This window comes from Loxodonta africana, chromosome 6 (genome assembly GCF_030014295.1).
Source record: "Loxodonta africana isolate mLoxAfr1 chromosome 6, mLoxAfr1.hap2, whole genome shotgun sequence".
Lineage (NCBI taxonomy): Eukaryota > Metazoa > Chordata > Mammalia > Proboscidea > Elephantidae > Loxodonta > Loxodonta africana.
The window spans coordinates 38,300,223-38,427,500 of record NC_087347.1 but is presented as its reverse complement, the minus strand read 5'-3'; the positions used below and the strand labels follow the sequence as shown (position 1 = coordinate 38,427,500).

Here is a 127,278-nt window from a genome sequence, read left to right as displayed (position 1 = left end):
CTAGTATTCTCTGCTTTCAGCCAAGATTCATCTGACATCAGCAATGATATTCCTCATTCCATGCCCTCTTCTGAATCTGGCCTGAATTTCCGGCAGTTCCCTGTTGATGTACTGCCATAACTGCTTTTTAAATTATCTTCAGCAAAATTTTACTTGCATATGATATTGTTTGATAATTTCCACGTTTTGTTGAATCACCTTTCTTTGGAATGGGCACAAATATGGATCTCTTCAAGTTGGTTGGCCAGGTATCTGTCTTCCAGATTTCTTGGCATAGACAAGTGAGTACCTGCAACACTGCACCTGTTTGTTGAAACATCTCAATTGGTGTTCTGTCAATTTCTTGAGCCTTGCTTTTCTCTAATGCCTTCAGTGCAGTTTAGACTTCTTCCTTCAGTACCATCAGTTCTTGATCATATGCTACCTCCTGAAATGGCTGAATGTCGACCAGTTCTTTCTGCTACAGTGACTCTGTGTATTCCTTCAATCTTCTTTTGATGTTTCCTGCACCATTCAATATTTTGTCCATACAAAAAAACAAAACCAACCAAATCCAGGGCTGTGGAGTCATTTCCGACTCATAGCGACCCTATAGGACAGAGTAGAACTTCCCCATAAGTGGATTCGAACTGCCGACCCTTTGGTTAGCAGCCATAGCACTTAACCACTATGCCACCAGGGTTTCCTTGTCCATACAATCTTTCAAAATTGCAACTCAAGGCTTAACTTTTTTTTTTTTTAATTAACTTTTATTAAGCTTCAAGTGAACATTTACAAATCCAATCAGTCTGTCACATGTAAGTTTACATACATCTTACTCCCTTCTCCCACTTGCTCTCCCCCTATTGAGTCAGCCCTTTCAGTCTCTCGTTTCGTGCCAATTTTGCCATCTTCCCTCTCTCTCTATCTTCCCATCCCCCCTCCAGTCAAGAGTTGCCGACACACTCTCAAGTGTCCACCTGATTTAATTAGCTCACTCTTCATCAGCATCTCTCTCCCCCCCGCTGACCAGTCCCCTTCATGTCTGATGAGTTGTCTTCGGGGATGGTTCCTGTCCTGTGCCAACAGAAGGTCTGGGGAGCATTGCTGCCGGGATTCCTCTAGTCGCAGTCAGGCCATTAAGTATGGTCTTTTTATGAGAATTTGGGGTCTGCATCCCACTGATCTCCTGCTCCCTCAGGAGTTCTCTGCTGTGCTCCCTGACAGGGCAGTCATCAATTGTGGCCGGGCACCAACTAGTTCTTCTGGTCTCAGGATGATGTAGGTCTCTGGTTCATGTGGCCCTTTCTGTCTCTTGGATTCTTAGTTGTCCTGTGACCTTGGTGTTCTTCATTTTCCTTTGCTCCAGGTGGGTTGAGACCAATTGATGCCTCTTAGATGGCCGCTTGTTAGCATTTAGGACCCCAGACGCCATCTTTCAAAGTGGGATGCAGAATGTTTTCATAATAGAATTATTTTGCCAATTGACTTAGAAATCCCCTCAAACCATGTTCCCCAGACCCCCGCCCCTGCTCCACTGACCTTTGAAGCATTCATTTTATCCCGGAAACCTCTTTGCTTTTAGTCCAGTCCAATTGGGCTGACCTTCCTTGTATTGAGTGTTCTCTTTCCCTTCACCCAAAGCAGTTCTTATCTACTGATTGATCAATAAAAAACCCTCTCCCTCCCTCCCTCCCTCCCTCGTAACCACAAAAGTATGTGTTCTTCTCAGTTTTTTCTATTTCTCAAGATCTTATAATAGTGGTCTTATACAATATTTGTCCTTTTGCCTCTGACTCATTTCGCTCAGCATAATGCCTTCCAGGTTCCTCCATGTTATGAAATGTTTCAGAAATTCGTCACTGTTCTTTATCGATGCGTAGTATTCCACTGTGTGAATATACCACAATTTATTTACCCATTCATCCGTTGATGGACACCTTGGTTGCTTCCAACTTTTTGCTATTGTAAACAGAGCTGCAATAAACATGGGTGTGAATATATCTGTTTGTGTGAAGGCTCTTGTTTCTCTAGGGTATATTCCGAGGAGTGGGATTTCTGGGTTGTATGGTAGTTCTATTTCTAACTGTTTAAGATAACGCCAGATGGATTTCCAAAGTGGTTGTACCATTTTACATTCCCACCAGCAGTGTATGAGAGTTCCAATCTCTCCGCAGCCTCTCCAACATTTATTATTTTGTGTTTTTTGGATTAATGCCAGTCTAGTTGGTGTGAGATGGAATCTCATCGTGGTTTTAATTTGCATTTCTCTAATGGCTAATGATCGGGAGCATTTTCTCATGTATCTGTCGGCTGCCTGAATATCTTCTTTAGTGAAATGTGTGTTCATATCCTTTGCCCACTTCTTGATTGGGTTGTTTGTCTTTTTGTGGTTGAGTTTTGACAGAATCATGTAGATTTTAGAGATCAGGCGCTGGTCTGAGATGTCATAGCTGAAAATTCTTTCCCAGTCTGTAGGTGGTCTTTTTACTCTTTTGGTGAAGTCTTTAGATGAGCATAGGTGTTTGATTTTTAGGAGCTCCCAGTTATCTGGTTTCTCTTCATCATTTTTGGTAATGTTTTGTATTCTGTTTATGCCCTGTATTAGGGCTCCTAGGGTTGTCCCTATTTTTTCTTCCATGATCTTTATCGTTTTAGTCTTTATGTTTAGGTCTTTGATCCACTTGGAGTTAGTTTTTGTGCATGGTGTGAGGTATGGGTCCTGTTTCATTTTTTTGCAAATGGATATCCAGTTATGCCAGCACCATTTGTTGAAAAGACTATCTTTTCCCCAATTAACTGACACTGGGCCTTTGTCAAATATCAGCTGCTCATACATGGATGGATTTATATCTGGATTCTCAATTCTGTTCCATTGGTCTATGTGCCTGTTGTTGTACCAGTACCAGGCTGTTTTGACTACTGTGGCTGTATAAGAGCTTCTGAAATCAGGTAGAGTGAGGCCTCCCACTTTCTTCTTCTTTTTCAGTAATGCTTTGCTTATCCGGGGGTTCTTTCCCTTCCATATGAAATTGGTGATTTGTTTCTCTATTCCCTTAAAATATGACATTGGAATTTGAATCGGAAGTGCGTTATATGTATAGATGGCTTTTGGTAGAATAGACATTTTTACTATGTTAAGTCTTCCTATCCATGAGCAGGGTATGTTTTTCCACTTAAGTATGTCCTTTCGAATTTCTTGTTGTAGAGCTTTGTAGTTTTCTTTGTATAGGTCTTTTACATCCTTGGTAAGATTTATTTTATCTTTTTGGTGGCTACTGTGAATGGTATTGATTTGGTTATTTCCTCTTCGATGTTCTTTTTGTTGATGTAGAGGAATCCAAGTGATTTTTGTATGTTTATTTTATAACCTGAGACTCTGCCAAACTCTTCTATTAGTTTCAGTAGTTTTCTGGAGGATTCCTTAGGGTTTTCTGTGTATACGATCATGTCATCTGCAAATAGTGATAGCTTTACTTCCTCCTTGCCAATCCGGATACCCTTTATTTCTTTGTCTAGCCTAATTGCCCTGGCTAGGACTTCAAGTACGATGTGGAATAAGAGCGGTGATAAAGGGCATTCTTGTCTGGTTCCCGTTCTCAAGGGAAATGCTTTCAGGTTCTCTCCATTTAGAGTGATATTGGCTGTTGGCTTTGCATAGATGCCCTTTATTATGTTGAGGAATTTTCCTTCAATTCCTATTTTGGTAAGAGTTTTTATCATAAATGGGTGTTGGACTTTGTCAAATGCCTTTTCTGCATCAATTGATAAGATCATGTGGTTTTTATCTTTTGTTTTATTTATGTGATGGATTACATTAATGGTTTTTCTGATATTAAACCAGCCTTGCATACCTGGTATAAATCCCACTTGATCAGGGTGAATTATTTTTTTGATGTGTTGTTGGATTCTATTGGCTAGAATTTTGTTGAGGATTTTTGCATCTATGTTCATGAGGGATATAGGTCTATAATTTTCTTTTTTTGTAATGTCTTTACCTGGTTTTGGTATCAGGGAGATGGTAGCTTCATAGAATGAGTTGGGTAGTATTCCGTCTTTTTCTATGCTTTGAAATACCTTCAGTAGTAGTGGTGTTAAGTCTTCTCTGAAGGTTTGGTAGAACTCTGCAGTGAAGCCGTCCGGGCCAGGACTTTTTTTTGTTGGGAGTTTTTTGATTACCGTTTCAATCTCTTTTTTTGTTATGGGTCTATTTAGTTGTTCTACTTCTGAATGTGTTAGTTTAGGTAGGTAGTGTTTTTCCAAGAATTTATTCATTTCTTCTAGGTTTTCAAATTTGTTAGAGTACAATTTTTCATAGTAATCTGAAATGATTCTTTTAATTTCGTTTGGTTCTGTTGTGATGTGGTCCTTCTCGTTTCTTATTTGGGTTATTTGTTTCCTTTCCTGTTTTTCTTTAGTCAGTCTAGCCAATGGTTTATCAATTTTGTTAATTTTTTCAAAGAACCAGCTTTTGGCTTTGTTAATTCTTTCAATTGTTTTTCTGTTCTCTAATTGATTTAGTTCAGCTCTAATTTTTATTATTTGTTTTCTTCTGGTGGCTGATGGGTTCTTTTGTTGCTCACTTTCTATTTGCTCAAGTTATCGGGACAGTTCTCTGATTTTGACTCTTTCTTCTTTTTGTATCTGTGCATTTATCGATATAAATTGGCCTCTGAGCACTGCTTTTGCTGTGTCCCAGAGGTTTTGATAGGAAGTATTTTCATTCTCGTTGCATTCTATGAATTTCCTTATTCCCTCCTTGATGTCTTCTATAACCCAGTCTTTTTTCAGGAGGGTATTGTTCATTTTCCAAGTATTTGATTTCTTTTCCCTAGTTTTTCTGTTATTGATTTCTAGTTTCATTGCCTTGTGGTCTGAGAAGATGCTTTGTAATATTTCGATGTTTTGGACTCTGCAAAGATTTGTTTTATGACCTAATATGTGGTCTATTGTAGAGAATGTTCCATGTGCACTAGAAAAAAAAGTACATTTTGTAGCAGTTGGGTGGAGAGTTCTGTATAAGTCAATGAGGTCAAGTTGGTTGATTGTTGTAATTAGGTCTTCCGTGTCTCTATTGAGCTTCTTACTGGATGTCCTGTCCTTCTCCGAAAGTGGTGTGTTGAAGTCTCCTACTATAAATGTGGAGGTGTCTATCTCACTTTTCAATTCTGTTAAAATTTGATTTATGTATCTTGCCGCCCTGTCATTGGGTGCATAAATATTTAATATGGTTATGTCTTCCTGATCAATTGTCCCTTTTATCATTATATAGTGTCCTTCTTTATCCTTTGTGGTGGATTTAAGTCTAAAGTCTATTTTGTCAGAAATTAATATTGCTACTCCTCTTCTTTTTCGCTTATTGTTTGCTTGATATATTTTTTTCCATCCTTTGAGTTTTAGTTTGTTTGTGTCTCTAAGTCTAAGGTGTGTCTCTTGTAGGCAGCATATAGATGGATCGTGTTTCTTTCTCCAGTCCGTGACTCTCTGTCTCTTTATTGGTGCATTTAGTCCATTTACATTCAGCGTAATTATAGATAAATAAGTTTTTAGTGCTGTCATTTTGATGCCTTTTCATGTGTGTTGTTGGCCATTTCATTTTTCCACATAGTTTTTTGTGCTGAGACGTTTTTCTTAGTAGATTGTGAGATCCTTATTTTCATAATGTTTAACTTTATGTTAGTTGAGTCGTTACGTTTTTCTTGGCTTTTTTCTTGAGTTATGGAGTTGATATTCCTTTTTGTGGTTACCTTATTATTCACCCCTATTTTTCTAAGTAAAAACCTAACTTGTACCGTTCTATATCGCCTTGTATCACTCCCCATCTGGCAGTTCAACGCCTCCTGTATTTAGTCCCTCTTTTTGATTATTGTGATCTTTTACCTATTGACTTCCATGATTCCCTGTTATGTGTATTATTTTATTTATTTATTTATTTTTTAGAATTAATCTTAATTTGTTTGTTTTTGTGATTTCCCTGTTTGAGTTGATATCAGGACGTTCTGTTTTGTGACCTTGTATTGTGCTGGTATCTGATATTATTGGTCATCTGACCAATCTCCTTTAGCATTTCTTGTAGCCTTGGTTTGGTTTTTGCAAATTCTCTAAACTTGTGTTTATCTGTAAATATCTTAATTTCTCCTTCATATTTCAGAGAGAGTTTTGCTGGATATATGATCCTTGGCTGGCAGTTTTTCTCCTTCAGTGCTCTGTATACGTCATCCCTTTCCCTTCTTGCCTGCGTGGTTTCTGCTGAGTAGTCTGAACTTATTCTTATTGATTCTCCCTTGAAGGAAACCTTTCTTTTCTCCCTGGCTGCTTTTAAAATTTTCTGTTTATCTTTGGTTTTGGCAAGTTTGATGATAATATGTCTTGGTGTTTTTCTTTTTGGATCAATCTTAAATGGGGTTCGATGAGCATCTTGGATAGATATCCTTTCGTCTTTCATGATGTCAGGGAAGTTTTGTGTCAGGAGTTCTCCAACTATTTTCTCCATGTTTTCTGTCCCCCCTCCCTGTTCTGGGACTCCAATCACTCGCAAGTTATTCTTCTTGATAGAGTCCCACATGATTCTTAGGGTTTCTTCATTTTTTTTTAATTCTTTTATCTGATTTTTTTTCAGCTATGTTGGTGTTGATTCCCTAGTCCTCCAGATGTCCCAGTCTACATTCTAATTGCTCGAGTCTGCTCCTCTGACTTCCTATTGCGTTATCTAATTCTGTAATTTTATTGTTAATCTTTAGGATTTCTACATGCTGTCTCTCTATGGATTCTTGCAACTTATTAATTTTTCCACTATGTTCTTGAATAATCTTTTTGAGTTCTTCAACAGTTTTATCAGTGTGTTCCTTGGCTTTTTCTGCAGTCGGCCTAATTTCATTTGTGATGTCTTTAAGCATTCTGTAAATTAGTTTTTTATATTCTGTATCTGATAATTCCAGGACTGTATCTTCATTTGGGAAAGATTTTGATTCTTTTGTTTGAGGGGTTGGAGAAGCTGTCATGGTCTGCTTCTTTATGTGGTTTGATATGGACTGCTGTCTCCGAGCCACCACCGGGAAACTAGTTTTTCCAGAAAATCCGCTGACTGGTACGCTGGCTCCTGGCTCTGAAAACAATCGCTGTCTCCCCATATTTGTTCGTTCTCCGTCTCTAAATCTGTGTTTGTTGTTCAGAGTTTGTAGATTGTTATGTATGTGATTGATTCACTTGTTTTTCCGAGTCTTTGTTGCAAGAGGGATCCGCGGTAGCGTCCACCTAGTCCGCCATCTTGGCCCCCAAGGCTTAACTTTTTTCTTCATTCAGAAATGCCGAACATGTTCTTCCCTTTTGGTTTTCTAACTCCAGGTCTTTGCACATTTTATTATAATACTTTACTTAGTCTTCTTGAGCCACCCTTTGAAATCTTCCTTTCAGCACTTTTACTCCATTGTTTCTTCCATTCACTTTAGCTACTCTACATTCAAGAGCAACTCTCAGAGTCTCTTCTGACATCTATTTTGGTCTTTCTTTCTTTTCTTTTTAATGACCTTTTGCTTTCTTCATGTATGATGTCCTTGATGTCATCCCAAAACTCATCTGGTCTTCAGTCAGTAGTGTTCAATGCATCAAGTCTATTCTTGAGACAGTCTCCAAATTCAGATGGGAAACACTCAAGATCATATTTTGGTTCTTTCAGACTTGTTTTAATTTTCCTCAGTTTCAACTTGAACTTGCATATGAGCAATTCATGGTCTGTTCTGCAGTTGGCCCCCAGCCTTGTTCTGATTGATTATATTGAGCTTTTCCATTGCCTCTTTCCACAGAGGTAGTCAATTTGAATCCTGTGTTTTCCATTCAGCGAGATCCATGTGTATAGTCATCGCTTATGTTGTCAAAAAAAAAAAAAAAATGTATTTGCAATGAATAAGTCATTAGTCTTGCAAAATTCTATCATGTGATCACTGGCATCTTTCCTATCACCAAGGCCATATTTTCCAACTACAGGTCCTTCTTTGTTTCCAACGTTCACATTCCAATCACCAGTAATTATCAATGCATCTAGATTGCATGTTTGATCAATTTCAGACTGCAGAAGTTGGTAAAGATTTCAGTTTCCTCATCTTTGGCATTAGCAATTGGTGCATAAATTTGAAAAATAGTCATATTAACTGTTCTTCCTTACAGGCATATGGATATTATCGTAGCACTGACAGCGTTATACTTCAGGATAGAACTTGAAACATTCTTTTTTGACAATGAATGTGACACCAGTCCTCTTCAATTTGTCATTCCTGGCATAGTAGACCTTATGATTGTCTCATTCAAAATGGCCAATACCAACCCATTGCAGCTCACTAGTGCCTCGCATATCAATTTTTATGCATTCCATTTCATTTTTGATGACCTCCAATTTTCCTAGATTCATATTTCGTACATTCCATGTTCTAATTATTAATGGATGTTTGCAGCTGTTTCTCCTCATTTTGAGCCATGCCACTTCAGCAAATGAAGGTCCCGAAAGCTTGACTCCATCCACATCATTATGGCTGACTCTACTTTGTGGAGGCAGTTCTTCCCCAGTTGTATTTTGAGTGCCTTCCAGCCTGAGAGGTTCATATTCTGGCACTATCTCACACAACATTCCACTGCTATTCATAAGGTTTTCACTAGCCAATTTTTTCAGCAGTAGACTGTCAGTTCCTTCTTCCTAGTCTGTCTTAGTCTGGAATCGCCACTGAATCCTGTTCACCATGGGTGATTGCTGGTATTCGAAATACCAGTGGCATAGCTTCCAGTATCACAGCAACATGCAAGCCACCACAGTACAACAAACTGACAGATGAATGGTAGAAAAGCATTATATACATTTTAAATATGAAGCCTGGGAGGACACCCTCCAGCTACGGGGCAGGAGATGTGAGGCAGGAGGATGCAGGATGGGAAACTAGCTTTTTATTTCTGAACTGTTGTAGTTTTATAAGCAGGCTATGTTTCTAATGAAATGATTTTTAACAGCATTTAGTACACACTAGACAGTAATATTTATAGAGCATTAGTCAGTAACATATTAAATAGTGACATTTACAGGTTCATTACACAAATCTGCACGAAAGTAATCATACTGGAGAGAGGAGACAATAAGGACATTGTCCAGAAGACAAGCACAATCTAATTAGCAAGGTTCCATGAACTTTGAAAAGGAAACTACACTGTATAGATCCAGGGCTATAAGCATGCCAAATTCTGGCAAATTCAATTCCATTTTTCACTCACATTGATAACACTCATTCATAGTCTGAGAATACATGTACTAGGGGACCTCTTGTCTTAAAAGGATCTCAGAACTGTGAAGGTATAGGCTCCTACCACTGGATCAGGATGAAACAAAGATTTTTCCAATCTACGGCTACAAAACCATAATAATCTTGTGGAGGGGAGGCATAGGCATATGTATCTTCCTCACAGTTCTGTCGGTAAGAAGATATTTCCTGAAAGAACAACCCTGTAGTTACAGCAGTGTACATAAACGCATACAGTAAATCATTGTCATTTCGACAGATGCCTTAAGAAAAACAGTATGTCAAATAGTAGATTATAAGAATTTAACTGACAGGACTAGATTACTTGCTAAGAAAAGTCAACGCAGAAAAAGGTCACTGGTGATCATGGCAGTGAAATTTCTTAAAGGTACTTTTTCTCATTTGCTAACTAGGGATGTGTACAGATTAAAAGATCTATTCTCTCCTTCCCCGTCGTTCTTTGTTGTTGTTGCTAGCTGCCATCACGTTGGATGGGTGGTGGCTGCTCATGAGGTGCACAGGAATCGAACCTGGATGTCCTGCTTCTAAGGTGAGAATTCTGTAACTAAACCACCACTGCCCCCTATCATCCTCATAAAAGAAGCCCCTTTCTAAATCCCTTACAGAGGGCAGGGAAGAGAGGAAAAGTCCTGGTAGGAGAAGCTTTTGAAAATAGCTACCCCCCCACCTCCCCCACTGCCCTCCTTGAATGTTATTGATGGAAATGTATGTGAAAAAGATAGAAAACTTGGGAACTACTCATTAAGTATCTGAACATGCAAGGCTAGTTTTAGGAGACACAGTAACTCCTACTTTCTAAGCTGTCATGGTATGCAGAGATGGCATGCTTCTTAGGGTGTTGTTGGAACCACTGTGTCCTGTACTGGGGTTTAGGCAGTAACGATTCCTGTTTCTGTATGAGTCTGCTGTGCTCTGTTTTTCAGTGTTACCAAGACAACGCTCATGAACTGAACCACAGCTAATGCAGAGAACGGAAGAACTTTATCAAGATGCTTGTGAACTTCAGCATCAAGATTAACAGAATTACTGACCATTTTGTCTTTACTCATAGGTTGAAAGAAATCTCACCATCCTGAACATTCTGAAGTGTGCTTTGGTACTTCTGAAATACATCATATGATAGATTGTATTTTACTTTGTCACAGTAAAGTGTCAGTTTTTAAGCCCTAAAAATATTTAGTATGGCTGTTCCCTTTGCTTTCTTTTAATAAGCATTGGGTAGCATGGGCCTGGAGCCCTGGTAGTACAGTGGTTAAGAGCTTGGCTGCTAACCAAAAGGTCAGCAGTTCAAATCCACCAGCTGCTCCTTGGAAACCTTATGGGGCAGTTCTACTCTGTGCTATAGGGTCTCTATGAGTCGGAATCAACTCCACGGCAATGAGTTTGGTTTGGGGTTTGGTAGCATGGGCATAGGAGCCTTGTTGGCAGAATGGTTAAAGCACTCAAATGCTAACCGAAAGGCCAACCCTTCAAACCCACCAGCTGCTGCATGGAAGAAAGATGTGGCAATCTGTTTCACTAAAAATTTATAGTCTTAGAAACCCTATGAGTCCGTTCTACTTTGTCCTATAGGGTTGCTTTCAGTGGAAATTGGACTCGACAGCTATGGGTTTGGGTTTAGCACGGGCATAAAGACTAAGAGAAAGGAGTAAGAACCTAATGAAGGGGGCAGAGGGGTAGGTTCTTTCCAGGTCCTGTCCAGAGGGAAGCAAGAGGAGAGCACTGTAAACAATTATGGAAAAACAGAGTATGCTGACCTCAACATGCTTCTGATCCTTCTACATAAAATTCTCATGAACAGAACTGTGGAGGAGGAAGGGTGGTAAGCAATGGGATATTGGTCATTTGCTGATTATTTTAGCACAATAATTCTCACATACTTACGGGGCAGTTCTACTCTGTCCTATAGGGTCGCTATGAGTTGGAATTGACTTGAGGGCACTGGGTTACTGGCTTTCATCCTATAATCTTACCCTTATGCCCTAAATCACTGCTTCTCAAACTATCTGCAGTGAAGAACCATTGTTTTGTTTTGTTTTCCAAAACACTGCAGACTGATAATTTTGTAAAATTCAGTAAAAATAACTAGAAAAAAAATTAAAAACAAAATGTAAGCCCATTTTGTGTTATTGATTACAATGTGCTTAAAATTACTCTGTCAGCTGCTGTAAAATTGATAAAAGCTCACAATTTCTGTAGTTACTTTTTAGTGGTTTGGTTACAAACTATTTGTGAACTACACTTTGAAACTCTAATCATGCATATATATGTACACACACACAGAACAGAAACACATCACAGAAGTATACGTACAAATACATCCCACAAAGTATAGCTAAATTTCCACCCATTTAAAAAATAATTTAAATTCGTATTAAATTATTACATTCACATAGTTAAAAAAAAAAAAAAAATTTCATACAAAAAAGCTTATGTGGAAACTACAGTCTCCTACCCATGACTTGTGGTGTCCTACCTGTAGAAGGATTTTATATCTCTATTTTCAAATGTCACTCCATCCAAAGAGGCAGCTACCTCACAATCCTATCAAAAAAGTTATCAATGCCATTTCCTGGTTCTCCTTCTCCACCCTGACCTTCACCCTGGAGGTCTCTCCATCTGTCTTCTCAATCCTGACTTGTTCCTGGGCCTGTTGCACAGCTGCGGCTACACTGGGCGTTCCTTTTTTCTTCCTTCTATGTAAGGATTCCCTTTGAGGGAATCCTTAGACTGTATTACAGGCAGTGCCAGGGTTACAAACGTCCAACTCACATACACCCTGTAGTTATGAACCAAGCCCCGTAAAGCCCATTATATTAAAAATGTGAGGTACATGCAATGGTTCATAGTAACAAATGGGTGCTACTTTGCCACGCATATTAAAACAGTATTATTATTATTACTGTATTATTATGTTAAAAATGTTTTAGCGATTCTGGAAGTGTGTCTTTAATGTTTTTTATGAATAGAAAGTACACTGTATACTTTATACTAAGACATTCAACTAAACACAAACCAAACCTGTTGCTGTCGAGTAGATTCCAACACATAGCGACCATATAGGACAGGGTAGAACTGCCCCATAAGGTTTTCAAGGAACAGCTGGTGGATTCAAACCGCCAACCTTTTGGTTAACAGTCATACCTCTTAACCACCTCTGCCACCAGGGCTCCAAACATTCAACTAACTAACGTTAAATACCAACCACACCTAACTATTCTGACTTACGTACAAATTCAACTTAAAAACAAATTTAGGAGTGGAACTCGTTGATAATCCAGGGACTGTCTGCATTGTTCAAAATATTTCCTGCTCCTGAATTGAGGTAGATTTTACTTCTCTGTCCCACTAATTTTTTTTTTAATTTTTTAATTTTAATTTTTAATGGGTCCCACTAATATGGGGACAGACCTGGCCATGACTTGTGATGTCCTGCCTGTGGCAGGATTTTATAGCTTTGACCTATGTGACTTTCTTTAGCCAATGACACGTGTCACTTCCAGGTGGAAGCTTAAAAGACAGATCTGCCACCTGTCTCGTTCCCCTCTGCCACAGACCAGCAATGCCCCAGATAAAGGCTGCTCCATCAGCCTGGGTCCCACTGGGAAGGTTCAATGGAGCAGAATTATAGCCTACCTATGACGGACATGCTGGGTAAGTATGAAATAAAACTTTGTTGTAAAACATGAAGATTTTGGTGTTCGTTACCTCATCATAGCCTAAGCTGACAGGTACACCCTTGTCTCCTGGTTCTTCTCTCTTGGTTCACTTCATTACTTTGGTAACGCACATCTTCCAGTAGTTTCTTAAGAAAGCATTCACAACACATGAAGACCTAGTATGTCTGAAAATAAGAGAATACTACATTTGAAACATTTTTTCCTCAGAATTGAAAAGCATTTCTACATTGTCTTCTGCCTTCTAAGGATGCTGTTAAAAAGTCCAGTGCCGTTCTTATTCCTCATCCTTTGTGTGTGACCCTTCATCCCCAACCAGAGGCCCTAAAGTTCTTTTTCTATAACTGATACTCTAAAATTTTGTGGTAATGTGCTTTGGCATGGTCCTTTTCAATCACTGAGCTGGGTACTTGAATTTCTCTCTCAAACCGAATGTTAACGTTCATCAAACCCAGGAAAATATCTTCTATAATTTTCCTCTGAAGATCCTTTTTTTTTTTTTTTCAGAATTTAGTTTTATCAAAGTTACACATCCTCATTATTTGAAGGGTCAACAGCCCTCCCACTGAATATTTAGGTTTTTCCAGACAGGGCCGCTGTGAATTATTCTGGGCCTGGAACCAGTTTGTTCAAATTTGAACTCCTGCTGAGAATTTGCATTTCTAAAAAGTTCCCAGGCAACACTAATACAGCAGGTTAGGGACCAATTCTGGGAACCACTAAAAAAAACCCTGTTGCCATCAGGTGAATTCTGACTCACAGTGACCCAATAGGACAGAGTATAGCTGCCCCATAGGGTTGCCAAGGAGTGGCTGCTGGATTCAGACTGACAAATTTTTGGTTAGTAGCCAAGTTCTTTAACCACTGCACCACCAGGGCTCCTTACTAGTAGAACAGTGGTTCTCAAATTTTATTATACATAAGAATCACCTGGGGATCTTGTTAAACTGTAGATTCTGATTTTTCAGTATACCTGGAGTAGAAACGCAAATTCTTGGTAGGGGTTTGAACTGGAACAAGCCTGTTTGGAGCCCTGGAATTATTTTAGTTGATTTTTTGTAATTGACTTCCATATGTCTGAATAACACGTTTTAATTGTGGCTACTTGGTATTTCTGGTTCAGGCATTATTTATCGACTTTCCATTATGGAAATGAGGGTTTATTCTCTTCCCTCTCTACACACCCACCACATACGTGCACCTTTCACTGGGTATCATTGCAGGGTAAAGAATTTAGCTTTACCCAAAGTAAAGTGTCCTTTGTCCTTGGTTCCTGAGAAATAATCCTTGGAATAATTGGGGTGCCTTGGTTTGGGACTTTCAGGCTACACCTGAGGATTTGTGCTGGCAAGACCAGAGAAGACTCATTTGGGAGGCCAATATCAATAAGCCTCAGGAGGCATGATTTAGCCTATCATGCAGGAGTGGCCAATAAAAATCCAGAACACGAAGGCTCAAAGAGCTTGCTGGCCAGCAAAGGAGGGTGACATGCCCTCTTTCAGACATGGAAGCTTCACGTTGGGAGCTTTCCTATGCTTCACCTGTATGTCTCTTTCTTATGATGACCCAGATTTGTATCTCTTTGCTTTAATAAATCTCTAATAGTAATTATAGTACTTTCCATGAGTTCTGTGAGTCATTCCAGCAAATTATCGAGCCCAAAGGAGGAGAGTCAGCAGGTAGAAGTGGGGTGTCGTGTGGACTCCCAAACTTTCAGCTGGCATCTGCTTTTTTGGCAGCCTAAAGGACAGTGCCCTTTCACCCTGTAATATCTGCCCTAGTTCTGGGTGGCTAAGGTCAGAGAGAGTGTGCCATGTGGACAGCTATGTCAGAAATGATTGAGAAGAGGGAAAGTGGCGACTGGGCCAATCTCACATTTTGGGGATTGTATTCATGCTGATTCTTATCCACAAAGTTATTCACATAACCATTTTAGTTATATCAATAATCACTGTTTACATTATTAGGACCATGCAGTCTAGTCAGATTGGAGCCGTATAATAAATTCTAATTGCTTTTCCTCTCCTGTCTAATTTTGTGTTCTCCCTGGTGTTAAAAACTGTATTTTATTTACTTAGTTTTCTCAGCACCTATCACTAATTCAAACTAAAACTCTCCACCAGTTGTTAAAATCTCATCTCAATACACTGATACCCGTCAGATTTTCCCGTTAATTTTATCTTCCTGGAGAGGTCGCTGCTGGATTCTTGTGAGCTGCTCCACTCTGGATTTGCTGTCCTCTATAACTGATGCAGAGGCTATCATCTGAATCTCCTTTTGCCATTATCCTGAGGACTCCCTTTGTTTCTTTCCTGGTTCGATCCTTTGCATCCCATATCTTCCTCCTTTTTATTTTACTCTGTTCTTTTGGTAGATCCTATCCTTTAGTAGGAGTCCTGGTGGTATTGTGGTTAAGAGTTCAGCTGCTAACCAAAAGTTCAGCAGTTAGAATCCTCGGCAGTTTGAATTCACCAGCCGCTCCCTGGAAACCCTATGAGGCAGTTCTACTCTGTTCTGTAGAGTAGCTCTGAGTCGGAATCGACTCGAAAGCAATGGGTACCCTTTAGTAGCTTCCTAAGAAACAGAGCAGAGTAGGTGTAATTTTTGAGAACTTGCCTGTCTGAAAATGTCTTTATTCCACCCTCTGTGTGAGTGATAATTTAGCTGTACAGTTCTACATTGGCAATATTTTTCCTTTAGAATTTTGAAGATAGTCATATTCTCGTTTCCAGGATTGTGTTTCCAAATCTTTTGTAGTTAACCTGTTTTGTCTCTCTAGAAACTCGTACAGTCTCTTTGTTCTCAGTATTTGGGAATTTCACAGTATGTGATTTGGCATGGGTCTATGTTCATCCATTGTCTTAGATATTCATTGAATCCTTTTAGTCTGAAAAGTGAAATTTTTTTCCTTCAGTTTGGTTATATTTTCTTGAATTTCAATGATGATTTTTTTCCCTTCTATTTTCTTTGTTCTCTCTTAGTAGAACTTCTAATCCAATATTGCATCTCCTGGACTGGCCCACTTATTTTTCTAATTGGCATGGGGCAGGGGTCTCTTACTGGGTAGGAGATTTCACAACTTTATTTTCCAGTGCCTCTGTTATGTTTTTCATTTCTGTCATCATTTTTATTTTCCAAGAGCTCTTTTTTGTTCTCTGAATGCTTCTTTGGATAGGGACCTATTCTTGTTTCATGATCTTTTATCTCCCTGAAGATATCTTTTTTTTTTTTTTAATTTTCTTCTGCCTGTATAATCTGTACCTCCACAAAGCTGCTTTTTTCTGCATACTATTATTTTTTAATACCTATCTTTCATTTTTTTTTTTATCTTTCATTATAGTCTTAGTTGTCTACACATATTTAAGAGCAGAGGATTAAAAAGCTGTTTGGAAACTCTCAGCACATGGGTTGAGTTAGATGGCCAGAAATTTCAACGTACGGCAGTGTTTCTCAACCTCAGCACTACTGACATTTTGGACCAGATATTTCCTTTTGTGAGGAAGCTGCCTGCCCTGTAAGTTGTAGCACCCCTGGCCTCTCCTCACTAGATGCCAGTAGCATTACACCACATCCTCAGTTACATTGAAAAATGTCTCTATGCATTGTTTAATGTCCCTTGGAGGCATAAGTACTCCTTCTTCCCACCCCATCAAGAACTAATGCTTTAGGGTAATTTGGCTGGCTCATCCTTGGGGGAACTTCCAAGGTCAGTATCTTGAGTTCTTTCATTTGGGTGCTGGTTAAATTCTTGGAGAAGGCTCTTCCAACCTTGTACCCTGAGGGTGAAGACCTAGTTGACAGAGTTCTGGGAGCTACGTGGAGGAAGCAGGAAGGGAAGCATGAATGTCTCTTATGTATGGGTTCACTTAGTCCTTCCGTGGTTTGGTGACCCCAATCCCAACTGTGCTCATGTCACCCAGTCCAGAGAATCCAGTTTTATCCTCTCTAGAGAAAGAGTTGCCTTAACCACTTCACCACCAGGGCTCCAGAGAAAGAGTGGCCAGTTTTCTGCCTGAGATGCAGAGAGAGTGGTGCCATAAGGCATGAGTAGTGAGGAGAGAATGAAGAGATCCAATCACTTCTTTAATAGTATTCAAATAAGCTTCCCTATTTTAAGCCCTTCCTCCCTCCCTTTCACCCATCTCAGATGTCATGCCATCAGTTCCTGGGGCTTCTAAAGAATCTGCAGTGTGAATCTCACTGATTCTGCGTTCCCTACTGCCAGCTTGGGATTTGGTTTTGCAGGAGTGCTTTGTCAGTTACCACTTGTCCATTTCCTTTTCAGCTCATAAATTTATTGTCTCCTCTATTATTACCCTGTGCTTATAGGTTCGCACCTTTACTATAGTTTTAGAGAATTGTCTGGAGGGGCTAAAATTAGATGTGTATTATCAATTCACTATCTGTACTCACAAGTCTGCATTATTTCTTGGATAATTTCCTTTGCTCCGTTTTTCTATGTTCTCTCTTTTTAGATGCGTATTAGTTCGGTGTTGAAAGTTTGGACAAAATTTCTATTAGATGTTGGAGCTCTTTAAGAGTTCCTATCTTTGTATACTGTTTTCCATCTTTTTTCCTATTCTCTGTGGAAGTTCCATGACTTATCTTCCCACCCTACTATTGATTTATCAGTTTGTCATACTGTGGTGGCTTGCATGTTGCTGTGATGCTGAAGGCTACGCCACTGGTATTTCAAATACCAGTAGAGTCGCCCATGGTGGACAGGCTTCAGTGGAGCTTCCAGACTAGGAAGAAGGACTTGGCACTCCTAAAAAAAAGTGAAAACCTTATGAATAGCAGCGAAACACTGTCTGATATAGTGCCAGAAGATGAGCCCCTCAGGTTGGAAGGGACTCAAAATACAACTGGGGAAGAGCTGCCTCCTTAAAGTAGAAAACCAAAACCAAACCAAACCCATTGCCATAGAATCAATTCCGATTTATAGCGACCCTATAGGACAGAGTAGAACTGCCCCACATGGTTTTCAAGGAGCGAGTGGTGGATTCAAACTGCCAACATTTGGTTAGCAGCCAAACACTTAACCACTGTGCCACCAGGGCTCCCTTCAAAGTAGAGTCAACAGTAATGACATGGATGAAGTCAAGCTTTGGGGACCATCACATGCTGAGGTAGCATGACTCAAAATGAGAAGAAACAGCTGCAAGCATCCATTAATAATTGGAATGTGGAATGTACGAAGTATGAGTCTGGGAAAACTGAAAGTCCTCAAAAATGAAATGGAATGCATAAAGATTGATATACTAGGCATTAGTGAGCTGAAATGGACTGGTATTGGCCATTTTAAAATGGATTGCAGGCCTACTACGCCAGGTATGACAAATTGAAGAGAAATGGCATTGCATTCATTGTCAAAAAGAACATTTCAAGATCTATCCTGAAGTACACTTACAAAGAAGACCAGTTAATACAATTATTACTCAAATTCACGCACCAACCACTAAAGCCAAAAAGGAAGAAATTGAAGTTTTTACCAACTTCTGCAGTCTGAAATTGATCAAACATGCAATCAAGATGCATTGATAATTACTGGTGATTGGCCTGTGAAAGTTGGAAACAAGAAGAATTAGCAGGATGGCCTTGGTGATAAAAACAACACAGGAGATTGCATGATAGAATTTTGCAAGACCAACGACTTCTTCATTGCAAGTACCTTTTTCAACAACATAAATGGTGACTATTTATGTGAACCTCCCCAGATGGAATACACAGTAATCAAATTGACTACATCTGTGGAAAGAGACAATGGAGAAAGTCAGTATCATCAGTCAGAACAAGGCCAGGGGCCAACTGTGGAACAGACCAATGACTGCAAGTTCAAGTTGAAGCTGAACAAAATTAAACCAACTTCATGAAAGCCAAAGTACAACCTTAAGTGTATCCCATCTGAATTTAGAGACCGTTGCAAAAATAGATTTGGCACATTGAACACTAACAACTGAAAATCAGAAAAATTATAGAATGACATCAAGGACATGACACATGAAGAAAGCAAAAAGTCATTAAAAAGACTGGAAGGAAAGACCATAATGGATGCCAGAAGAGACTCTGAAAGTTGTTCCTGAACATAGAGTATCTAAAGCAAATAGAAGAAATGATGAAAAGAGCTGAACAGAAAATTTCAAAGGGTGGCTCAAGAAGACAAAGTAAAGTATTATAACAAAATGTGCAAAGACCTGGAGTTAGAAAACCAAAAGGGAAAAACATGCTCAGCATTTCTGAACAAAGAAAAAATACAAGCCTCGAGTTACAATACTGAAGGATTATATGGGCAAAATTTTGAATGACCCAAGAAGCATCACGAGAAGATGGGAAGAATACAGAGGCACTGTACCAAAAAGAATTGGTTGACATTCAACCATTTCAGGAGGCAGCATATGATCAAGAACTGATGGTACTGAAGAAAGAAGTCCAAGCTTCACTGAAGGCATTGGTGAAAAACGAGGCTCCAGGAATCGATGGAATACCAATTGAGATGTTTCAACAAATAGATGCACTGCTGGAAACACTAGTCTTTGCCAAGAAATCTGGAAGACAACCACCTGGCCAATCGACTAGAAGAGATCCCCATATTTGTGTCCATTCCAAAAAAATGCAGAAATTATCCAACAATATCATATGCAAGTAAAATTTTGCTGAAGATAATCCAAAAACGGTAACAGCAGTACATTGACAGGGAACTGCCAGAAATTCAAGTTGGATTCCAAAAAGGACGTGGAACAAGGAATATCACTGCTGATGTCGGATGGATCTTGGCTGAAAGCAGAGAATACCAGGAGGATGTTTACTTGCATTTTACTGACTATGCAAAAGCATTTGATTGTGTGAATCATAAAAAATTACAGATAACACTGTGAAGAATGGTAATTCCAGAACACTTAATTGTGCTCATGAGGAACCTGTACACAGACCAAGAGGCAGTTGTTCAGACAGAACAAGGGGATACTGTGTGGTTTAAAATCAAGAAAAATATGCACCAGGGTTGTATCCTTTCACCATACTTATTCAATCCATATGCTAAGCAAATAATCTGAGAAGGTGGACTATATGAAGAGCAGGGCATCAGGATTGGTGGAAGACTCACTAACACTTGTGCTATGCAGATAACCCAACCTTGCTTGCTGAAAGCGAAGAGGACTCGAAGCACTTATTGATGAAGATCAAAGACTACAGCCTTCAGTATGGATTACACCTCAACACAAAGAAAACAAAATCCTCACAACTGGACCAATAAACAACATCATGATAAATGAGAAAATATTGAGGTGGTCAAGGATTTAATTTTCATTGGATCCACAATCAATGCCCATGGCAGCAGCAGTCAAGAAATCAAAGGATGCATTGCATTGGGCAAATCTGTTGCAAAAGATCTCTTTATAGTGTTAAAAAGCAAAGATGTCACTTTGAGGACCAAGGTGTGTGTCTTAGTTATCTAGTGCTGCTACAACAGAAATACCACAAGTGGATGGCTCCAACAAAGCGAAATCTACTCTCCCACAGGCCAGTAGGCCAGAAATCCAAACTCAGGGTGTCAGCCCCAGGGGAAGGCCTTCTTTGTCAGCTCTGGAGGAAGGTCCCTGTCATCAATCTTCCCCTGGACTAGGAGCTTCTCCACTCAGGAGCCCCAGACCCAGTGGACACACTCTGCCCCCAGAGCTGTGCTCTTGGTGGTATGAGATCGCTATGTCTCTCTGCTTGCTTCTCTTTTATATTTCAAAAGGGATTGGCTTAAGACACTATCTAATCTTATGGATCTCATCAATGTAATTGCCAATAATTCATTTTATTACATGATAGTGATAGGACTTACAACACATAGGAAAATCACATCAGATGATAAAATGGTAGACAATCATACAATACTGGGAATCATGACCTAGCCAAGTTGACAGATATTTTGGGGGTACACAATTCAATCCACGACAGTGTGCCTGACCCAAGCCATGGTATTTTCGATTACCTTATATACATGTGAAAGCTGGACAATAACAAGGAGGCTGAAGAAGAACTGATGCATTTGAATGATAGCGTTGGTGAAGAATACTGAATACACCATGGACTGCCAGAAGAATGAACAAATCTGTCTTGGAAGAAGTACAGGCAGAATACTCCTTAGCAGAGGGGATGGTGAGACTTTGTTTCATGCACTTCGGACATGTTATCAGGAGGGACAAGCCCTGGAGAAGGACATCATGCTTGGTAAAGAAGACGATCAGCAAAAGAGAGGATGACCCTCAACAAGATGAACTGACACAGTGGCTGCAATAATGGGCTCAAACATAGCAACAATTGTGAGAATGGAGAAGAACTCGGCAGTGTTTTGTTGTACACAAGGTTACTATGAATTGGAACAATTCAACAGCACCTAATAACATTTCTATTCTGTTTCTGTTTTGTGGACAAAATCTCATATATATTAACTACAATGGTTTGTTGTTTGTTTTCTTGTTTCCTGTATTATTCATTTCCCTTGAATTCCATTTTTTGTTTGATTAGTTGATTGGACGGTTTGTTGGTTTCTATCTTTCATCCTGGATACTTTCCTTAAGTGTACACTAATTGTTGGCTGTTGTATTTAAGAAAAAGGCACTAAAAAGCTCTAGAGAAGCTCTCTTTATGAACTGGACTTGACAACTGGTGGGCTTCGCTGATAGTAACTGAAAAACGAACAGGTGTTTTTGTTGGAGTACCCCCAGGTGGAGGCCCTTTCTCTGGGGGTGGTTTCATTTCTCCAAAGATGAAACTTCTAGTCCTCTACCTGAGGTGTAAAAACCTGGCTGCCTGCATTCTAGGATCTGGAAGAAGGAAAAAGTCTTGAGATACTACTATTTGATTCGAGGACTTTGAATCCTTCCATTTTCAGTCATTCCCATCTTCTGTTGTGCCTGGGGGCCCCCCAGCCCAGAGCCACTTAGTTCAACTTCTCCACAGAATACATCTCTTATTTCCTTGCCTGACAATGAGAAATTTGCCTGGCAGCAAGGTGAGTAACCTGGTGAGTAAAACTGTACCTCATAAAGATTTTCAATAATTCCACTAGTTATCTGTCCCAATGCTCACCTCTGCCTTTGCAGGACCTCTTGCCTCCCACAGTACTTTTCTTTGACCTATGCAAGAGGGGCATGGACTTGGGCCTCATAGCTTAGAGTCCGCTTCAAAACTACACAGAAATATTTTAAAGGAACACAAGGTGTCTAAGTCATTTGGGATCTGGCACGAAATGCTAGCACAGCACAATATGTCACTCTAAATATTCACTCTTATTACTGTGAAGTAGTAATTCTTGTTACTCCAGTGTAAACATTGGAGATAGGCATTGCTTCCGAACTCAGAGAGATCTGAGTAGTGGAATGATAAGAAGAAAGACAAATTCATTAACTTATCAGATCCTTCCTCAGAGAGCTTGAATAATATAGACTTTTATATGATGAAGGATTTTTTCCCAATAGTTCAGAAAGTCCATTTTCTTGTTTCTCATGTACCTATTTGTAGTTCTGGAGGTACTCATTAATTTGTGCTGTCTATCAACAGTTATACATGGTAGCTGAGGAACATTTTCCAATATTAAACAATTCATATTACTCTTAAATTTTTAATACTTGCAAAGCACGGCACAAATTCTTTATGTTGGCCACTAACAAACATTAGTCACTAGAACTGAAAATAGTTTTCTTTTTTACAAATATTTAAGGAGATTAAGGTATCAAAAATAAACTTAAAATTCAGCCTTATTTAAACAATTTGGATTTAAATTTTTGATAGTCATTGATAATTTTTATTTTGTCTTTTAATAGGTAAAATATTTTAGAAGAAAAATAACTTTCTGAAAACATGAAACATTTTAATTTTTTATTCTTGAATTTAATTTTCATTTTTGATAAAAATATATCCAAAGTATGTATAATTACATTTTATTTTTAATCCTTCATAATGCTACTATCAATAGAAGGCAGATTATGTGAAAATCTTACTTACAGAAACATAATCAGTAATTTTGCTAAAATAAGAAAAAACCCATTTTATGGAATAAAAATACAATAAAAATTATGTATGTCTTTATTAAAACATTTGAACATCACTGGCCCATCAACAGAACACAAAGGCAGGTATAATGATTAAATTCTGCAGTCTAATGTTTTGCTAACTTTCAGTTATATAAAAATCAAAGCTTTGCACATAATTAATGTCACTGAACTCTATGTGTGAAGATTGTTGAAATGGCAAATGTTTTGTTACATACATATTTACCACATATTATTCAATTCTGTCATTATATAAGCAAACATTTCTTAAGGTAGAAGGATAGAACATATTTTAGTTAGCAGTTTGTTAACTGGGTTTTAACTTTTAAATACTTAGTCAAATGTTCTAGGTGCTTCCCTTCATACTCTTTTTCTGGGCTCTGCAAATAGGAAGAGCAGACACAGGTTCTAATTCCTGAACTCATCTGTTTCTGTGAAGCAAATTGGCTTCTTTCTGATCAACATCCCCCTCTGAGGCATTTAGGTATCAGCTTCCTCCACTTTGCCAAGTCAATTAGTCAATTACCTTTCCTCTATTCACTTCCTATCTTCCAAAAATGTGTTGAATTCCCTCAGCTGCTACAGTCTTTCTTGTTCTTTTGCCCTTTGGGGGTTATATTAGTTCACTATTGCCAGTGTAACAAATTACCACAAATTTAGTGTCTTAAAACAACACTGATTTATTCTCTTACAGTTTTGGAGGTCAGAAGTATCAGTCTAGTGCGCTAAAATCAAGGCGTGGTATCAAGAGCTGAGCTGCAGAGAGCTAACCTGCCAGTTGCCAGAGTAGTAGATTAAGACAAGACACCAAAGTGAAAGTAACAATTAAGCTTTTCTTCACTCACTGCTACAGTACAAACGAGAGGCCAGAAAGAAGGTGCTGGCTCCTGCAGTATTCTATTTCCCCCCATGGAATGGCACCAGGAAAGGCTATCTCAGGGATGGATGGATGTGTGTGTGGTGGGGGGGTGTGGGGGAGACAGTAATTAATCTAACTGCTGAGGGAGCCCACCTGCAATGGACCTGGGGGCGAGTGCGGGGGAGAAGGCATAAAAGTGAAGAAGTACTGAGTACTGACCCAAAGTGGAGAAAAATATCTTCAAAGCCCTCCCATAAGGTGGTCTTTGCAAAGGAGTCTCAGAGAGGCCTTGGCCAAGTGGTTCCCACCCCCCCAACCCCCCTTAAAGCGGGCTCCAAATGGAGGCGCCTGGGCTAGGAATGCAGATAAGCATAACAGTATGACCAATTGGGGGCCCTGAGTCCTTGACTGCAACTCAGAAACTGCACTGCACTAGCTGTGTACCAAGTCTGGTAGGGGGAGGGCAGCTTTTCCCCATGAGTCCTGCCAGGTAAAGTCTTTCTGATTGCTTATGTTCAGGCCTGAAAGATCACACATAGATTTTTGGCCAGAAGCCACATTCCTCAATTAGCAGAGCCGTGTTCCTTCTGATACTCTAAGGGAGAATCTGTTTCCTTGCCTTTTCTGGGTTCTAGAGGCCACTCGCATTCCCTGTCTCACAGCCCCATTCTCCATTTTCAAAGCCAGTACCAGCATCTTTCAGTCTCTCTCTCTGGCTCTAACTCTCCTGTCTCCCCCTTTTTCCTTTATACAGACTCTCGTGGTTTACATTGAGCCCACTTGAGTAACACAAGGTAATCTCACTATCTCAATCTGTCTACCACAGTGGTTTATATCTTTCATAATCCTTTACTGTGGGGTGTCAACAAAGAGCAAAGCAAAGCATGTATTCAATCACCTTGTTTACTGGGAGCTCAAATAATACGTGTCCTGGGTCCAATTCCTGGAACTCTTCTCATATCTATTTCTGAAACAGATATAATTATATCATTAAAATAATAGAAATAACCAAATCTCAGTAAAGCCCTATTAAAAAAAAATATTAATGCACGGAAAAAATTAAGACAGGCCACATGTTTTTTTCAGACATGTTTTCATAAACCTTTAGTGCCACCGTTCAGAAGAAAAACTAGCAGAGCAGAAATGGAAAGAAAATGAATAGAAGTGGAAAAGTACAAGAAAGGAGAGAAAAAGAAATTTAAAGGAGGTGTAAATGATAAGATTATGAAAAACTCTTGTCACTCAATAACATGGGTGCTACCCATGGACTAGGAAACAAGGATGGAAGATGAGAATAGGAAAGCAAAACAGTATATAGGGTGGGGAGCTATATTTAGAAGTTCTAAATTCAAACCCAATTCCCAAACTTACACTTTGATCTTGGGCAAGTCAGTCAGTTATCTTTGCTGTATTGCTGAGGAAACTAAAACCCAAAGAAGTTTTGGCAATTTAAACTAGCATATACATGTGAAAGACCCTAGAGAAGAATCTGTCACATAGTAGTGGAATGTTATGTTAGTTGAATCTGAAGCAAAATGAGGCACTGAGAATTAGCATTATGGTACAGGCAATGCTACCAAAACATGAAGACCCAATAGCTAGACGGTAGACTAAAAGCAAAGTACCATTTCAATTTCTAAAAAGATCGATTAGATTGGCCACAAGAAAATACACTTTAATGCATGGATATGATTGAAGATATTCTACAGAAATACCATCTATATTCTTTCAAAAAGATTTTACTCAACTCCTACAATGTGCCAAATACCATGCTAGGCATTAAAGGTATAGCATTGCCCTCACAGAGGTTACAGTCTACCAAGGAACTAGGCAATTCAACCAATAATAACAAGTGTGACAGGAGCTTTGAGGGAAATAAAAATAGAGCTCGGGCACATAAACCAGACTTGGGCAGTGGTGGGGGCGGGGGGTAAGGTAGAGCTCTCAGAGAGTTAATAAGACATCCTTCATAACGCAGCTGAAGAGCAGAAGCCAGTGAAACAAAAAGTGGGGGGTGGGGAGGGGGTCCAGCAGACTAGAGGCATACATTTCAGAGTTGTGGGCATATTTAAGATATTTAAAGCCCTGAGACTGGATGAGATCACTAAGGGAGAAAGTGTAGAGATACAAAAGATACAAGGATGGAGCTCTGGGATGCTCCAATATTAAGAAGTCAGTGAGCAAAGGAAATTGAGAACAGTAACTACTAAGGTAGAAAGCAACAGGAAAATGAAGTATCTTGTAAACCAAGTGAAGAAAGTATTCTAGGGAGCATGAAGTGATTAACTGTGTCAAATGCTGTTGATAGGTTAAATAAATGAAGACTGAGAACTGGACATTGGACTGAACATGGAGATACTGATGACCTTGAAAAGAGTAGTTTCAGTGGAATGCTAGTTGGAGTGGATTTAATATAAAAATGTGAGAAAAGAAATTGGGACAGTGAATAGTGCCCTTTTTCATTACCTAAGTATAATGTGGTAATGGGCTTCCAGAAGACTGAGATGGGGTAGGGTATGGGAAGTTAGGTTGCAATTTTAAGGAGTTTTGCCATCAAGGAGAGAAAAACAAAAAAGAGGAGGGACAGTAGCTGGAGGAGGAAGAAGCTAACAGGTGTTTTTTCTTTTTTTTTTTTAATTTCAAGATGCGACTTATTCATTTACATGGAGAACTGTAACTGGTAAGCAGACCAGGGATAGTTGTGAACAGATCAGTTCATTCTCTTCTCTTGGAAAACTATTTTGAAAGTCAAATTGAAATCACAAGTTCACTTAGTGAGCAGTGATAACAGCTCTACCTTGCACTGATTCCAACTATGAAGAGCCACAGACATCCATTTACATTGCAGGGAAAGAATGCTAAGTATATCAGATGCTTGAATCAGCTGAGCAGGGCCTCTCCCTTGACCAGTGCTGGAGAAACCCTAACCATTCATTCATTCTTTCATTCAAGGAACATTATTTAGCACCTATTATGTGCCAGTTAACACAAATACAAGTTCAACAAAACAAAGCTTTGCATTTAGTGAGCTCATGGTTCAATAAGGGACATAGACAAGCAAACAGTCACAACGTAATAAGTGTTAAAACAGGTACATGTTCATAAAACAGATGAAAATAAATTATACAGTTAAGCATAGTGGTGGGGACATTTGAGTCGCTCAGGATTTTTTTCTTCTGTTATCAATAGGGAGATGTTAAGGATTTCAACTGATTCCTGACCAAGTAATAGTTATTGATATGTGCTAAGATTGAAAAAATCTTACCCAATGAGGAAACCTACATATACCTCCTAATTTTAACTAGAACAGCAACCAAGAAAATAAATCTGAACAGCATGCCCACCTGAGACTGAGGAAAAACAAGTCGAAAATTAATTCAACATATATATATGTATTTAGTGCTTGTAATATGTTGAAACATGGTTCTAGGTGCTTGAAATACATCAGTGAAAGAAACAAAACTGCTTTTTAGAGATTGTATTCTAGCAAGGAAGACAGTCAATTGACAATAAACATGAAAAAAAATAGTAAAATAGTGTGTTTGAAGGTGCTAAGTGCTATTGGAAAAAAATATAGCAGAAGACTGAGATGGGTAGGGGTAGAGGGTTAGGTTGCAATTTTAAATAGCGTAGTCAAGGTCTCAGTGAGAATGTGACATTCCGGCAACGGCTTGGAGGTGAGGGAGTTAATTCTCTGGATGTTTGAAAAAAGAGCATTTTAAGCATTGGAACAGCCCAAAGGTGCTAAGGCAGAACTGCACCTGGTGTGTCTGGGGAACAATACGTGGGCCAGTGTGGATGCAGGTAAGCAACCAAGTGCAGGAGAGTAGGAGGCAGGAAGGTGAGAGAGACACTTGGAAGGCCAGATTACCTAGGGTCTCAGAGGCCACTATCAGGCTGTGGGCTTTTACTCTAAATGAAAAGGGAGCCATGACAGATTTTGAGCATGAGTGATGTGACCTGATTTACATTTTAAACCAATTACTACGAATCTATGTTGAAAACTCACTGTAGTGGGCAAGGGAACTAGGAAGATCTCTTAAGAAATTATAGCAGTAATGCAGGCAAGAGCTAAAGGTATTGTAGACCTGGGTCTCTAGGAGTGGAGGTAGTGAGAATTAGTTTCGTGATGTATTTGGAAGGTATAGTCAACAAAGTTTGCTGACACATGTGCGACATGAGAGAAAGGAAGACATCAAGAATCATGCCAAGATTTTTAACCTCAGCAATTAAGACAGGAAAGGTTGCCAGTGCAGAAGATGTGAAAGGGAAAATCAGTTCACTTTTGGACATACTGAGTTATATTAAGACGTGGATGGCACCTCAGATCCTCTTGGCCACCTTGCTTACCTGTGAAGCCCTTAGGACACTCCAATATTACAAGGTCAGATAATTCTGCCCCCATTGCCACTGGCCAATCGACCTCAAGCGGTGACAATTCTATAGTGCTTTGCCTCATGCTTGGGTCACAAATCTCACAAGAGATCTGTTTGGTACCTAAACAAAACGGAAGTGGGAATAAAACAACAGTATAGAAGCTTTTGCCTCAGGTTCTGCTTTCTGGGAGGATTCAGGCTAAAACAGCACCTAAGTGGAGTTGTGAGTAGCTGGTTGTTTACATGAGCCTGGAGTTTTGGAGAGTGGTTGGGAGACAAAACATAATTTTAAGAGTTGTCAGCATATGCATGGTGTTTATAATCATGAGACTAAATGAACACAAAGAAGTGAGCACAGATAAAGTGAAATGTCAGGAAGGTGAGAGGTTGAAGATTTTAGCATTTTTGAGAGCAGAGACAATCCATTTAGTTTACTGCTGTGTCCCGTTACTAGAACAGAGCATGGCTCAGTATCTAATTTTTTGGAATAAATACAACAGGTCACTATAGCCTTAGGGTTAGGTAGGAAAGGAAATCAAGTCATAAGAAGTGATGAATTGAAAGAAGAGGGAGGGTTCATGGAACTTGAGGTCATAGCAAGGGTGAAAATTAAATTAGGTTCAACAGTAAGAAAGAACAGGAAAAGGAAGTCACACAGAAAATCTCTCAAATACCGCTTTCTCCTTGAAGCCTTTTATAATCATCTCACCACACCTTCTCTTTTCTGGACCTCTTTCAAGAAACATCTGTCTTATCTATCGTACACTAAGTCAAGTTATACCCACACATGCATCTCTACTTTGCAGGTCTTCAAGCAAGAGATGAAGGTAGCTTAGGCTAGAGTTGGAATGAAAAAGAATGGAAATGGAGATTGGTAACAAATTCAATACATTTTTGTAGGAGGCAGGCTGTCTGGGTAATTCTAAAGTGTGTCAAAAGTGTCCCAGGTTTTTGGCTTTAACTGTGTACATAAATAGGGTGCCCTTTACTGAGTCAGGGACTATGGGAGGAGGGTTTGGGAGGAAAGATGTTACACAGGTTGAGTTTGATGTGCCCCAGGCATCCAAATGAAAATGTAGTATAGACAGCTGGAAATATTAACTTAGAATTCAATAGCAAGATCTAGGCCTGAGTAATGGATTAGAAAGTCTTTAATAGAGGGTATTTGAAGCCAATGGGAGGGGATGAGACCACCTAGGAAAGTGTATATGGTGGAACTCAAGAAGAAAGCCAGGGCTTGGTTCAGGATTCCAAGATTTAATGGTATATTGTAAGTACGAGATACATATACCAAACCAAACCCAGTGCTGTCGAGTCGATTCCAACTGATAGCGACCCTACAGGACAGAGTAGAACTGCCCCATAGAGTTTCCAAGGAGCACCTGGCAGATTCGAACTGCCAACCCTTTGGTTAGCAGCCATAGCACTTAACCACTATGCCACCAGGGTTTCCAAGATACATATATATGATAGATAATACATATAAGAGATAAAAGAGACGCTAGTTGTTAAAGAGAACCAGAGAAAAAGAAAACCTTGACATGAGAACAGAAAAACTCATCGAGTTAACTCTGACTTTTAGCAAACCTATGTGGTCAAGATTCTCAAATACTGGCGTGAGGTTTATGAGGACCGAAAATTGTGGATGTGGAGACATGAAGCTTGTCTGTGACAATTCAGAGCTGCTTCAGATGAGTAGTAGGGGCAGAACCCATACTGAAGAGGGCTGAGAAGCAGGATACGAGTGAATGTCAACGGGGCAGGACACACATGGAGTCGTGGTTGGAAAGGACTGTAGGGAGGAGAGAAAATTGTTTAAAGAAACGAGACTTACGTATATTTAAATAATGACGAGAAAAAGGCAGTGGAGATGGAAACAGTGAGTATAGGCTCGAGGAAGTGCAACTGTTAACAGGAAGCCATTAGGTGGCAGAGCCGGTATTTGAACCCTCCATCAGCTTCCAAAACGTATGTTTGCTTTAAGGAATATAAATAACAGACTTGGAAGCCCACAGAAAGAACTGCAGAGCTCAATAAAAAGGAGAAATGAGAGTCAGTAGTATGGCGTTGGGCGACCTCTGAAAGAGCAGTTTCAATAGTTTCGCGGCAACGGAAGCCACACTGCCCAGTTCAAGAGTGGGGGCAGGACGTGAAGAAAAGGGGTGTGATGGGTGCAAACCACTGCTGCAGAAAACGCGCGGTGAAAAGAAAGCGACGCAGGATGTTGCCTAAAAAAGGCGGACAGGTGGGGGAATATTTCGAGAGTGTGGAAGAAGAGCAGCTCAGGTCCCAGGGCCGATGAAGTGACTCACGGTCCTGGCTGCACGCGCTGCAGGGCTAAACTCCAAGTACTGGCGCCTGGCGCTGCCGCCTAAGGAGCGGGCGGCCTCGCCCTTCGAAAAGACCCGGTTCGCTGGCAGCCGCCAGGTTGCCCCGCTGATTCTCGGAGCGGGGCAGCAGGCTGAAAAAATTCTCCGCAGAGAACCCCCACAGGGCCCCAAGGCCCACGCAGTGGTCGCGCGTCCCAGCGCCCGACCAGGCCGCAGGCCCCGGAGGCGTTCGCGGAGGCGCAGCTGCCCCGTCTTCCGGCTTACACGACCCTGCCGGTCAGCCGCGTACCACACCGAGCGGCGCCTCTCCCCAGTCCAGGCAACGTTACGAAGCTCCCGGGCCGGCAGCGCTCAGGAGCCGACGCCAGCTACGACGCGGCCGCGCTAGAGCTCTGCATTTAAAGCCGCAGGGGCAGGCCTGCGCGGGGGTTTCCATGAAGTCTTCGACACCCTCGGGAATTCCCGGGGCGGGGGGGGGTCACAGGCAAACACCGTTTCCTTCTTCTGATTTCCACGGTGGAGTTCAAGCCACAGTAAACACCACGGCCTGGCTTAGCCACTCCTACCCTCTCGCGGGTCTCAGCCCACCTTCGCCTCGCCACTCCCGGCAGAACCCCAATCGTCTGGCCTGAGGAAGCCCGAAGGCTTTCGGCAAGTTCCGAGCCCAGCGCAGGGGGCGGGGCTGCTCGGGCTCCTCCGGGCAGAGCTCGGCTGTTTCCGTGCGCGGCCGCTGCGCACTCGGCACTGGGCGGCGCTGGCTGGCTCCCTGGCTGCGGCTCCTCAGTCAGCGGCGGCTGCTGCTGCCTGTGGCCCGGGCGGCTGGGAGAAGCGGAGTGTTGGTGAGTGACGCGGCGGAGGTGTAGTTTGACGCGGTGTGTTACGTGGGGGAGAGAATAAAACTCCAGCGAGATCCGGGCCGCGAACGAAAGCAGTGACGGAGGAGCTTGTACCACCGGTAAGAGGAGCAGGAGGAGGAGGCAGGAGCCGGAGAGAGCCGGGGGGACGGAGGGGGGACGGGGAGGCGCCGGACACCCGCGCTCGGGGCCTTCCCCTCGCAGGAGGGGCCGCGGTAAAGATGGAGCCTCCGCCCGAGCCCCACAACATCGCCGCCGCTCGCAGCGAACAAAGAATAATGGCGGCGGACTGGAGCCAGCGGCGGCCGGGGCGGCAGCGACTCTGCCTGCAGCCAGCGGCGGCGCTCATGGCGGGGGGCGGCGGGCGGGGTGGGAGCCGGCGGCCGGGGGTGTGTGCGGGCGGCCGGCCGCGGCGAGCTGGCGCCCGCGTTCCCGCCGCCGCCGGGCCGGGCGGGCTGGCGGGCAGGCGGGCGCGGAGCCGGGAGCCGAGAGCCGAGAGCCGCCCCGGGGGAGGCCGCCTGCCCGGCCCGGCGCTGCCCCCTGCTTCGCTCGCTCGCTCGCCCGGCCCCCGCCGTCCGCCTCGCCCCCAGCCCGCCCCGGCCGGCCGGCCGCCAAGGCAGCCGCCGCCGGGGTGCCCGTGGGGGTGGAGAAGGAAGAAGGCGACAGTTGAGGGCAGAGGAGGTGAAGGTGCCTCCTGCCTTCCCGGTGGCCGCCGTGTCTACCATGCCCGCTCCGCGAGGGGCAGAGCTGCAACGTCTGACCTACTCTCCACTCCGCTCTCTTTGTGCAATAAAGTTCGCAACCAAAGGTTTCTTTTCGTGCTGTATTTTATTCATGCCCTCTTTCCCCCGCTCCCACCCCAGTGGGGAAATGCTATTTTCTGTTCTTTTCTGCCTAACTGGGATGATGAGAGCTCATGCTTTTTTTAGGTAATTTTTGACTGTTTCCTTCACCCCTTTTTTAAAAAAAAAGTCAGTAGTCATGGAAATGCATTCTTTTGGGAAGGAAGGGGGTGCTAAGAAAAACATTTTTGTAATAACTTAAAAAAAAAAACTGTTGGGATCTTGTAAAAAGGAACCTGGTGTTTGAAAACAGTTTCGGTTTTAACCCCTTTCAATAAGGTAATAATCACTTAATGTCTGTCATTCTGAAACACTTCGTTAAAACGCCTGTTACGCGACGCACTTTTGTTTTACATCACTTTTTTTTTTTTTTTTTTTTTTTACCACCATTACCAGCCGTGTTCAGATTACCTGGATCTCCCCCAGGTCCCCGCCCCACCCCCTACTATGTTTCCCACATATTTCTGCCTAAATTTAAGTAAGAGATTAATACTAATTCTAAAAATTAGCTTTAAAAGATTCCATTATTTGTCTCACATGCAGTAGGTAACCGCAGTCCGAGATTGACAATTTAAGCCACAGACTTTATTTTTCTTCACCGTTTGGGAAGAAAGGGACAGCAGAAAAGTCACTGATACAGCAAAGATTAAAAGAATTTTTAAAGTATCTGGAGTATGACCTATTTAAGTTCTTCATATCTACCCAAGAAGTTAGAATTTTACTTTAGCCTCAGCTTGCATCATGCATCAGATCTGCCTTCTAAAGGTTTGGTATAAGATACTTTTGATTGCCGAGTGTTGAAATCTTTCACACTCACTGCTCGTTTTCCTGGTTTAAAAGTAGACAAAGACGATTATTTTAGGTAGTGCAAAAGATGAAAGGGTATTTGTTTTAGGAATACTTATCTGTCACAGTCTGATAGAATTGTAATTGATACATGCAAGGATCCTGGTTAGGAGTAAATAATGATTGGTAAGAGAAGCACTGTCTTTTGATTTTTCTGTATGCAAGTTACTTTTCCAAAACCTACTTTGCAGTATTGCTAGTTTTTAAAAGACCACACTAGCAATTTGTTGTTGCTGAGAAAATTAAAAAGGTTCACTAGAGGGAAATTGGGAAAATGATTTTTATTTCCCAACACTGGGAAATTGTTACAGTATTATTGATGGTAGATTGCTGTAGATGAAGACTTTTTTCTTGAGAAAAATTTTCTGCAAGCCAACATCAATTTTTTTTTTCCTACGGAGACTATGACAATGACTCTTTTTGTATTCTGATACTTTTCTCAGTCTTGTCCAAAAGATCTGTTAACTTTTATTTGTAGATTCATAATATATGATTGTTACCAATTCTAGATGAAATTGTTCAAACTTTTGTATTCCTATTTGAATATTTACTTCAAATGTGGTACTAAAATATACTTCTGTTCCCTCCCAGTGATGAGGAAAAATTACAGTTGGATCTGCTTCAATCTTTTTTTTATTTGATGGAAGTATGTGCTCAGAAAGCAAATGAATTCTTTTGATAGAAATTGCCTTCTAAGAGTTCTTTTGGAATTTAAAACCCTAGAGTTGCCCCTTTTGAGTGAACCTAAAGAAACTTAGAAACCTGATCCATAGAATAGTACCTTCCTTTTTCTGCTTTCTGAAACTCATTTTCTTAAGTAGATTTGATTAACAGAGATTTTGGGTTCTCCGTAGAGAAATCACTTTGTTTTGTCTCCCATTTAAGACATTCAATTTTGTTTGTTTGGGTGCAGTATGGCTGTAGTAGAACCAAGTATGTATCCCCCACTCCACCTTGTTTTAAAATTCTTTTTCCTTTTTTCATAGCAGGGGAAATTATAGTAATGCTTACAGTGTATCACTAAAATTTATACTCTCATTTAGCTCACAAATATTAGCTATAGTTACGTAAACTTGTTTATAGCCAGCCTTGCAAGCAAAATTTCTTGATGGAAAGTGTCACTTCCAATAATGTTTTTTTTTATTGAATAGTTACAGTTCAAATTTGAATTTAAGGATGTAGTAAATAGGGAATGGAAAAATGGTAGGGATTTTTTTTTTTTTGTTTACCCATATGTGAACTCGTCTCTGCTGCAGTGTCACTTGGGAGAACAGTTTGTGGTAATTCAAATATTTATTTAACACTCATGGTGGCAGAGAATGTAGTTAGTGGAAAGAGTATCCGGTTTGGAATCACAGGTCTGAGTTTGAATCCTAGCATTGCCACTATTATCATGTGCCTGCCCTCAAGGAATTTTTTTGTGACCTAGGGGAAGTTTCTTAAACTTTCTTAGCCTCAGTTTCATGTGTAAAATTAGTATAATACCACCTACTTCTAAGGGTTGTAAGATAATTATAAAGTACCTCCTTAGGGACTTAACTAATGATAACGGTTCATTTTTAATCTTTATTTTAACTTTTTAGCAGTCTGACCTTGGGCAGGTTCCTTAACTTTTCATTACCTCAGAAAATTGTGGGAATGAAATAAATTAATACGTGTACACCGCTTAAATAAGTTAACATATTAAATGTCAGACAAGTCTTCAACAAATGTTGAAGTCTTCTACAAATGTTGCTTATTTTTTTAATTACTTATATTGTTATTTTGTGTAGTACACTGAGCCAGGAACTTCAGGGAATCCAAAGATGAATTACCTTATTTCTACCCTCAAGGAACTTTTGGGGACAGAATATGTATCGTACGCAAACAATCGAAGCAAAGAGATCACACTTGGTAAAGTAATGGAAGAAAGGAGGAGATTTTGTTTTGTTTTGTTTCCAATTTTACTTTTTAAACAGTAATTTATTTAGATGGCCCATACTTTAAAAAAAATAACAACAAAAAATGTGCCCCTCCCCCAAATGTTACCAGTTTCTTGCTAGTCCTTTTAGAGATGTCTATCCATGTATAAAGAAATAAGTAGGTACTCTGCCCACTTTTTATACAAATGATAGCATTTTAAACACACTGTCCTACACTTTGCTCTTATTTTCCACTTCACATGGTTTATCCATTGGTTTGTGTCAGTGCATAAAGAGCTTTTTCATCTTTTTTAAAGTAGGAGACATTTCATTGTATGGATGTACTTGTAGCAGTGGGCTAATTTTATTCTTAGGCCTAATGTGACCTTTTAAACTAAGATAATCTGCCATTCCTCTTTTATTTAAGTGAAAAACATTTCATTTGAATGAAAAATATCGAATAGTTTGTGACAGGAAGTTGTGATTTGAACCGCCTCATTTCCTTTTTATCTCAGTTCTTGTTTTTAAAAGCTTTAGTTAAATGATTCAGATGTATATGAGCAGGCAAACGAGATGTGTAAGAGTTAACTCTAAAAGTGAATTTAGCCTGAATTTAACTTTTTGGTTTAGCTTCTTACGATCCTCAACAGACTGCTTCCTTCAATTATTATTTTTAAGCCAAGATATTTTCTGTAGTTATCTCCCTTATAGTTCCAGTCTTTCTTTTTAAAGCAAGCAACTCATGGAGTATTATTATCCAGTAAGGCTAACTGATAATACACAAGCTTTCTCCCTGTATTTATTTTTTGTGTATTCATTTTATTAACTAATTTCGTGATGATTTTCTAATGTTTCTTAGTTATGAGTTTTTTTAGTTTATTAAACTGAGAAAGAAAGTGATGATAATCTAGCAGCAGGGACACAAGTAAGGACCTTATCTTTCCAGAGGGGAAAAAATCATTAAATGGAGCTATCATGATGAACTTATCTCGTTCTTTATGTGTTTAGTTTGACAGTTACATGTTATAACCATGTATGCTAATATTTTAATTTTATTATCTTACTGTTATTTTGAGGGTTTATTAGTATTTCATATAAGATACTAATATGTACCATTTTTAACTGCCAAATGATTAAAATGTTTACAAAAGACTTTACGGATTTTTTTGTTTGTTTTATAATTGAAATCTGTAAAGGCAGAAAGTTTTCCTTCTGGAACATACTTGCAGGCTACCAGGGAGCTAAATGGAGCCCTGGTGGCGCGGTGGTTAAGAGCTGGGCGGCTAACCAAAACGTTGGCAGTTCAAATCCACCAGGCTCTCCTTGGAGACCCTTATGGGGTAGCTCTACTCTGCCCTGTAGGGATGCTATGTGACGGAATCGACTCGACAGCAATGGGTTATGGGTTAGGGAGTTAAATGACTTTTTCCAGTGTAGTAGAATCAATGAATTGCCTCTTAGTTTGGAGGTAAAGATGACTGAACTAAAGCAACAAGCTGATAGTGTGAAAATAGCTTGTTATTTCTCTGCCAATTTCATATATATGTTAACTCAGCCATCATATAAGAGGCTAACTGTGGTCAGCTTTCTGAAGTTGTATGAAAAGGTATGGTTTTAATCTTACTCCACACTATTTTATCTGTAAACGTCGGTTTTTCAGTCAGACCTGAAATTTTGATATGAATACCATATCATGCCAGTTGCCATCGAGTTTAATCTGACTCATGGTGATCTCGTGTGTCCGAGTAGAAATATGCTGCACAAGGTTTTGAATGACTGATTTTTCCAAAGTAGATCAACTGGCCTTTCCTCTGAAGCACCTCTGGGTAGGCTTAAACTTCAACCTTTTGGTTAGCAGCCAAGCGTGTTAACTATTTGTACCACTCAGGGACCCCTCGATAAGAACAAAACCAAAACCAAGTTCGTTGCCTTCGAGTCGATTCCGAGTGATAGCGAGCCTATAGGACAAGAGTAGAACTGTCCCACAGGGTTTCTGAGGAGCAGCTGGTAGATTCGAACTGCCAGCCTATTTTGGTTAGCAGCTGAGCTCTTAACCACTGCGCCATAGCCATTAGTTTTTCTTCTCATTCAGGATGCTTCTCTCTTGAGTTCTAGGGTTTTTTGTTTTGTTTTTGCATTCTTTTTTTTTTTTTAGCTCTGCCAGACATTGCCTTGTAAAGATATTTTTTATTATATTTTGCGCAGAGTTTTACTCACTTGTCTTCTAGGCCACCATAAAAAATTACACTTTCATATTCTGATGTTTATTCCAACAGTTAAGTCAAAGACAGTGTTTTACATTTCCAGTAATGAGAAACTTTAAGTATATATTTAACCTTAATTCCTGAGTCTAATTACATAAATCTCACCTTTTCTTTTTTTTAAAAAAAAAAAAAAAAAGACAAAAAACAGTAGTACTCTTTGACAAACGTTTTAAAATGCCTGAGTTGCTTTTTCTCCGGCTTGAGATAAGGTAATAAAGGAGTGTTTACCATAATGAGGTGGGACTGTCTGAACAAAGATGAAAAGCATCTATTAGTTCTCTTATCGTTGGGTTACTCTAGTATTTCTAAATAGTTAAACAAGGGGCAGGGTTTAGAGATGAGGAGGTTTGAGGGCTTGGTGATTTTTATCTGAAAGGAGAGAAGTTAAATCTGGTGTTTGGTTGAAGGGAGACTTGAATGGGAAGTTCAAATAGGTAAGTGATGGCTTCATGTAGGAGAAGAAAAGAAAGAAAGAAAAAAAAAAACCTCATTGCTATTGAGTCAGTTCTGACTCAGCAACCCTGTAGAACAGAGTAGAACTCCCCCATAGGCTTTCCAAGGAGCAACTGGTAGATTTGAACTGCCAACCTCTTGGTTAGCATCGGAACTCTTAACCACTACGCCACCAGGATTTCCCAGTAGGAAGAGAGAATGGGCTTAAAGATTTATATCAGTGTTAATAGAAAAAATCCAGAGATTAGTGGATCTTCCCTAAAACTAAGATTCTGTTATCAATTTTAAGTGTATTCTAATGAGCTAGTTATCTACATGTGTCTGACTATAATTATATTTAAGTACAGATGTAACTAAAAATGTTTGTAATTTGGCCCAGGCTGAATAACCATTCTATCCTCTGCCCCCGCCCCCCCTTTTTGTTGTGGTGAAAGCATACACACCAAAACTTTCACCAACACAGTTTCTGCATTTGAACTCAATGACACCAAATATATCTTTCATGTTGTGCTGCCATTATCAGCTATCCTCACCCAAAACATTCTACCACCATTAACAAACTAAGTGCTGCTTAAACAGAAACTTCCCCTTTTCCTTTTCCTCCCACCTTTGGTAACTACTGATAATCTTTGGTTTTTGTATGTTGCTTATTTTATGTAAGTGAGATCATACACTATTTGTCCTTTTGCAACTGACTTATTTTGCTGAGCATGTTTTCAAGGTTCATTCATGTTGTGACATGTATCAGAACTTCATGTCTCTTTACAGCTGCATAATATTCCATTGTATATACCACATTTTGTTTATCCATTCATCTGTTGGTGAACGTTTTGGTTGTCACCACGTTTCGATTATTGTGGAAAGTACTGCAATGACTGTTGCCGTAGAGGTTTCTGTTCATGTTCCTGCTGTTACTTCTGGGTATATACCCAGGATTGGGTTATACGGTAATTCTATGTTCAGCTTTTTGAGGAACCGCCAAATTGTTTTCCACAGTGGCTATACCATCTACCCACCAGCAATGGATGAGGGCTCCAATTTCTCTACAACCTTGCCAGTATTTGTGTTTTCCATTTTTTTGATCCTTGCCATTCTAATGGGCGTGAGGTAATACCGTGGTTTTGAATTGCATCTCCAATGGTAGCATAGTGGAAAAAGGCCAGCAGTTCGAATCCACCAGGCGCTCCCTGGAAACTCAATGGATCAGTTCTAGTCTGCCCTATAGGGTCACTATGATTTGGAATCAACTTGATGGAAACAAGTTTAGTTCTTCCCGGTTTTAATGGATAATGAGGAAACCTGATGGTATAGCAGTTAAGAGCTATGGCTGCTGACCAAAAGGTCGGTAGCTTGAATCCACCAGGTGCTCCTTGGAAACTATGGAGCAGTTCGACTCTGTCCCGTAGGGTCGCTATGAGTCAAAATCAACTCGACAACAACGGGTTTAATGATTAATAAAAAGGGCCCTGGTGGCGAAGTGGTTAAGTGACTTCTAACTGAAAAGTCGATGGTTCACATTCACCAGCCACTGTGCAAGAGAAAGATGTGGTAGTCTGCTTCCGTAAAGATTTATAGCCTTGGAAACCCTATGGGGCAGTTCTGCACTGTTCTATAAGGTTGCTATGAGTTGGAATTGACTTGTTGGCAGTGGGTTTGGTTTTGGTTTGGTTAATCTCTACGAAAGCACACTGCCACATCTTTCATCCATGGAGCTGCCATGGGTTTGAACCAGTGACCTTTCCGTTAGCATCCAAGTGCTTAACCGCCGCGCCACCAGGGCTGCTATAGCCAGCCATCTTAGGAGGTGTGAAGTGGTGTCTCATTGTGGTTTTGATTTACATAAAGATGTTAAACATCTTTTCATATGCTTAGTAGGCATTAGTGTACCTTTGGAGAAATGCCTGTTCACATCCTTTGCCCATTTTTAAATTGCATTTTCTTTTTATTATTGAGTACTTTATTATTCCAGTTAAAAGTCCTTCATCAACTATATGATCTGCAAAAATTTTCTCTTGTTCTGTGGATCGTCTTCACTTTCTTGACAGTGCCCTTTTATTTGATGATTTTCAGCTAGTATTTTTTTCTTTTGTCGCTAGTATTTTTGGTGCTACATCTTAGACATCATAGATTCTTATTTACTTATTGCAGACATTTTCTAAATGTTTTTTTGAAAGCCCAGGCAACCAGGATACTATAATTTAAAGAAAAAACACTAAAGCCGTTAATGCGTATATGGTGTTAAGCCCCTGCCTCTCTCTACTTGTCTTATTCTGTATCTAGAACCCTAAGTTGGGGTAACTGATGAGAAGCAAAGATAAAAATCAGGAAACAACTTTGAGTGAACCACTTTAATCTGAAGTACTATATTTTGAGAATGTATGGTGTCTCTCTGGGTGTAGTGTATTATTCACCAACTCTACCGCATTTGGGGAATTTACTCTTAAAAACTTCTTACCGCGAAGGCAGTAGTGACTCCTTCAGGGTTTTTGGTCTTGTTTCGCTTTTTACAGATGACTAAACCGAGCCCAGGAATTTGTGATTTACTTGCTGTGTAGACTCTTTTCCCTAGGCAAGAAATTGAAGGAAAGCATACTCTTCATCACTTTTTTTTTTTTTTAAGCATTTTCCGTGCTGAAAGTTTCAGGGTTCTTGCTTTATTAATGTTTACTGAATTTTTGTTCCTAAACAGTATTAGTTTAGGTTTATAAATAGTTCACTTGGAGTAAGTATTCTAGCAAGGTTTTGAAAAATACATTGTTGTGGACTGAATCATGTCCCCCCAAGATATGTGTCATAAATACAGGCCTCTGTGCTTGTGGTTATAATCCCCATTTGGGAAACGGTTGTCTGTTATGTTAATGAGGAAGGATTAGTGTAGGGTGTGTTTTGAGTCATTCTCTTTTTGAAATAAAAAAAGATACAAAAGCAAGCTAGAGAAGCAGAGATGGGGAAAGAGAGATGCCAAGCCACAGGAAGATCCCCTATGAGCAGAAGCTCAAAAGAGACCAGGTCCTTCCAATAGAGCCAACAGGGAGAGAAAGCCTTCTTCTAGAGTGGACACCCTGAATTTGAACTTTTAGTCTCCTAAATTATGAGAAAATAAATTTGTTAAAGCCACCCATTTGTAGTATTTCTGTTATAGCCATACTAGATAACTAAGACAAAAATTGATTTCATTATTAACCACATTTAGATCATTAGAAAGAGTGCCCTAAATATCAAGTTCCGGCTTTTCCTTTTTTTTCGTAATTCATTGTATTCCTCCTATGTCAAAATGGAAAGTTTTATGGTTTTAAGTCCCTGCTATTAAAACCTTGTTCGAAGGAAAGTTATAGGTAAATTGGTCCTAAGGATTAGTTTCTATTTGCCCAGCTATTTTATAAAATAATATATGTATATTTTTCTTTCCTTAGGTTGAAAATTTTACAATAGAAAGGTTCTTGTCTGCTTCATACTTAACGGTCTCCATGCCTTTATAGTCCCCATAGCTTTAGGGTGAATACTTATTAGATAGTAGGCACCGAAAATTTGTTCATTGAATGATTCCCTCTTCCAAAACAAAAAACCAAACCTGTTGCTGTCAAGTTCATTCTGACTCATAGCGACCCTATAGGACAGGGTAGAACTGCCCCATAGTGTTTCCAAGGAGCAGCTGGTGGATTTGAACTGCTGACATTTTGGTTAGCAGCTAAACTCTTAACCGCTGCACCACCAGGGCTCCAATTCCCTCTTAAAGAATCATGGATTTGAAAGGCAGAGTTAAAAAAAAAAAAAGCCTTTTTAGAGTTTTACAGATTAAAGGAAGCAGGTATATATGTTTTAGACAATTAAAAACTTACTGACCCCGAGGCTATTGCCCTGAGATAATCTTTAAACTTTAAATTAAAAATATCCCCTGAAGTCATCTTAAAACCAAATAATAGTTTAGCTTAACTAGTCTGCCTTGAGCATTATACTCTTAAGAACTATCTATATGGAATCAGATTGACAATAGAAACTCAAAAGATTAGATAGGCACGGGGGGGGGGGGTGAGTTTATGTTAATGAGGGAGGGACAGCTCAGAAAGGGTGAGAATGGTTGAACTACTCGAAGAATGTCATTGTCTCACTAAAATTGTACATGTAGAAACTTGAATTTTGGTGTATGTTTAGCTGTGTATATTCTCAAGAACAACAACAAAATTAATAAAATTTAGGAAAAAAAATGCCCTTGGCAGGAAGAAATTTTTGGGAGGAATGAAAATGTTATAGAGTGGACTGTGGTGATATAATTGTATACATTTGCTCAAAAGTATCTGTCCTCTTACTGTGGATGAGTTTTATGATATATAAAGTATACTACAATAAGGCTGTTCAGAAGAGTAAAGAATAAAAAAACTTACTGAAATTACAAATTTCTTTTTTAAAGACCAAGGAAATAGCTTCATTTTCCATATAAAAGTTTTGTACTTCGAGTTTCACTAACTAATGCTTTAGTGATTAGCAGTACTTCCCAGCTGAGACATAAGGAATAGCATGGGATTGTATTAATCAAAATGGCCTTCCCAGAAATCACTACCAGATTGGTAAAAAACAGCACATACACCTGAAGTTTGGACCTGATGTCGATTGCCTTCAGAATTAAGGAAAAAGGTACTTGAACTTGAAGCAGGTCTTATAAAAACCATATGTGAAGTTTTTGCGGTTGTCTGTATGTTGCTTATCTATCAGCTTTGTAGATTAACCATGGCCAACTTCTGAATATAGTCCAGTATACCCTTGGTACCTTGAATTCTTGGGCTTTTCCCTTTGCTGCCTGATTAGAAAGCAAAATACAATTAAAATGATTAGCGTTTTACTTAATAGTCGTGCAGTTTCTATTGCCAAATATATAAAATACTCTTACAACGGAATAAGGGGATACTGTGTGCTTTAAAGTCAGGAAAGGTGTGCATCAGGGTTGTATCCTTTCCCCATACCTATTCAATCTGTGGAAACCCTGATGGCTTAGTGGCTAAGAGTTTGGCTGCTAACTAAAAGATCACCAGTTTGAATCCACCAGGCACTCCTTGGAAACCCTAAGGGGCAGTTATACTCTGTCCTGTAGGGTGGTTATGAGTCAGAATCGACTCGATGGCAGTGGGTGTGGTTTTTTGGTTTATTCAGTCTGCATGCTGAGCAAATAATCCAAGAATCTGGATTATCTGGAAAAGAACAGGGCATCAGAATTGGAGGAAGACTCATTAACAACCTGTGATATGCAGATGACACAACTTTGCTTGCTGAAAGTGAAGAGGACTTGAAACACTTACTAATGAAGATCAAAGACTACAGCCTTCAGCATGTATTACACCTCAGCATAAAGAAAACAAAAATCCTCACATCTGGATCAGTAAGCAACATCATGATAAATAACGAAAAGATTGAAGTTGTCAAGGATTTCATTTTACTTGTATCCACAATCAACACCCATGGAAGCAGCAGTCAAGAAATCAAAAGGTGGATTGCCCCGGGCAAATCTGTTGCAAAAGACCTCTTTAAAGTGTTGAAAAGTAAAGGTGTCACCTTGAAGACTAAGATGCCTGACCCAAGCCATGGTGTTTTCACTCGCCTCATATGCATGTGAAAGCTGGATGATGAATAAGGAAGACCAAAGAAAAATTGGCACCTTGGAATTGTATTGGCAAAGAATATACCACTGACTGCCAAAAGAACAAACAAATCTGTCTTGGAAGAAGTATGACCAGAATGCTCCTTAGAAGCAAGGATGGTGAGACTACATCTTACATACTTTGGACATATTGTCAGGAGGGATCGGTCCCTGGAGAAGGACATCATGTTTGGCAAAGTAGAGGGTCAGCGAAAGAAAGGAAGACTTTCAGCGAGGTGGATCGAAGCAGTGGCTGCAGCGATGGGCTTAAGCACGGCAACGATTGTGAGGATGGTGCAGGACACGGCAGTGTTTTGTTCTGTAGTACGTAGAGTCGCTGTAAGTCGGAACCAACTCGATGGGACCTAACAACAGCATGTGGTATAGCCCTGAACTTTGTATTGGTAGGCCAGCATAGAATCCTAGCTTGGCAGCTAAATACTAGTGTTGTAAGTTCCTTATAAATATCAACATCTCTAGTCCTTCATCTGAATTCTGTCTTACGACTGCTGCTGTGACATGTGCTGTCTCACTTCAGGAAAATGGAATTTTCAGTCTTCCATGTCTAATTTATAAATAATTCACCAAGAATGTTATGTGTTGTGTTAGGTGCTGTCAAGTCAGTTTTGCCTCATAGCAACCCTGTGTACAACAGAGTGAAATACTACACAGTCCTGCGCTATCCTCGCTCACAGTCTCTGTTATGCTTGAGCCCATTGTTGCAGCCACTGCATCAGACCATCTTGTTCAGGGTCTTCCTCTTTTTTGCTGACCCTCTACTTCACCAAGCATGATGTCCTTCTCCAGGGACTAATCCCTCCTAGTAACATGTTCAAAGTACATGAGACCATCCTTGCTTCTAAGGAACGTTCTGGCTGTACTGCTTCCAAAACAGATTTGTTTGTTTTTCTGGCAGCCCTTGGTATATTTGATATTCTTGGACAACACCCTAATTCAGAGGCATCAATTTTTCTTTGGTCTTCCTTATTCACTGATCATCTTCTGCATGCATATGATGCTGCTGAAAATACCGTGGCTTAGGAATCAGGCGCACCTTAGTCTTCAAAGTGACATCTTTGCTTTTCAATACTTTAGAGATTTTTTGCAGTGAATTTGCTCAGTGCAGTACATTGAATGACTTCTTGACTGCAGCTTCCATGGGCGTTGATTATGGATCCAAGGACAATGAAATCCTTGACAACCTTGATATTTTCTCTGTTTATCATGATGTTATAGGCTAGAAATATTTAACATCAGGGCATAACTTTATTAGTCCTTACAGTTTCAGCATTGAACTAGTTTGTGAAACAGAACATAAAGTTTGAGGACAGCTTCACTGTTTAGTCATCACAAAAAAATTGCTTTTCTAAAAATAAGTATGTAGAAAGTATATAATCCTTTCTTTAAAAAGATGCAGTTTCAAAAATCCATTTAGTAGTATTTCATATATAGAAGTCTATATAGGATCATTTGTTTGAAGGACTCAAGGTGTGCAAAAGTGTAAACATAGTATTAGGTGGGTGTTTGGAGGTAGGGGATGGATACAACAAGAAAGGAAATGGGAAGAGTTGACATAAAATGTTACTATCTAAAGTAATGTGCAGTCATGATTGCTGCTTTGCTAAGCAACAATGTCTCTTGGTGACCAGATACATGAAGCCTTATTACAGAACCATGAGTACTGTCTTACATGAAGGAAAACAAAGCAAATGATTTTTGTTGGTACTTAAAAACAACAGTACAACTTTGATTTGAGAAAGCTCTGAACTTTTCTTATTGAAACGTATTGATAGACTTAATCATATTTTAGAACAACTGTCATAAATCATGTTGGTAGTATACTTCTATAAATCAAATAACATATTTTTCATTGACTTCTGTTGATATGAACATAGTATCTTCCTCATAAGGTATGTACACGTTTAAAAAATAAGTTAACATTAAAATAGAATGCAAACCAAAATTTTAATAAATCATTAAATATAAATATTGAACCTTAAGCAGTTTCTTTAAGTTAAATCCAATCAGCAAATAAATTAGGGATTTATTAAGTAATCTTGAAAAGATTCCTTTTTGCTGTATACTCCCCTCTTTTTTGGTAATGATGATCTTATACTAGTATTTAACATCAATACAAAGTTCAAGCTTTCTTTTGGTTTTGTCTTATAAATAATTAGATCTCTTCAAATTCAAATCACAGTTAACCTTATATATAACTTTCTTTTCTTTTTGCCTTCCTCTCATATCTAGATTAGAGGCTGAAGTATGGATTTATTATCTGATAAGTGAGAAAAAAACTTGGCAGAAGAGAGAAAATTTTCTGAAAACCATGTCAATTTATTTAGCTTGGTAAAACCTACCACACCTGTTGCCGTGGAGTCGATTCCAACTCATGGAGATACCAGTTTATTTAGTTTTATCACGTTGGCTGTTCTGATTCGTTCCCTTAAAATGTATATGACCTCCTTTTGTTAGGGTGTGATCAGTCTAATCTAAAAAGTTTATACAGTTGAGATTGATAAGGTGTGTATGTGTGTGTGAATATGCTATTGTTTCCCTGCCTGGTTTCAGTGAAAGTGTACTGTATTTAACACTAGAAGACTATTATTAGCTTAAAACCTGGGGCATTGCTAAATGTCTAATGTTGATTGCATACTTCTGGACATATGATGAAGATAAATGACAAGTATTTCAACATTAACAGCCAAAAAATTATACAGGAAAAAAAGACAGTACAACATAGTTATTGTGTATGTTGGAAAGTTAAAGTCATGTAGCACCTGAGCGTTTTGCCACTTTCTTTAGTAATTTAATCATAACACTTTAGAAAATTGATTAAGACATGTCAAAAGTATAAGAATGTCTTAGCAAGTCTTCTCAACAGTTTTAATATCCTAAAAACTACAGGTACAAAATAACTGTAAAAAGTTTTATGTATTACGAATAGTAAAACCAAACCAAACCCACTGTCTTCGAGTCGATTCCAACTCATAGCGACCCTATAGGACAGAGTAGAACTGCCCGATAGAGTTTCCAAGGAGCACCTGGCGGATTCGAACTGCTGACCTCTTGGTTAGCAGCCGTAGCACTTAACCACTATGCAACCAGGGTTTCCGTATTACAAATAGTAGATGTAAAAATGGCGTAGTGGGGATTAAATCTCCTTGTCTGACTTCACGGGGTGGAGGAAAATCATTATCAGCATCAGCCCAAAGCTGATTCCTGTGGAGGTCAGACATACCTCCACCCTCCAACCTTTATACCAATCCTGTCACCAGCTGTCCTACCCACGGCACTCTTTACTTTTCTGCTGGATTCAAAAACTTGTTGCAGTGGCCATACGGAACTCAGAGACAATACTTACAGTCATGGAGGTAGGGCTTATTAGGGAAGTAGCAAGTTGCAATTCAGAATCAGGGAAGGCTCAGGATACAGTTCTTCAATCAGGGTAGCCTCCTGTTAGCCGTGGCCACAGGTAGGCCTCTCCCTGGCTCTTGGTCTTTCAGCCCTTTGGCTTAGCCTCTGCCCTAGTTGGGCAAGTGCTGCAAAGCTTTTTATCCCTGCCAGTAAGTGCCTGGGGACACCCTACTCCACCAGGAAGCCTCCTGTGCAAAGGTGCTCAGCTCTCTCGCTCCATGGGTCAATAGACACATCCATTGTAACCACCTTGCTCTGTGAGCCAGGAAGCTTGCCGTGCCATCTCATGCAGTTTCCTGGTTCTTCTGCTGCTGTTTCTCTGCCACCAGTTCTCACCATCTTGTGCCATCTCCAGTGTTAACAACTCTCTCTGTATTGTGGGTCTAGTAGGTTCCCAATGCAGGGACCCTGGGTCCAAAAGATACTCTCTGTTCCTGCCTCTTCTTGGTAGTAGTCAGGGTCCCCCCTTCCCACCTCTGGAATGGCTCATTTTAAGCCTAGCAGGATGGCAAAACTGGCCAATTCCCTCATTAGGGTTCCCTATACCTTATCTGCATAGCCCTACCTCCACAAGGGTGTCATGTACTTTATTTGTATTATTAGCAAGCTGTCCAATCCCCTTGGTGGGTACAAGTATTTTATTTGCATAATCCCACCCAATCATTTCGTGGGAGTTACAAACCATGGTGAGAAAGGCCATGTAAAAGCAATCTGTCATACTACATAGGTATACCTCTGCAAAATATTGTTAGTAATATATTTGGCTGTGACAACAAAGTAGTCATTTAGCTTTAAAAATACGTGCCAAAATATGCCTATTGCTGAGGTTATCCTGAAGACTTTGGCCTTCAGAGTATATAATTTCCTTAAATACCTGAAATTTTGGATTGGTAGAGTTCAGAAGGAGTCAACCATTTGCTAGAGTGGAAGGAAAGTTTTTTTTTTTTTTTTTTATCCGCCTCATTTATAATTGAGGTCACTTTCAGGGGAGAAAAATCACAGCATATATTCTTGTTGTTAGGTGCCCTTGAGTTGGTTCTGACTGGTAATGATCCTGTGTACAACATGATGAAACACCACCTAGTCCTGTGCCATCTTCACAGTTGTTGTCAAGCTTGAGTCCAGGATTGAAGCCACTGTATTAATCCATCTCGTTGAGGGACTTCCTCTCTTTCGCTGATCCTCCTCTTTACCATGCATGATGTTTTTTTCCGGGGACTGGTCCCTCCTGATAACATCTCCAAGGTATGTGAGACAAAGTCTCACCATTATTGCTTCTGAGGAGCATTCTGGCTCTACCTCTTCCAAGAAAGATTTGTTCATTATTCTGGCAGTCCATAGTATATTCAATATTCTTTGCCAGCACCGTAGATCAAAGGCATCAATTCTTTGTCCAGCTTTCACATGTATATGAGGCAATAGAAAATATCATGGCTTTGGTCAGGTGCAGCTTAGTCCTCCAAGTGACATCTTTGCTTTTCAGCACTTTAAAGAGGTCTTTGGCAGCAGATTTAACCAATGCAATGTGTCCTTTGATTTTTTGACTGTGCTTCCTTGGGCATTGATTGTGGATCTAATTAAAATGAATTCCTTGACGACTTCAGTTTTTTCACCATTTATCATGATATTGCGTATTGATCCAGTTGTGAGGATTTTTATTTTCTTTATATTAAGGCACAACATATACTGAAGGCTGTAGTCTTTGATTTTTGTCAAAGGTCAAAACTATTTTAGGAAAAAAAACGTGAAGGAATGCAGCACTCTTTCCTTTTACTTAATATTTTTGGCAAAAGTGGTAATGTGGGCTGGCTTTCTTGCTTGATGAGCTTTAATTTGCAGTTTGATGAAGATAGAGGCAGTTAGAAATAGTGCTGCCAGAAGCTTATCCTTGCTTCTGTATAGTTTTATATAGGTGCTCAGTAAGTGAATTTAAATGCTACCTTATCAATAAGGCTTTCACTGGTCAGCCTTTATATAATATCGAAAATCTCTCCAGTCTCCTTTATACCTTTATTTTTCTACACAACACTTATCACCATTTGATCTGTGTTTTTCATTTATTTTCACTCCCCTGCCCACATACGGTGGAGCCCTGGTGGCCTTGTGGTTAAGAGCTCAGCTGCTAACCGAAAGGTCTGCAGTTCGAATCCACCAGCTGCTCCTTGGAAACCGTATGGGATAGTTCTGCTCTGTCCTATAGGGTTGCTATGAGTTGGAATCGATGCGACTGCAATGAATTTGGTTTTGTTTGGTTTATCAATATCATATCTGTCCTTAATACCTCTTTGAAATTTCACCGCTTTTGTGACTATTGCAGGACATAGCCTCACCTTTTAAATATCATGGAAGCACTTGTTGGCCACTTTGCTACTGTATTTATCTCAACTACGTTTTAAGCTTTTTAATACCTACTGTATTTGCTTTGAAAGTCCCTGGGTGGCACAGATGGGTAAGCACTCAACTACTCGCTGAAAGGTTAGATTCAAACTCACCCAGAGGTGCCTCAGAAGGCAGACCTGGCTGTCTACTTTTGGAAGGTCACAGCCTTGAAAACTCTATGGAGCACAGTTTTACTCTGCATACATGGGTTTACCATGAGTCCAAACTGAATTTACATCAACTAACAATAACAGCAATATTTACTGTGTAAAAGATTCTAAAGTGATACAGTCCTTTACTGTAAGGAAGCCTAGGTCAATTTCTTGAAGCTTTTTCTCCTTTTTTTTTTTTTGTTGTGCTTTAGATGGAGGTTTACAGAACAAATTAGTTTCTCATTATGCAGTTGATATACATTGTTTTGTGACATTCATTGCCAACCTGTGACATGTCAACACTCTCCCCTTCTTGACCTTGGGTTCCCCATTACCAGCTTTTCTGTCCCCTCCTACTTTCTTGTGCTTGTCCCTGGGCTAGTGTGCCCATTTTGCCATATTTTATGGGCCTGTCTAATCTTTGGCTGAAGGGTGACCCTCAGGAGTGACTTCAGTACTGAGTTAAAAGTGTGTCCAGGGGCCATACTCCTGGGGCTTCTCCAGTCTCTGTCAGACCAGTAAGTCTTGAAGCTTTCTAAGAAAGTAAATAAACAGTTTTATCCTCTTTGAAATTAAGAAAAGAGACTATATAACTATCTAATAACAGTTGTGACCAGAGCAACACAGTGAGTAAAAGAGACACAGTCGAAGTCTCCAACGGGAAATAATGCATACACAGAAGCTTCATTGGATAATAGTCTGGTCTTGAAGCATTTTAGAAAAGCACTACTAATTTTATGAAGTTGTATCGCATTCTCATGATAAAATACATCAATGAATGTTTGTTAGTTACTTGTTAGTTGTCCCGAGTCAGTTCTGAATCGTGGTGACTTTATGTATAACAGAATGAAACATTACCTGGTCCTGTCTATTCATCTTTGATATGTTTTAGGCCATTATTGAGGCAATGTGTCAATCCATCTCATTGAGGGTTTTCTGCGTTTTCACTGACCCTTCACCTTGCCAGATACAATGTCTTATTCTGTCAGTTGGTCTTTCCTGATGACATATCCAAAATAAGCAAGATGAATTCTCACCATTCTTGCTTCTAAGGCACATTCCGGTTGTATTTCTTCTAAGACTGATTTGTTCTTCCTTTTGGCAGTCATTTCATAGTGTATCTCTGTATTTGCCCAGGAATCAAGAGGCTAGGTGACCTATACTTACTCAATCTGTCTTAAAGTATTTCTTTTACTATAAATATTATTATGTAGCATGTATAATTATGTATGTACGTATATCTTTTTGTGGTCTTATTTCCTAAGATCATCATAGGGTTTAAAGTTGGAAGAGATCTTTTAATTCATCCCCCTTTATGTTTACATATGAGGAAACTCATACTCAAGGAGTTGAAAGTAGTTTTTCTAATTACCAACTGCTACTTCATGACAAATCCGGCTTTCCACTAAGTGCTGGACTCCCTTTCCCAACTACCTATAGCAGCCTTTTTGTGTCTTTCAGGATTGAGTTAGTAATTCCTGAGAATTGCTAGAATCACTTTGCTTTTTATTTTAAAATATCAAACAGGTAGGGAGACTCTGAAGACCTTTATGGTAAAATGGTATATATCTTTGCGAATTGGTTTAAAAAATTTGTCTTTTAGGCATGACATTATTTTGTAATTTGTTTTAAATTCATAGTTTCATTTAGTTTTGGGGAATAAATCATGAAAATCCCCAAATCTTAAACATCAATCTCTAAAAAATTTTTTGAAAATTCAGTATTATTGGAAAAACAGGAATCACAGAGCTGTCACACAATGCTGAATTTTAAGTGAATTCTAAGGTCCATTTTGTTTCCAATGGTTCAGGCACAGTATTTACACAGTTCCCATGTAACTGATCTTTTTCTTATTTTATGGCATTTTTTTTTAATTCCCAAAAAATATTTGTGTAGTGCGTTAGGAGTCTCTTGTATTCATACAACTTTGGAAACCTTCATATTGGCTCTAGTGTCACATTTCTGTGTCTTCATACTGTGCTGCTGGGCAAACTACTGCTTGTTAGTTGCCATTGAGTCAATTCTGGCTCATGGTGACCCCATGTGTGCAGAGTAGAATTGTGATTTTTTTGGAAGCGGATCGCCTCCAGGCCTGTCCTTTGGGGCGTCTTTGGGTGGGTTTGAACCACGAACCTTTCAGTAGTTGAGTGCTTAACCTTTTGTTTCACTCAGGGATTCCAGTGGCCAGACTTTAGTGGGCTAAAAAAAAATCAAAATTTCACACATGATAACATAGTGTCTTTTTCTCCTACTTCTGGTGAGATTATAAGCAAAAAGAGCAGAAGCTTTCAGAGTCCCAAAATTAATGTACCCCCTTTAAATGTTAGTTTAGTCTGGTTGGGAGACAGCTATTTGAGTATCTTCAAGGTCCTGAACTAAAAGAATATATCTGTTTTGGTTGAGTCAGTGAGTTTTTCATCTGAAACAAATCACTCTGTAAAAACCATTACGTATTACAGATAGATACTTATAGGTGTACCTCTGCAAAATATTGTTAGTAATAAATATAACAATATTTTTTGTACTGTTGCACAAATAATCTCTACTCAAGCTTCACCTTATATATTAAGAAGACTGTCCCCTACCCTGAAAAAAAGGGAGCTCTTTCACATAGGACGGGTAGGCTGCCTGAATGAGGTGATTATAAAACCAGCAGTTTACATGGGAAATCTTATCCATCGGACATATCACACCTTGTTTAGAATATCCAGTTGGACCAGGAAGAAGTATGAAAATTGCACTCTTATTTTGAATGTGTCCTTAAACAGCTATAGTGAGTTTATTTATATTAATAAATGGTTTTGTTCCTTTATTATTATAATATAGTAATAAACGTATTTTATGAAACAAAAAGTTGTAATTATGCCCTATACCTTAAATGGCAGAAAATATTAAATAGTCTCAGTGTGCAATAGTGTAAACAGAAAACAAAAGAAACATGATCTGTGCTTTATCGACAACCAGCCAACCAGTTGATGTTGAGTCAGTTCCCATTTATGGTGACCCCATTTGTGTCAGAGTAGAAGTGTGCTCCACAGGGTTTCCGGTGGCAGATTTTTCAGAATTAGATACCAGGCCTTTCTTTTGAGGTGACTCAGAGTGAACTTGAACCTCCAGCCTTTTGGTTAGCAGCTGAGCACTTTAACTGTTTGCACTACCCAGGGACTCCATCTGTGCCTTAGATTTCTTTTAATCAAACGATGGAGTGAAACTATATATCCATAACAGCATAGCTAAAAAATTTTGGCTTGAAATAAAGTCTTTACCCTCATTCTAACAAAAATGATGACTCTTAGGGGAAAAATTGAGAAAAGTTTGTGGGTTTCTATTCTGACTTAGCTTGACTCTGTACTGTTCTTGATTGTGTCATTTGTATGTTTTACAGTTACTGAGATCAGGTTTTTTTTCCTTTCACAAGTTATTTTCTTTCAGACTAAAAGTATAGACATGTAGAGTAGTGAAACTGTTGTTTTCTATTACATACGATGCCTTAAACTTTGTAGATTAAAAGCATAGATCACAAGTGCACAACTCAATACATTGTCACAAGTGGTAATAATAGAAGTTATTTGATAATTTCTAAAATCAGGCTTTTTGGAAATGCTGGCTAAACAATTTAGGCAAAATTTAAGTAAAAATGATAATTTCATATTAAGAGTATCTGGTATTTGAAAGAGTTTTGTCAGCAGGTATCTCAAGATCATGATTGAAATACAGTTTGGTTCATTATTAATAAAAAATGTTATACATGACTTCTTATATTAAATTTTTTTTTAATTGTACAAGTAATCCTGAATCCACATTCATGGTTTTTAAGACTAAAATGATGAGGTATGAAGAGTAAAAGGTGAAAGTCATCACCTTGTCCAGTTCCACCAAATCCTAATTCCTTCTCCAGAGCTGCTACTTACAGTTTAGTGTGTATAGCCTTCCACACCTTTTTCTGTACATATTCCTTTACAGCAATTTGTCTTGCTTGTTTTCAGGATAAATGAGGCTCTGTTTTACAATGTGTTCTGTGACTTGTCCTTTTACTCAGTCTGGCCTGAAAAGGTTTGCATGCCATTTTAGTTTGACTTCATTTTTTTTAATTGCTGTAATTTCTTTAATGGTCCTCCTAATGGTGGGTGTTCGTTTCTAGTTTTTTGGTATTATAAAGAGTTCTGTAGTGAACACCCTTGATTATCTGTCTTTGTAAACCAGTCAACAATAAGAGTTTCTTATTGACTAGTAGTTGTTCTGTATTCCGGATGTTATTGTGTTGATTAAATACATGGCAGATATTTTCTCCCAGCACCCTTGTCTTAGGACTTTTTTATCATATAAATGTTTTAAATAATAGTGTCAAATCTGCTCATCTTTTCCTTTGTCTTCTGTGTTTTGTGGTATCTGGCATTTCTAAATTGTTTATATTCGTTTCCCCAGATAAATTTTTGCTTCCATTTTTAACTGTCACTTGTAAAACTTTCTGTTTACAGCACCTTGTGAATGATGGCAGAGTATATAAGTATGCGATATCTTGTGATGGTATGTAGTAATCGTGTAAGATCAGTGACAGTTTTAATTGTTGATTTCAAAGTTATACAATAAAGAATTCTGGAAAAGTATTGGGATTTTTGTGTTATTTGTGGAATATTCCCTCACTATTAATATATTTATTTAATAGATGTGACAGGCAATATGCTAGGCATTACATGAAAACAGTGGTGCACTAGTAGGATACGGCCCCGCTTCCCCTGATGCCTTTAGATAGGATTCCTTCCCCAGTTATCAGAAATTTCTTTAACCTCCATGTAGTTGCTGCTGCTAGGAATTGCTCTCCACTAAGTTCTGTTGTCATCCAGTGCCGGATTACGCAGCAGATACATTAAGCACTTAACAGAATGGAATTCAAAAAGTAAAAAAGATCAGCCTTGATTAACTTATCTAAAATTTTGCAATTAAAAATCTAAAATGAAGGTATTACACTCCCCCCTGCCCGGCGTATGTGTGTATGTATGTGTGTGGTGTTGTGTACCACACATGGGGTGTGAGGAGTTGGAGCACTATAACTGTTTCAGTGTTTGGGGCCTCTCTTTTGGCTCTGTGGCCACTTATCTCGCTGCTCTACCTTGACACCCCACCACTTAGACACTAGAAACTTAGACCAAGTTTGTCCTATCAGTAGTCTCCGAACAGCCACCCCCATAACAACAGTTTATAGTTTCTCTGCTTTTTATAGGAGGGGATACCCTTATAGGAGGTACCACGAAGCCAGTATCTCATAGACCCTGTCATCAGCTCACTTCTACCTTCCAGCCTCTCTCTATTCCTGATTGGAACAGTTTGGAAAAATTCTAATTTTGCTGTCGTCCCTTTCACCCTCCATATTACTAGGATATATTAATTGTTGTAGTTAGGTGCTGTTGAGTCAGTTCTGACTCATAGCAACTCTGTATGTACCACAGAACAAAACAGTGCCCAGTCCTGTGCCATGCTCACAGTCATTGTCCTTGAGCCCATTGTTGCAGCAACTGTGTCCATCTTGTTGAGAGCCTTCCTGTTTTCTGCTGACCCTGTAACTTTACCAAGCATGATGTCCTTCTCCAGGGACTGGTCCCTCCTGACAACATGTCCAAAGTATGTAGGACGCAGTCTTGCCATCCTTGCTTCTAAGGAGCGTTCTGGCTGTACTTCTTCGAAGACAGATTTGTTTGTTCTTTTGGCAGTCCGCAATATATTCAGTATTCTTCACCAACACCACAGTTGTACATAATAGAAGAGAGGAATTCCTTCATACCTCTAGATGGCGTAATATCCCTTTAGGAAAGAACAGGGAAAAGAAAGTTTTGTTTGTTCTTAAGAGACTAGAACTTTTACAGCTCAGCAAATTTGGATCCCTTTGGCAATAACTCAGCTGCGTGATATTTTAACTAGATTTCTGAGTGCATTTGGAAACCTGTTATAACTTGAAATCTGCCTTTAAAGTCAACAAGAGCACAACGCACTGTAGTGCTTGTAACACTCTTCCATGTGATTGTAGGTAACTAAATGACCATGGAATCTGGAGCAGAGAACCAGCAGAGTGGAGATGCAGCTGTAACAGAAGCTGAAAACCAACAAATGACAGTTCAAGCCCAGCCACAGATTGCCACATTAGCCCAGGTATAAAAATATATATGGAACAGTTTCTCCAAGTTGTATCTCTTCCAAGAGGAGTGTGTTTTAGACAAGATAATTTTTATTACAGAGCTATACATAGAATGAGAAGAGATGTTCTTAGAATACCTATTAGTGTTAACCTTAGTTTAGAAATGATAGAATTAATTCAGTAATAAAACAGTAAAATATATTGTTAAACATGCATTATTTGTAGGGACATGATTCAGAATACTACATTTTAATTGATGGGTAAATTAATTGCTTCTCTCAAACAAGGATGAAAACTGGCTGTGACAACTGCTTTTTTTTATATGGTACAGATTTATTTTGGGGGTGTGGGGGTACAGATCATCTGAAAAAGTTAAGTTTAAATGTGCTTAAACTAAATAGGATAAGCAAATAAATTGACATAGAAGTAGATTTCCAGGATGAAAGTAATTTTTGTTTCTTTTCCCTGGTGATCTGCTCCCATAAAGATTACAGCCAAGAAAACCCTTTGAGTCAGTTCTACTTTGTCACATGGTATCACAGTGTGAGAAACGACTTGATGGCACCCACAACATAAATATAATTCATGATTCTTTCCTTTTGTCTTGACTTTGTCTTAAACATTTTATCTTTAAAGTTATAGTTTCTTAATTTTTTTCTTATGTATTTTTCCTCAAATACTTTCTTAACAGTTATATGTATACCTATGTGTATATGTATATGTATGTATATATACACACACACACACACACAAGAAGGAGCCCTGATGGTACAGTGGTTTAAGAGCTCAGCTGCTAACCAAAAGGACAGCAGTTTGAATCTACCAGCTGCTCCTTGGAAACCCAATGGGGCAATTCTACTCTGTTCTTTAGGGCCGCTATGGGTTGAAATTGGTTGGTATGCATGAGAAAGGTAGCCTAAAAGCCAAGTAGCAGGAATAAATCTACTGCGTAAGAGAGTGTGATATTGCCTCTTTCAGGTGAAGTCCCCCAGGAGAAAATAAGCTGAATGGAGGCTCTGGGATGTCTAGTTTTAGCTTCCCCAAGAGTTTAAAAGCACTCATAGGGGAGTCACTGAGCATGAATGGATCTTGGGAAATAAGAAGGCTTACCACAGTGGGATGTCTGGTTCAGTTAAAGTGTGGACCAGATACTGGGCATCTAGCAGGAAAATAGCAGAAGGGATGGGCTGGCTGCTCTATGTTTTCTCCTAAGTTCTTTCAGGGTACACCTCCAGCCCTTGAGAGTAAGACAAAGCATTCTGGAGATGAAATGAATGAACTTGGCAGAGGCAGGTGGCAAGAACAAAGGGAGAAAAAAAGTTTTCTTTGGAATTTGGGAGGCGTTGATCTACAGTCAACATTTTCTTGTATTGCTATTTGAAAAGACTAAATCTATTTCTTATTTTGTATGTCTGGCATCTTATAAAATTTTTTCTTTATTCGCAGTCCTTTAAAACTTCATTCTGATGGTGTTGGTTTGGATCAGTTTTCATCCATTTATGCTATGTACTTTGGGGGCCATGTCTTAAGATTCGGGGCAATTTCTTTAAGTTATTTGGTTTATGATTTTTTTTCCCCATTTTTCCCCTCTAGAATCCTTTTGATCCGCATGTTTTACCTCTAGTACTGATCTTCTAATTTTCTTTTCTCTCCTATTTCCTGTCACTTTGTCTTTTTGCTCTGCTTTCTGGAAGATTTCAACTTCACATTCCAACCCATCTGTTCAGTTTTTTATTTGTGTTGTCATATTCCTGAAGCCTCTTTTTTGTTCTCTGAATAGTCCTTTTATTTTTTAATACCATTATATTTGTATAAGGCAATATATTATCTCTAGGAATATTAGAGGCCGTTTTTTTTGTTTTTGTTTTTTTGCTTAAGTTTCATTTCCCCCACAAAGATTTTCCTCCGTATACTTCATTCCCCTCCCCCCTTCCCAGTTGCTTTTGGTCTTTATCTTTCGTATTAGAAGCTTTCCCAAAATTTTTGATAATTTGTTAATTGTCTCGTTGGGTTTAAAATTCAAGAACCAAGAATTTGTATTGGAAACTCTCTGGATATGTTTGAGGCCCGACAACTGTGAGCTTCACTGGAGAGTGGTTGTGGTGGTCCCGAATGTCAGTATCTTTTAGATTTTTCCTCTTGAATTGGTCAGGTTACCTAGAGAATGCTTCATTAATCCCTTTTTTATAGAGTAAATACCTGGAAGCCAAACAGGAGAAGAGAGCTTGTGTTTGGTACTTCACCTTCAACAATGTCCGGTGCCTCTATCTCCCCAGAGACTAAATCTCTGTCTTTCTGTCAGAGTTAGGTATGTTAGTTGCTCTTCTACAGGGATTTTGGGAGGAGATCCAGGTGCTTCTCAAAGAGCCTTCAACCAAGTCTTCCATATTTTCATTCCACCTCCCAGGGTGCCTTAGATCCTGAGCCTCTTGAGGATTCTGTGGCCTTCCTTGCCTCCAGCTTATAAGTTGGCCTTCTGAGGTTTTCCAGGCTCATTACCATTCATACATCTGTTTTCAGTCTCCAAAACCCTATTGACATTAGCTCCTTTCCCATTTACACTCATGTGATTTTGCTTTAAAAACAAAAGCAGTCCCATCAGGTTTAAGTGGGAATGGAGAGGAAGCAAAATTATAAGCATGAATTTGATTTGTCATCTTTATCAGGTTTTTAAAAGAGGAGTGACATGATCAGATTTGAGTTTTAGGTCCACTGATACCTGTTCCCATTTATTTTGTTGTTGTTGTTCTTTTTATTCCCAACTATAAAGTTTTTTTTCACTTGCTTATCCAATTTCCTTAACCACATATACATTTGGGGGTAATTTTCACTCATAATTCTTACACTTATTATTTTTTAATGTTACCTTGTAAATATTAGAACAGTATAATAAAATTCTCAAATCCAAGATGATTTTGATTTTATCAATGATCAGGAAAAACAAATTTAACCTAACTAGTAAAAAAAAAAAAAAAAATCACATTAAAACAATAATGAGATAGCCTATTTTGCTTTTAGAATTTACAGATTTTTAAAAGTAAAAACAAAACAAAAAATATTGGTTTTGACTGTGAGAATGTAAGTTTTTATGGATTAAGTAAAGAATTAGGATATCCAGTAATAAGGAATTTATTAAATAATTTATGTAATGTTTTACTGTTACACAACCACTAAACGATTAAAGAAGACTAGTGGTATGGAAAGATTCAGAATGGATTTTAGAGATAGCACGTTAATAAAAGTTGTATGTATGTGCCTTAAAAAACACCTAGAAGATCTATAGCAAAAATATTAATAGTGATTAGCTCTGGGTGGTAGGAATAGAAATGGTTTTTATTTCCTTTTTGTGTTTCTGTATTTAATAAACTTGTAATGAAAAGAGCCATTATAATAGAATGATCGGGGTAGAGAAGGGATTGTTTGTTGAGTAAGCTGGTTATATTTACCCTAGAGAAGACTCAGGGAAGAGAACATAGTAATTGCTTCAAATGTTAGAAGAGCTTTTATATGGAAGTGAGATGATATACTCTGAATAACCTTAAGTTTGGTTCTCAAACTTCAGGGTAGGGGAGCATATTCTTGGATCAATCAGAGATTCTGACTTTTCAGATAAGCAGCCTGTGTGACTCAAATGCAGGTAGTCCATGGATCACATCTTTGAGAACCACTCCCTAAAAAGCAAGACTTACAGTTACTGACCAGAGAGAAAGTGATTAATAAGGAAAGACTTCCCAGTTGTCCAAAGATGGAAGCTCATAGTTTTAACTTCTGCCAAAGACTCTGCCTTTGATAGGGATCTTTGCTCCAGTCTTCACAGCCAGATATTTAACTGCCTTCTAAACATCTCTGCAAATTCAGATGTCAGACCATTCCCATCATCTTCTGTCGCCTCCCAAACCACCAAAAAGCTTCTCCTTACTTCTTGCATTGCCTGTTTCAGTTGATGGCCTACCATTTGCCAGTCTTCACGTGAACATGAAGCATCTGAGTTATCTTTGATTTCTCTCTCACCTTCTTCACCCATTTATTCAAAATGCCCTGCCTGGTCTGCTTCTTGAATTTTCATTAAATCACTTCTTTCATTCCCATCCCTACTGCTCTATTTCTGGCCTTTATCATTTCACCTGACTCCTGTATAGGATTTCTCTACCGATCTGCTCACCTCTAGTTTTTTCTTCCCCTGAAATATATATATATAAATCTTTCATACTGCTACTGAAGTGATCTGTCTAAAATGCAAACCTCACCATAACGATATTCAGGAATTCAAAAGACCTTCATTGGCTTCCCCAATACCCTCAGGATAAAGTGCAAGTTCTTGAATATGACACAGAGTTCTTCATGACTAGCCTATCTTGCCCCTGCCCACCTCGGTTATTTCATCTCTTCCCACTCCTACATTATATAGTAACACACTTAGGTGCCCCAGTAGACTGAACTGTTTTTGCTCCTTCTTTGCCACACACAGACTCATGCTGTTTCTCTTTGCTTTTACTAGTGAGGAGTTCCTGGGTGGTGCAAACAGTGAGGTATTTGACTACTAGCTGAAAGGTTGGCAGTTCAAACTCAGCTAGACATTCCTCAAGAGATAGGCCTGGCGATCTGCTTCTGAAAGATCACAGCCTTAAGCCCCATGAGCAGTTCTACTCTGCACACCCAGGATTGCCATGAGTCAGAATTGACTAAATGGCAACCAACATTAACAACAACCTGTCTGCCTTTAAATTTCTGCCCCTCTACCTTGTAAGTTATAAGAGGCCTAATTTGTATTCTTTGTTTCAAATTCATATCCTTCTCTGGTAGCCTCACTACTCTTAGATTGCATTGGTGGCTTTCCTCGATGTGTCCATTTTTTTCTAAGCAAATCTCATTACTGCACTAAAGTATATTTACTTTTGTCTCTCTTCCCCATTCCTTCACTCCTCCCCCCTATGATTCCTTGAGGGCAGGGACCCATGTATGTCTCATTTTTGTAGTCTCAGTTCTAACGTCCTGACACGTTTGTTATTGTTCTTGTGTGCTGTCGAGTCGATTCCAAGTCATAGCAACCTTTCTTGTTAAGGAAAAGGCATACTTGTTATTTTTATGCTGTATATTTTTTTTTATATATTTTAAGGTATATATTTTTTCTAGACTTGGTAGGTCAGTTTTGCCTGAGATTGAGAGCCCTCGTCAGTAATAGAATAATTAAGTTTAGAACATGGTTTATTTAATACATAATATTTTGAAGATTTATGGTTTTCAAGGCTAACATATCATTTGGCCTTGGGTAAATTACTTAGGGTCGCTGTGAGTTGGGATCGACTCGACGGCAACGGGTTTTTTTTGTTCGTTTGAGCAGTGATTATTTCTGTCTCTAAAATAAAGATAATCCTTACTGCCTAGTCTTCTATAGGATTTATTTGAAGACAAAAATGAAAAATTAGATATAAAAACAGGTGGGAAAATGTAAAACACCATACAAATTAAAGTGGTATTTAGTGTTCAGAGGAAACGTGTGTTACATGTTTTGATAGCACATTAAAAAAGTTTATTGGTGGGGAGGAGTTAAAAGGTAGTTTTATTTTGTTTTAAGAATATTATATGTAATTATTAGTGTCTTTCCCATCAATGAAATACTTATCTAGCAGAAAGATCATCTTTTTGCTGCTAAAAAGTTACTTCATATTGAACATGAATACTCTAAAGAAGGTATCTGTGATGGTAATTTTTTTCCATGTTCAACACCATAGGTATCTATGCCAGCAGCTCATGCAACATCATCTGCTCCCACGGTAACTTTAGTACAGCTGCCCAATGGTCAGACAGTTCAAGTCCATGGAGTTATTCAGGCGGCCCAGCCATCAGTTATTCAGTCTCCACAGGTCCAGACAGTTCAGGTATGTGTATAAAAAGTTGTACATCTACTTTCATAACTATTGTTTATAGCCATATCTCTCTCCTTTTATTAGTAATGAAAATAGGAACACACCTAGTAAAGTTAATTTTACTTCACAGTGGAGGAATATGCTGCGTCTATATAGGAACATGTGTATACAAAAACAGACATATACGAAAAAGACTTTATTAAGCTAAAGGAGAAAAAATAATTCATTGGAGTAAGTAAATACATGGGATAAAGTGGAAATTTGGGGGGACAAACAGTGTCTGATGGAGAGACTAGACAACTAGTTCGAAATAAAAGTGAAAGAATGTCATGAAGCAGCTACCATATGGTGCTTTGGATAGATGTACCTCAGTTAAGGAAAATTGATATACAAAAATAACACTGTAATTATTTTTTAAACCTGCAGTTGGGGGTAAAAACCCTCATCAAAAATTAACAACCTTACTTAAGATATTATTTGAACTTAGTGATCACATAAAACACATGTGCTTAGGGTTTTTAGTCAGATGATATAACTTTGAAATAATGGTATATTCATAAGGTGAACCTTAAGGGTCAGGGATTATACTACTCATACTGCCCTGCTTTTTGGAGAAATTGTGTTCCTTTGGATTGGATCCAATGGGAATAAAGGCATAGTAGACCTCTGAAGGTGACTACTTAACTGTAGGGAACTGAGAGCAATATAGATCTCTGCAGATGAGCTTATTAAAAAAAAAAAAAAAGAACATTCATTCAAGTAGGCCATAACCCCAGCCTCCCATTTCATATTTTTTGCTTCACAGTCTTCCTGTAAGGACTTAAAAAGACTTTTCTCCGGAACTCAGGTGAGTCCTAGGTCCTAGATTTGGAGAAAACTATTGTTAGAAAGGAAGGTGAGAACTTTGTCTTTGTCCTTCTCCTCTTTAAACATGAAATTTCAAGATTGGCATGAAAACCCTTAGAGACCGTCTAAGTCTAGGCCGTACTTGCTACTCACCCATCCCTCATTCTGTTGCCTAATTCCCATATGTAATGTTTTTCCTCTCCCCCACATGGTAGTCCAGCATTATTTTTAACACTTCTAGGGAGAGGAAGCTCTAACTCCTGAGGTGACGTATTTACAATCAGGGATGATTGCTAAAATAGTCTTCCCTGTGGTGAGCCAAAATGTTTTTCTAAACCTTTTACCTAGTGATCCCTGCTCTATCTTATGAAACTAGGTAAGCTAATCTAATTCCTTTTCTGTTGGACTCCTTCCTATTCCTCATTTCCCACACCCTTCCAATTGTAAAAATTTTTCCAGACTAAACAACCTCCTGTTTTTCTTCAGCTATTTTTTATATGGTCTAGTTTTGATTCTTCTTCATCATCCTGATTGTTTTCTTCTGTGGGAGATTGAGTATGGTAGCCAGAATTAGTTGAAATAGTCTAAATATGCATTTATAGAGGGAAGAAATGCATCCTTTGTTCTGCAGGCATTCTATAAATGTCATCAAGGAGCATGTTAGATTTTGTCAGCTATATTATGCTATTGAGTTATTGAGCAGCTGTTTTCTACATCTACCACATTCTGTCCCTGAGCTTTTGGTTTTGTTGACCACGTAAGTGGGAAAAGGAAATGTCATGTGAAACCATCAAGTTATATGAATTCCCATGCTGAAAGATACTGGGAATGGAATTTGTTATCAAGTAGAAGACAGTGTTGTCCAAGTAAAGACCTAAGAATTTGATGTTTCTGTGGAACCACCATTACCATGAGCAATAGTCTCCTACTCTTTGCCTCAGTTTTTATTTTGTTGAATGCTACCTTCCCATTCTCTATACTGTGCTGTATTGTTCCCCTCCCCATGTTCTCATCTTGACAGTAGTAGAAAAAACTTGACCTCTGAACTAGGAGACCTAGACTCCAGACCAGGTATGGGCATTGATAAGCCAAAATGACCTTGGGCAAGTCAGTCTTTACTTTTTCACTTATAGAAGGAGGTCTTTCTATAAAGAACACAGAAAAATTACTAAAATTACAGCCACCAAATTTGTTAAGTTTACAGTTTTTAGTTATATATTTAATTGTTGATTGTATTCTTAATTTTAATTTTTATATTGGGGTAAAATAATTTCTGTGCAGGTGCTTATATGGCCATTAACGATAGAAGTATGTACTTAATCTTTTTAAGAAAACATTTTTTCATTAAGGTGAGTTATGCTTATTATTTTAAGTTTAAATATTTAAGAAAGAGAAGTTGGGCTTCTTGAAGACTGGATTCTACAAATAGAGACAGAAATATAGTTGTTGGTTTTTTGGGGGGGTTTTCTATTTTGTTTTTCTTTCAAGGGTCTAAATCATGGAGAATCTGTTAAACTTTAATGGTCATTTCAGCTGATATAAACAGTAATTAGCACTAATAAATAGGAAGTAATCTACAACATCAGAAGAGGTGATCATACAAGGAGAGGAGTGGTTCCTCAGACTCCTAAATAGGAGGATATTAGTATTCTAGACCAGCATTTCCAAAATATACAAGGTACGTTTCTCTCGATGTGAGAATAAGGTATTAAGACTTCTATTTACAGTCTTTTAATCTAAAAATTCTAGAAACTAAGCTGTACTAATATTTCATATATGGCTTGACATTGGTACCCTAACTTTATCCTTAAATCTGGAAGTTACACCTCACAGATGATCTGAATATCCCCCTAAAAATAATGGGAGTCATATCATGTATAGGGACTGACAGTGGCATCCTCGCTTTTTTGCTACTTAGTTTTGGCCATATTTCAGTATAGTGCAATTTAAATGTGCCAGAGGATTTATGTATTATATTATCTTCGATTAATACATTAATTCTACCAACAAATTTTTATTGATCACATGCTATGTGCCAGTCACTGTTAGGAGTGCTGGGATAGATAGCATTGAACAAATACTCAGTCTTTATTCTGATGAAGATCATGTATGACTGAAGAGACACAAACAATGAACAAATAAAATATGTCAGGTGGCAATAAGTTCTGGGAAGACGATTAAAGCAGGGTGAAGGGATAGAGAATGATGTGAGGGGAATAGGGTGATCAGGTCAGAGGGTGAGCAGACCAGAAGACAGTGAAGAAGTTAAGGTGTACTAATAATCTGGGAGAGCATTCCAGGTAGAAGAAAAAGTAAATTCAAAGGCTCTGAGAGGAGAGTATGCTTGGCATATCAAGAAATAGCAGGAAGATGTTGATGTAGGAGAGTGAGCAAGGGAGAGTAGTTGGAGATGAGATTTTCGATAGAGTCTTTTGACAGTACTTCGTAACGTGATGGCAGACAACCCTGAAAATCTGTACACATAGAGTTTCAATGATGATCACGTAACATAGTGTTTAAGAGTTGTCTATTAAAGGTGAGTTATTTATTTTTCTTTTACATTAAGACATATGTTCCAAAGTTTCCGATCTTTTTAATGATGGCCAGCAAAGACTTGCAGGGAATCTATTACCTAACAGATATTTTTGGAAAAAGAAATCCGTTTGAACTATCCTTTCTGGGGAAAAATGACATTTTAACTATGCATGAGAGAGTAACTGCTATTTGGAAGAAACTTGTGCTGTGGAGAGAACATTTTAAAAATGGAAGCTTGGAAATGTTTCCATGCTTATATTTATTTTTTACTGCAAATGGTGTTAAGTTTGTCATCTCTAAAAATTCTAAGAAATTTTGTAAACTATTTGGAAATCTTCTAAGAGTTCTAGTAGGTGTTGAGCTTGTTAAAAATATTAAATTGTAACACCTTCTTATTACATGCAATAACTGAGAGCCAGGGAGATGGAAATACACTAGATAAATCTCATCAAAAGCTTTCATAATTGATAGATAAAAATGAAAAATGATTGTCTTATTTAGTAAGCCCAGCAGAAAATTCACTTAATTTTGAATCTGCGTCTTATTGTGAGATCTATTTTTCAACAATAGCAGGTATTGAATCACATTTCAAAAACTTGAGCTTAGAATCAGATTTTTGTGTCACTATTTTTATTATAAAGTATTAAAATGAAGATTTTTTTAATGAAGCATATTAAATCACATCATTCTCACTATTAGTGAAGCATTAAGTGATTTCAAGAAATTTAGAAATAAATTTTTAATATTTGTTTTTATTTTATCTCTTCAAAATTTTTGTTTTATAATATGAATAATCATAAAATTACAAGATTAAGGTATGTATGTAAAATTTTTTATTTACAAGTGTGATCTGCAGATCAAAAGAATTTGGAGATTATTGTTCTAGACTTTTATTAAGCTTCTTAGCTTCTTAATCTAGTGAGTAAAAATCTGCACCTGCCATGGGTCTCAACTCTACCCAGGGAAAGTACAGGTAGTCCCTGACTTACAATGGGGTTCTGTTCTGACCAGTCCATCGTAAGTTGTTTCTGAGGTAAGTTTAATACCTCAAATTATTTTTTAGTTTTCATTATTATTGCATTTTATTATCAGTATCTTTGTAAATCTGATCTTTGTCTTTGAGAGTTGGAAACATTACATATAAACTTACAGATATGTTTTAATACATACATTAAAAAAATACACAAATCATAAAAATTTACTCCAGTGATAAAGAAGAGTTGGATGACCTTGGCATTTTGTCAATTATGGTAGTAACTCCACTTGTGGAAGGTTCTAGATTATCCCTGGGAATGGGGATGACATTTCTAGTCAGAAAATTAGAGTTAACCTGTATGGTCCTTTTCTTTTTTTCTTCATGTATTTCGAGGTAATATTTCTTATTTCCTGAATCTGCCTATAGTCTTTAGCTAAGTGATCAGTGTTTAGGCCCATGGGTTCAAGCAACTGAAGCCCCTGATTTAGTTTAGTTCAGCTAATCCTTTACTGTAAAAAATTTTTGACAACTTCTTCCTCTTCCTCATTAAAAAAAAAAAAAATGGACGGTCATAAGTATGGTTCATCATAATGCGAATAAGTCATAAGTCAGGGACTACCTGTACTTCAGTTTCCAGGGGACCACGTATAGTTTGAGAAAACATCTAATGTTACCATTATTTTTGGGGGGGTCTAGTCGCTATGTAATTTTGAAATTTCAAATAATATTATGACAAGAAGGTTTTTTCCTCACTTTGTATAACAAATAGGAGGTATTTTAAACAAAAAGCAGAGAAATATAGATCTAAATATTGTGTACGAAATTGGTTTGGCTTTTCGAAATGTTCTTGACTTACAAATAGCGAAAATTAAATACGTGTCAAAGGATCTCAAGAAGGAGTCAGTAAAAGGAAAGGTGACAGCAGGCAAGGGCCAGGGGAAGGGAATCTATCATTGGCATGTGACAGTAATCCATGGTATGTATAATTGGGATATAAGTTTTCAAATGGTTGTTATTAATAATTTTTAAAACATTGAACTATGGTGGCTCAGTGGTTAAAGCACTTGGCTGCTAACCAAAAGGTTGGTGGTTCAAACCCTGCCATCCAGTCCTCGGGAAGATGTGGCAGTCTGCTTCCGTAAAGATTTACAGCCTCGGAAACCATATGAGGCAGTTCTGTTCTGTCTTGTAGGGTCACTGTTAATCGAAATCAACTCGAGAGCAGTGGGTTTGGTATTGGGTTTATACTGCACTATAATTATTATCATTTATAAGAAAGTTTTTTGACATGATTTGTATTAACCTCAGAAATACAAGTTCAGTATGCTTTTTTTGTTTTTAGTCAGTTCATAGGGATTGGCTTTTTAGTTCTAAGTTCTCCCTGGATAGTATCCTCAAAGAGGAAATGTTACTTTCGTGATGTGATGTGAATAGCTCTGAATAACCTTTACATTTAAAGAGTTGTAATCACCATACGGTGATAAGTTAATTCCTTCTGTCTGAATATACAACATCTTTTAGATCACAGGAGGGAACCTTTTGTCCACTAAGGGCCATAGATCAACTGCATTTGGGGAAAAAAGAAAAAGAAAAACACCATCAAAGGCCACATATAAAAAACATTTATTTCATTTGATATTGTTCTTTGGGTAGCTTACCTAGCATGTTTGGGGATTTTTTTTTAAATAAGATTCAGCTTGGGGATGTTATATTTCCCATTCCAGAGTCACTATATGTCCTTAAAAGAAGGGTGAGGAATATGAGAGTCAAGCAAAGAGGGCAGAGGGAGGAAGAAAGTAACAGAGTTCTAAGTGGAATATTAATGAAGATAAACAATATTTATCGTGGTGTACTGTCCATTTTGAGTTCAGCCTTATTACATCTTGAAATTCTGGCCCTCTGTTAAGACCTTTTCGTAGTTCCTGATCTGTTAAATGTGTCTGAGAATTCATTCTGTGTGGTCTATACCCTGCAGCTGCCAATTAGTAAGAAATAATTTCCTGTGCTCCTTTAGCAGTAACTATAGCATTATTACTCTGCAGAGAATCACAGTTTATCAGTTATTTTTAAATTAATTAAATGTTGCCTGTTAATTTTTAAGTATTTAAAAATTATACGTCTTAAACTTTAAGTTTTTAGGTAGAGCACATTATATTATTATAGGTGTACTTTATAGAGCATTATTTACTCAACACAGTTCATTTTAAAGTGAGCGTGTTTATCACAAAACCTTGTCAAAATGAGTGCTTATTCTCCAGAGCCCTGAGCCTCAGACCACATAAAAAGAGTACCTTCGGAATTTCCCACTGCTTCTGAATATTTTTTCTTACTGCCATTGCCAGAAATTTAGACAGGGTGCTAACCCACACAGACGCTTTTGCCTTGGTTAAATCTAACCAAGATTATAAGCATTGAGCTCAGTAAAGAGCATGACAGCCTACTGCTGATTAGACTAAAGAAACTTGGATAAAAATTTGGCAGACAGGTATGCCTAGGTGAGTGAACTTCTAGTCTAGAAATGGACTAAAAATGCCTTGTGGCTCCACTACTTTCTAGCTTTGTGACTTGGGTGAGTTATTTAACCTGTTTGTGTCTTAGTTTTTCCATCTATTAAATGGACATAATAGAGGGCTCTTAATAAATGCTAGTTGCTGTTACTATTATCATTCCCATGTAAAATCTTTATTCATGTGTTATTTTCCAGTTCGGAGATAGTTTCCAGAAATGCACGTTCTCTACCTTGAATTTTTGCTTGATAAAAATTATAGCATGCCAACTTTGAAACATGTAACCAGAGGGTTTTTTTTTTTTTCAATTAATTATTCATTCATTCATTCATTGTGCTTTAAGTGAAAGGTTACAAATCAAGTCAGTCTCTCATACAAAAAGTTATACACAGCTTGCTATATAACCCTAGCTGCTGTCCCCCTGATGTGACAGCACACTCCTCTTCTCCACCCTGTATCCCCCATGTCCATTCAGCCAGCTCCTGTCCCCCTCTGCCTTCTCATCTCGCCTCCAGACAGGAGTTGCCCAGATAGTCTCGTGGGTCTACTTGAGCCAAGAAGCTCACTCCTCACCAGTATCATTATCTATCTTATAGTCCAGTCCAATCCCTGTCTGAAGAGTTGGCTTCAGGTATGGTTCCAGTCTTGGGCTAACAAAGGGTCCCTCTAGTCTGTCAGGCCATTAAGCCTGGCCTTTTCACGAGAATTTGAGATCTGCATCCCACTGTTCTCCTGCTGCATCAGAGACTCTGTTCCATTCCCTGTCAGGGGAAGGGTTTATTATAACTTGCCAAAAACCACAGTCCAGAAGGTTGTGGTGATATCACCAATCTTAATTAGTACAGTTATAAATATACAAGTGTTTACACAGTAGACAAAAATATTTGTATAGAAACTCTATGGGGCAGTTCTACTCTGTCCTATAGGGTCGCTATGAGTTGGAATCGACTCGATGGCAATGGGTTATATAGACTTAAGACTGTATGTAGTTATTCATTCTTTCCCTCATATCAGAAATCTTACTTTAGCTGGTAGTTTTAACAACTGAAAGGAAATAACTGACAACATTGATACATTCAGGATTGATTACATGGAGTCCTAAAAGAGATTACTCTGCATTTGGATATCACAAAAGTTTGATATTGACCAAAAAAAATTTAAGTTCTCTGCCTTGGTGTCACAGTGATTAAGAGCTCGGCTACTAACAAAAAGGTTGGCAATTTGAATCTACCACCTGCTCCTTGGAAACCCCGTTGGGGCAGTTCTACTCTGTCCTGTAGGGTTGTTATGAGTTGTAATTGACTGAATGGTGACAAGTTTGGTTTTGATTTTGGACTTCATCTTTTATAATCTATAGAGTAAAGGGAAAGGTAGGTAAAGTGAGTATGGTTGTCTCCCGTAAGAACTGATTTTTTTTTTTTCTATCGAAGTATTTATAAGGTTTAAATATATCTTTTTGTATTTGACTTTTCTTTAAAATTCATAAAAATTTTATGGGAACTAAATTTGATTATCAAGATAAAGTTCTTCTTTATTTTCAGATTTCTACTATTGCAGAAAGTGAAGATTCACAGGAATCAGTGGATAGCGTTACTGATTCCCAGAAACGAAGAGAGATTCTTTCAAGGAGGCCTTCTTACAGGTATGGAAATTAATAGTTAAAAGAACTCAGAATCAAAGATAAGCAGGAGTAGTTGCAGGTAAAGAGATGTTAGAAGGCAGCTGAAGTCAGTGCCTTTGGATTATTTCTTTCATCTTAAGTTACTTCTCTCATGTCGAAGCTTATTTTATGGAATAAGAGCATTTCTTCCTCTGAACAATCCTGGATAAACACTAATTTTTCTTTTCCTCTTTTTGTAGACTATACTGGCTGCTGTCTTTCTTTTAGAAAGTTTGAAATACATTTGATACGGTTATAGCAGTTTTCCAGTTATATGTCAGCTCTGAGACTATGCTAATTTACTAGTTGTGTCAGAATGATGTTTTGCTGACACCCTCAAATTTTAGGGGCAATTTACTGTAGTTTTTGTGCTGAGCTGTAGAAGTTATCTTGCCTCTGAGCTGGACCAAACTGTTTTTTGTATGTACAAATTAATTCTATATTAAATATGTCCAGAAAGGACAATTCTACAAATTTCCCTAATAAGCTTATTTCAGAATTTAATAAACTTCAAAGTTAAAATATTCTTCCTTGTTATTAGCATAAGTTATTTCTATTTTCCAAAGAGATATTGAATTTTTTTTTTTTTTTTTTTTACTGCCCTTACTTGGTTACTAGACTATCCTTTATCTCTGTCCTCACTACTAAAGATCCTAAATGATGAATACCAATAAATTGGTTTTGAAGTCTTAAGAAATTTTATGATCCTGAGTATATGCTGTACGTATTTATACTCCTAATTTCTTTTGTTTTAAATATAGCTAATGTTAGGTTTTGACTTGAAGTATATCTCAGATTAGTATATACCACCTTTGATCCTGAAGCAGATGGAACCAGGTTCTAAGAAACAAGCCACATGGTTTCTCTTTATATATTTAAATATAAAAATTTTAAGTTCTAGGCAAAACTTAGCTGTAGAGCTCATAAAGTGAGCTTGATATTGAAGAAAATTCACCTTTATTTGCCTTAATTGGCTTATAACCTAAATTCTAGTGAAGGTCATTAAAATACTAAAACCTGAATTAATAATCAAATGCAGGATGCTGTGAGACCACAGATACGTAGAGAAAAAGTTGAGTTCATGAAAGGTAATAATATCTTTGCTTACAGTGAAACCTTCTCAGTGGAGTACCATTATTTTGTTTTAAGTTTATGAATTTCTGAAACCAGGCTCTATGTCTCAATTATAGCATGGTAATTAATAAAAGTTATTAGGATATGCTTGTGAGACATATATCATAATACGAGGTGAATTTTTATTGGAACAACCAGCTTTATAGTGATTAGCTTATATGCAGAGGAAGTTCCCAAAATGCTCTCTACTTGGCTCATCTGGCTTGGTATTTTTATTAACAAGTAAGCTGAAAAACATAGAAGCCACGCTTACCAGATTTGCAAATGACAACCTTACAGAAAAATTCCCTGATGAAAGGAAGAATAAGTATTTTGAAAGTTCATAGCAGCCAAGGGAAATACACTGAAACAAAACGAATGAAATGTTGGGGCTAATTATTGTAAAGTTTCCAAACTTGGGTTTAAAATAAAATCAGTTATTCAAGTATAGAATTCTGGATCAAGAATTCATTTGAAAAAGATAATTATGCTAATTTTCAGTGATGTGACATTGTTGCCAAAAAAGCCAATGCAGTGTAAGGATACATTGGTAAACACCTAGTGTTTAGAATAAGGGAGGGAATTAGAGCTGAGATAAATGAAATAGAGAATAGAACAGTAGAGAAAATCAACAAAACCAAAAGCTTGTTCTTTAAAAGATCCACAAAATTGACAAAATCCTAGCTAAACTGATTTAAAAAAGAGAGAAGACACTGGGTAAGTAAAATCAGAAATGAAAGTGGTGACATTACTACCAACCTTAAAGAAATTAAAAGGACTATAAGAGAATATCATTAACAGTTACATGCTAACAAACTGGAAAACCTAAGTGAAATGGATAAATTCCTAGAAACATACAAAATACCTACACTGACTTGAGAAGAAGTAGAAAATCTCACGAAGCTTGTAACAAGGGAAGAAACCAAACAAAATACTAGCAGACCAGACCCAACAGCGTATTAAAAGGATTATACACCATGACCGAGTAGGACTTACCCCAAGAATGCAAGGATGGTTCAACATAAGAAAATCGATGTAATTCACCACATTAATGGAACAAAGGGGGAAAAATGATCATCTCAATTTTTGCAGAAAAGGCATTTGACAAAACCCAACACCCTTTAGTGATAAAAGTCCTGAGCAAACTTAGAATATAAGGGAAATTCCTCAACATGATAAAGGACATTTATGATTTTATACTCAATGGTGAAAGATGAAAAGCTTTTCCCAAAGATCAGGACCAAAAGAAGGATGCCCTCTGTTCATCACTAGTAGACTTGCCCTACGACAGACACTTTAGGGAGTCTTTCAGACTGAAATGAAAGGACACTAGACAGTAACTCAAAGCCATACAAAAAAATAAAGGTAATAACAGGTAAATATGAAAGCCAGTAGTAATATAGTTTTAGTTCGTAACTGTTCCTTTTTACCTGATATGATTTGATAGACAAATGCATAAAACAATAATTATAAATCTGTTAATGGGCACACAATGTATAAAGATATAATTGGCTATAGTATGTTATTTGTGACGGTAACGTAAAAGGGGAGGGACAGCACTATATAGGAACAGAGTTTTTTTTATATATATATACTGTTGAAGTTAATAATTCAAAGTAGTTTGTTATAAATTTAACACGTCAGAGGTTACTTGTGTAAGGTTTTTCCCTCTTCTGTGTGGCTATTTATTTGAAACATGGTAAGGTTTGTTTGTTTTTTATTTTAGAGTTTTTTTTCCCGTGCTTGCTGCATTTGTTTTCTTTTTTTGAGGATGTGAAACATTAGCTTGGTTCCAAAAGTCAGAACTGTACAAGAAAGCATACTTAGAATCACCCCCACCCCATTTCTTGTATTCTTTTCACTTTCTCCCGACCCATCTCCAGTAGATAACTTTCCTGATTTTATTCTTGAACACATGAGCAGATTCACATATGTGTGTTTTGTTATTTTCCTTGCTTTCTTACACAAAAGGTACTATACTGTAGATTCCCTCTTGCAGTTTGCTTTTATCCCCTTAATATCCTGGAAATCACTCTGTTCATAAAAATCTTGCACAATTTTTTTTTTTTTATATCTTTATAGTATTCCATTATGTGAATGTACCATAGTTTATTCAACCACAATCCTTTGTGTGGGCATATAGGTTGTTTCCTATATTTTGCAGTTATAAACAGTGCTCTGATGAATAAACTTACGCATGTGTATTTTTGTGTTACTGAAATGTATCTTAAGAATAAATGCCTGGAAGTGGGATTGCTGCATAAACACATGTAGTTTTCTTAGATGTCTTCAAATTCCAATCCTGAGGGTTGTACCTATCGTATGCTCCTGACCGCAGTGTGAGAGTGTCTCTTTTCCCAGAGCTTCGCCAACAGAATATATTGTTATACTTTATTGTTATCAATTTGAGAGTTGAGAAGTGGCATCTCTATAACTTTAATTTGTATTTCTATTGTTATGACCAAGACCAAACATCTTTTCATGTGTCTTATATGTGGATATATGTAAATTGTTGAAGTTTTTTGCCCGTTTTTAAAAATCAGGGTTTTAGTCTTCCCTTTAGTTTTTAAGAATTCTTTGTATGTTAGGGATATTGGCCCATTATCTGTGATTTATGTAAATATTTTCTCCCAGTTTTAGTGATTTTCTTCTTTGTTTTTGATGTCCTTTGCCATGCAATAGAGTTTTTTTTTGATGTAGTTATTTTCATTCATCTTTAATTTACCTAGATTTTGAGTCATGGTTACAGCATTTCCCAACACCCGTACTAAGGAAGAAGTCATCTCTTTTTTCTTTTTTTTTTTTTACTTGCGTACTTCATTTTTGCATTTAGACCCCTGATCCATTTGGAGTTTATTCTTCCATTTTAAACTTCCATCCTAAGTATTAGCAACTTTCTGCCATTTTCTGATCTTTTCCCATTATTTATATTTACCCAGTATATTTTACTTTTAATTAATATGGTTCTGTGTTTTTCTAGGAAAATTTTGAATGACTTATCTTCTGATGCACCAGGAGTGCCAAGGATTGAGGAAGAGAAGTCTGAAGAGGAGACTTCAGCACCTGCCATCACCACTGTAACAGTGCCAACTCCAATTTACCAAACTAGCAGTGGACAGTATAGTGAGTAACAGATAATTCTGTTTTCAAAAGCAAGAGGAGAAACCACTGATTGAATTATCCTTACAGCAGTTATATGTGCTGTGTCTTCTGTCAGTCATGCTCCATTATTATATTTTCTTTATTGCTCAGTATACAGATGTCTTTAACTGAAGTAGTTTCTTTTCTTCAGGGTTTAAGATAGGGTGACTCAAGTATGTAAGCCCCTTAAATGTCCCTTTGTTTTGTGCAGACACGTGGGTCCCTAGAAATTTTTTAACCGGTAATTGAAGCTAGATTTTAGTCCTCAGGTAATACATGATGTTAAGAGAGACTGTGAGTTTTGGGGATTTGTTTGTTCAGATAAAGATATAATTCTTTGGATATGTTTAAGGCCAAAAATGTTTTCATTATTCATCTATTTTAATTATTTCTCTTCTAAAAGTAGCATTTTAAAATCTTCCTACTTTATTTCAGGGGAATGGTTGTAGCTACCCCCTACCAGCGCATTTATTTATTATGTGTTTTAACATAAAAGGTAGTGTAGTCAATTTTGATAATGTAAACATATGGAGTGCTGAAATTAAGAGGACACTTTGCTTTCGCTCACAGGAAGCAAAGGCTTCTCTAGCAAAATTATTAAAGTTTCCATTTCAGTGATAGCTTTGACTGGCACCTAGTTCTCTCTTCTTTGATCTCTTCTTTAACTAAATCTCTTACAAGATACTTGCTGAATTTTGTTTTTGTTTGACCAGGAGCATTTGTGTGAATGGTACTTTTTTCCCTCTTTCCCTACACCTTTTGATTTCTTCACTAAACCCAGTGCTGCTCATGATATAGGTTCTCCCCCCACCCCCCTTCCATAGTTACAAATTAAATGTACACTTTGAAACTCCTTTGCTGCATTAGTCTTCTAATGCCCTGGGGTAGTCTATATCAGAAATAGATTTAAAAGTTTGACCCCCAAGTTGCTTGTTTTTCAAGTTACAGCTCAACCTTGGTTTCTATAACTAATTTCCATTCCAGCTGTATTAGAAACAGATTCCTAAGTGGCAATCTTTTTAGCTGTTCCAAAACTGAAACTTCGTAGTAAGTAGTTTTGATTAAACCTCTTGTCCAGTATCTACGTTCACTAGAACACAGTGGTGTTTCTCCTTAAGTTCTTTGTCGTCAGAGATAAAGAGGTTTTGTCTATATTGGCATGTGTGTGTGTATTTTTAGTCTAATGAGCGCACTCCCTGTGTCCAGATAATTTTAGTTATTCAAGATGTGTGTTCTAAGACAGTGATACATGATCTTTATTTTCCCCCAACTTCAGCACACCTGAGGGATACCATATACTCCTGTCAATAAGTTACTCACTATTGCAGCAACTCTCACTTGATCTAGGGATCATGCTCTTTACAAAGGAAACATATCAAAGTCTCAAATAGGGAAGTGACGTTTGAAAAAGTACCACCCTCCCTTATGTGTTTAATTTGGCACATACCCCTTCAAGCACCAGAAAATCTCTAGTTTTAAGAGATTAATACTTTGAGATTTTTTAAATTTTATTCATTATATTCCTCCCTTATCTTCATTCTGTATACATACATGATCTTAATGGTACTGAATTAATGTTACGGTCTTGATTTTTCTTAAGAATCAATATAATGAATACTTACATACTCAGCAACATTTATGTATTATAAAATGAATATATGGTTGTCAAAATTCAAAGGCTATAAATGTGTAGTATTAATAAAAAGCAGAGATCCTTTTCATCCCTCCCCCGTGTAAAGAGTTTGATATGTATTCCTCCCTTCCTTTTCATTCTAATACATACTCATATTGTCATGTATTCTTAAACATTGTCTATATACATAGACACACATCTAATTATGTATATTGTTTCTTTAACAGCTGCATTATATTTCACTGTATAAATATAACATTTATTTAAACATTGTCCCAATGATGGACATTTCTACAATTTCAAATATTGCTACATGAATATCTTTATATATGTAGTAGTGTGTCAGTGGATAGCGTCTGAAAGGTGGAGTTGTTGAACATGCTGCCATGTTGCCCTTCCAAGTAGCTACACCAGTTTACATTCCTTCCGTAAATTAGATATGTTTTTGATTAATACTATTAGTAATTTTATCGGTTACTTGGTTCACTGTCCCCGATAGTAATGTCTTGTTTGAGAGATTATGCTCTTAGGTAGAAAAATGCATATCCGTCATTGTGAACTTGAATTTTTGTTTTACTAAATAAAACTGTAACCCATGATGTTTTGCTCTTTATTTTGGCTGCCCAGAGTCTCAATTAAGTTTATGCATTTTCTTTCCTTAGGCTAGATTTCCTTATATAATCACTGTACACACATAGAGGCAAATCAGTTACTTGACTTCTGCCTTTTTATTCTTGTTTCAGTGGATTTGGTTTTGTTGAAAGCTCTCAGCAATTATTTTGGAGTAATCAAGTGTATAAATAAACTATTGGGAAAAAACTATATTTGATAAGATTGGACTTTGGTTTTCAGTGTACTTTCATATATATTATCTCATTTGTTTTTACAACAGTCATATGAAATGGCTAGAAGCAAATATTTTTTACTTTTACAGAAGAGATAACAGAATCAAATAAGAGATCAGTGGAACGTGAGTTAGAACTCAGATCTTCTGTTATATAGTTCGTTACTTCTTTCCCTGAACCTTGAATTCGCTGGTTATGCAGCCAAGAGGAAGATACAGTGGATTATTCTTATAACTCTGTGTGAGAAATTGTGGTTTGATTCTGTTAACCTACTGATTCTTTTGAGTTATCTTGCAAAATTAATCTTGAAATAGTTCCCCTACATTATAATTTTGTTTCTAGTGTAAGATAAGCAAAACATCTAGAATTAACTGAAGTGGATAGGTTGTATATGTCAGGTGTCCTAATTTCCACGGGTTTCATTTGCTAAACTAGCCAAATCATAGCCATTAACTCTTGCTGTCTCTTGATTGAGCAGTAGATAATCAGTTTTCCTTGTGTAGGTAACTCTTGGAATATTATTGTTTCCCAGAACTTGGCGACAGTTGATTCCAAAATAATTCCTTTCTGAGATACAATTAGAAAGTGACATTGTGCTTAAGTCAGACAGGTTGACTTTCTTACATTTTTAATTTGTCCTTTTCAGTTAAAATCTCTTATGCAATTTTACATGTAATATTTTGATTTGGGGGCCTTTTCTTTCTGGAAGTACTTAAATACTAGCAAGGAGAGTGGCTACAGAGGATCCAATCATGTTTCTTAATTCTGGTATCTAAAAGACTTCTTTCAAATAAAATAATAATCTCTTTATAACTTTTTCCATCTACTATAGCAAAAAGGAGACTTCAGTTTTTTAATAAAGCGAGATATCTACTAATGGAGCTAAACTTGATTAATTTACTGTATAACAGATGAATGGCAAGTGTGGTTAATTAATGAATAATCCACAAAGCATCCTATATGAGAATGCTTGGATATGTAACTTTGAAGTGGCAGTATTCTTTTTTCTAAATGATGATCTTGAGCTATAATTTCAAACTCTGTGAGAGACTCGATAATAATTAGGTTTCACTGAACATATCAGTTGTTTCATTGAATGGACTTTTGTTACAGTCATGTGTTGCTAGATGATTTAAAGAACAATGCACTGCTGAGCTGCTTTATTACATGTTAAAACAGTCATTTATTAGCTGTCTATCATGTGCCCAGCTCTAAGTTTGTGAAAGTAGAGAAAAATAAATCCCATTTCTTACCCTCAAGAAATTTATTTACTTTTGGTACAGCAAATATTAAAATATTTTGTAATTAATACTAGAATAGAAGCAAGTATATAGCACAAAGTGTTACCACCTTTGAACCAAATGATTTTAAAAGGAATTTAACTTTTGCCCACTCATCTGCTTAAAAAAAAAATTAACAGGCCATTATTATTACAAATTACAATGAGGTTCAAAGAGTGCTTTATTATAGAAATTGGATGTGGATTTCTTGAGCAGAAAGTTACCTGACTATACTAAATCCTTCTTAGTGATGTTATTTGCTGTAATACTTTGTCCTAGATTGTATCTTTCAAATTATTCTACATTGAATTTAGTGTGTTGTAAAACTCTTATATTAGATTTGTAACAATAAAATCCATTGAATTTTAGTTGCCATTACCCAGGGAGGAGCAATACAACTGGCTAACAATGGCACCGATGGGGTACAGGGCCTGCAGACATTAACCATGACCAATGCAGCCGCCACTCAGCCGGGTACTACCATTCTCCAGTATGCACAGACCACTGATGGACAGCAGATCCTAGTGCCCAGCAACCAAGTTGTTGTTCAAGGTAAGGGAGTTTAGAATTCAAGATTAAATTTTCCAAAGATCAAAATTTTTAAACTCTCAGAAAAAGTAAGTATCATTGCAAAGCACTGTTAGAATGTAGTTATTTTTTCACTATAGGTAACATTTTCCATGAATTCTTCCATTATTCCTATTGGACCAAAATGTCATGGCATAAAAACAACTATTTTCAGTGTGAACGTAAAATATCTGTCTTTAACACTGTTAGCATTCAAGGATAGGAGAAGCAAGGTAGGTAGGAGGAAAGGCAAATGAAATCAGGATTTAGAAAAGCTGGATTCTGGATCTAACCCTGTAAGTGAACTTGCTGTATGACCTTGCACAAGCCCCAACCTCTCTGGGCCTCAGTTTTTTTTCATGTGTCAAATTGCTGATAAAATTTTTTGGAGATTCAGAATTCTGTTTCTCTGCTTTTTATTCAGAAGAAATTTAGGTCATCTTTTCTAAAATCATCAGTTTTTATTTCAAATGAAAACATTGTATTCTGAAAAATCTTATTGTACCACTAGGTAAGTCTGGTCAAAGCATGACTTTTTAATTCTCTGGGCAAAAGGAAGTAGTTAAATCTTTGATGAGGTATAGAAATAGATTTTTTTCTTTTTAATTTACATAGGTTTTTTTTTCCTACTTGTTCCGAGAATCTTTATAGGTAGGAGTTGAGCATTTTTCTTTGAATCCATATGAATATTTCAAGAATTTATGCCAGATTGAAATTTTTCAAATTGAGGAAATAATAAATTTGTTTCTGAAAGTATTTTTGTTCATAATAATGCATTTTGCCTATGTTACGTAATTAGAGTTTTGCCCTTTGGCTGCAGATAGTAACTTTTGAATAGTCCTAAAACACCAACTAGAGAGAGTCATAATTTATTTAAAGGGCCCCACTGTATTTTAAAAAAAAAAAAAATTTTTTTTTTTTTGTTGTATTTACAGAGTATGTTCTGTTACTAAACAATGTTTGAAGAACATAATATTTTGCTTATTAATGGGAGTAAAACACCTTTTCACTTTACGTGCAGGTACTCAAAAATTGTAAAGCAGATGTCAGTGAATTTGAATTCTGAACGTCAGTTTGAAGATGGTAACATGTTCAGTATATAAATCTTTTCCATTCAAACTACACATTTTGATTGATATTAAATATGGATAATTCTATAAACACCTTGAAATTCTTTGAAATAATGTTAGGTTTCTTAGGAGGGGATAAGTTGTTTTTAGAAGCAATTTGACAAATAATGATTGTGTTTTGTTTCATAAATGATGAATCATTTAGTTAGAAAAATAAAATACCAGTTTAGCCATTATCATTTACATTAAAACAGAATGTTTACAAATAATATAATTGGCATTGATACCACTTTTTCATACTTGCAGTTTTGTTTCAGTTAGAAATTTATAATAGTTGACCATAATGCTTTATTTTCTCTTCCATTTTGCTATTTTATGAAAAATCATGGTCGTTTTTATGTCGTGGCAAGAGTCTGCTTGAAATTTTTTAGTATGAATTTACCAATATCAAAGGAAGACATTGAGGACTATGTCTAGGAAGATCATCCAGGCTGTGCCCTACTTACCTTTTAGAATTAAGGTTGGTAAACATGTTATCAACAGAATAGAACTGCATTCCAGTAAAAGAAATATAAGGACTAGTAAACAGAGGTTAAGACCTCTTTCATCTGTCTATACTAATAAATATATCAAATGGGGAATTACTTCTCAGTAATGACCCAGAGTGCTGATTCTCTCAGCATTTTAGCCAGAATCATCTGTTCCATTTTTCCCCTTTTGAATCCAAAACGGATGTTTAGATGGATGATTGATACATGTAGTTTAACCCAGTCACAGTGCTGCAGTGTCTTACACTATGCTTGCTTTTTTTGATTGTTGTTCCCAGCTGCCTCTGGAGATGTGCAAACATATCAGATTCGCACAGCACCCACTAGCACGATTGCCCCTGGAGTTGTTATGGCATCCTCCCCAGCACTTCCTACGCAGCCTGCTGAAGAAGCAGCACGAAAGAGAGAGGTTCGTCTGATGAAGAACAGGTACATAAATTGCATGTTCTTAGATTGTTGTAGGTCATGTACATCTTCAAATTATGCCAAACATGTATGTTTACATGTCATCTGCTGGTAATAGGATCTTTGCATTGAGTTTTTTTTTTTTTTCCTGGTAGAATTGATAGATCCTTATTTAATAAGCTGCATTTGTGAGAAGATGTCTAATGGGATTATCAGTTCATCTTTGACCGTAAAGTAGTTTTCTTTGATGCACTTTCCCCATGAAAGATTTAATATACATCCTTGGCTGTACCTTCATATGCTCTAACCAACTAGATTATTTTAAAATTGTTTCTTTTCTTGAATAGTATTGTTCAAGAAGATCAAGAATTTGGTGCATGTATATTAAAATTAAATGTTGTTTTATTTATATTAAATTTATTTTAATAAATATATGATGGCCAGTTTGTGTTTTTATTAATATTATATTTATTTAATAAATCCATAATTTTAATAACTCAATATTTAACACCTAAATAACGATTCTTCAAAAATAAATTCTAAGAATACCTTGTTACTGACATAAATCTTAAAATAGATGCAATTAGTCTTCAACAATGAAAATATTATAAAGCAAAATCTATTAAATGTGGGCAGTGCAGTTTTCAAATGTAGGTTCATGGCTGTAAATGCTTTTGTCATCAAAAATACAGAATAAAAGAAAGTAATTCATTAAATACTATTTTAATATGGATACAACTCTGAGACAAACAGAAGAAAATGAAAATAAAGTACAAAGATAAAAAAAAAAGTTTGAAATTGGTGAAAATATTCCTCTACTGTCTACTCAAGATTCTTCAAACACTGATAAAGTGAAAGAAACAGACTGAATTTAGAAGACCTGACTACCCCTGAGCTGTGACTTTGAGAGAACTCAGTGGCCTTTCTACATCTCAGCTTTCTCCTTTGTAAAAATGGGATGTCACCACCCACCTGAAGGGTTGTTCTGAGGGTCAAAAAAGACAGTTCTGAAATCCTTTTGCAGCTGTAGTGCTCTGTTGCAGTGTTTGTTTTTAAACAATTTTATGTTTTAGCTGAGAATAACCTCTTCATTCCTAAAGTATTCTTAGCTGTCACAGAGCATTAGTAAATTACATCTAGGCTATAAGAAATGACAGTTTTTTCTGGGATGTTAGGAAAAGCGTTGGAAACAAGCTGAATGACTTTATTTGTGCTTTATGGATCTGATTTTCTTAAGTATTTCAGTTATAATACTAAACAGAAGGATAATCATTGCATTCATATTTAAACGTATTTTTTAATTATAAAGAAAACTATACATTTAAAATATCTTCTGCTAGTTGTAAGGCAGGAGCGCTCCTTGATATACCATGGACTCTTAAATACTTTTACTTGGATTTAGTTTCAGTATCCTAAAAAAAGGAAAATTCCCATTGACTCTGCCATGGTTCCCTTTTTGCCTTCATTACCATATTTCTGATGCTCCTACTTTTTCAGCTTTCATTCACTGTAAACTGTCTTCTGTGACTATAAACTATTCATATGTCTGTCAAAAGGTACAGATTGCCTCCCAGTTGGCAACCCCTGTATTTTTTTCTCATTCCTTTTTATCTCTGTGGAATATTTGATACTTCTGACTACTCATTTCTCAAAACTCTTTTCCTTTTGCTTATTCACCTGGTTCTTTGTCTACTTTTTAAATTTTCTCTTGGGACTTTCATCCATACCCACGTATTTCATTCAACAGCTGTCTGCTGATAACCTCCTAATTCTATATATTGTGGCTTTGACCTTTCTCCTCAGGTACCATTTATTAAAGCCTAATATGTGCTAGGCACCATAACTAGTTTATATATATTATTTTATGAATTAGTTCAGAGAGAAGTTAAATGTCTTGCTGAAAGTCACACCTATTACGAAATTGGTAGAGCTCGGAGTTGAACCTATTACTGTCTCTGTTACTATCTGTCTTGGTGCCAAAGCCTGTGTACATATTACTAAGATTCCGGAATCCAGTGGTCTCCTGCTGTGTCTTTCAAACTGGAGTACATGGAAGTATGCTGGGGAGGTGCAGCACAAGAAGGTTAACATGGAACACTTTCCATGAATGTTCATTTTGCTCAAAGATTTGGGAGAAAAACATTTAACATTTTTAAGGTAAAATAAGAAATTAGAAAAAAACTCTAATAGTAGTGATTGCTTTGGTGTGTGCCCTCAGAATTCCCTGGGGGAACATACTTAGTTTCTTCTACTATCGTGGCTACTTCCGTGGAAACGTTAGAGAAGCACTGTCCTCCTGAATGTATTCCCTAGAGTGAATATCCCTTATGTACCTTGAACACAGCCTATTTTAAACTAAACTTTGATAGGAAAAGGTTGTGATCCAAAATTCTACCCCATCCAAATTGCCATACTCAAAAATGAAGCCGACAGGTAAACATTCTAAAAGAAAATGTGGATGGTCATTATGCTCATCTGTGTTGCTTCAGGAAAAAATAATCACAAAATCTCAGAGACCCGAAACAACAAAAATTTCTTCCTCAGTTATGTTACTCCTTGGCAGCTACAAGTCAGCTGCTTTGTCTTTCCTACACATGTTGCCTGGTTCCAGGATCCCAGCTGAAGAGGCAGCACCTTTTTAAGACATGCCATTCTTGTGGCAAAGAGAGAAGGGCAGTGCTTTTTAAAGCGTCTCCTTGATTGTGGTGAACATCACATCCTCTTGTGTCTCACTGGCCAAGCACAGGCAAGGGCAAAGACAAGTCTAAAGTCACTGGGAGTAGGGATGTATATTCTTCCCACAGGGAGGGAGGAGTGAATAACTGTGAAAGTAATATAATCTACCACCATTGTCTTTCTGAAATTTTAGGGTGCAGGGGAATTTTAATAGATTCCTAAAGGCAGAAGCAATAAAGGAAAAGGTTAAATATATTTGACTATATAAACATGTAAAACCACTATGTTTAATCAAGAAAAAAGAAGAAAAAGAAAGCATCAAAGCAAACAAAAAACTGGAAAACAATTCAGCAAATAAGATCAGAAGACTGATGAGTTAAGAATATAAATAGGCAGATTCATAGAAAATAAATATGAAATAAAATTTTTATGTAATAAAATTGAAAAATTCCAAACAAGGGTTAATTAAAGTTTAAAGTGTAGCTTAAGGTACATCCATTCCTCCTTATACAACCAGCCAGTAAGAATGAAAATGATGCATTTTTATTGAGATGGGAAGATGTTCATAGAAGGAAAAAGGTTACCAAAGTGTAGGTGTATTATGATCTCATTTTTGATATATTTTTATTATAGAAGTAAAACATTCATTATAAGTAAATTAGGCAACATAAGCTAAAAATTTAATAACCTCTAATGGCACCATCCAAAATGTTAACATTCTATAGTTTCCCCTGATACCGTTTGTGTGTGTGTGTGTGAACATCCCTTAATTTGGGTTTATGTGTTGTTTTCTTATGATTAAACTGAGGTGGTGGATTTTGGGGGGAGAATACCACAGAGGTGTTGTGTTCCCTTCTGGCCACATCATGTCAGGGAGTACATATCAGAAGCATGACTTAATACTAGTGACGTGACTTGATACTAGTGATGTTGATGTTGAGTACTCCAGGTTTCTCCACTGTAGAGTTACCATTTTTCCCTCATACTCTATTTCTTGGCAGTAAGACACCAAATCCAGTTCACGTTCCTGGAGGAGATAATATGAAAGAATTTGTGGTCATATGTTAAAACCACCACAGTAATTATTGTATTTTAGGGTAGATACTTTGAGGCTATGCAAATACCCTGTTTCTTTTAAAAGTTTTGCCAAATATTTTTGGCATTCATCAATGAATCTTACCTGCAGTAAGTATTATTGTGGTGTTCTAATGAAAATTTCCTATTTCCTTTGTTCCTTCTACATTTATTAATTGGAATTCTGTAAGGAAAATTTGTCCCTTCTCCATTTATTATCAGTGTGGGCTCAAGGATATTTACTTTATTCTTTCATTACTTTAATCCAGTGCTGTCATTATTGATTATGTTCAGATTGTTCCAGCTTTAGCCATTGAGAGCTCTTACAAGTTGGCTTCTGTGTCCTTTTGACACATGAGTAGGGTCCCCCTGTATTTCCCCCAAATGCGGTGAACGTTCACCAAGGGCTCAAAGGCTGGCAGTTGTTGCCCTTCCGCCACAGTTCTGTAGTAGAGAGAGGATCCTAATGGAGTTTTATCATCTTAGGACTCATTGCAGTCATTTCTATGAGTGTCCAATGAGGTTTATGTAGAAAAATCCTGTAAAAGCATGTAGACTCCTACCAGGCTGTACTCTGGCCTTCATCAAATTTTTACCTATTCTAGGTAAACTCTTTTTACAATTGTCCAGTGCATCTATCCCACGCGAGGTTTTGTTTGTGTCTTCTCCCTTCCTAAGGCACTGTCTCCTTAGATTTTGGGTCAGTCCTTTACTATATAGTCTCAGCTATCTGATGGGCTTGAGAAAATTCATGAATTTGAAGTTAATCCTTTTTTTCACTGTAAGAGAAGGAGTGACACTCTCAGCACTCTACATCCAGGGGCAGAAGCCAGTATCAATACATATTTTTAAATTAATACAATTCATATAAATGAAGACTAGAATGACGTGCACAAACTCGAAGGCAACAGGAAATAAGCTGTAGTATGGAAAGATTAATGGTTGAAAAGGGGAAGGGACAAGTGAAATATGTAGAGGCAAAGAATTAGTTCAGTAAATGTGGGAGGAGAAGGTTGAAACATTATGTGAAAAGAACTTTTTTCTAAAAATATGTCACTCAAATCAATTTTAGAATTTGCCATCTGTTTGCAGTAATGCTTGGAATCATAAAATCCTATTTCTGTACTAAAAGAGATTTTAGAGGTCAATTTAATCTTCACACTGTCGTCAGACTAATCCATTAAACCAAAACAGATTGCTGTCGAGTCGATTGCAACTCACAGCAACCCTGTAGGACAGGGTAGAACTGCCCCTTAGGGTTTCCAAGGAGCAAGTAGATTCGAACTGCTGACTTTATGGTTATGAGCAGAGCACCACTGCACCACCAGGTCTCCAACTCCAAAATATAGTGGTGTTTATTTTAATATAAAAATGCTTCTCCTGGTCCATCCATCGTTTATTCCCTGGCTTTGCATACTCAGTATAAAATTAAACTCTACCTTGGTTTGGTACATATTGATTAGTTTTTAAAAAACAAAAACAAAAGACGGATGAGTAGAGTCCCTGAATAGGAGGGGACTTGCCGGAAGCTATACAACTTAGTGTCAGAGCCAGGATCTGAACCCAAGTGTCCTGATCCCCAGTGTAGAACTGTTGCTAGTATATCATATTGTATTAAATTTGCATCCAAATGTGCATATTTTAAACTCTGACTGACTTGAGCATCATTTGTAAATCTAACTTTCTAAGACACTGTTACTTGAAATATATTCAATGTCCCCCACTAAAGTAGGATTGTAAATGAAATTAGGTGTGGAACATCATACATAGAGTTCCTCTTTATAGAGAGTCTCAATTCCCTTTTTTACATTCAAAGGATTCAGGAGATCTTGCATTAGAGAAATAAGTGCATTTTCTTAGCCCAATGTTTCTTTTTTTTTTTTTTTTTGAGGAACACATAATTTAATCTTTCACAACATTATAGTGTACTAATTTGTTGGGACAAAGTTGGGAGGTACGTGTAGAGGATCATATCTTTGGAAACTAGCATATAGATACAGTTTATTTGGATACTCTACTTGTGGGTCTTGAATTTGTAAAACTAGAGTTACAGAAGTTTATGAAAGAAAAGGATTCATTAACATGAAATTTTATATTCAGACTTACTTAGGCTTCCTTTCTCTCTCACCATTGTGTCTCCTCTTTAGCCTTTGATAAACTACTGGATGATGGAGAGGAGAAAGCAAGGGAAACAAGACTGAAATAAGGTTGTTAAGTGCACATACATCCTACATGCTGTCTATACTGTTAGAACTCACCAAACTCGGAACACCCAAATCGACCTCCGAATCATTCCCCGTCATCCTTTAGATCATCATTCCCCGTCATCCTTTAGATCATCATTTCCCTCTTGGCCTCACAGCACTTCTCAGCTTGTCTTTTCACTGCCCAGTGGAATGATGCGCCTTTAGAACCCATTTCCAAAGAGATTTTGTCCGGTTGTAGAGTGATGTAGTGGGTCATATATTGTCCATTTCTTTCTTTCTTGGATAATACATTACATGCAGGGTTCCCCCCTCAAAAAAACAAATCAGCTTGTATTAGAAGGAAATGCTTCTTTTACTTGAATTGATAGGCTATGTGGGGATGAAGATATTAATGAAGTTATACTATACAACCATTTGTGTTATCTAGAAATAATAGCTAACACATATTTACAAAATGCCAGGCACTATTTCATGTGCTTTTCATATATTCATTTATTATTTCCATTTATATAGTCAGGAAACTTAAGTAATTTGCCCATGGTCACATAATTGGTAAGGGATAACCCAAAAAACCAAACCCATTGCTGACTTATAAAAAGCCAGGAGTCTGACACTGGAGACACTACTCTTGACTGCCACATTATACTGTCTCTGTTGTAAATGAGTGATTGTAAATTGTTGTTTTTTTTTTTCCAATTCTTTAAAGATTAGACCCTTCTTCCTTTCAACTTCCATGTTCATTCAACAAGAAAATACCTACTGTATGCCAGGCCCTGTGCTAGTCGCTGAGAATATAAAGAATAAGATTTGGCCCTTGCCCACATCGAGCTAAAGAAGAGTTTACTAGTTTACACTTAGTAGTTTGCTAAAAACTTTTTAGCAATTTTTAAAAATATTTTTAATCCTTTAGAATTTTTAACATCCTTCTCTTAGTTATTTAGTGCTGCTGTATGACAAGTACCACAAGTTTGGTGGCTTTAAAGTACAATTTTATTTTCTCACAGTCTGGAGGCTAGAGGTGCAAATCAGGGTCTTGGCTATTTCGATTCCTTCCTTGTTAGTAGCCCCAGGCATTCCTTGGTTCTTGGTGAGCTTCGTATGGCTTCTGTCTTCCCCAGTATGTGCCTGTTTGTCTGATCCTCTCTCTTTATAACTCAAAAGTGATTAGGTTTAGGACACACCCTACCTATGTATAGCCTCATTAATATAAGATCAGATTGCATTATGGAAGATCACTACACTACTGCCTTACATCCACAGGTATAGGGGTTAGGATTCCAACACATATTTTGGGGGAACACAGTTCAATCCATAACAGTCCTTAGTATTTTTTTATTGACATAGATAGAATTTCAAGTTTTATAGATATGATGCAGAATGTTTTAATAAACAGCAAGAGGTATAATTTTTACACAGTCATTTGGCTTTTATTGTTTATGGGGTTTTCTTTTTTTTTTTAAATCAACCTTCTATAGTGTCTGATACTTATTTTTAATTATCGTAAGGCAATTTCCAAGTCATTCTGTATATCCTTTCAAGTGACTAATATGTAATACATAAAAATGTTTGGTACTTTGAGGTAATTTTCTTTAAAAAAAATTGTAATCTACCAATCCAAAATAAATGGTATAGAAGTGTTGCATGATAATTTTTACTGTCCTTTCTTGTTTGTAGGGAAGCAGCACGAGAGTGTCGTAGGAAGAAGAAGGAGTATGTGAAATGTTTAGAAAACAGAGTGGCAGTGCTGGAAAACCAAAACAAGACACTGATTGAGGAGCTAAAAGCACTTAAGGACCTTTACTGCCACAAATCAGATTGATTTGGGATTTATTTTCACCACTTAAGGTGGAAAAAAGGACTGGCTTGGCCACTACCAGAAAGACAAAAATAAACATTTTATTTTCTAAACATTTCTTTTTTTCTATGCGCAAAACTGCCTGAAAGCAACCACAGAATGTCGTTCGTTTGTGCTTCTGCATTAAACTGTGAACGTTTCAACACCTGCCTCTACTCCCCCTCAAGAAATTCCAGCACCAAGAATCAGGAAGAGACTTCTGCTTTTCAGCCCCCACCCTCCTCAAGAAGTAATCATTTGTTTACTTGCAATTGATGGGGGTAAATGAGGAAAAGAAAATCTTTTTTTAAAATGATTTCAAGGTTTGTGCTGAGCTCGATTGCCTTAGGGACAGAATTATCCAGCCCCTTAAGCTGAAGTAATGCGTGGGCCGCATGCCTAAAGTAAGTAAGGTGCAATGAAGAAGTGTTGATTGCCAGTTGACGTGTTTTTCACATTTTCATTGTGAATTATGGAAAATTGTTAAGAAAAATGGCCTCTAAAAAAGAATTTTAGTATGGTGTTGAAGAAATTAGAAATGAATTTGGAGTGTTTTCTGTGTACATTCTCTTCCTCGCTACTGAAAACTTGTCATTGGTCCTTAAAAATATTCTGTACTAACTACAGCTCTTCCATAGGTCAGTTGTTGCTTCTTAATTCAATTCTGTATGTGTTCACCATTTTGAATACATTAAAAGAAGTAGCCAACTGAACGCACAAGCATGATTATTTGAATTTTAAATTAAATCGAAGGACATAAAAGTATAAAGCTTTTTGTTTTAGTTAGTACTAAATTCTTAATAAAAAGATGCTCATTAGTAAACCAACCCCTTGAGTAATATAACAAGGTTTTTAAATAAATGCTTTTGTCCTCACCTTCAAAAATATTTATATTGTCACTTATTTACTTAAGAAGACATTTCTAATTATACTGTTCCCCTTTGCACTTACATTGTACCACCACCAGGAAAGCCTTCAAGATGTTAAATAAAGCCAAGTGATACATTTGTTTATGAAATGTTATGGGCTGTAGAAAAAATACTGATTTTAAATCTTTCCCACGTATCTCAAGTGAATTTTTTTAATGAAAAAATCACAAGGAATTCTAAAAAGTACAGTGTTAGATACGCACAAGGAAAGTAATTTTCTTCAGGCATATGTAATGGATTCTATACTGTAACATTTGCATTGTCAATCACATAAAACTTTGTTTTCCCCTAGAAAGAGTAGTTTTGCTTTAGCTCTCTGTTATGCTATATAACCTTTGTCATCATTACCTATTTTAACTCCTGACTATAACAGTCTGTATCTGTGTGAATCATATATTGTTTCCAATGCCATAATTATTAAGTACCCATTTTATTCACTAAGACTGATAAATCTAAAAGTTATCCTTTAAAAGGAAAATACTAAGATTTAAAAAATTGGAGACTGACAATGTTTGATTATAATATCTCATTTGAGAACAGAATTCCTTTAGAGAGTCAAGAAATGTCGAAAATTAATGTTTTATATTGAGTTCTGGGTTTAAAGTTTAAAAGTTAACATGGTAACAAGATATACAGATAGGAGTATTAATTATTGGGTCCGTTTTGAAAAGTAAGACTTTTAATATTTATAAATGATATATTTTTGTTTATAACAAACCATTGTCTTTTTTCAAGGATGAACAAAGTTTATGAAGGAGCATCATTCTAAGAATTAAGTGATATAGTCTTTATATTTGGACAATTCACCAGATTCCCAAGAAGGCTTTCAAACAACTGTAAAGTTTGATGTTTATCCTGCTGAGCTAATGGGGAAAGTTACAGAACAAAAATTGTTTGTATACCAGCATAGGTATCAAGTGAAATCACTGATCTGTTCACAAGCTAGAATTCTCTCTTACTGAGTCAAAATGCCAAATTGAACAAATGTCATGAGCATTACAAATGAAAATTGCCTGGTGTTTAGCAAGTTTTACTAAGTTTTTCAAAAAATGAGGCTTTCTATTTAATTAAAAAATGAGTTGGCGGTCTTCTTAATCCCTGATAAATCAAGGCCATTACATTCATGACTAGCTGATTGGATTTACTGGTTTTAATGACCTGGTCCTTTATATCTTTAGGATAATTGCATTTGATGTCAGTTAATGGTGAGGTGAGAAATGTCTTTTGCTAAGCCTGTTTTAGACCGTTGAATAGACTTGAAGATTTCAGTTTATACAAGTAGAAATCAAGCATCTTTTGTGCAGACTTTTTTTAAAAAAGAGAATTGGGAAAAAGGTGTTTTTTAAGCATGGAACTTTGAGAAGCTTTATTAAGAAAATTACATAAAAAAAAAAAATCTTATAGCCAAGCAGATATGTGGCCACATTACCAGTAATAAATGTTTTTCTCTTCATATTGGCCAAAAGGGAATGGAAATGTCATTACAGGAATCTGTATATATGCTACTGATTTGCTCTAGAAAATAGCAAGTTTGGTATCACTCACTTTACAAATATAGGGCCATGTGACACTTTTATCTATAGAACAGACTAACTCTAATAAAAATGAAGTGGGGAGGGGTTTATTTTTGATATATTACTCTGAGTTTTCAAGCTTTGATAGTGTTCAACTGAAAAGTGGTTTTAGAAAGGGCTAGATCCTATGTGTTCATATTATTAAAAAATTGATACCAGATACATTTTAAGTTTTTCAAATTCAAGTACCATATTGGCAACCATAATATTGTCATAGGTGCTCTTTTCATTTAGATACTCTTGGGGAAAATGCCATTTGTATAATGTGTACATATATATATATATTTACACAGTATATAATCTGGAGCTCTAAGAGCTCATAAGTCAGGAATGCTGAGTATTATAGTATATTGAGGTCAGATGAAATTTTACATTTTTGTGTGTTTTACTGCATCCCTTTTAGCAGTTTCTTGGACTGCGTTACTCCAGCACTCATGATTATCTTCTAGTTTCCTTCCAAGCTTTTTTTTGTTGTTGTTGTTGTTTTCTTTGGCTTGATACTTTTAAATATGTTACTAGTCACTTGAAAACTTCCCCCTAAAGTATTCGGTTTTTATGCTTTGTCTTTGGCAGCTATAACAGTGGTGAGAACATTTTGAAGATAGCATTTAAAAGAAACCACTGATTTTTCGAAAATCATCCTGGGGGAGGGATTTTGGTGTTTAATTTGAGCAGGGATTTTGTCCGAAAATGTGTTTTGATGGTAGGTCAGCAGCAGTGCTAGTATCTGAAAGCACAATACCAGTCAGACAGGCTGTCCCATCAGAAGTCATCTGGCTGAAGTTCATCTCTGTCTCTCAGGCCTAATCCCTACTGTCATTTTGGGATGATACATGGAATCATACAAAGGCTTAGGAAGGAACAAGTTTGTTTAAACCAGGATGCTTTACTTAGCTTGAAGTGATTTCTATTTAGATTTCTTCTTTTTGTGTTTAATGTGTTTCTAGTTCTGTGATCAGCTACAGTCAACTATTGGAATGAATTGGTCTCTCGTTTATTTTGAAGATCAAAAGCCTGCTTCATTTTGCAGGATTAAATAAGGTTAATTATCTTTAAGTTAGGATTTCTAATTAAAGTGGGTTTTAGAAACTGGTTACACACCTTCACCTTTTCAGTTATTTTCAAGAGGCTTTATTTCCTTTATAGCCCTGAAAACTGTTGGTATATTGTTTCCCATTGACCTAATACAATTGTATATTTATTAGGATTATATTTACATTATATTCTTTGTAAATGTTTGGTGTAACTTGCACTTTTAAAAATGACCCAGTTTGGGTATTAGCAACTTGAGAAATTCCCTCATTAATTGTCAGCTGACTTTGTGTCTTTCTCCTCTCTTCAAATCATGTAACCTTTTTAATCTTTTCATTGATTAAAATATTTTAGCATCTAAAGGCTGGCCTTAAAAATAGTTGTAAAAAAAAATTAGATTTGAATAACCCAATTAATTAAAAGGTGGACTTGAACCCTATTTTATTCTTTTTCATCATGGATAGAGGGAAAAGTAACTCAAATGAATAATATTTATTTCCAATTTTAAATGAGACTTTAGTTCTCACCCCAACATTAATACTATCTACCTGTTGCTGTCGAGTTGATTCTGAATCATAGCTAGCCTGTAGGATACCAAGATACTCATGAATTGTCCACAACAGTAAAATATTTTTTAAAGCAATTATTGTCATCATGGCAACCACATGTAATAATTATTTGACAAAGTTTCTTTTGTTTTAAATTGGCTTTGTTAACCTCAAAGAAGTGCTGCCTAAATTAAACAGATTTCACATGAAGGGCAAAGTGAAGTGTGCTTAGTAATAAGCCTGCAGTGAAGAATTGTGGGATAAATTTGTTCACTCAGTTGGACAAAGCACAACTAGAACTTTCGTTGGGTGGCTTGGCTATATCTTCAATACTATTAATGTTGACTTTTAAAAACTGACTGCACAGTCACTATATGTACTAGGAACTGGTTTCCTTGACTTACTAGAATCATGGCTAGGAGAGGCACTAATCCTTGAGGGGTCTGAACATATCATGAAGCTGAGCCAGTATGGAAGAAAAATTTCAAATAAATCAAACAGGGTGCTGAAGTTCCATCTGTCTCATCTGCTTGTGATAAGTTCTTATTGATTAGTGAATGTAGCTTAAGCCTTTGTATGTGTCCTCAGGGGGCAGACAGACTTTAAGAGGGACCAGATAATGTTTGAATGGAGGGATTATATTTCAGGTGTTTTAGCTTGAAATTTATTTTTTAAAAAAAAAGAAAAAAATAATAATAAAAAAATAGAACAAAGCCTGTGAAGCAAGTTGATATTATAAACAGGCAGAGTTGTTTAGCACAGAGAGAAGATATTGACCTGTCTGCATTCTGGTACTGTGGGTGCAGGTCCTAGCTGGGGTGTAACATGATACATGTTGAATTATTCTCACCAGCAAGTAAAAGGAAAATGAACAATCCTCAGGAAATGTCTTTGAAAAAGGTCAAACAGTAGGAGATTCAAATTTTACCTACTTTACACAGGTATTATTTAATACTTGTTATAGAACTATGGCATTTCCAAGCTTCTGCCCAACTGAGGAGCATCTCAGAGATGTGAGAGTAAATCTGAGATAGTTCAAAAATTGATAGGGAAGGAGGAAAATCCCTGAAGTTAATGATCTTATATGTTCGTTGGCCAAGTGAAATGATCAATCGTTGTGTTCGGAAGGTTTTATTTTCTTATGTTTTTCAAATTGAATTGGTAAATGCTTTATAGATGTATTTTTATCCAGGTGCCACTCCAACTTGTGTATGTAAAAAAATTATATTAAAAGTGGGAAATAATTTGTCAACATTTTTCTGAGTATAGATTTATTAGGGGTGGCAAAGAAGAGTGCTAGTCAGCAGTTTTCCATGTAAAGTTGTCCCTGACTGATTTGTCCACATGTCAGTTGTCATCCCCCACCAAAGGAATTATTTCTAACCCAGTTGTATCACTTAAAACTTTTTAGAAACAAAATAATCAGGGAAGTTTCTAGAGAGAAAGGTGTTTGGTTTTCGGGTTTTTCCTTGAGGATTGGGGTAAAGAATACCTCTCCCCAAAACTGTCAGCACAAAACAGGGTATTGATTTTAACTCTGATGTTTCTATTGGAGTTGAATAATAAAAAACTATAATGAGGGAAATACATTTCTAATAAAATTCCCTACATTCTAGAAACATCCCTGTTTTAATTTTTTTATCTAAACCCTTTTGTGCTTTATCTGTGTAAAAAGAAAAGATGTACTGAGTTCCAAAATGCATTTTATTAACACTATGTACATATTAGCTGCTTTGTGTTCAGAATGGTAGCAATTGCTTTGTATATTAAAGTGATTCTTGTGAATTTGTGAAATATTGTCATAAAGTGCTTTTTTCTTACTGTAATCTTTGTGGTATCAACTGTCATAATACCCTTTTTACACAAACATTTATGTGCAGTCACATAAACATGCTTTTAAAAACTTTCTAAGTCTCTTTTTTGGGGATGGGATTGCTCTGTATTTTGTTTTTTGAGAGAGTTAAGCCATGTTTTCTTGGACTTACTGTTACATGAGCAAAAGTTATAATATTAGAATATATCACACACTGTTGCAGAGCAACACAAAACTAACTCAGGAGACAACATGTCTTCAGTTACTTCATCCTACTATGATACTTGTAGTTTTTAACAAGATTCTTTTTCCCTCAGTAAGATCAAATAGTGCGTTTTTGAGGATTTGGTGATGTTAACTGCCCTGTTTAGACAGCCAGTGGGAGGTATGTGATCAGCTGTCTCCCGTGTCATAAAATGCTTGTTTGCACTGGAAGAACCGTAGGAGTAGGTAACTTCTCAGGTCCCCTTGCAATTCTAAAATCTGTAGTCATAAAATGGAAGGGAAAAGGATGAAAAATTGCTTAAGCCAAAAGAAAAAAAGATTCCTGTATTATCAATTCAACTTCTGAAAATAAGCAGTTGCATTTATTAAGTAGATTTTTTTTTTAATTGCCAAGATGTGTTTATTAAGCTGGTTGTACTTGTAATGAAAGGATCGCATGGTTTTCTTTTTTTCTCCCTTCTACAATGTATTGTACAAATTGAGATGCTTCTAAAAGTGAAAGGGAATGATAGTAGTTACATGGAGACAACAGATTTAAGCCAGGATTGTCCTGAGCAAATGAGGACCTATGGTCACCTTACTTGTAAGCCCTGTTCAGATGCTTGGACCTACAGTGAAAGTCTAGAGTGCTTATCTTCTCTTTTTACCATATAGACTTTGCCTAAGTGACTTCATCCATACCTTTGCCATCACTGGCTCATTTCACAAATATTCCTTAGGACATACTTCTGGACACCGAAGTTACAAAGAAAATGTTAACAGTCTCTGCCCTCTAGAAGGCAAATCCCAAATATTCTAACAGTTACACATTTTAGCCCTGACCTCTCCACTGCGCTGAGTACCCTTCCATTGTATGTATATGCCAGGGTGGCACAAATTCTCGCTCCACTGCTAATCTAAAGGGTGGTGGTCAAACCCACCCAATGGCACTGTGGAAGAAAGGCCTGGTGATATGCTTCCATAAAGATTACAGCCAAGAAAACCCTATGGGGCAGTTCTACTCTGTAAAACATGGGGTTACCATGAGTCAGAATCAACGACGTCAATGGGTTGCTTTTTTATGTCTGTGCCACAATTTGTTTATCCTTTCATGGACATTTGGGTTGTTTCTACTTTTTTGCTATTGTGAATAGTGCTGCCTTGAACATTCATGTACAAGGATTTATTGAGTACCTATTTTCATTTCGTTTGAGCATATGCTTAGGAGTAGAATTGCTGGGTCATACACTAATCCTACAACTAAAGGAATCACTCAACTGTTTTCCAGTGTGGCTGCACCATTTTACATTCCCATCAGCAATGTACAAGGGTTCCAATTTCACCAACACTTGTTATTTTCCAGGGTTTTTTTTGTTTTTTTTTATTAGCCATCCTCATGGGTGTGAAAACCCTGGTGCCATAGTGATTAAGTGCTACAGCTGCTAACCAAAGGGTCGGCAGTTCGAATCCGCCAGGCGCTCCTTGGAAACTCTATGGGGCAATTCTACGCTGTCCCGTAGGGTCACTATGAGTCGGAATCAACTCGACGGCACTGGGTTTTTTGGTTTGGTCATGGGTGTGAGGTGAATATCATTGTGGTTTTCTGTTTCCCTAAAGACTAATGTTGAGAATCTTTTCACATGCTTGTTGGCCATTCATGTATCTTCTTTGGACAAATGTCTATACAAATCCTTTCCCCATCATTTAATTGGGTTGTTTTTTGTTGCTGAGCTGTATGAGTTTCTTGTATATTCTGGATACTAGACCCTTATCAGATACATGACTTTCAAATATTTTCTCCTGTTCCATAGACTGTCTTTTCACTTTCTTGATAATGTCATTATTTTTTAACTTAGGTGTTTTTTTTTTAAGTAATATGTGCATTTGGAAAAAGCTAAACGGTAGAAAAGGGCCAACAGTAAAAAGCTGTGTACCCTTTTAGTCATAATCTGTGTGTATACATGCAGGTGTAATGTATATCCTCTCCTCCTACTCCCCCTTTTACACAAATGATGTCTTATAAACAGTTCTGCATTTTGCTTTTTTCACTGAATGTATCTTGGATATAGTTCCATTTCAAAATATGTACATCTGCCCCCCTCTTTCTAACAGGTGTGCAGTATCCCACTGTATGGATATTTCATGGTTTACTTAATGGTACTCTTCTGTAGACATTTAGGTTGTTTGAAACGTTTAACTGTGTGCAGCTATACACAAGCTAGGGTATCTCCAGGGTAGATGGAAGTGGAAATAACTTCTGAAGTATGGTTTTCTTCATATTTGGTGTAAGAATCTGCTAAATTGATATAAAATACTGTTTGTTAGTTTTTTTTTTTTTTTTTTAATGTCATACTTTGGTCTATGTACTTTTTTTAAGGAAGAAAAATTAGAAGTAGCAGAACCAGCCTTACACAAGATTATGAAGTAGATAGGCAGGCCTTCCTTTTCTCACCTCTGTTACATTGTTTCCCTTCTAATCTCCCTCAGAAACAATTCTCAGCAAAGAAACTAAATTTTTCAATATGCTCTTTTCTAGTGCTATTACATTTTAGCCCTGCCCTGGTTGTAGAAAGAAAGATATAACATGATTTTAGAACTGAAAGAGATTTCAAAACTAACAATCAGGTCCTCAAATTTTGAGGTAAAAAAAAAAAAATGAGAGTTAAAGGAGCCTTGGTGGCACAAGGCTTCCATCCCAGCTGCTGACTGACAGGTTTATAGTTCGAACCCATCCAGTGGCTCTGCGGAAGAAAGAGCTGATCATCTGCTCCTGTGGAGATTACAGCCTAGGAAACCCTATGGGGCAGCTGTACTCTGTCACGTGGGGTTGCTACACGTCTAAATTAACTCCAGGGCACCTAACAGCAACAACAGGGATGCCTGGGTGTCATGTCGTTTTGATGTCAGTGCTAAGAGAACCCGAGTCTCTAAGTTTCCCAGAACAGGGCCCTCTATATTCACAGCAACAATTTGCCTCATCCTGTTAAAGAACTTGAAAATGCTTCCCTCTAGAAGTTCTGGAGATCAGTAGGTTTATGGCTATTTCTCTGATACGAAAATCGTGTCTATTTCACCAACTACCAAGTCATGCCCTATATCTAGGACCACTTAACAATACTGGGTATTTTTGAAAGGTAGGTTTTATTTTTAAGAATTTCCGAATTGATAGAAAATGCTCCTCTATAGAGATTAAATGACATTGATTGTTGGAGGTGAATCTTTTACATAAGTTCGTGGTAACTCAGTTAATTGACTGTGATTATGCATTGACATTTTAATATGCCTGAGTGTGTGCTTATCCCTACTTACAGCAGCTAACAACAACTTAGGTCAAGGATAAATAAAGCACAGAAATTAAGTTATTTAATAACATAGCTGATCTGTAAAGGGATCTGTGTTTTTCACAATACTGAGCTCCCTTTATGTACAGGGCACCATGCTAACATTTGAAATATAAAGTATGTATAATCGATAATCCTTGTCTTCCAGTAGCATAAATTGTATTTGGTAAGATAATGTTAACTACTTAACTACTAAATTCCACAGCCTCTACGTTACTGCTGTCATGTAAACTCGTCTTAAAAGAATTTGATCACTAAAAAATTAACTTTTGAAAAACCTTTTGTGGGTTTAAGTATGGGATTATAATTGCCTATTTCCAAGGGCAGAAGTAGCAGTTCATACATAATCTTCAAAATGACAAAATCATTACCTAAAATTCTAGGTCTTTAACACATGGAGTTACTCTCCTTTTTTCCTGATTAAGAATAGAGTCACTAATTACAAGCCCATCACATTTCACCAATCCATAGAACTTTGCCCTGTTCATAGAAATCTCTTGCCTAAGCAAGCACAGTAGTAGTGCTGCCAAGACTTACTTTGTAACCAATTTTATTTGCCTTTATCTTAAATCTGATTTATTTAGTACTTTTAGTATTTTTGGTACTTTGCAGACATGATAAATTTTGATGAACTCTGTCATTTCCTTTTAATCCCTTTTAATTGCAGGGGGATCACATTATCAGCAAGGAATTTAATTCTTAAGAAATGCATCATTTGTTTTTTGTTGTGTGCCGTCGAGTTGATTCCGACTCATAGCAACCATATAGGACAGAGCAGAACTGCCCCCATAATGTTTCCAAGGCTGCCATCTTTATAGGAGCAGATCGCCTGGTCTCCCACAGAGCAGCTGGTGGGTTTGAACTGCTGACCCTTCAGTTAGCAGCCAAGCGCTTAACCAGTGCACACCAGGGCTCCTCATGTATTTTTAACTATACACAATTTATAAGACAGTAAAAATGCAAGCACACCACTTAAATATCTTCACTTTTCCATCCTCTCATTTTTAAGTTAATCTCTTTCTAGCCTAGAGATGTTGTTTTGGGCTGGGTTCTCTACAGAAGCAAAACCAGTAAAACATTTATATAGACAGAGCAAAAGAAAGACTTGTATCAAGAAAATGGCTCATGTGGTTATAGAGGCTGGGAAGTCCCAAGTCTGTGGGTCAGGCTGGAGGCTTCTGACTCACATAGCTGCAAGAGCTGGTGAACCCAAGATCGACAGGTCAGACAGCAGGCCTCTGGCTCACAAGCTGCGAAGGCTGACCAATCCCAACATCGGCCGGTAAGCTGCTAGCTCAAGTCCCAAGAACCAGAGGTCAAATGAACAGGAGCCAGCTGCAGGATCCAGAGCAAGCAAAAGCCAGCGAGCTTTGCCAGAAAGTCCACATACACTGGATGCAAGCCACATCCTCAAGGAAATTCCCTTTCAACTGATTGGCTGCTCACAGCAGATCTCATCATGGGGGTGATTACATCATATCAGATCTCATTATGAAGATGATTACATCATTACATAGCTGCCAAACTACATCATAACTGTCAAACCACTGAGAATCATGGCCCAGCCAAGTTGACATACAACCTTAACCATCACAGATGTCTCGCCAAATTTTGCGTCTGTGTTTTTCAAAATGTTTTTGATACCTCCAATTTGAAAAATAAATGCCTCTCTTCAGCAACTGCAGTTTGTACGAGGAGTATATAGTACCTTAACAATTTAGTCTTAATGTCTTCTATTTTGGTATAAAGGTTTGAATTCTATTATATATGGCCACGAGAAGGTGGGCAGTCATTAATATACATTTCCCAGCTTTCATATTTGAGCTTTAGAAACTGCTGGCTGAAAGACTTATTCCAGATATTTGGGAAGTGAGCAGGAGGGGAGGGGGAAGACATATACTATATAGATTTTAGGGTAGGGCAACCTCTGAGGTAAAAGGGACTCATGTGAAAACGAATCATTATACATGCAAGTTTTATGTCCCTAGTAGTCTTCACTCCACACACCTGCACACCTTTCATGTGCAAAGGCCTTTGTCTGGAGAACCAAACCAAAATAGTTTGCCAGACCTTTCTTCCAAGGAACCTGTGGGTGGGTTTGAACCAAGTGTTTGCACCATATAGGGACTCAATCTCTTAGGAGAGGGAGACACTAAAAGTTCAAGAAATATAGCCTCTGCCCTGAGAGTTTTCAATTTTGTGTTCAACTGCTAGACTATCAACAGAAAGGCTGGCAGTTTAAACCCACCCAGAGGCGCCTTGGAAGAAAGACCTGGTGTTCTGCTCCCGAACAGTCACAGCCCTGAAAATCCTGTAGTGCACAGTTATACTCTGAAACACAAGGGGTTATCACGAGTCAGAACTGAATGGACAACAACTAGTGTTTTTACTAAGATGAAGTATTTATTCTAATCCTTTTGTGTGAAAGAATAAATGTTCTACTAGAAACTATGTGAAGACGATGGTACCAGGGCTTCAGATAGTTCTGTCATAAACTAAGCAAGATACCCTTAAGAGGTAATGTACTTACAAAACATTAGCCTATTTTATAGCGGTAATTCTAAGAGCCTGATGTTATGCACATATTTTAACACATCTTTGCAGCAGTATTTGATACTAATTGGGGGAAAAGTTACTGATACCCACTGAGTAACTTAACTGCCTGATGGTTCAAAGAAATTGAGAAATGTGAGAATCAAGGCTTAGTAAAGTAGGTTTGGACTAGGTTTCCATCTTTAACTTGAGGACAAATCAAGCACACTTAAGGTGTACATTTATGGGATAAATGAAATATCAACATAAGTGAAAAATATGTCAGAATCTTGTTGATATTTACAGTAGACACTGTGCTGCCCAGATTCTTCCCCTCCCCACTCACACACTGAAGCACTCATCTCCCAGCTTCTGGCAATCTCGGCGGCTGGTGGCTCTCGGTTGAGCCCCTCTCCCGAAACTATCTCCAGTCCAGAGTTCTGCCCCTTACATCCAATGACTAAGGTATAAAGGCCTGCCCCTTTGCCCAGAAGAGGAACAACTGCAGAGCATCCCAACTCTGAGGAATTGGCTAAGTGCTCTCCTGAGTGCATCCCAGCCCAATTTCTTCCTCTTCCCAGTTCTGCTGCTTTCCCTCCCTCAGAGGTGTCCATCTTGGAAGCATTCTCATTTAAACTTTCTGCACCCTCACCTCCATCTCGGGGTCTTATTTCCCCAGGGAACTGACCTGAGACAACATACTAAACCCAAAGCCAACAAAATCTATTTGATTTTCACTTGCACAATCAAATTATTCCTGCTCAGTTTTTCTTGCCTTTTATTCTATTTGTAGGACAAGGAAAAAAATTACCTTCAACCTTTTCTGATTTTTAATTATTTTACGAAAATGTAAAACATAACCCAAGTACTGCTTTCCCCACTTGATAGACTATCCAGACCTCTAGTTGAAGTCCTCCTGCCTCTACACACACACACCCATCTTAATACCTATCTCCAAGGTTAGGGTCTTAAAGGAGCTGAACTCCAATTAATATTTTCATTTCTAATACCATACCAAGATGGGATTGGCTTTTCATTACAGTACTGGTGATACCGCAGGGCTTTTAGTTAATTTGTTTTAAAACACCTTTCATGTTCTTGGAACAGTATTGGCATTTTATGATTTTGGTAGGTTATGGATATTTCCATTTCATGTGCATTTATCAAAATTTTGTTTAAGTACATCACAGAATATTCACAATCTTAATTCAAATTTATTAATGTAAAACTGCTATTTAAAATTTTTTTAATTTAATTTAAAATTTAATATAAATACAGCTTAAGATCTATTTAAAATAAGGTTTATGCATATGTGACTTCATAAATTCTATCAAAGATAATCATACAGTAATGACACAATCATATAACCCAAAGAGCAATGCCCTCTAAATGGAATGTATCGGAATGCATCTTTCTCATTTAACAAATATTTGGGTGGTTACAATATACGAGATACTGGGGAGGCAGCAGTGAAAGGGAGATAGCCATTCCCTGCCCTCAAGAAGCATACAGTCTACTGAAGAATACAGACATTGAATAAATAATTTTAAGTATGACACAGAAGGTGCTTATACTTGGCAATGAGCCAGTTTCACATGGAGGGATGAGATTTATAACTTTTTCCCATTGTCATCCTATGTATTATAAAGGGGCAGGGAAACCCTAGGAAAGAAATACACGAAAGCATTGAGAAGTGGTAAAGGTGAACGGGAAAATTACAGTTTTTAATCCGAAGAAGATAACTACTAGATGGTGCCCGGCTACTACTACTGACTGCTCTGACAGGGATCACAATAGAGGATCCCGGACAGTACTGGAGAAAAACGTAAAACAAAAATTCTAACTCACAAAAAAAAGACCAGACTTACTGGTCTGACAGAGACTGGAGAAATCCCAGGAGTATGGCCCCCAGACACCCTTTTAACTCAGTACTGAAGTCACTCCTGAGGTTCACCTTTGACCAAAGATTAGACAGGCCCATAAAACAAAACAAGACTAAATGGGCATACCAGCCCATGGGCAAGGATGAGAAGGCAGGAGGGGACAGGAAAGCTGGTAACGGGGAATCCAAGGTCGAGAAGGGGAGAGTGCTGACATGTTGTGGGATTGGCAACCAATGTCACAAAACAATATGTGTATTAATTGTTTACCAAGAAACTAATTTGTTCTGTAAACCTTCATATAAAGTACAATTAAAAAAAAAAGAAGAAGATCCCAAATTTTTGGTGCTTTTCAAAAAATAACTAAGAGTTTATTTTTACTTATTCCTTTGTTTATATACTTAAATCTGAAATTAAGCCATAAAACATGAGACCCTAGCAAACTAACATCCTAATCTCACACAATCAGAAGTATTTAGACCTAAATAAGGCAGACATTTCAATAGCATTAACAACTCTGTGAAGGCATTTTAAACCTCCTGTTTTATATACAGAAAATTAGGAAACTGGGTTAAACATTACATATCTCAGAATGTATTTTAAAGTAATTTGCATGATTTAGCCTCACCAAAACCAACACTGGTTTGAAGACACCTTTATACCAGCCCTTTATCATATTATCAATGAAAACTCTTTATCAAGGGGGAGTAGCATTGGACAGAGAAACAACATAAACCAAAACCTCGCACTTTCTTTTAATGTTCAGTGAGTTTCGAAGTGAGTTAAATATGACTAAAACGTCACAGCAACGGGACAAAGTAGTTTGTTTTAAAAGTGTATGTGTTTTGTCCCTTAAGAACTTACTGATCTGAATTTTTGTACAGCAAGCCATCTAATATGGCTCGATTTCCAGTCTAAGACCTTCACTGACACACTCAATGACAAAAGTCTTATAAATTATAGCCAACTATAAATCCTCCCTCTGGTTTCTCCTCTGGGCTTTGTAAATATGTACATCTTTTCCAGGATCATAGTGAACCTTACTCACAGTAAACTGTCTCTCCAGCATTGCTAAGAAGTTGTTATCCCGCTCGTAACGAATCCGGCAAGCTAGCAGAATCATGGAACGGTCACTACAGAGATATTCCAGTGTTTGAAGAAGATCTGTAAACGTTTCTTCTAAATATATGATATCAGCTCCAAGTATCAGGTCAAATTCTCCAGGTGAAAAACTCTGCAGATTCTGTCCCCAAGTCAGCTCCTTAACAATAGCTTTGGGTTGGATCTGGGGAGGTAAGTTGGCTTCAACATTTGATTTAAGAAATTCTAATGCTACTTTTCGATCCGTGATAGTCACATGAGCACCTAGAATGTGAGGCAAAGAGGAAAGTCATGTGCACATCAGTAGAACTCTAATAGGCAGAGAGAGGGTCAAGTTAAACAGGGCAGAGTACCTGTCCCTAACCATTCCTCCTGATGTGCTAAGTACCACATCCTTCATGGGTAGCGGCGGTTGAACAGTGACCTACAGCTCCTTCTGCACTGCCCACTGGCAAATGTGAACCTCTGATGTGCTTCTATGACACATCTGCTGTTTGATGAAGTTGGGCCTATGAAGTGCAGTGTCACCAAGTGACAACAATCTGCTGCTTCTAAATTCTGCAAGCAGAGCTGGCCCACCCTCCATAGGTGCCTCCCACTCTATGTCATTCATTAGGTCATGTTCTTCAAGGCAGTAGGTCTCAAGGTAAAATGGAATCCAAGAATACAAAATCTGGCAGCAGTCTACTACAAAGGTGGTAAGACACCAAAAACAGAAAGGTTGCTCTCTGGAGTTGAAGCCAAAAAGAGAAATCAAGGAAGAGATTAACTGGCTACTAAGAAATCCAAGTCCACCTCTCTATGCTATAACGAAGCAGCCAACCTATATGTATTTATGTCATGCAGCTGTAATTTTAAGAAATGATAAACTTAGAAACAGTCAATTATATGACAGTACTGTAGGTTAAAACACTAGATGATGTTATTAGTACTAGGATTTCACATGCAATGTGGACAATTAACAAGGCAATATTTTACTTATTAGAGGGCAGTGGTGGTTCATTGGTAGAATTCTTGCTCTCTACGCAGGAGACCTGTGTTCGATTGCCAGCCAATGCACCCCATGCACGAGCACCAGCCATCTGTCAGTGGAGGCCTGTGTGTTGCTATGATGCTGAACTGGTTTCAGCAGAGCTTCCAGTCTAAGACAGGGTAGAAGGAAAGCCTGGTGATCTACTTCTGAAAAATCAACTGATGAAAACCCTATGGATTACAATGGTCTGATCCTATTGTGCATGAGGCCGCCATGAGCTGGGGGCCAAATTGGTGACAGCTAACAACAACATTTTATTTGTTTTAATGGATTGTTTACCACGAACTGAAAGATAAAATTTTTTGACCCAATACGGCTTTGAGAAAATTGAACATAAGGTCAGCCCTACAATACCTCATCTATATCGTAGTAACAACATAGTAAGGATAATCCCATTTTGTTTCAGCCCCATTCATTCTGAAATGTAAAATTCTCTTTCAACATTCCTAAAATTATTTTTAGGTGAAGAACATTGAATATACCATGGACTGCCAAAAGAACAGACAAATCCGTCTTGGAAGAAGTACAGCCAGAATGCTCCTCAGAAGCAAGGATGGCAAGACTTCATCTCATCTACTTTGGACATGTTATTGGGAGGATCAGTGCTTGAGAAGAACACCATGCTTGGAAAAGTAGAGGGTCAACAAAAAAGAGGAAGACCCTCAATGAGATGGACTGGTGCAGTGGCTGCAACAACTGGGCTCAAGCCTAACACCAATCATGAGGATGGCTCAGGACCAGGCAGTGTTTCATTCTGTTGTACACAGGTTTGCTATGAGTCAAAAGCGACCTGACAGCACCTAACAACAAAATTATTTATTTGCATCCTTCATCAATTTGTAATCTTTATAGATAATCCTCCCACACAATTTCAGACCAGCTGTAGGAAGCATCGTTCCAATGGTAGCTTATACTGTTTCTTACATTGACGTGCAACATTAGGACAGTGTTTAATCCAATTAGACGTTTGCTGTCCTAGAATACAATACTGATGCAAATGCTCAAGTTGTTAGTTTGCGCAAGTGTGGACCTACCACCTTCATCCCAGGAACTTTAAGCAGTGCAATGGTGGTGAAGAAATAAGAGTGAGGCTGAAGAGTCAGAAAGGATGTGACTGCTGAGCCTTGCTAAGAAGCCTGTGATTTAGCCTGCAGGCAGCAGGAGACACAAGAAGGTTTAAATACAGGTGACTCGATCACTTTGCATTTTCAGATGGACCACTCTGAGCGCTGTTGGGAAATCAGAGTTAAGACAAAGCAGAGGCAGAAAGGCCAGGTGGGAGGGTGGATACAGTCATGCAGGGCTGTATCTGACAACCTGGGTTTGAGTGCCAGGTCTCCACCGACCGGGATGTCAGAAAGTAGCTTAGTCTCCTGGAATCTCAGTTTCATTTGAAAAAAATGAAAATTAAAAATAATACCTATCTTACTTGGGGGTGTTATAAGGCTTCCCTAAGGAGAACAAGATCTGTGGCAGTGGGGGGTGGAAAGGGAGAAATGGATTCAAGAAGTAGTCAATAGTAGTTAATAGAAGTAGTTAATAGTAGTTAAAAGTAGTTAATAGGAATCAGCAGGGATCAGGGAAGGCTGGAAGGGTAAGAGTCAAGATGTTGGCTTGGGTGACTACTTGGATACTGATGCCAACTCCAGACAAAGGAGAAAGAAGGAGTTTGGGAAAGGAAGAAGAGTAGGAAAGGGAAGAAGAATTTGGGTTTAAACATGTATTGTTTGAAATACTGGGAAGTAATCAGGGAGAGATACCTGTATCCAGTTCTTAGACATAAAAGTCAAATTTCAGAGGAGATCCATACCAGAATTATAGAAAAGTAGAAGACAGTTTCTTCCTGAGCATATATATATTTTAGGACAGTGGTCTCCAGGCTTGTTTGGGTATCAGAGTCACCTAGAAAGCTTTTGAAATCTATATGCCCTGGCCCACCCCAACTTACAGAACCCTGTCTTAAGGATGGGCTATTTTTCTTCTAAGAATAGTTGCCAAATAGCATGAAAGCTGCATTAAAGTCACCTGGGGAGATTTTCAACTAAGCACCAAGCTTTGTGAGTCAGAAAACCAAAACCAAACTCATTGTCATCGGGTCGATTCCGACTCACAGGGACTCTATAGGAAGGAGTAGAACTGCCCCATAGGGTTTCCATAGAGCGAATGATGGATTTGAATGGCTGACCTTTTAGTAAGCAGCTGAGCTTTTTTTTTTAACCACTGCACCACCGGGGCTCCTTAAGAGTCAGAACTGGATTCAAATTCTAAGACCACAACCTATTAGTTGTACAGCCTTGGGCAAGTTGCTTAAACTCTACCAGCCTTCCTTTCATCCCTTGGTGAAACTCTAGACTGATCATGCAAGGCTGTGTTGAGAAAGAATAAGAGAGGGCAAATACACAGCACCCAAAACATAGCAATTGCTCGGTAATTAGCAGCTGGTTTTTCTTTTAACAAGAATATCACATCACCTATATGAATGCTCTCCACAGCACTTAACCTTTTGGGGCATTTTTCTGTAATGTTTATTTTATCACCCCATTAGAATTGGAACATAAGCTTCCTGAGAGCAGTGACCTGCCTGACTTGTTCACTGCTATATCCACAGAACCTAGAACCTGGTAGCCGGCATAAATAATAAATATGAGAATCATGTAGTACTGCAGAGAAATGGTGAGGATGTAATGTAAAATGAAGCATCATATATGTGTGTGTGCTGAGTTTCCTCCAGCTATAAAGAGGCTATTTGCTCTCCCTCCTTCACGGGGTTAAATTCAGTGGCACATGGAAAAGTACCTTAAACCAAATGACAATTATACGTACATGGTTAAGATTATTCATCTTAAAACCTAAGTCGCCTCAAGATCATAATAGCAACATTAAAGTATTGAAGGTGGCAAAGCAACCTCCCACAAGAAGTATAGCTAACAGGGAGAAAGAGACAGAGAAGAAATGAGTCTGATAGTCTTACTGGAGCTAAGAGCACCAGCAGTTTGCCCACAAATCATAACAAATAGAAGGGGAAAAAAAAAAACCCAGTAAGGGGAAAGCCAACAGTGGGTTTTGTGCTAACAAAACCACAAATGCACCTCTTGATGAATTCCCCTAACTAAGGAGAGAACCAATGAGTCGCACTCACCCAGCAGGGCAGCCACTATGCCCACCAGCCCCGTGCCGGCACCCAGCTCCACAGCAGAACAGCCCCTGAGCTCCATGGCTCCCATCTCCAGGTATGTGGAAAGAACAATGGCCTGAATCAAAACACAAGTGTGATTGTGATTAAGGTCAGCAAGTGTTTTACGGGCTACGGGGTTTAGGCAGGCTACGCACTGGCAGATAGAGACCCCATACACATACATGCACACACACAGACACACACCCTCCACTGCAAGGTTCAATTCCCAATTTAACCACACACAGGACCTTAGCTGCTGCTTTGAGGTGATCTGCAAGAGCACAGATCCAGCATACTGCAATACAACTTCCCCAGGCACCACCAAAGGCCCTAACAGAAACAGCAGTGCTCAGTAACACTGTCTACATAAGACACGGTCTACGTAAGACACGGTCCTGCTGACCCTACGGAGCTTAATTTCATGCTGTGTCACAGTCCTTGACACTTGAGGCTTATAAGACTATTCTGGAAGAACTGGCATGAACAATTTCTGATTTTGTTTAAGAGAACGTCTGGTTCCTAAACCAAGCTCAGGTCAGCAAGGCCACATCCTCACCCAAGGAAAAAAAGCAGAGCAGTGCCCAAGGGTCCCAGAGCTTTGGACCTCCCTCCCCCTCTCCTGTGTCCCAGTGTGGTCACTGCCCCACAGGAGCCCTCATCATATATTCTGAGCATCAGAAGGTAAGTTTTAGCCAAAATTTTGGACACTTGATATGTGAGTAAGCATTTGCTTATAATTCTATAGAATTGTACTGTTAACATAATTTTTAATACACTTTATTGCTCATGGTCACATAATATTCCAAAAGGGAGAAAGAATAATTAACAATTCCTCTTCTTGGTAAGCATTCCACACCATTATTCATCCTTATAACTCCTTACCTGAATACCTTTTATGTAGTTACCTTGTACTAGATACCTAGAAGTGATATTAGTGGGTTAAAATATATTAACATTTTTATTCCTAAATGTTTACCTAAGATTCCTAACACATTGCTAATAATGTAAAATTATAGAGATGCCAATGATTTATTCAACATTAATGGGGCTCCCGCTGAGTCCCAGGTGTGGGGCTAAATGCTCAGGGCACAAAACTGTCCTCAATCCAATGACAAACTGTGCTGCAAGAGGAAGAGGTAAAAACGCAATTATAATTGTGCCTCGATTACAACTATGGAAAACGTAAAAAAAAATATGATCTTCAGTTGGGGAATTATCACTTTACAATATTCTTTGTGCAATTTTTTAAAAAGACTAAGTTAATGGGTATCAAAAGCAGTCTCCTGCTTTCCTTCCACTGCCCCCTCACCCTGGCAGGTCTTATTTAACCTCCATCAGTTTTTACTCACTCAACGTTAAAATACAGTCTACGGTTGGGGGACAAGGGGGTGACTGCTAATGGGTATTTTGGGGCGGGGAGGTGAGGAAGTGTTTTAAAATTGAATATGGTAATAGTTGCACAACTCTGTGAATATACTAAAAACCACTTCACTGTACATTTTAGAGAGTTCAGCTGCTAACTGAAAGGTTGGCAGTTAAAATCCACCAGGTGCTCCTCGGAAACCCCATGGGGCAGTTCTACTCTGTCCTATAGGAAATACTATGAATCGGAATGGACTCAACGGCAATGGGTTTGGTTTGGTACTTTTTAAATGGGTGAAATGTACGGTATGTGAACGATCTATCAATAAAGGTTTTTTGGTTTTGTTTTGTTTTTTGACCAGTCTTATTATCAAGTGTGGATATTTTCGGAGGTCCCCAGAGCAGACTTACCGCATCCCAAACTACCGCAGCGACTCCCAGCTGTCTCCAGTCCTGCCGGATCTGGATCGTGTGGTTTGCAAAGGAGAAAGTGGCAAGAGGTTTGTGGAATTTCTGCAGCCCCATCACCGCGGCTTCCTCGTATGGGACCAGGGCCATTTCGCCCGCGCCCAGCTCTCTGCTCCCTCAAGCCTGGCATTCAAAAGAGTCCTTGTTGACGCTCTGACCAGGAAACGCATTATCTCTTTGGCAGCTGCGAAGTTGTATTAAGTTCAAAAGAAGAACAAAAGAATGCGCGAAAGAGAGTAGGAAGGATGGGAGGAAGGGAGGAGGAAGCCTGTGTCTAATTCCTTTTGCATGGCGTTTCCTTCAAGTCTTATGGGAAGTGAGGTTTAGCTCTTAATTCAGGATGTTTTTGGGCAAATGAAGCCAGAACGTTACACCCCCTGCACAATGCCCTACACACTCCAGGTACCGCTCCATGAAGCCGGATCCCCCAAAAAAAACCCAGTGCCGGATAAGGGTGCGCAAAACACCATGCGGGCCGAGGGCCGCCGAGCTGCCGGGTAGACTTGGGGCTTTCTACACTGCCCTGACTGCGTCCACTGCCACTGCAGCCCAACGCTGGGCGCCCGGGTTTGATTTGTGCATGTGTGTGGTTTCCAAATCGCTAACAACGATGGAACTGAACCTGCACTGGGACTTGGTGTTAACGTTTTGATTATCCTGCTTATTGACACCAGCCGGATATACACGGTTGACAATGTTCGTGGAATCCGAGTCACTCGTGGGGAGCGGGAGGCCCGGGGCCAGGGCGGATTCCGGCGTCCGCGGCTCGGAGGCCTCCCCGGAGCCCCCTAAACTCGTCCTCGCCCCTCTCAGGAGTCCTTCCCGCCGACCCCAGTCTCCAGGAGATGACCGGGGAATGCGGGCTCACAGGGCCCTTCGGGACCCGCCGGCAGCGCGGGACGCCCACCCCACCCCAGAGTACCAGGAGTTTCCTGGACCCAGTGCGGGGACACGCCTAGGCCGCCCCCGAAGCGGGGCCCGCGAGACACCCGGGCCCAAGGCGCGGCCCCGCGAATACTTACGGCTCCGGAGACGGCCGCGGCGCCGCGCGCGCGCGCGCGCGCGCTTCGCTTTCCCCGCCCCGGAGGTTGGCGCGGAAACGAGAGCCCGAGCCGCGCCCGGCGGCGGCGGCGGTCAGAGGTGGTGGGGCTGGGCGGCCCCGCCCAGAGACACGCGTTTCCGGCGCCCCACGCCGCTCCGGGGCAGGTACCGTCCCGGCGCTGGGGGCGCCAGCTCGCCGATGCCCTGCAAGGGGCGCTGAGGAGGGAGGTGCGGGGAAGCGGGTGCGCCAGCGACGGGTGGGAGGGAAGCACTGGGTACGCGCTCGTGCGGGTTCCACGTTTTTAACCATGTGCTCGCGCGCCCTCTCTCGCGTTGTTTTTCCTTTTGAAGGTGGCCAGTTAACGAGTGTAGGAGAAAATTAGTCCCGAAGAAGGCGTGGTCACCCATTCGTCCCCTCGTCACCAAAGGGGCGTAATTGCCTGCTTGGTGGCAGTAAAGTGGAAAAAGTCAAAAAGTCCTCTCAGCTAAAGCGCAAGCGGGGAGACCAGCTGTGGCGCCCAGGCTTGTATTTTAAAATGGGTCGGGTCGGGCCAGCTGTGCCCGGGAGCGTGCCCTCGGTCCCAGACCCTGACCGAGTCAGTGGCTGCAGACTCTGGTTCGCTAATCTTCACGGAGTGCTCCTGCAGTCAGGGCACCTATGCTTGACGTGAAGGGAGCTGACGGCTCTCCCACAGCCTCTGGGAGAGCGCCGGCCAGGCTCAGCGCCCGGCGTGGGGGGCGGCATCCTCCTTTCTGAGGTTTCCCTTTCTGGCCCGACTTTAACCCCAAGTCCCCTCTCCCTACTCCGCCGTTCTGTCGCTGATTTTCAACCTTCGCTGCACTTTAGTATGAATTGGAAAGCTTTAAAACTCCCCACACCGGGTCCCGCCCCAGAGAGGCTCTGTTGGTCTGAGGAGGGATCCAGGCCTTGGTATATTTAAAAGCTCCCTAGCCCTGGTGGTGCAGTGGTTAAATGCTCGGCTGCTAACAGAAAGGACTCACCAGCCACTGTGTGAGAGGAAGATGTGGCAATCTGCTTCTGTAAAGATTATAGCCTAGGAAAACCTGTGGGGCAGTTTTACTCTGCCCTATTGGGTCACTATGAGGTTAGAATCCACTAACTGGCAACGGGTTTGGTTTTTGGTTTGGTGACACCCATGTGCAGCTAGGGTTGAGTCCCTCGTCTCTCCGGCAGGGGGCGTGCGGGGCCTCGATCCTGGTCTCTGACTTGCCAAGGTAAGACTGGACCAGCTGGAAAGGTAATTGAATTGAACTTTGACGACCACCAGCCTCTTTGCCTTCTCGCACTCTCTCTCTCTCTTTTTTTTTTCATCTCTCTCTCCTGGTACCTCCTTTCTTGTCTCCTCTGCCTCTCTTAATTTTCCTTTTTTTAAACCTCTTCTCATTTTCTCTTTGTCCCTTTGGGGAGCCAACTTCGGGCACAAGAAAAAGCATAGAGAGACCTTAAAAATTCAGATCCCGCCTCTGACACCTTAAATGGGATGGCAGAGTTCCACTGGTAACCAAAAGGCCGGCAGTTCAAATCCATCAGGCATTCCTTGGAAACCCTATGGGGGCAGTTCTCCTCTGTCCTGGAGGGTCGCTATGAGTGGGAATCGACTCAATAGCAATAGGCTTGGTTTTGGTTTTAGACCCCAAGCCTCCTCATAAAGCCTGGCCCCTTCTCCATCCCTTCTTCCTATTTTCCACCTTTTCTACTGAAATCATGGGTATGGTTTAAAATAAAAGAGGGGAAACACCCTTCCCAATCTCTCCAGCACCTTACTAGTGTAGGAGGATATTTACCTCATTATATTTACTGATGGAATATCCAGAAAGATGTCATTTATTATTTCTCAGCAGTAATAGAAAAATCATTTAGTTCTGCTGTGTTTAAAATAATGTGAGTTCTAATTGGCCCCAGTTGGTTCCGGAACACCAGAACAATCAGGGACATAGGCAGTTTGTATAGTAGTGTAGACAATAAGCAGAGATCTGTTTTTATAAAAATAAACCAAAATAGTGGCCCTTTGTGAATATTCTAAAATGAATTTTTAACCCTTGAAAAAAAGTGGGTCTGTAGTAGATGCTATTGTTTGTTTAAAATGGTCTGCCTAGTTCAGAGACTGTCCCTGGTGGCCCTTCCGAAGGTAGAAATGTCTCCTTACTCTACTGAGGTCAGATTTGGCTGTATGACTTGTTTTGGCCAATGGAATGAGAGTAGAAATGACAGTGCCACCTCTGAGCAGGAGCACTAGGTGCTGTTCCTGGCTGAACCATTGCTCTTTTTCCTCTGTTCAAGAATTTTATGCTTAAGAATCGGGAGCCCCTTAACCATAGGTCCCCAGTTGGAACAAAGCCACAGCTGATCTGTGAAATACATGAAACAGGAGGGAGAAATAAACCCTTGTTGAGGTAAACCATTGAGATTTGGGGGTTGTTGCTACAGTGTAACTTAGGCAAGCTGACAAAACACAGGTATGAAAGAGGCATGAAATTTCAAAATTTAGCTAGGACGTTTTGGTATGGATGGTGTTAGGGGCTGGCTTGTGCCCTGCAAAAAGATATGTTCACGTCTTCACCTAATCTTTGAATGTGACCTCATTGGGAAATAGGATTTTTGCAGATGTAGTCAAGATGAGGTCATACTGGAGTATGGCATCAGGCTGGTGTCCTTATAAGAACAGGAGAGAAGAGGCACCGAGATAGACACAGGAAAAACGACCTCGTAAAGACAGGCAGAGATTGGAATGTTGCTGCCACAAGCCAAGGAACAGCTGGAGTGCCAGAAGCTGGAAAAGGATCATCCCCTAGAGCCTTTGGAGAGAGCATGGTCCTGCTGACATCCTGAATTCACATTTCTAGCTTGCAGAACTGTGAAAGAGTAAGTTTCTGTTGTTTCTGTGGTCATTAGTGATGGTAGCCCTAGGAAGCGAATGCAGGTGGCTCAGTTTCACTTTTCAGAAAAGTCTGTCCTTTTTTTTTTGGAAACCTGCCTAGCTCATAATGACCCCCTTAACTGTGCTACACCTGGGCCCCCAGTGGCAGCATCAGCCTCACACTGCTTGACACCTTCATCAGCCTGTGATTCTAGAACTGAGGATAGTTCTGCTGTTAGACTGGCTGAGAATGAGCAAAAAGATAGATTTCCTTTGTGTATTTTCTATGAGTAATTCCAAAGGCCAATTTAATGATAATGTAACATTTTACCAAATATGTGTTTTTGCCTTACGGAAATGTGGACTTGGCTCCGGTTCCCTGGTCCTCTCCTGAATCCATACAACTAAAAAGGGAACGTGCTTGGGCTTCTCCTCCAGCTCAAAGGGTTCCCCATGCACCTTCAGACTCCAGAACCCTTTCATATCCACTCAACCCCTTGTGGGTAGCAGAAGTTAGAATGGGGGTAGAATATAAATAAGTACACTCAGAGGCATTTGGTTGATAGCTTTTCATTTTTATCTGCATGGCTAAAATTGCATTTCCCCAATCATATGACACCTCACCAGGCAATAATGGTAAAGGGCACTTACTCTTTTGTCCCTCCTGCTTCCTGGAACTGATCCATGTACAAGGTCACAGAAAAAGCAGCCACCTTGGTACAGCATGATCCCTACCCCACTGTCATCCAGGGCGAGGGTAGATACCCAGCCTAAGCTGGATATAGCTCTCTGCTGAGTGAGGATTTGGAGTGGCTACTGGACACCTTTTGTTATTGCCTGCCTAGCATCCACTTCCCATTTTTTCCTGGTAGCAGTTCCCTTCTGCCAGTGGTCAAGAGCCTGACTTCTGGGGCCCTACAGCCTAGGTTCAAATTCCAGCTCTGAGGTTTACTAGCTGTGTGGCCTTGGGCAAAACGCTTTAATCTGTGTCTCAATTTTTTCATTTATAAGACAGAGATAATGTACAGCTTAACCAATGAAGGTAATGTTAGTTATTGTTGAGTCAGCTTAGATTTATGATGTCCCCCTGTACAACAGAATGAAATGCTGCCGGGTCCTGTGCCATCTTCACAGTTGTTGGATGCTGGAGTCCATTTTTGCAGCCATTGTAGGAAGGCATTGTAAGAGTGCCTTCCTACCTAGGGGGGCTTATCCTCCAGGACAATATCATATAGTATTTTGTTGTGATCCATAGAGTTTTCATTGGCTGATTTTCAGAAGTTGATTGCCAGGCCTTTTTTCCTACTCTTTCTTAGTCTGAAAACTCTGCTGAAACCTGTCCACATTGGATGACCCTACTGGTATTGGAAATATCAGTGTCATAGCTTTCAGCATCATAGCAACATGCAAGCTACCACAGTATGACAAACTGGTAAATAACCTGAAGTTATAATGAATTATCTAAACCAGTTATAACAGTGCCCACCAAATAGTAAGCTTTGTGTGGTATTTCCTGTTACTACTGTGTGTATGGGGTAAGGCTAACCTTGACCCTAGCTCCGTCTCTGGGCACATATCCCAGGCCCAGTGAATGGGCATAGTCCACCCATCTGGCCTTGGGTGGCTTGGAAGTGAGCACGTGACCAAAGCTGGGCTTAATCGAGCCCATCTGTGACTGGCTTGGGGTTCTCTCTCAGAGAACCAGGCTGTTGGGGAAGGATTGAAGCCTGGAGGTCCTGTTGGTCATCTGGTCCCAAGAGGGCAGAACCAGCAGAGAGTGAAGCCAGCCAGGCGATGGAGGAGGTAGAAGCTGCTTCCTGATGGTGCCATTTGAGCCCCTGGATCCATGTAGCCTGGGATTTTCAGTTATTTGAGCCATTAAATTCCCTTATTAGCTTAAGCCAGTTTGGGCTGAGTTTCTTTGTTCCCTACAGAAGAAAAAAAAAAAATTTAATACATTTCATTTGAGCTGGTCCCTTGAACAAAGGAGATCTGAAGTTGCACCTGTGTGAGGCCATCCTGTGTGCCACGTGCATGGAGAAGCCAGTCTGCAGAGAGAAAATGCCAGCAGAAGCTTGAGGCAGAGCTGCCTGGTTTTCCAGCGGTTCTCCAGGGCCTTGTCCTGGGCCCTTTCTGGCTGCACCTGGGCTCTTGGGTTCCTGGGACACCGGTATAACCTGAAAGTAAATTTCCCTTTCTTGCTTAAGCTGGCTCAACTGAGTGCCTGATACATGCGGCCGGAGTCCTCATGAATAGTTAGAATGTTTGTTGTTGTTGTTGTTTAGAGGAAGTAATGTAGGTGGCATGTAAGCGTTCTATAAATTCTTGGCTCATAATTTCATGATGACTAACATCATCCAATTTGCTGCACAACCTAGACCCTTACAGGTGGATGTTTATTTAAAAGATATCAGCCTCCTACCACCCTCATTGTCAGCAAATACCTGAGTTGGCACAAACTTCAGAAAGTGTTTGCTGAATGGAGGCATGATTGCTGACTACATCTTTCTGTCCGTTTTAGGATGGAGAGGTGGGCACTCCCCATCCTACCACCGCCAGCAACACTGACCATGGGTGTTCTGCCCCCCCATTTCTAAGGAGGCATGTTCCCCCAACATTTCCACCTACGTATTGCTCCTTTTCGCCTTCGAACATGCACAAGTGTCTCCTGTTACCTAAAAACTCTTAAATCTCCTTCTCTCCGCTGTCCTGTCTTTCCCTTTCCCAGCTTGGTCAGGATGTTGAGAGCTCGTTCCCTCTGCCTGTGTCTGTCTTCTGCTCCCTGTGCACCACCGAGCTGTTCTTTTAGAGCTGCTCCTGGCCAACTCCAACCTTGCCTCTGTCCCACCCCCTAAACTTCTTTATGGCCCTTCCGTCTGGCAGGTTTTCTTTCCATGATGTCCGGTCCCTAGTCTCTGGTCTCACCCCTCTGCCACCTCCGCTCTGCCTCTTGGTTCCCCTATGCTGCTGTAGCTTCGTAGCAGGCTTGCTCTTCTTTTCACCCTATGTTCTTGCCTATGTAGCTGCTTTACTGGAATTTCATATTCACCATATTGGTAAGTACCATGTCCGTACAAGCCAAGTGCTCTGCTCAGCCGCCAGAGCTGTGCAGTGGAAAGAGATTTGGGGCCTTGAATTCCAGTCCCACTCTATTAGTCTCCAATCATGTGGCCTTGGGCAAGTCACTAAAACTGCATCAGTTTCTTGATCTGTAAAATGGGGTTGATAATAATAATGCCCACGTCATGGTGTTGCTGTAGGCACCAAATGAGGTATGTATGTAAACGCTTGTTGAACATTACACCTACTATCCTGGAGCATAGTATAGCGTAAGAGTTAAGAAAACAGGTTTGGAATCAAACTGGAGGTAAAAACAAACTGTGTCCTTTACTAGCTGTATGACTGTGACCAGTTAATTAACATTTCTGAGCCTCATCACCCTTATCTACAGAATGGGGATATTACCGTGACCCCAGTGGTTTGTGAGGATGATGGAAGTTAGTATGTGCTCGGTGCAGCAAGCATATATTAAATACTTGCAGTTGCTTGTTTCCTCACTTCTGTCTGTTGCACCAGTTGTTTCCTAGTTAACAGGTTTGTAACCTGAGAGCCACATTAACACCTTCCTCTTCATCACACGTTTTAACCTGTTTATAGGCAGTCCCTGGATTACAAATGTCCGATTTATGTACAACCTATAGTTATGAACCAACCCCTTAAAGCCTATTATATATTAAAAATTTGAGGTACATACAGTGGTTCATAATAACAAGCAGATGCTACTTTTCAACATGCAACACAATATTATTATTATTAATTTATTATTAAAGATGTTTTAATGTATCTGGAAGTGTTCCTTTTAATGTTTTTTATGCATAGAAAGATATACAGTAAGAAAAACATTTGACTGACAGTTGACATTTGACAAACCATAGGTACAAATTTGACCTAAAGACAGTCTTAGAAACGGAACTGGTTTGTAATCCTGGGACTGTCTGTAGTTACTATTCATGGAAGCCCAGGTGACTCTGGTAGCAAAGTCTCTCTCCCCTCCTGGGAATGTTCAAAGGACTAGCCCTGTGGGCGTGGGCCCCAAGGAGAGGCCCAGGAGTTTCCTCTACTCTGCCTTCAGTCTTGACATCCTCCTCTGGGGCTACTTGCTGCTGAGTCGCCTTAGACCTGAGGACCCTGTTAAGGAACCATATTACTTGTCATCCTTTGGCTTATTTGGTGGTGTAGTGGTTAAGAGCTATGGCCGCTAACCAAAAGGTCAGTAGTTTGAATCCACCAGGCATTCTTTGGAAACCCTACGGGGCAGTTCCACTCTGTCATATAAGGTCGTTATGAGTTGGAATCAACTTGACAGCAACAGGTTTGGTTTGGTTTTTTGGCTTATTTGTCTGAACGTCAAGATACTTAACATGTAGCTGAGTATAATAGGTTCCTAGGGCTGCTATAACAAAAAATCCCAAACTGGGTGGTTTATAGAACAGAAATTCATTGTCTCATAGTTTTGGGAGCTGGAAGTCGAGATTAGGGTTCCAGCCATGTTGATTCCTTCCGCGGCTTGAAGGGAGAATCTGTTTCATGCCTCTCTCCTAGCTTCTGGTGGTTCCAGACGTTCCTTGGCTTGGAGCTGCAGTATCACATGGCTTCCTTCCTCTGTTTCTCTCTGTACTTCTCTTTCAGAAGGACGCCATTCAGGTGGGATTAGGACTCACTCTAAGCTGCCTTTGACGCTGAGTTAATTCCAATTCATGGCAACCACTTGTATGTCAGAGTAGAACTCTGTTCTATAAGGTTTTCAATGACTCATTTTCTAGAAGTAGATCATCAGACCATTCTTCCTAGGCACCTCTGGGTAGACTTGAACTGCCAACGTTTTAGTTATCAGCCAAGCACGTAAACCATTTGTGCCACCCAGGTACTCCAATAACATCTTCAGAGATCCTATTTCCAAACAAAGTCAGGTTCACAGGTACCAAAGGTTAAGACTTCAACATCTTGGGGGACACAATTCAATCTACAACACCAAGTATCATTATTTCTCTGCCTTGTTCTATATACTGCCTGTTTAAGGTAGTTTTTGTTAGATGCCTTTGAGTTGATTGCGACTTAGAGCAACGCCATATGACAGAGTAGAACTGTCCCATAGGGTTTTCTAGACTGTAATCTTTATGAGAGCACATCACCAAGTCTTTCCCCCAAGAAGCCGCAGGGTGGGTTTGAACTGCAAACCTTTTGGTTAACAGCTAAGCACTTACCTGTTGTGCGACCAGGGCTCCTTTTAAAAATAATAACTCATTATTATTTTTTTTAAGATTCTCAGTGATTTGACCCCCTCTCACACTACAAAATTAGACCATCAAAAGTCTCAGAACTTAGACCAAATTATTAGCTCAGTTTGTTCTAGTCATCGATCATGTCACGGAGATCTCTCTAAAAGGTAACCTCCTCTGTGCACTTAGGTAAGCCTTATATGTCATTTTGTAAATGGGCTACTTTGTGCCCAAACTACTAAACTTCTTTATTAAAGTAACACAGATTATAAATATCAAGTTATTCTGACATTGTATTCCAGTGCAGTGAACTTTGCCCGTATGCCTTACCCTCTATATAAAGGTAAAATTGATGAATAAATATCAAGTTATTGTGATATTGTATATTCACTGCAGTGAACTGGAAAAGTCTGGCTACTTGATTTCATTTAAACTGAAATTTACCACAGTGACAACAGCATAGAACAACAACACACCAAGCCATCAGCCAAGTTCAAGGACTACGTATTTACATATACAGTGTACCTTTAAAATGTGCTTTGTTACCGTAGATTTTTATGTGTAGTGATTGTTCATTATTCTAGGCCAAGGTAGATTGATGATATATTACTAATCTCCAAAAAACAGAAGCTGTCGCTGGTTGAATGTTGTGATGATATTAGATTGGGCCCATTTTCCCATTATTCTTATGTAACAGTGGAGTTGAGGGGAAAAAGGAACAGAAAATTAAGGAAATTTCTTTGTTTTTATTGTTCCTGTTCTTTTATGTTTTAGTTTTTTAGAATGTTTGATGCTAATCTGGGTTACTATGATTGCTTTTTAAACTTAGTGTTTTATTTAATGCTAAAAAAAAATAACATAGATTAATAGTATAACTGTATTATAATCTCATTTTAAAGATAAATCGAAACATATTTTTAAAGGATATTTTTGAAACAGACTCATAATCGATATAGACTAGAAATTAAACTGATACCAGAAAACACATTGCCTTGAACTTTCTAACCTAGCAGTTCTAAACGTTTTGGTCTCGGGACTCCTTTACATTTTTAAAAGTTATTGAGGACCCCAGAAGACTTGTATACGTGGGTTATACCTACTGATATGTATCATATTAGAAATTAAAACTAAAAAAAAAAAAAAGTAAGCCATTCATTTAAAAGTAAAAATTATAAATTCACTACATGTTAACGTCACAACAATGATATCATCACATGTCAGGGAGCCTCTGGAAAGCTCCACAACTTACCCAAGAGAATGAGAGTAAAAAAGACAAATTACATCTTTGTATTATTATAAAAATTTTGTGTTTTGCAAGTCCCGTAAAAAGGTCTCAAAGTTCCCCAGGGACCACAGATCATACTCTGAGAACCATTGGTCTATACTCTCCCTTAGCCTTAGCAAAACTATCTTCTCTGTCCAACTACTGTTATTCAGGGAATAAAAAATAAAAACAACTATAAAACTCTGAGTTTCTCCATTGACTATAAATATATAATTGATCTGTTATCAATTTCCCTATTCCCTTTATCATCAAAGCAATGTAGGCAATACAGAATGTGTGTTCAGAGTAGGTTCTGAAGGCTGGCTGCCTGTGGTCTTCTAATCCCAGCTCCTCCACTTAGCGTCTGAGTCACTTAACCTGTCTAAACCTCAGTGTCCTCATCTGTAAAATGACTAAGACATTAATGTCAACCTCATTAGCTTGCTATGAGGATTAAATTAAATAATCTGTGTAAAAGACATTTTCCAGCCCTCCCTGTCAGTTAAATTAATGCCATGTTTCTGGATCCTGGCCAATGGGATGTGGGCCGTAACGGTACTGCCTAAAAGCAGGACCCTTCCCGTTCCATGCTCCCTCAGAGGTGGGCAAACTGGAGGAGCTGGATCCCTGAGTCACTGCCTGGAGGAGAGCCACCCAACTCACACTGGATTGTGACATGAGCAAGAAATAAACCTTTGTCATATTAAGCCCCTGAGATTTGGAGTTTATTCACTATTGCAGTGTAGCTTAGCCTATCTTCATGTACATGAGGGCAGACCATTTGAGGTTGGGGGAAGAGAGGGATATAAGGAAGTGACATTTAAATGGAAATTTAGAAGATTAGAAGGAAACAGCAGAAGTCAAATATAAGACTGACATCTTTGAAGTACCCAAACTCCATAAACAGTTTATACCCAGTAGGGAGGCATTTCTCCATCATCACCACCCAGCTCTGTTTTGTGAGTCACAGAGCCTTGGGTGACTCCAGGGGTGAGGCCAGCTGCCCTTGGCAACATGAATATACAGCCAAAGAGTTGCCTTAAGGATTTTCAAAAAGCCTAAGGAGTAGAGCTCAAGTTGGTGCCACAGAAAGATGACACACAGAATGCTGGTATAACTGTGCCTGCCACCATCTTTCTTCAGTTCTTTTCTAGCTTCTCAATGTGAAATCATAGGACCTTGTTGCTTAGACAAAAGAACAGGAGAACTGGTCTGTGCTAGCCTGAGGGACTGTGCAGCATAAATAGCAACATTTGGATTTTTCATTTTGCTAATGAAATCACATTTGTTCACAGTGCTTGGCAGCTGCAGCCATGCCTGATGCTCTTGTTCAATGACACAGTAGAAGTAGCAGCTTAGGGAGAAGTTTCCAGTTTCATATTCTGTGAGTTTTCCAGTCACATCTGTGGATTTTAGTTGAGAAGTGCTGAATAAATATTTGAATGAGTGAATGTTACAACAGAGAACCATCACACCAAATTATGACCCACCTCACTACAGTTTTTAAGTTCAAATTCTACTTATAGACATCTTTGAGTCACTTTCATTATTTTTTATTATGGGATTTTTTTTTTATTTACCATGAGTATATTTCTTATGTGTTTCATGAATCTGATGTTTAATAATATCGACATGCAGTAGGAGGAGGGAATGGATGTATGGCTAATTGCCTCCGTGAACAACTGTCTTCTTTGCCATGAGACCAGAAGAACTAAGTGGTACCCAGCTACCATTACTGAACATTTTGATCAAAGATTCTATAGGAGAATCCTGATCAAAAGCGGGGAAATGCAGAACAGAATTTCAAATTCTCATGGAATCCACTCTTTCTGGAGCCATGGAGGCTGGCTGAACCACTGAAATTATTACCCTGAGATAATCTTTAAACCTTAAACCAAAAATATCCCCTAAAGTCTTCTTAAAACCAAACAATAATTTAGCTTAACTAGTAAAGAATGTCTTCCTTGAGCATTATACTCTTTTCAAATCTATTTATATGGGATCAAATTGACAACAACAACTCAGATTAAATAGGAACCTTAGGATTTATGTTAATGGAAGAGGAACAACTCAGAAGAAAAAGAGAGTAAGGATGGTTGTACAACTTAAAGAATGTAATCAATGTCACTGAATTGCACACGTAGAAACTGTTGGATTTGCTGTATGTTTTGCTGTGTATATTCTCAACAACAACAGCAAATAAATTTTTTTTAAAAAGTCAAGAACAGTTCCAAGGCAAAATAATAATATCCACGTGTGCCCAGTGGTACATAATTGGGTAAGAAGCTATTGACTGTCTTTTGGCAATTCCAAGAAAAGGGATGGAGATATTTTCCTTTTCACACTGTACAGGTAATTTGTGTGTAACTATAAAACTGGATCCATTCTGTTAAGGGTGATGGAAAAATTTGAGAAGAGTTAATAGTTGAACAACATGGACATATTTAATGTCACTGAACTATACATGTGAAGATTGTTGAAATGGCAAATGTTTTGTTACTTATATACCACAATAAAAGAGAAAAAAAGTGGATATATCTTAAGTCAGACTAAAAGGCATTGAAAGGAGAATAGTAAATTATCAAATAAAAATGCTAGCTTATAATTCCAAAAGAACTCACATACTTAGACCAGTGCCTCTTCCGAGGTGACATAGGGTGTGCAGCGTGAAAGTTTTCCTGATGGGTGTAAGGAAGTGGAAATGTAGTTACATGCAAATATGACCAGGGAGGATACAAATTTGGCTCTCCTAGTGTTTCATTTGTTTCTTTTTTAGTTTTGTTGTCAACATTTGAAAGTAGGAAGAACAGAAGAAAATCAAGATCTCTGACATTCTTTGAAATTTTTGAAATATCTGACAAAACGGGGTCCAAATGCCCACAAGATAGCAATGGGCTGGAGCTGAGCTGGCTCTCCCCTCTTTGGATGGTATACTCTGTTTCTGGTTTGCCACAATCCCCTCCACTCCTTGTTTTACTTCAGCCAGCTTCATTCATTTGCAATACCGTTGGGGTCTCTGAGTGGGCCCCAATAAAGAGCATTTCTTTTTTCCTTTCCTAGGTTCTGAACGAGCTGAGAAATAAGTGAATAAAGCTGGAGGCAAATATATCCCCTTTGATTATTGAGTGAGAAGAGGTTAGAGGGTGTGGCTTATATCTGCTGACAAATACCAAACTGGAGAATGCAGCTGACTTGTCAGTGGCATAGGAGTTGAGAACTCACCTGCTAAACAAAACGTTGGCAGTTCAGATCCACCTCCCGCTCCTTGGAAATCCTGTGGGGCAGTTCTACTCTGTCCTGTAGAGTCGTTGTGAATCGGAATCTACTGGAACATTTCTTTTTTTGATCAGCTAGGCTACAGACAACATAGGATCAGGGCAGGCCTCCCACGTGATTACAGCATGGGGGAGTGGGAGAGCGCGGGCTGCTCCAAGAGGGAAAAAGAATAGAACTGAGCTACACCCTGGAAGTTTATTCTTCCCAAAGCATGTCAAAAGGCAGAGAGGCCTGGAGTCACACTCACTTAGCTCCCAGTGTGAAGCGAGGAAAGAAGCATTCCTCATTAACCTGGTCCTCATAGGCACTGGAGTTGATGAAGGTTCAAAGATTTCTTTAGTATACCACACAAAGAACACCCGATGCCATCAACGTGTGATTTTCTTCAAGGGGTTGATGACCCTTTCTTGTTTGGGCTTGATGACATTTTCCGGCTTAGGGCTAGTGGACATCTCTCTTTTGTAGGACCTAGCTCAATCTAAGAAATAATACCAGCAGTCATAACATCATCACTTTACAATGAAAGTCTAATTGGAATGTGAATGAAAATGCTAATGGCCAAAGGCTCCCATCTCCTAATTATGCCTCATTTGAAAATCTGACAGAGAGGAATATATTTCATCTTGCCATTATTTGCTTTCAGTTGTGCCAGTATAAAACTTGGCACCCTTATTCAACTAGAATGACCGCCAGCTCTCATAACATCTTATTTTCACTTTGCCAAGAACAAAGTGACAATTATAAGTACTTATTCTGTAAAATAAACTCTTCAGGGGGCCGGGGAGTTTCAATTATTCTATTTGAAAATAGGACTTGGAAAGTATTTTGGTGTCATCAGATACCTTAAACTATGTTCTAACAATGTAACCCAACTTAGATTTTCTTTCTGAAAAATCAAATACTTTTTGAGTGTCTGCTGTGTCCAATGGAACGGGCCTGGTATATAAAGGATACCAAGTTGTTTTAGGGAAATGGCTGTTGTTAGATGCTGCCAAGTCAGTTTCAACTCATAGCAATAGAGTGTGATAGAGTACAACTGTCTCATAGGATTTTCTAGGCTACAGTCTCTACAGGAGCAGATAGGTCTTTTTCCCACAGAGCCACTGGGTGGGTTCAAACCACTAACTTTTCAGTTAGTAGCCAAACGCTTAACCATCTGCACCGCCAGGGCTCCTTGGGAAATGGCTAGCTCCATAAAAAAAATAAGTTTCAGTGGCTTAGCTCAATGAAAGTTTATTTCAAGCTCACACAACAGCTCAGTGATGTTGTTCTGGGTCAGCAGGTGATGCTCTTTCACATGGTGATACGGAACTCAGTCTCCCGTTGTAAGTTTCTGCCGTGCTTCAAGCTGTCAGGGAGGCAATAGATGGGGAAGACTTGTACACCTCTTAAAAACCCCAGCCTAGAAGCGACACTCATTGCTTCTGCTTGGATTGACTTGGTTAAGAACAAGTCACGTGGCCAGACCTGCATGCAAGGTATTGACAAATGTAGTCCCTGGCTGGGCAGCCACCTCCCTGCACCAGCTTCACTTTAAGGAAGGGAGAACAAAAACTTGTGAACAGCTAGAGGTCTCTGTCATTCATACTGTGTAAGATGTAGCTTCTGCCTTCAAAGAACCTTCATCAGAATAGAGGAGTTTAAGGGAGAGAAATGACACGGAGGTGGGATTTGAGATGATGTGATCCTTGTTTGGCAGAGGGCATTGTTAAGAAGGGCATTGCAGATAGAGTGACCGACACTAACAAAGTATGGAGCTGGGGAGGGAACATTGAGTTTTCCTGGGATGAAGCTTTGGATAGGTGGGAGATCAAGCTTCAAATGTTGCTTAGGTCACATTATGTAAGGCTTTTAAAGTCAGGAGAAAGCGTTTGAATTCCATGCTCCTATTATCATGATTATTATGAATTTTTAACACAAAGGCTTTAGAACAATGATAACATTAATGGCTGTCACAGTCAGTCACAGACCAGAAAGTACACTCAGTGTAAAGGAATTTTATTTTTCAGATGGTACCACAAATGACAGCATCATATTTGCATTCATAGGCTGTAATGGATTCCAAAATTTTGCATTTGTTCCCATGAGTCTTGGTATTTATGAAATGCAATCCAAACATTTCCACTTCACTTTTGCTCTCCTTTTCCCACGATTATCTCACATAGTTGTCTAGAGATGCCAGGGGTAGCCTTACACACTGACGTCGAAAGCCTGCAGTCCTTCCCCTCAGGTAGGTAAGGGGAACCTTCTCAGGGTTGTGAACTCTAAATACCGCCACCAAACACTGCACATTCCACAAAAGTGATTTCCTTTCTCCAAGAGCAGACAGAGCAGTCACAATGTTAGGGCCAATGGTGATGTTGACTGGCATTTAAGTATTTAAAAAAAAAAAGACTCAGGTTTTTTTACCAGGGACCCGCCAACATAAGCAACATTTGCGTCAAAACCATGAAGAAGGCAGCCTGAGCCAACATTGAGAAGCCAGGACACGCACCTTGGGTGGGCAACGGCGCCCACACAAACAAGCACTTTTTTGAGGAGATCACCATTATTCCCAGTGAGATGCTCTGTAACAAGATAACAGGCTATGTCACATGTCTGATGAAGCAGATACAAAGGCCCCCTGAGAGGTATCTGCAGGAAGAGAAGAGAAGAAAGGAGAAATAGTTATGTTCCTGAGGGATTCAGCCTGGATCAGATCATTGAAGGAGATTCTGACACGAAGGAAAGGCTGAATGAAGCTCTTGGACTTTGGCAGACTGTCCAACCTATAGGTCCTTCAACCCACTAACCACACTTTCTTCCTCATTCCCTCTTTCCTTTAGAAAATATTTAACAATGGAGATTATGTGGCAGTTCCTGTGCTAGGCAGCAAAGTTTGAAAATTAAATAAGATACTAGCTCTGTCCTTAAGGAGCTTATGGTGTGGCAGAGGAGGCAGATAACAAAAATCCAAGACCCATGTGGTCGACTCTGCACACACGGCGAATTGATCATCCAGAGAAGGGAGCACTCAATTCTGTTCCGAAGTAACTGGTAGGCTCTGAGACGTGGTGAGATAAGGCTTCCCAAAGGTAATTCCTTCAAGGTAATTTTTCTTACTGACAGAAATAGATTTTGCCTCAGTAATCAAGATTTGTTTGTGGTAGGGAGGGGAGCACTCATCAGGAACAACATGTGGAGACAGAAAATAGCATGGCTCCTCCATTAGGGAACCTCACAGAACTGATCTTACCAGAGAGAAAGGTGTGAGGTAAAGAGAAGTGGCAAATGAGGCTTAAGGGGTGAGGACCAGGTCATGAGGGGCTTTGTGGACCATGCCTCAAAGTTGGAAACAGTCTCTTGAAAACAGTGGGCCAGTCCTAGAAGCATTTTAAAGTTTGGAGTGGCATGATCTCACCTGCATTTTAGACAGCAGCCTCTGGGGAAAGTGTTTCACCAGTTGTCAGTAGAACAGACCAGCTCGAGGTCCCTGCAACAGTCCACACAGAGCTGATGTGGGTGTGACAGGCTTAGAAACAGGAAGGAGATGTGACAGTATGCAGGAAAGACTGGGAAGCACTACCATTATTCCTGAGGTACATAACTGGGGGAATTGTCCCCCTTGGCATGTTGCTGACACTGCCCTCTCTGATAAAAGAGGATACACTGTCAGGAATTCACATTAACTGGCTTGTAAAAAAAAAAAAAAATTTTTTTTTTTTTAATTGTGGCTCTGTGTGACTCTGGGATGCGGTCATCTGCCTCTTGTTTGTTTCACTATTTATTGATAGTGGCATTGACTCCTTCAAATACTGTCATTCATATTCAAAGTTGTAATTCTCCCAAAACCAATTAGAATCCTGACTTGGAGAATATAATGGATTGGATTGTGTCCCCCAGAAAGATATGTTAAAGCCCTAACCCCTGTGCCTGTGAATGTGACCTTGTTTGGAGATGTGAGGAGCCCTGGTGATGCAGTGGTTAAAGCGCTTGGCTGCTAACTGAAAGATCGGTTGTTCAAACCCAGCAGCCACTCTGCAGGAGAAAGATGTGGCAGCCTGCTTCCATGAAGATTTACAGCCTTGAAAACCCTATGGGGCAGCTCTGCTCTGTCCTGTAGGGTCACTGTGAGTCGGAATCGACTCGAGGGCAATGGGTTTGGTTTTGGTTTTGAAGATGTTATCAGTTAATAAAGTCACACTGGAGTTGGGTGAACATTAATCCCTTCTGAGTGGTTTCTTACAGAAGGGGAGAACAGACAGGAAGACAGTCACACAGGGGCAAGATACATCTACAAGACAAGGAACAGCAGGAAACGCCTGAGGCAACCAGAGGCTGGAAGTGACAAGGAAAG

General features: G+C 38.8%; 2 protein-coding genes across 10 annotated transcripts; one reads left to right on the top strand and one right to left on the bottom strand.

The window, feature by feature from the left end:
* The first annotated feature begins 31,294 nt into the window (after positions 1–31,294).
* CREB1 (cAMP responsive element binding protein 1) lies at positions 31,295–94,200 on the top strand. 6 transcript variants are annotated; one of them, XR_010322241.1, is made up of 10 exons: positions 31,296–31,515; positions 55,320–55,441; positions 61,160–61,306; positions 62,100–62,141; positions 69,700–69,800; positions 73,912–74,054; positions 78,200–78,382; positions 80,294–80,444; positions 86,318–86,377; positions 88,052–88,149. XR_010322241.1 is itself a non-coding variant. In XM_064286758.1 (9 exons), exons 2-9 carry the CDS (start codon positions 55,328–55,330, stop codon positions 88,194–88,196), a joined length of 1,026 nt encoding a protein of 341 aa, XP_064142828.1. In that variant the 5' UTR covers positions 31,297–31,399; positions 55,320–55,327; the 3' UTR covers positions 88,197–94,200. The 6 variants fall into 6 exon arrangements, 4 of the variants coding, with proteins under 4 accessions (XP_064142830.1, XP_064142828.1, XP_064142827.1 ...); XR_010322240.1 differs by lacking the exon at positions 86,318–86,377 and adding an exon at positions 89,876–94,200 and having other exon boundaries at positions 31,297–31,515; positions 88,052–88,615; XM_064286758.1 differs by lacking the exon at positions 86,318–86,377 and having other exon boundaries at positions 31,297–31,399; positions 88,052–94,200.
* On the bottom strand, positions 79,295–110,277 carry METTL21A (methyltransferase 21A, HSPA lysine). Of its 4 annotated transcripts, none has more exons than XR_010322242.1 (4): positions 109,147–109,293; positions 107,338–107,449; positions 86,429–86,686; positions 79,295–84,123 (listed from the first exon to the last, which is right to left on the bottom strand). XR_010322242.1 is itself a non-coding variant. In XM_010602287.2 (4 exons), the coding sequence occupies exons 2-4, from the start codon at positions 109,291–109,293 to the stop codon at positions 103,032–103,034; spliced, it is 657 nt and encodes a 218-aa protein (XP_010600589.1). In that variant the 5' UTR covers positions 109,294–109,326; positions 110,226–110,277; the 3' UTR covers positions 100,896–103,031. The 4 variants fall into 4 exon arrangements, 3 of the variants coding, with proteins under 3 accessions (XP_064142831.1, XP_023397815.1, XP_010600589.1); XM_010602287.2 differs by lacking the exons at positions 79,295–84,123; positions 86,429–86,686 and adding exons at positions 100,896–103,429; positions 110,226–110,277 and having other exon boundaries at positions 109,147–109,326; XM_064286761.1 differs by having other exon boundaries at positions 79,295–86,686.
* Positions 110,278–127,278: the final 17,001 nt, after the last annotated feature.

Excerpts from the sequence above, each read along its gene's own strand:
- CREB1 (XM_064286758.1), top strand. The coding sequence starts at position 55,328 with ATGACCATGGAATCTGGAGCAGAGAACCAGCAGAGTGGAGATGCAGCT. Across the intron at positions 74,055-78,199 it reads AACTAGCAGTGGACAGTATA|TTGCCATTACCCAGGGAGGA; the intron begins GTGAGTAACAGA and ends ATTGAATTTTAG. Across the intron at positions 78,383-80,293 it reads CAACCAAGTTGTTGTTCAAG|CTGCCTCTGGAGATGTGCAA; the intron begins GTAAGGGAGTTT and ends TGTTGTTCCCAG.
- METTL21A (XM_010602287.2), bottom strand. The coding sequence starts at position 109,293 with ATGGCCCTGGTCCCATACGAGGAAGCCGCGGTGATGGGGCTGCAGAAA. Across the intron at positions 107,450-109,146 it reads CTGCGGTAGTTTGGGATGCG|GCCATTGTTCTTTCCACATA; the intron begins GTAAGTCTGCTC and ends GTTTTGATTCAG. Across the intron at positions 103,430-107,337 it reads CATAGTGGCTGCCCTGCTGG|GTGCTCATGTGACTATCACG; the intron begins GTGAGTGCGACT and ends CTCACATTCTAG.